Genomic DNA, 110,511 nt, shown 5'->3' with positions numbered 1-110,511 from the left:
TCAAGTAATCAGGGCTGGACTGGCCATCGGGAGCACCGGGCGTTTCCCGGTGGGCCGACGTACTTTTGGTCCAGACGAGTGAACAGGCCTGTATTGAACGGACCGTTTGCCCCCGACACTTAGCAGCTTTAAATCCGCCCTTAAGACCTACTTGTTTGCACGTTCCTATACAAGTTGAGCTGCCTCTGCACATCCCCTTTTCTCTCATTTCTCAATGTCAGTTTCAGCATACCTTGTTCTGTCCTGTAATTGTTTGTTGTTATGATATATTTTTTTTTGTAAAGCACTTTTGGCTGCTGTGGTTGTTGTATATATGCTTTAGAAATAAACTTGACCTTGACCTTGAACCACTACGGCCCAGTAGTAGAAACTGTAATACCTTTACTAATGTAAAAGACCATTATTAGACCATTATTCGGAAGTAAACTATGATACAAATTTCAAACTTTTTTTAAACTGATGGATGGTATTGTGTCTTAGGGCTCTTTGAATCTCAGACGCCTGGGATGATTAGTTTTCAGGTTAAGCCCAGTTAAGGGAAAAACTACTGAAAAAGGACGTTCCACATTATTTAGCAGACCATAATTTTCAAGCAATAAGGGAAATAAAAAGGATCTCTTTGCTGATGAAACCGTGAAATAGTTGAATGCCTGCATTTCATGAAAGATGAAGCATAATCATTGTACTGATAAGAGATGTGTGGATGATTCAGACACACACAGGTTTGTGCAGATAATGGCACAATGAGGACGGTTTCAGCCAGACAAATACATCAGATGAATAGAACAGCTGCTACAAAGCAGCATACAGGTATTTGAAGCTGCTGGTGCCTCTGGAGTCTCCCGAACATCAAGGTGTAGGACCCTCCAGAGGCTGCAGTTGTGCATAAACCTTCTATCTGCCTCCCCTAAACTGCTCATTGAAGCTCATGAACAGAAACGGCTGCAGTGGCTCAGAAATAAATGAAGACTCATTTTGTTCACTGATGAGGCCGTGTTACCCTGGATGGTCAGATGGATGTAGTAGTGGATGGTTTGGTTGGTGAATGGCCACCATGGGGGGGTGTTTAAAAAAGTTATGAAAGAAAGAGATATTTTGCTCACAAAAAGCTTTGAAATCTGGTTTGGCAAAGGACAGACACATATTTGCTGTAATTAGAAATAAAGTAGTGCGCGAAATCTGAAAAGCCAAAGCACATTTTTTTATAAACATAATAAATGAAGCAAAAGGAAATAACAAGCTATTTGGAAAAACATCAATAAACTAACAGGCAAGCAAAATAGAAATGTTAGTGACAATCTTGAAATTAAAATAAACAATGTTCTTGGACAAAACCCTTTAACCATTGCAACTGAAATGAACAACTATTTTATTAAATCTGTTTATGAAAAATGACTCAACAGTTTACACCAATTGAATGTGTGCAGCACCCTGTAAATAAAAAAAAATACTGTTTTTAAAATAGATGAAATATCAAATAGTGATTTGCTTAGCATTATTAATTCTCTCAGCGACTCTTGGGCAAAGGATATACGTACATGGTTCAGGCACTCATTTTTTAAAACGGTACAGACTCACTAATTATGCATTTGCTGATTTTTTCTTTCAGACAGTATATCATGCCCTTAGCATGGAAGTTGGCAGTGGTTACTCCCATTTTTAAATCTGGAAATAAGTTTGAGGAGGCCAATAATCGATCCATCAGTATTCTCCCAGTTATCTCCAAAATTGCAGAGAAATGGGTGGCCAAACAGTTAAATAATCATTTCAATTTCTGCAGCAAACCCTTACACCGAATGCAGTTTGGTTTTCGTACCCACCACTCCACCGAACTGTTTTTTTGTTGAAAAAGTCAAAGGCCTTCGTGATAAGCATGCCTATGTGGGAGCTGTCTTCAATCTTAAAAAGGCCCTTCATACTCAGAATCAGATTCTTTTATCCAACTTGTCTTGTTTAAATGTTTCCACAGAGAATCATATCTATCTCACAGCCTTACTTTGAGTGCCCAGCAGGCAGCATTTTAGGACCTATTTTATTCAGCATTTATATTAATGACCTGCCTAAAGTGTGTTAAACTGTCAATGTCCAGCTGTGCACAGACGACGCTGTCAGTTTCATGTAAGTAAAAGAAGTTGCAAAAATATTCACATTTGCCATGACCGATGTCCAAAAGTGAGTCAACGAATTATGTTTGTAACTTAACAAAAAGAAAACAGTCTGTATGATGTTTAGTAAAAAAGTAGCAATCCGATGTGTTCCTGGATGGACTAGAGCTCAGCCTCATCACAGAGTTCAAATCCCTGATATTGACACACTGACATTTAAGAAACATGTTGAACGGCTCACTATAACTGTGAATTTGAATGTAGCAAATTTTAGACCCTTCATGTCTCTGTGTGCGGCACAGATGTTTTTACGTGATTCTGTCCCATATAGAGTATTGTATAACCACATGGTCACTTGCTGTTAGTTTAGTTTAGTTTATTTGAGCAGTAGTCGTTCTGCTCAAAAGGAGTGGGCCGAAGCAAAAGCTTATGAGCGCCCACCCTGAATCATCACATTAAAATGTTCATATCACAATAGTACACGTTACATATTACAAAGTACATAGTACAAGGAACCTACGAAAACAACACATACACATACACACAACATACCCGATTATGATTTAGCTTCATCCTATAGTAAATACTTTATCAATCATACAATCATATTTTGATTTTCATTGGCAAAAGTGAACCTGTTAAATTTCAAAGTGGCTATTTCAACACAAACCAAATGTTCATATAATTAACAGGAACAAAGCACAACTACGAAGCACAACTATAACCTCAGTCTTGTTTCATGAGCGATGTCTACAAGCAAGTAACAAGGGCGATCATTATTCCTCTCAGATGGAAACCAAAGCCAAACATTGTTAACATGTCACTAGTTTGATGTTAAAAAGGCATGTTAGTATACGTGTTATACTCTGTTCTGCTGGTACAACACTCAAACCAACAGAATCTCTTTTTTTTTAAAGCCATAAAACACATGGACAATAAACCCTTTTCCTTTCACCGCTGCACTGTTTTAGAGAAGCATCATTTACTCAATTTTGATAACTTCATTAATTTTAAATATGGTTTAAACACGGCTGACGTTCACTTCCTCGTTTACATTGCGCTGGCTTGCGTTCTTTCTTAAGCCTTAGGCTCTCACAGGTCAAACTAAAAACTTTATTTACCCCATCGTGAGCTAAACCATGTTCACGTCTCGAGAGAAAAAGAGCTACAGCGTCCGCTGTGGCGCGGATCAGCCCGCGCTTGGCGTGAACGCGAAGCAAAACAAAAGCACATGTTCACCCCCCACTCCCACACAACCACTCTCCTGGACGCGGAGTCAATCTGGTTGGAGGAAAATGTGTATGTCTCAACCCACTTAAACGCGCTAAGTCTGGAGTGGCAAGATCACAAAGTGCTCCTACTGAGCGCAAAATGTCACGCTATCGCCTGTGTTTTGAGACACAAGATCGGGCCCTTGGTCTTTGTGTTTATCAATCACAGAGCGTTGTAGCGTCAACTCCCAGTTTTCCAATTTTTACTGCACAGGTCGTTGACATCAACAAAGGTACGTGTTAAAAATGGACTTATAAAACAACTGACACTTTCAAAATGATCTTGTCTGGCATTTTCTTTGAGTTAAATGAATGAGGTAAAGTCACTAAATAATAAGCTGTCCTATGCTGAGCAGTTTTGCGGATGCTTAACTTTAAAGGCGCATGATATAGGTTTATATTAACCTCTTAACTCCTGCCTTAACCGGGGCTTGGCTTTACCCAAATCTAAAATCTTGTGAGGCTCCGTACACCATAACTAACTCACTCCCCCAAATGAATAGCTTGGGCGCCCAACTCATTAACTGATCCCGACATTTCATTTATTTTTTATCTCACTTTGTCCCTTCCTGGGCTCCGTAGCTTAGTCTTTACATCAGTAGATCTCTTTGGCTTTTGGATTTGGGCATTCCCTCCATGGTCAAAGGTCACGACACAAAAAGTAGATCTTTCCCATGACAGTGAGAGACATTGAAATGAGACCAGTATCTCCAAAGTACACAATCTCTGACTAGGATATTGCATCATAATACACACAGGGTTGTGGGTTTAGGTTTGCAGGTGGGGGGGGGGCGGAGCTTTGGCTCTACAACGTAATGGTTGAAAATGATGAAATAATGATGTGCGATGTGGAAGTGATAAAGCGGAGTTTGACCTTAGCTAAAAGACGCAGATGAAAGAAACTAGATTTGACCACAGCACTGACTCAAATTCTCTCTATCAGACATGACAGCTAGATTTTCAACAGACTGACTGATCAGGCAGCTCGGGGGATTAGTGGGCAGCACATTGTACAAATCAGAGCCAAACACAAAAATAATACACTCATTTTTACTATCGGGACGTCACTGCAGTTCCCGGGACCCCTTCTTCCGATTCATCTTCCCTCTGCATAACTTAGCCAATGCACTGTATTTACACCACTAAGCTTCAGACCTTATTTCACAAAACTCATACGTGTAAAATACCAGGCCGGACACATCATGTGACTTGGTTTTATCAATGTGTTACTGTTTCAAAATGGTCTCAACTTATACAGCGGCTTTTCTGCCTTCATTAGGCCCAAAGCGCTTTACAGCAAGAAACCAGCAAGACACTGGAGGCTAGCAAGGTGAAGTGTCTTGCCCAAGGACGCAACTACACAGCACCTTCAGGAGGCAGGATTCAAACCCCCCAACCTTTGGATCACGAGACAACCTGCTCTACCAGCTGTGCCACCATCACCCCAAGTGATAGGCACAACTGAAAAAGTGCATCCTTTATTGCCCGATTTTGTGGCGGTGAGTCTTCTCGAGCCTTGACGAGTTGAAGGCAGTCGCAGAGAGTCGTGTCTTGTTCGTATAATGTGGAGTAGAAAGACGAAGAACTGAACCTCACTCGCAGTGAGCCCTGGCCAATTTGGCGTTGGCCTTAAAGGAATAGGCAACCGTTTTTACATACCGAGATATGTTCTTACCTGCGCTTAGACGAGTTCATTTGTGCCTGTCTGGTCTTCACGCGCGCCCTCAGTCATGTAAAACACAGCACAGACGGCGTTGGCATTTAGCCTCTCCCCCTCTCCTCTATAGCTCCAAACAAGGTGAAGATAGAAGCTCTTCAGTAATATCTTCACTTTTTACGGATGTCGAACTACTCCTGGTGTTATTACGCCTTACAACATAGTTCCCCCTTTTTATCCGCTTAGAAAATCCACATTGTTTAATTTTGTGTAACTATACTTTATATTGTAACACTAAAAAAAGAGTGGAAAAAGAGTGGTGCGCACTGAATGGGTGCTGCTGCCGGATGCTCTCTCATCCAATGCAATTTCTCCATCTGTGAGATCAATAAAGTATCATCTTATCTTCACGTAACCATATTTAAATATGGTTACGTGAGCTTCCTCTGTTGGTGGCGCTGCTGAGCCATTCAGACCTTTGTTCCCCCGTCCCACCTGTTTAGATGATGTCCCACGTTGTCAATAGAGTTAGATTGACGCAGAGAATGACAAATGAGCCTCCAGTGTTGACTTCATGAAATTAATTGAATGAATTGCCAAAATTAAGCGCTTTAATGTCACTGAAAACCAGTTGCTTTCTTGATCTTGCCATAAGTACAAAAAGTATAGTCCAAAGCACATTCGACAGCATGTTTTTTTTAATGACATTTTCAATATTTATTTTGTGCGTTTACATTATTTTTCCCATTTTTTTGAATAGGCTATCCAGATTTGACTCCATTCCTCGGCTTGATCTAATGTTTCCACATTTTTAGAAATAAATTAAGAGATTTCTTCGCGTCACATGACTTGTCCTACTTTCACTACTATTTTAGGTGGTCACAATACTCACACATGACGACTGAGACTCGTAAGAGCGGGTTCTCAGTCCGCTCTTACGAGTCTGGTACAGCTGATGTATTACAACACAGCGGTGCGTCTCTGTTTGATTTCTCTCTTTGAGGGAGAAAAACTGACCTGCATGTTCGAGTCCTAAACAAGTTTATAGTTAGAAGCTCGGTAGCTTCTATCTTCACCTTGTTTGGAGCTATAGAGGAGAGGAGGAGAGGCTAAATGCTAACGCCGTCTGTGCTGTGTTTACGTGACTGAGGGCACACGAGAAGACCAGACAGGTACAAATGAACTCGTCTAAGCTCAGGTAGGAGCATATCTCAGTATGTAACGGTGGCCTGTTCCTTTAAGCAAGATTGAACTTTTCTAGTGCGAGTCTCACTTTCTGTTCCAAAGATGGATTCAAAAATTAAAGTGCAATTCATCGCCCCCTCCAACAGATGGCAACCATAGGCGGCCACCTGGGTCGCCTATGCCCTGGAAGCATGGGTGATTTTGGCGTCCCAAAGCTATTTTTATCACCAATTTTACAACATTGTATCATGAAAAAGTTCACAAAACCACCTTTCGCTGCCACATTTACTTACTGAGTTTGGAGTTTGACTTCTATTCAGCTCCTTCTCTCCACTGTCTCCTCCGTCCTCGGGGCTGATGTCCTTTCATAAGAGAAACCCACTGACATACATCCCGCTCCTTTGTGTCGCCGACTTTGATTTCCATTTGACAGAACTATAAACTTGTTTAGGACTCGAACATGCAGGTCAGTTTTTCTCCCTCAAAGAGAGAAATCCAACAGAGACGCACCGCTGTGTTGTAATACATCAGCTGTACCAGTCGACATGAGTGAGTATTGTGAGTATTGTGACCACCTCAAATAGTAGTGAAAGTAGGACAAGTCATGTGACGCGAACAAATCTATGAATTTATTTCTAAAAATGTGGAAACATTAGATTAAGCCGAGGAATGGAGTCAAATCTGGATAGCCTATTCAAAAAAATGGGCAAAATAATGTAAACGCACTAAATAAATAATGAAAATGTCATAAAAATAACATGCTGTTGAATGTGCTTTGGACTTTACTTTTTGTACTTATGGCAAGATCAAGAAAGCAACTGGTTTTCAGTGACATTAAAGCGCTTAATTTTGGCAATTCATTCAATTAATTTCATGAAGTCAACACTGGAGGCTCATTTGTCATTCTCTATTGACAAAGTGGGACATCATCTAAACAGGTGGGACGGGGGACAAAGGTCTGAATGGCTCAGCAGCGCCACCAAAAGAGGAACTCTGTGTGTGTGAGCCCCCAGTCGAATCTGAGCACTTGTGCAGCAGGTTGCTGGTTTGACTCCCATAAAAGCCAGTACGACGATTTTCCCATTGAGCAAAAATTGACAAAAAAACTAGTTTGATCTCTTATACATAACTTTATTTAACATTCCATAAATATATTTCATCAGGCCAACATTCTCTTTTTAATAAATACAATCGTTACAATAAATATCTAAATAAATATAGAAAATGCATTGCTCTTGCACACTTTAGAAATACAGTTTGAAAACCATGACTTCCAAACAATACGACACAAACAATTCATTGTACTGATAAATATTTCATGTACTGACCTCAGTGTGATAAATATACAAAGTGGAAGTAGATATTGTAAGTAACTGATTCAGAACAGAATAAAAACAGACGTTGTCTTTGTGGGTGTCACTTTTCCCGCGAGCTGAGGATCTTCCGTTGGACATCGGTCAGTGTACCTATGAAGGAACCGGGCGATGGACTGGCCTCACAGGAGACATTCAGGGAACCCAGAAACTAAAACACAACCAATCAAAGGATTAGATCACACACAGGGAACGACTGTAACGCCAAAGCCAAAGCTTGTTCGGTTTTGGTTGTGGCTTTTAACGGCTTCACGTTGGAAAATGCCAGAGGGAAAACAAAACGCTTTCATCCATTACTCCACAAGTCCTTTAAAGGTGAACTATGCAACTTTTTGTAGGGGGAAAAACAACTTGGCCTCTATGATGCTCCAGGAGCAATTGCTTTTAGGTTTTCTGGTAGGTTTGCACTACTGATGTTCGCCGTTGTTCCAGAAAACCTTACAGGAACTCTAAAAACAATTGGAGCGTCATAGAGGCCACTGCGATGGGAAATAAAGGTGTTATGCTAACCATCCATACACCCATTGGGTCACTGAAAGGTCAAATACACATTATATCAACTTTCTATTCTAGATAAAAAGTAACATATTACACTTCTAACCTCTTAACCCCAAAGCTTAACCGAGTGCATTTTCTTTTCTGTTGCTCTTTTTTGGATTTTTTCCTGCGTCACACGTTTTTGTCACTCTTCATTGCTTTTTTTTGTCACCCTTTTGTTGCTCTTCTGACACATTTTTCAAGTAGCTTTCAGATTTGGGCAAAGCCAAACTGGACAAATTGTGCTTGATCCAGGTGGGGGTTAAGAGGCAAACAAATGCTGAAATATGGATGTTCATACAACAGGGAATGGTAACTGTAATTCTAATGTTAGCTTAATGCTACATGATAACGGCAAGCTTGGAGTCCATAACGTTAACGTCTTATTAATAATAATAATAATATAAATATTAATATTATTATTAACCCTCGTGTCGCCTTCGCGGGTCTTTTTGACCCGCTGTCATGTTCCGGGCATTTGGATGCAAGGTGACACAAGGGGGCGCCCTTCCAACCTTCTCAGTGTAAATTTGAGTTGACTTTCTTCAGAGTGAGACTTTAGGTCAGACACCATGAGTGACAGTAACATGACGCTAAATACAGTGAGCTCTTTGTTTCTAGTAAAAAGGCTGAGGCCTCATTGCTTTTCAGTCAAAGACTGAGAAGTGAAGAAGGAAGTCATGGAGCTTCTGCTTTAGACAGAACTTCAGACTTCAGCTGCATGTAGGGGTCATATTATATCATATCAAATGTTGTAATCTGTAAAGCACTTTGTGATACCTTTTGGTATGAAAAGCGCTTTATAAATAAAGTTTGATTGATTCATATTCTGAAACACAAATATGTAGTAAATACATAATATAGGGAAAATAATTACAATTACAAAAATGCTGTATCTAATCCAAAATGTTTTTTTATTTTTTTTTATTTACTCTCATTCTAAAAAAGAAACCCCCCCCCCAAAAAAAAAAAAAAAAAAAAAACCAAACAAACCCTAACCATTTGTATCTGCTGTAAAGTCATGTTTGTCCCAGTTCCTCTGAGTCGTGGTGCAGCAGGACTGACTCATGAGGTTCATTTCTTCAACAGTTACTATAGTAACTATTTTCTCCAAAGTAAAAGTAGATCTACTACAGTCCTGTCCACATCTGTCACGGTCCACCATGACTCACCACGACTCAGAGGAACTGGGACAAACATGACTCTACAGCAGATAAAAATGGTTACAGTTTGTTTGGGGTTTTTTTTTGTATTTTTTTTTTTTTTAGAATGAGAGTAAATAAAACAATTTTTTTGATTAGATACATGATTTTCAAATATGTTTTCTTTATTATTATATTTTCTTTTTGTAATTGTAATAATTATTTCCATATATGATGTTTTTACTACAGATTTGAGTTTCAGATTATGATCAATCAATCTTTATTTATAAAGCGCTTCGCATACCGAAAGGTATCAAAAGTGCTTTACAGATTACAACATTTGATATGATATAATATGACCCCTACATTCAGCAGAAGTCTGAAGTTCTGCCTAAAGCAGAAGCTCCATGACTTCCTTCTTCACTTCTCAGTCTGTGACTGAAAAGCAATGAGGCCTCTGACTTTTTACTAGAAACAAAGAGCTCACTGTATTTAGCATCATGTTACTGTCACTCATGGTGTCTGACCGAAAGTCTCACTCTGAAGAAAGTCAATTCACATTTACACTGAGAAGGTTGGAAGGGCGCCCCCTTGTGTCACCTTGCATCCAAATGCCCGGAACATGACAGCGGGTCAAAAAGACCCGCGAAGGCGACACGAGGGTTAATAATAATAATAATAATAATAATAATAATAATAATAATAATAATAATAATAATAATAATAATAATAATAATAATAATGTATTGGTTTATATAGGCTAGCGCTTTTCTGGACACTCAAAGATGCTTTACATTGCACTGTTCTTTCACTCCATACTCGGTGGTGGCAAGCTACTATTGTAGCCACAGCTGCCCAGGGGTAGCCTGACCCAGGGCAGCTGTGGCTACAATATTAGATAATATTGTTTAATTGTCTTAGACAATAATCATATTTAGACAATATGATTATTATTCCAGGAAAAGAATACAGACAGGAAGTACTGGTGCTCACAACCTCAGGTCAGAGGAACTAGCATAGCCATACTGACTGCCCTGGGGCAGCTCACCGTTTTGTTTACATAGCTACGAGTTTATTCAGCTGGAGCGCTCGGAGGTCGTAATTTTCAAGTGGGACAATCCCAGTTACCAGTTGCCTGGAATGCAGTACAAAACATATGCAAGTGTTTTGCCTGATGATTTAAAGCTAATGATAGTAGCACCACCATCTGAAGTAACTTTTATGAAACTTGGCTTGTTGTGTATTTGAATTTTCTTCTGTCTTTTAATTCTTACTTTATTTTTAACTACACTAAAATCAGCCAAAAGCATTCTGTGCGCAGAGCCTGTGAATATCGTTTCTTTTGGACATGCAAAATGTGACAGGAGCTATAACAGGGCTGAGGTACCTTCTGGTAGCACTTCTTGAAAGTGAATAGTTTGCGTTTGATGCTGAGGATGTCTAGCCACCTGTTGGGCAGCGTTGAGTTCAGGGCCTCCACACCGGAGATCAGGTACCGTGGCAACTTGCAGCTCTGCCAGAGAGGACAGCAAAACGTTACAACAAGGGCAGGCCCAGCATCATTCATTATTGTACAAGGTTCCTTTAAGTCCACGTAGCATGCTAGCAATACAATAATTCTCTGCTCGGTTGCTCCTCTGTTTCCACAACAAAGAGCATGTGGCCGGCCGCATTACGCACTATTAAGACAATAAATACAGCCACCTTTTCATGGAGTTTATGAATTCATGCTACAATGCCAAGCCAGAACTACAGGAATAGATGAATTATGAAGGTGAGCAACTTGTTAGACACTTATGCTAACAGCAGTTTAAGTTATGCTAACGGTTAAATGCTACAATCGGCCAAATCCCTTTTTTTAACACCTGTTTGAAGTAATGTACTCAATCTCGTATGGCAAGCCTGTTTTAGTGAGGGCTGTCTTTTTGATTTGACAGTCAAAAAGCAGTAGCTGTCAGCGAAAACATGCAATTGTAAAAACAAACGTCTCTAACTGGAGCGTTTGCCTAAAGGAACCTTGCACATGTGTTAATTCCAGGACAAGTTCAGACAATCCAGAATATTTATTTAGGCAAGAGTCAAATACAAGTGAGATCTCATAACATTTAAACATTATAAGCCCATATACCGATAATGCCTAAACTCGGTGCCATAAAAGTCTGAGTACGGCCTCGTATAAAAACAATAGGACTCCCCTGAAAAAGAGAGCCCTAATCTCAATGGGATCGTCCTGATTAAAGATGCATTACGCAACTTTCTATGTGGAGAAAAAAAAGTTGATATGTGTGTGTGTGTGTGTGTGTGACTTTGTAGTGACCCAGCGGCTGCGTGAATGGTCAGCGTGGCGTCTTCACTTTCCGTCACGGTGGTCTCTGGGACGCTCCAGGACCGATCGCTTTTAGAGTTTTCACCGCTCACCAGAAAACCTACAAAACATTTGATCCTGGAGCGTTGTAGAGGCCACTGTGATGGAAAGTAAAGGCGCCGTGCTGACCACTCATACAGCAGCTGGGTCACTACAAGGTCAAATACGCACAAATATAAAGGTTTGCTTTTTCTCCATAAAAAGTTACAAACTGCACCTTTAAATTAACGTAAAAAAAAATAAAAAATACAAGTGCCTCTACAGGGTTTCAGTGGGGCATTACGGCGAGACACTGCAGGGGAATAGGGAAAAAATGTATATTTACAGATATCAATTTGAAACTTTTGCTGTAGATTAACTGACATAAATGTGAGAAAAAAATGCATGGCAAGTTTTCTGTTATTTTATCTTTTCATATAAGAACAAGGTGTTTTATGCCTAAAAATGCCCCAAATTTCCCATCTTTTCGGCGACGAAATCTGAATAATGGATAGAGCTACATTCAAATTTATGGCTTCATTTTATTGATAAATGAGTTACCAAGACTTTCTCAGAGGGGATTTTGGATTTCTTTTTTAGTTTTAAAATAAGCTGTTTCTTAGTGGAACATTTTGTAAAAATTTAATTTTCACTTTATTTTTTGACATTCAAAACTCAATAAATTGGGCTAGGGATTAGATAATAAAAAATCCCTCTGAAAAAATCTTAATATTATATTATATTATATAATATTAATCCAAATATTGTTCAGTCCAAGGCTGGAAAATTTGAAGTTTTTAGGTCCGACTGACGTGGACATAGTGTCGCCACAATGACAGAAAAATGTGTTTTGAGAAAAAGGCCCTTGAAATTGCATTCTCCCATATAAGTCTATGGGGGAACATTGAATCAGCGCAATATTTAAACATGTTATTGTGAAGATTAGGTATATTTTCTGTTTCCGGGTGAAAGCTTATATGTTCAGAGACCAATTTGGCCCAAAACCTGAAAACTGAAAAAATTGAGTTTTGCCTGTAGTGTCTCCCCTTAAAAACAATTAAATTCTACTCAAACTGGCATTGAGTGAAACATTTGGGGGAAACTTATGTCATTGCTCAACTGTTACACAGTATTTGCATATGTCCATTTTAAATCCAAAATGAGCAATCTTGCCAGAAATGATCACATTTCATTTGCTCAGAAGTTGCTGCTTGTGTCCCGTTTGTTTTTGTATATCAAAAGGTCCCCTCATTCTCTGTTTGATGGAATGCTTGCAAGTCATAATAACATTACATTAGCATTACATTTGACTTGCTGCTGTCTGTATGAACCCTGCTCTCCTCTGTTTCCCTACGGTGTCACCGATCTGCTTCAGGAGAGGAGCTTTCCCACAGAACAGATCCAAAGAGGCAAAAGTTAAATGAGCCACTGGTTTTTTGCTGATTTGTTCCCAGTCTTTTACAAATGCCCGATCTCATCTGCTAAACAAGGAACGAAGGAGGAACGTTGGACTCACCTCTGAAGTGTTGAGGCTCAGGCACTTGCATTTCGGTTCCTGGTGGGGGAGAAAGAGCAGACACAGCAGAGGTCAGAAGAAGCACTCGACTCGCACCCTTCTGAGCGCCGGCTTTCGCGTGTGCAAGTGTTCGGCACAGAATTCTCGAGCAAACAGTCGAGCCGCGCAGATAGTTTCGAGATATTGCTGGGGAGAACAGGATGTGGTGAGGATGTCCTGTCGTCACGCTATGCTTGTGCAGCGAGACATCACGAGCTCTGCACATTTTTTTTAAAACTAATTCTGGTATCGGACTAGGCCTGGTGGTGCTCGGGAAGCCAAGTATTTCATGCGGTTGTGGTAAGTGAGAAAAGGCGGCTGTGAAGTCCAATAAGAGGTCGGCCGATTCAAACCCCCGGCTCCCGCAGGTGCAGACTGCTGTGGTGTGTGTGTAAGTGAGCGTGTGAGTGAGCGTGTGAGTGGTGCAGGTTGGCAGCCTCGTTTCCGTCAGGCTACAAAGACAATCTTCACAGGCCGGGGTTCATGGCAGCGGTGCCGCTTTTAAGTTTGAAACAGCGAGGAGCAGTTGATTTAAGTGCGGACAGTCTGCAGCGCCCTCTTTTCCACAAATGTATCTTCTCCCCCCCCAGTAGGAGTAGAAAAACATTTAGGTTTGTGAAACAAGCATAAAATTTGGTCCAAGTTTTCACTAAAACCCTCTCTGTCAAATAACCTGGGTGTCCATGAAAATCTTGATGTATGGGATACCTTCCACCTCGCCCCATCATTGATCCAGTGTGTCTCTGGATGAATGATCCGGGACACACTGGATCATTCATCCACTTGCAACTCAGGCTAACTAGAACTATATCTACCAACTCATTGATATGAGGCTATTAGACAGCATTTGGGACACTAAAATAAACGAAACTAAACTATAACTAGTCCTAGTCTACTATTCGACAGAGAGTGAAGCTCGGCACAGCATCAGTAAAGCAAGATCAGCTGACACTGAAGCCCCTGCAGCAGTGAAATCACCAGTGTGCCCTGGTTGTGGGCAGTGACATTCAATCTTTTCAAAAAGTACATATCCATATACAATTAAAACTGCAATAAACAACCACCTGATATAGACAGGAGTAGCTAGTTTCAGACGGTCGTTCCAAGAAAACTATGATATTGATTAAACAGACATTTTTTTCTGAATCCTGAAACACGTTTTTAAGGTTAGTGGACTCCATCTCTGTTTATAGTCTGCTCTATGAAATACTAAACACAAATCCTTTCAGCTTTGCTTGTCGACTCTACCGTAAGTCTGTAAAGCCAAAGCAAATGCACAAACTTATGATGGGAGAGACGCAAAACCTTTCATAAAGACTGAAGAAAGAAAAACGTGCTATATATTCCAAATGTCACGCTGAAGTATTGCAGTTGACAAATGACTTTCTCTGCTGCACTATTTTGAATGGAAGTACATGGACCACGGCCCGTTCAATCTACTCATAAAGCTGCCTAGAAATAAAAATAAAAATAAAGGTTTGTGTACTTACTATTTGCGTGGAGTTGCAGGCCACAGGACAGCCCTGAAAAAAAAAAACAAAGCACATTTTCAGTGAGATATGTCGCCTTCGGTCGCTAAACACAAACACAAACAAATCGGAATTCCAAGTACGTTTTGGATGACGGAACCAGACTCGATTACCCTGTTGTTATCTTTAGTCCAGTTCGGTTTGCAATTATACACAGTGTCGGGGAGTATCTGAACACATGCATTTAAAATCCTCATTTTGAGTGACTGTGTTCTGGTCCAGTCACTCTTTCATTTGGAATACAGTTACTTTACATTTCTGTTTCATGTTCAGAACAATAAGAGAGAGAAAAGATCAAAACAGCTGGGGAACACACTGAAAACACTGATCATACATATCCACATCTTAAAGTGTATTGACTGGAGAGCTTATAGCGTTTATTCCAGTGTGATAGCTCATTTGAAAGCCAAGACCTTCTAGTTTGTAAATATGTGTGAGATATAAAGATCTGCCGAGATTTGCCGTTCCAAACTCCTAACTCCTGACCCTAACCTCTGATCAGGCGGGGCGGCAAGCAATAGGTTAAGATATAGGCTTTTTGAGATTGTTTGTGTGTGTCTGGATTGAAGACAAACAAAATTTTGCTTTACTTATGACAATTGTAATGTTGATTCATCCGCTGTTCAGTAATATACAAGTTTGTTTCCATGTTCTGTTTGGGTTGCCAGAACTTACCTGGAGCTCCTCCCTGACAGCGGTCAGGCTGCGGTTGAACTCGATCCACTTAATGCAGTGACTTGGCTCACCGGTGGCTCGGCCCGTGATCAGGACCACCAGGAGCGCCATGAGCACCAGGGGTACCAGGCTCCTCCACACACCAGAAAAAGCCATCGAAAGAGATTGAGCCTGACACGAGGTCCGAAGAGGAGAGGGTCTTGCGAGTCTGCAGTCTGCACGGAGAGGCTGGATTCACTGCCGCTCCACTGGGCGGGCCCACTCTTTTAAAACACTGACAAGTGGCATTTCCAGAACATTGGGGAAGTCCAGTCTTTTGATCCATGCAACAGATTATATCATGATCACTTTTTTTTTCTTCTTTTCGCAGCAAAAAGGGCACAGGGCAAACATGACATAGCAGAGAGAGCCGAAGCTAGCCACATATCAGGCCGATCTGGCGACATCAGGGGGAGGATGAGTGCGGCGGTATTTCCTCGTTAGACCTGTGATGTGGTGCAGAGAGTGACAGAGGAATCTCTCGCTGTGTCACACGTGGAATACAAAGCGTCATACCTTCACAAAATTGTGCATCAGAACAGGACTGGTCATTGTTTTCAGAAGGCACAATGAATCAGAGGGCTTGTGTCGATTAGGGCGATGCTTCCCAATCTGTGGCACGCAAAGAAATGTTGAAGGAAAAAAAAAAGGGAGGATGTAAAGGTGATCAGGAGTGCTACAGTGGGTCAAAAACAGTCTTTAAAGGGGTTGAAATGCTGTAAAAAAAAAAAAAAAAAATCAGGTGCTCTTCCAGGATGGGAACAAAGCACAGAGGGAGATGAAACTTGCCTTTTTTTTTTTTTTTTTGCCACACTTACTCCACTATCCAAGGCAAATTTCATCACCGTCTGAAGCCGCCACACGGGAAGCGCATGCATGAGTCGGATGTGCCTTTCCAATTCAGGTTTGCACCATGAGCGTGTCCTGGATATAAACGGCGTCCACTCCAGAGGCGATCTTTGACCCGAGTGCGTAAAACTCCGCGGAGAGCGCCCTGAGGCTGCGCGTCCGCTCTCGCTATCTGTCAGAAAACAGAGAGAGGAGCCAGTGCGCGTGCCGTCTGACTTTGGAGAGACTTTGCTGCTCCTTCTGGTCCGTGGAGCGAGGGGGAAAGGAGCCGTCACTCCCTTTCCTCTGCCGCCGTCTTTGTCCCAGGCGGTCATTTATATTTAAATGACAAATTGATGCGCGGCGGGACGTGCTGAGCTTTGTCATGTCCTACGTGAAAAATGATCCCCGGGTAAACGAGAACTTAGACCAGCGCGTCCGGATCTGCAGCTGTCGGTCTGACCGTGAGGGACACACTCGTGCGAAGCAAAGGAGGTGGAGAAGAGTCTTTACTGAAGCTTTACCCCTTCACACTAACAAAACCAAATAAAAAGTGACATTTTTGTAGGTTATTGAATTAGGCCATTCTTAATAGGCTGTCACCCGGATGATACATATTTGTTTATATGTGGAAAAACGTCACGGTAATAATGGATGAAATAGACATTAAATGATGTGTGCTATATTCACAGCGTTTTCAGTCGCGTCAGAGACCAGAGCTGCATCCACCCAAAAAACAATTGAAGTCAGCAGTATTGGGACTTTTGGGGTTCCCCAAAAGATGACCAAGGTGTTGTTGTCGCTGAAGGACCTCCTACTTGCAAAGCCTCGCGTCGGAACGTTGCAGCAAAAGGTGCTGATACGTCGAATATGAAACATCTTTGAGATAAGTCAGGGCGACGAACTGCATAATTCCCAATAAATGTTCGGAAATATCCGCAGCAACTGGCTCCGGAGGCGAACTAAAAATCTCAGTTGTTTCCTTTCATTCGGTCTATAGTCGCGATAAATCGTAAAATCGCAAAGCTTCAGCTCCAAAAAAGGTTTGGGAGCCATTGGATTAGGAGTTTGCAACCTTTTTGGAAGCCAGTCCTTGAATGCCAAATTCTTACATGTGAAGAGCGGCAATCCAATGTCAATGTTTAGTCCTGGTTTTACACTTGATTTAGTCCTGGTTTACATAGTTCGGTCTGATCGCGTGGAACAAACGGAGCTGCCGCCTGTGCAGCAGACTATTACCAAGACGCCACGTTCGGTGTGCAGAGTTCAAGGCCCTTCATTCAGGTTTCACAAGCACTGGGCGATATATATGACATGGGTGTGTGTACGGCTCCCTCAAAGTTCAGAGAGAGACCAAGCTGCACAGAATGATAACAATGGCCATGAAGCTTGTGTATGTGCGTGACCCTCCTCATGTCCTACACCCAGGATACAACCTGTTGCATTCACAACACTCTCCAACAGTGGCTCCCCGTGGACCCTTCAGTGGCTGTCTGTGTGCGCCCTACCTCAAGGGTGTTGTTTGTATGGAAAGCATTTAAATCCCACACATTTTGTAAGTAAAAAGACAACGTACTGTTCAAATTTAAGCTAAAAATTCTCCCCAAACTTCTTTTTAAAATCTGAAATGGCTTCAAGTACCCCCTGCTCAGTTCCCGTGATTGAGAAACACTGCGCTAGAATGTCATGTCATACTTTGAGTGACTCAATGGGAGAGACACAGTTGAAAATGTCCAAATGTTTCCCATGATCATTATTTGGAAGTGATTGGATTCACAAACCAAGGACTTTCACCTGACCAACACCAAACACATTGTTTTGAATATTGTCTCCTCTTTTGGTTATGAGACAGTCATGTGTGCTGAGAGAGAAGACGTTGAACTGTTGAACTGTTGAACTTGAAATGGTCACATCTACCTGCTTTTACATCATGAACCCATTCACACTGTCATTCATGCACCGGTGTACGCAGACACTGGAGGCAAGGCGGGTGAAGTGTCTTGCTCAAGGACACAGCGACAGTGTGCACCTGCGGGATTCGACCCTCTGAGAAACCGATCACAAGGACGACCCACTCTACTCTCTGTGCCACCGTCGCCCAGCTGTGATGGCTACCATGAACTTTTGACAGTTACCATGTAGTTGCCATAATAGAATTCTTAGAATGTTGTGATTGAGCCTAAGCAACTTTCATTTCTGATGTTTCAGCTTCATTAGAACAGTCTTATTATTTGATTTGGAGCCAAGGACACAAGGCCCGACACGCCTATGCCGTATGCGACTATTTGAATGTGTGTATATAAGTTATGTGATTATCTTATTGTTATGTCTACTACACTGTTCCATTTTATATTGTATTTTACTGTAGTATGTGATTTTTTAATTACTCTTTTTAGGTTGCCTTATGAGATCTGGCAGGGGGACTACCGGTGAAAACTAGCCTTTTGGCTAATTCGGGTACATTTACATTGTCCTAATGTTCATTAATGTACATTGTCCCACTTAAAACTAAATAAATAAATAAATAAATAAATCAGGAAGTAAACTGGCAAGAATCCTTTGATTGCCTAAATCAGGGGTTTGCAAACGATCAAGCCACAACCTCCAAAATAACTTCCATCCATCCATCCATTTTCTTCCGCTTTATCCGGGGCCGCGTTGCGGGGGCAGCAGTCTCAGCAGAGATGCCCAAACTTCCCGATCCACACACACCTCCTCCAGCTGTTCTGGGGGGACCCCGAGGCGACACCAGGCCAGCTCGGAGACATAGTCCCACCACCGTGTCCTGGGCCTTCCACGAGGCCTTGTCCCACTAGGACATGCCTGGAACACCTCCCGCGGGAGGCGACCAGGAGGCATCCGGAACAGATGCCCGAGCCACCTCAGCTGGCTCCTTTCGATGTGAAGGAGCAGCGACTCTACTCAGAGCTTCTCCCGGGTAACTGAACTCCTCCAAAATAACTTTCATTTGCCAAATTCATTGGCTGAATGTAGGTGATGCTGAAATCAGTTTACCAGGTTGAATTAACGCCTAGGCTTCATTACATCGACTAAAGTATTTAGTCATAATTTTAGTCTAAGAAATATGTTTGCTAACTAACTGGACTAAAACTAAATTGTTTTGTTAAATCTTTCGTTATTTCTTCATGGAACCATCGTCAGGCCTCATGCTTCAGTCTGAAGCAACTCGCAATTAACCTGCAAAAAACAGCTACGTTTGCTCTCTCTCTTTCAACATGGACACTGGACATACATCTTACTTTATTCATGATGAATGAAATGTGAAAAATATTGTCTCAAAATCATCTTGGATTTCTCTAAAATCAGAGGGCGAGCGCATCAATGGTCTGGGTAAAAGTGAAAGGCAGCCCGGTGCTCTTCAAAGACTGGGCTGAGCTGAGACTGGCTTGTAGAACAGCTAGTATAAAATAGTGAAGGCAAAAGTAAGTCCTTTATTAATACATGGACCAGCCTATCGTTTCTGGCATCTCCACACATTCCCCCCGTGCTCGAACACGAAGGCGATGTTCCAGCTGTAGTGCATTCTAGGAACGTGATTAGGCCGATACGATCATGTTTGTGTATCTGACTGATTTCCCATCAGAGAGGATCCACAGGGCTGTCCCCACACGCAGCGCATCCCTCCCCCCCACTGTGTGCATGTGTGGCGTGTGGTGCAGTTCAAAGCCTGCGCTTCACCACGTCAAAGCTCCCACACACCGCACTACTGCCGACAACAAAGGCACTCGACTTTCGGTTCCATTCCTTCACCCTCTCTTCACACAAAACAAGAGAACCTTTTGGACAAATCAGAAAAATTACCTCTGCGCTAATTTCTTTTTGCAGAATTCTCCATAATATATCGTTATCTTAAAGTCATCTTGCGTTTGAAGGCACCAGTCATTTGACTTATTTGATCTATATATATAACCAGAAAAAGTCCCAGAAAGGCCTTTTTCAGTGGCCCAAAGAGACACCCCTGGAGGAAACCCACGCTGACACAGGGGGAACACGCACAACTCCACACACAAAAAAAACACTCAACAATTCACTATGTTTCCGTTTGTTAAGCTTTATTGATCCAAACAAAAGTGTTGAACAAGCTAAAGTTGCAAAAAAAACATACAAAAACTTAACCTCTTAAGCCCTTCCCTAACCTGTTTGACTTTACCGAAAAGCTTCTTGAAAAAAGTGTCAAAATAGCAACAAAACTGGAAAAGTGATGAAAAAGCGACAAAACAGTTACAAAAAAGCAACATGAATGCAACCAATAAGCACTAAAAATACAACATCTTAGATCAGTTTTGTAGGTCTTAGCTTTCAAATGAGGAGTTACTCTGCCTTTCTGGTGTAAGATCCTGTCAAGAAACTTTTTTTGGCGACGGTGGCGCAGGTGGTAGAGCGGGTCGTCTCGTATCTGAAGGTCGTTCGAATCCCAGCTCCCGCAAATGCACACTGTCATTATGTCCTTGGGCAAGACACTTCACCCTAATTGCCTCCAGTGTCTGCGTACACTGGTGTATGAATGAGAGAGTGAATTTCTTACTGTTAAGCTCTTTGGGCCTGATAATGGTTGAAAAGTGCTATATAAGTTGAGTCCATTTACCATTTGGGTAAAGCCGAAGTGGAGAAAATGTTTCTGTTATAGTTTGAATATTGTATTATGATATTTAGCATAATTTCACTGAAATGTGCTGTTTTCCATAAAAAAAGACAATCACATTCAATGTCAGAAATGTAAAAAATATTTTCTCAAAACGTTTCTCCACAGATTTAGATGGGACATTGTATTTTCATCTGCCATTTTTCCATTAATTTTTCACACTTAAAGGGGGGGTAAGCTGTACATCATGTTATTATGTCATTCCCTCATTAAAAACATGCCTGAAGTGTTGCTTGGCACATTCACGTATTTTTGAGTAATCTGTAAAAACTCTGATGGCAGCCATTTTAGGGATAGGTTTGCCTGAGTCCTCCTAGGAACGCCCCCACCTCCTGGAGACGCCTCCGAGCTTTCGTCACCAGCCGAGTAACCAACCACTGCTCCTCAGCAGAACCCCCTCCCCACTGATGCCACAGACAGCGTGTGGAGGGGGCGTGTCGGAAAGAGTCAGAGGTTCTTAAAGAGACAGAGGCCTATTTCAAGACATTCACTACAGCCATTTTGAGAGAGCAATTTTATACAAGACAGTTATTCTAATTTACTGCATTTACAGACTAACAGAAGGTTTGGTCATCATTGTAGAGTGATATAGACTGGTGCTATGTGATTGAAAAAAGCAGAATACCCCCTCTTTAAAAAACAACAACTATTAAATATACAGTATATCCAAGAATCCCCTCTGAAAAAGTCTCTGGCTCGATTAATTTGACAGATTTTGTTGCTGAACATATTTGAAATGTGGGGCCTTTTTTTTTTTCTATTATTATTATTATTATCCCCCACTCCGGGGGATCATACTATAAAAGCATTAAAAAAAGAAAATAACAAAAAAAAAAAGAAATGTGGGGCCTTGTGGCCATACCGCCTTTGCTGGGCCCGATCCCGTCAGACCTCGGAAGCTAAGCAGGGAAGGGCCTGGTTAGGACTTGGATGGCAGACCGTTTGGGAACACCAGGAAGTCTAGCGAATGTAGTGAGTGTGTCAGTGGTTGGTGGTGGGGGCTGATGTGCGCCGACTGGTTGCCTCGCTTATCATCACCGAGTATGGAGTGAATGAATAATGCACCAAATTGTAAAGCGACTTTGAGCGTCTGGAAAAGCGCTATATAAGACTAATGCATTATTATTATTATTTTTTATTTTTATCATTATTTTTATATGAAGAGATAAAATGCCAGAAAAAAACCTTGAGGCCAGTAATCTACAGGGAAAGTTTCAAATTGATTCCTCCACATTTAAAAAGTGTCCCTGCTGACGTGCAGTGCCTCACCTTAAAAGGTGGTTCACATCAGTGGAATTTCTTCTTGTTGAAACATGCTCAGTATGCAAAGGACATTGTCCTAATCTATAGCACTCCATAGAAACTGCATCAGAATCGCGTGTGTTTCCAGAACATGTTGATTGATTGAGTGTATTGCGTTCACTTGGAATGTGATGAAGTCACGATCTCAGCTTAAGGACAGGCACCAATGTAAGTCTATGGGAGAGAGACAGAAAATCCACCAATGACTAACCTGATCATGATTTGTTTGGGATTAAAACCTGCCATATGAAACTTTTGGCTGAAAGTCTTTTCTACTGACCAACGTCACACCCATGTTTCTGAGAAATTGCCACCACCTTTGGAGAGAGGACCTCACTTCATACGTGCTGAAACTGAAGGCACTAGACTTGTGCCATTTTGTGTTTCGATCTGGGGCCTCATTTATCAAACTGTGTGTGAGACTCTGACTTTGAAAGTGCGTAAGAAAGTAACGCAAAATTCTGTACGCAAAGTTTGTTTCCGATCTATAAAACCCTGCGTAGTGTCCGGGTGGAGTGAGTGAGGTGAGTGAGGTCAGTGTGGTGTCTGAGGAGGGCTCGCGCAGTGGAGCCGCGGTGCCGGTGCACACTGCGTAAAGACGGCCTCGTCTGAAGGTCATGTGACCCGAGCTTTGGACCTAAACCCAGTTGGTCAGACTTATGTCCAGAGATGACTCAAAGCACAGTACAGCGGGGTCATTCCTGCTTCCTGTTAAAAAGGCTTTAGCACCAGTGTGCATACGTGCACGGGTACGAGCGTGCACGTATAGGCACATCAATTTTCCCATCATTGATTCATTCTAATCTTTGTCATTTCTCAAGAAAATAAAGTAAAAAAAAAAACATTTCAAAAGTGACCAAACATGACTTCCTCAAACCTGTCGCTGTTCCCCGTCTCTCAGCAGTTTGTCTGAAAAGTGCGGACCTCGTACAGCAGCTATTTAGTTTGGTGGAGGAGCACAATGTTTCACATTAAATTTGTTTTCTATAAATACCACCTTTGGCGCAGAGAGGTTTTGGCCTCATTTTGCAAGCTTGATAAATGAGGCCCCTGGACAGGTCCAGGAATGACATATGGGATATTAGCCATAAAACAAGTCCAAAAGTCAGCATTTTCACAGTTACGATTCCTCCCTCCACCGCAATTTAAAACTATAGGTTTGTTAAGTGATGATGTCATTGCTCCACTTCCGGGTCCAACTTTAGTCCTATTCACTATAATGCAATGGGATTTTGCCAGGGGTGAAAGTAAGCCGGTACAGTCCGGTACTGCGCTCCATTAAAAGATTTCCCGGTGGTACGCAGCACCGGGAAAGGCAAGGCAAGTTTATTTGTAGAGCACAATTCATACACAAGGCAATTCAAAGTGCTTCACAGTTGCATAAATACAAGAAAGCAAATATAATCAATAAAAACATCAATATAAAACTAATCAATTACAGTAAGAGGCAAGAGTGTAGATAAAATACTTTCAGTTATATGCATTTTTAAGTCTTGTTTGGGAAAGAGGTGCGCTCTCTCACCTTACGCACAAAACAGTAGTCTGCCTTTAATTCTACCCGTGCCACCCTTCTAGATCCGCCCCTGGTCTGATCTGCTCTGTCCCTGAACTTTCTGCACACACGGTAGCAGCGCAGTTTGGCCAGTTTGGCCGCGGGTCACCTGTGCGCCTTTACCCATGACAGAGCCGTCAGCACCACGGCACACGCGCTCCTCAGCCTAAAGCTGTCACATTAGAATGAGGGTCCACTTAAACGGACTCTATTGGCTTTTCTAGTTTTCCTTTCACAACGTGTCGACTTTGTTTACCTGCGAAAAAGGAGGAGTGAACAAATCCGTGCTGGGTCCGAAGCCTCTCGTTCTCAAGTCTCTCTCTGCAGTTGTGGACAAATGTCCTGGTTATGCATGTCTTGGAAATGTTAAATCCTTTATATATATATATATATATATATATATATATATATATATATATATATATATATATATATATATATTTTTTTTTATTTTTTTTTTTTTTTTTTTTTTTTTTTTTTTTGTTAAACTCTTCCTCACCCTCCGCGGGCGGTCTCTTTTTCCTCCGAGCTCGGGTCCTCTACCAGAGGCCTGGGAGCTTGAGGGTTCTGCGCAGTATCTTTGCTGTTCCTAGAACTGCACTTTTCTGGACCGAGATGTCTGATGTATTTCCTGGGATCTGCTGGAGCCACTCCTCCAGTTTGGGGGTCACTGCCCCGAGTGCCCCAACGACCACGGCACCACTGATGCTTTCACCCTCCAGGTTTTCTCCAGCTCCTCTCTGAGCCCCTGGTATTTCTCTGGTTTATATATATATATATATATATATATATATATATATATATATATATATATATATATATATATATATATATATATATATATATATATATATATATATATATATATATATATATATATATAACTAAGATGATGTTATTACTTTTACCCCTAGATTTTGCTGATTTTTACCTGCTGTAGAGCCGACAACAAGGCTGATCACTGATCACACAGAAAATTACTAATTACTTAAAGAAAATTCAATTATTATTGTTTTATACACATTGAAGGCTGATTATAAATATAAAAATATGCTAGGTATAAAACAGTTGTTGGCCTTTTATCTCTTGTTATTTCAACAGAAGATTCAGATAAAGTAGCAACTTTTTCTGTGTTTGTCTATGGAACTGTCAAAAGCTTGGACCCGGAAGTAGTTTATTAATCTCTCCGCCATGAGATGTTTCAATCCGGACTTGCAGAGCACAAATTCCTGAGTATGTCAAAAGAAAGAGTTAGTCTCTAGCCCATCTAGCCCTGGTTATTTAAAGAAATAACCAGAATGTTCATTCTAGCCACTGGGTGGCAGCTTAAATTTTAAAAAAAAGGAAGTATTCCACACGTGTCCAGCAGAGGGCACTGGGCACAGAAGAGATCAAGGTTTAAACAACACATTATAGCCATGTGCTAAATGGATGGTCTGCCCCAGGGGCGGCTGTGGCTACAAATAGCAGTTTAGCACCACCCAGTGCTGAGTGAATGAAGAATGACTAAAGTGTAACTTGTGACACAGGCTTGTAAAGTGCAATACAAGTGTGGCTACAGTCCTGTCAGTCGCATTATTGAAAAAGGTTTCCTCAATAGTATTTTCCAAAACAAAACATATTTTACTAAAGAAAAAGAACGAAGGGGCGCTGTGTGGGTCCGTGCATGAACCAGGTGCTCAATTGGAAAATGGGGGAGCTTCTTTGGGCTGCAGACTGTTTGTTCCTTGGGTTAAATGTGTAAAGTACTTCACAGTGGCCATTCCCAAAATGAACAAAAATCCAAAGCACACCTTGTGTAGAAAAATGTGAAAGGCCTTTATTACATCGTGGCTCAAGAGAATAACAATTGGCTCCCAGGGAAATAAACTTGGGGACCCCTGGTGCCTATACCAGGGGTTTAAATCCAGCTGTAGTTATCTCAACAAGCTCGTAGTATCATCAGAGTTCGGGCTTTAATGTTATGAATAAAGACATTTTATGGGAAACTAGCAAATAATTAGAGGAAATAGCCATGGAACAACACTGCTACCAAAAATACATCTAACACATACGTTACCTTTGCATTTCTGTGAGCGATAACTCCAGTATTTCACTTTTTAAAATCTGCTATTCAAACCCAGTCCACTCTCCTTCGCAGCCTCTTCACCCGGACTAACTCAGCTCCAGGAACTCGCTCTGCAGGCTCCCGTCGCTGTGGGAGAAGTTCACCATCTCCTCCACCTGATCTCTCTCCTCTTCCTCGTCCTCCTCCTCGGGGTCCCGGGACATCTGCGCCTCCCCCGCCGCTCCCCCTTTACCCCCGAGCTCCAGGTAGCCCTTGCCCGTGTGGTTGCCCGCCCGGCTGCTCTTGGCGCCCCCGGCTTCGCTCTTGCCTTTGGCCGGTTGGACCATCAGGACGCCCCGGTCCAGGATGGGGGTCCCGTCAGGGCTGTCCCACTCGCTCTGCGCGCCGCTTGGCCTGTTCGCGTCCAGGATGTGGCCGCTCGGGTCCAGGGTGACGGTGGACTTGCTGGTGCAGAGACCCATGATGGTCGTGGGGGGGAACTGATGCTGAAAACCTTTGGAATGGTGAAGTTAAGACGTGGAAAACCTTGTAAATACTGGGGAAAAAAGAGCATACAGTAAACTTACCAACAACGTGATCTTAAAAAACTGGCTGTTGGAAAACGAAAAACTTTCAATGACGGTAAAATAGCAACCTTTTGAGGAAATAGACCAAACTTTGGAAAAGAGACAACTCTCAGGTAGCTTTAGTTGGTAGCTTTTTGTTTGAATATTTACAAAGTGAAGTCAAAATCCGTTACGAGGTGTTCAACAATCCAGGACTATTCCGAAGTTGAACGTAAACCGTGAGCTGGAAAGAGGGTTTCAGTAAAAGTCTGCGGATCATTTCCAGTCCGTGAGTCGATTGCTCAAGTGAAGCTGCGTGACTGAAGGCGTGTGTCTGAAGTGAGCCTGTCCAGAACAGACTCCTTCACCAGATGACGGAGCGAGTGCTTTTCCAAAACGTGACGTCTTTGTTCCCAGTTGGTTTGTGTGAATGTGCTTTTAATGAGCAATAAGAAAAAAAACAAAAAAACAATCTTTCATCAGCTCGTTTCACCGAGCCGATCATAATCGTCTCAAAAGCAAATCATTAGTTTGCCATCACGTTCATTTTCTTTAGGCGAGTATTACTGTTTTAATGTTACTCCAAAGGAAACAGCTCACACTAATCTCAAGAAAATAACGGGAAGCTTGTTTTGACCGGAGTTCCCCAGTTGTTTGCACCCGTCAAGCTTCAGGCGCATTTTCAAATGGGGGAAAATGTGGTTCTCGAGGACCACGTGAACGAGAAAAAGTTTCTTTTTTACCCAGAAATAACATTTTTTTTCAAGAAAAAAAGTTCTTCATAAGTAAAACACATTTTTATTGGAAAGGTTTCTGGGTAACACTTTATTTTTACCCTTGATACATTGTATCTGCTAGAGTTAGTACAATGTAATGTGCTGTAGTTACATGTAATAACTGCTACATATGAGTTACATCCACCATGGAATAATATGTATTTGTAGTTTGTAGGTACATAATGTAATAAGTCCGAACGCTAACCTTAACCCTAAGAGTCTTATGTCTTATTACATTATTATTATTTTAGTTAATATGAATAGGGACAAGTATTTTACATAAGCTTATGTCACATATAACAACATTTTAGCCAAAGCTAATTCTCAAAGTCTGTCCCTAGTTGGGCCTTTGCACAACAATTAAACAATACATAGTTAAAACAACACAATAATACAGTACAACATAAAATATAAACACAGCAGACGGTCAGTGGTCACAATTGTGATCTCGGATTAAAGTCTAAGTTTGTATTTGAAAAGGACCCGGTTTGACTCTCCCTTCAGGTCAGTGGTTAAACAGTTCCAGGCTCGGGACCTGACAGTTCCCCCTCTGAGCTCCCCCACAGCCCTGGAGGAACTAAGAACTCACTCAAGACCTGTGGGGCTTGCTAATGCAAACATTTGTACATTAGCTTCAACTGAGCAAATTTAGACAAACATTTAAATTACTCACAAACACAAACACAGTGATCTGACTTAATGGGCTTCCTATAACCATTTCAACTTATGTGAGAAGATCATGGCGTGCATGAAAGTGTGAGCAGCGGGAAACGGTGTCGGTATCCCCGATAAATCTGACTGTATAAAGATTTGCTTTGGCCACTGTACAGGGGCCTCATTTAAAAAGCTCGCTATGCACAAAATGAGGCCAAAGCTTTGTACAGCTGCTCCTCTGCGCCAAAGGTGATATTTATAGAATACAAACTGAACGTGTTCTAAACATGTGTTTTGATAAGTTTTATGGTTGGAAGAAACAGAAAGATGCCAGAGAAGCAGAGTTCACTCTTCATTGAAACGCCTCAAGCCCATGTTGCCTCTGCACGAGCTGCAGCAGCGTGTGCCCCTCCCTCTCAGTCCCTCGCCTTCGATAAAACACACTCATTATCGCCTCATGTTTAGGGAAATCTCATTCATAAGTCACTTAGCATTGTCTTTTATGGTCAAATGGAGGCGGACAGAGGGCTTGTCGTGATGTCCGCAGCTTCCTGCGAAAGGAAGACTGCGGTCAGGTGGTTTTCAATCGCAAAAAAACTTTGTGTACAGAATTTTGCGTTACTTTCCTAAGTCAGAGTCTCACTCACACCGAGGTACAATGACAGTCCAATGAGGACAAGGCCCAGGTGTTTGACCTCTGTGACCTGCTGGATCTTGTTAAATTGTATTCTTCGGTCATGGAGTTGGTTCATGAGGCAAAGCAAACAGACATTTTTAACATTCAATGACAGACCTACGTTTTGAAACCACACCGCCACCGTTTGCAGGTGTTTTGCCAGTTCATCAGAAACGGCATGCGTACTTTTCCCTCGCACATAGAGCACTGCATCATCAGCGTGCATCTGACATCCTGCTGCAGGACATGAATCTGCCACATCATTGAGGTACAATGTAAAGAGCAAAGGCCTGAGAATGGACTATGTGGTACTCCTGTGTTCACTTTTAAGAATGTGCTCATTTCATTATTGACCTCCTCACACTGATCTCTCTGTTCAGGATATGATTTGAACCACTGTAAAGTTATTGTTGTGAAGTTGAAATTGGATAGTTTGTGGATAATGCCGTGTTCAGCGTCAAAATCGCGCCCAAAGCCCCTAGTTGGACGCTTGTTCTGAAGCCACATCTTGGAAGGAGCTCTTGCCCATTAGCTTTGGGAATGCTCTGTGCATCATTAAGGCCCAAACACATTCCCAACGCAGATCCAGCCACTGAAATAATAAGTTTTCTTTTTGCCGCTTTTAGTCCTGGGTGTTTAAGTAAAAGAAACAGTGATGTGCTGCTTTATAGTACTTTTAATTACTTTAAGTTTTAAACCATTTTGTTTGAGATACTCAGTTAGAGCAACAAATGGTCCTCCTCAGGGAATTTTTAACCTTGAGCTTCAATCAGTCTGTTATTACTATTCTTCTCATGGATTAACATGGATTATGTTAAATATCAATTAAACACATATATTACATTTAAATACTATATGGCTTTGTGATGATGATGATGATGATGATGATGATGATGATGATGATGATGATGATGATGATCTCATAATGAATAAAAACAGTAATACTAACATGGGAATATATTGGGTATAAAGTGTAGTATGTTGTGTATGTTGACTTCATGTAATGCATTGTTGTATTCCATGTAACCAACTAAATTGTTTTATTAAACAATTGAGGACCAATCTAGTGTAGCGACCACATCATTTAAATATATGAATTGATGATTTTTTTTCTTTTTGCCAGTTATAGGGACAAAGACAGTGTGTTATAGAGTGATGAGAATCAGAACGGACGACATTACGATTTCTTTGCTTAAAGCAGTACTAAGTAACTCTTCCCCCTAGAGGCGCAACTGCAGGTGTTGTAGCAAGTTACGATTTTTTAACTTATTAATTGTCTTGGAGAGTAAATACGACGCTGACAGGAAAGGCGAAGGGAGAGAGGGATACTGTGCATCAAATTACACAATGGAAATAATTTTTTTCGCTCAAACTTTAAAGTGACCCGTAGTTAGCTTTGCCCGTTAGCATGTTAGCTTCTTCTTCGTGATTCCATTAGTGTGTATTGGTGGCTCCGGCCCAGTGGCGGTCAAGTTGTAAACATGGTTTTCTGTCCAGAGACACCAGGGGGAGATGAAAGACCCTCCAATCATCCCATAAACACTTGTATTACCCCCACAGGGACTACGGAAAGGATTTATTAAGGTAAACACGTTACTTAGTACTGCTTTAAAGGTACGCTGTGTAACATTTTGGACTATACTGTTGCGGCAAAACAAAACGTGCTCCTAATGACACAGAAAATGCCGTTACTGCAGTGTGTAACAAAAGAATGGACTTGGATGAGAAACTAACTTGTATGAATCTCAAATTCTACACTGCCTTTCGTCACATCTCCATGGAGACGAGCTGGAGACGTACCCACTCCCGGTAAAGTTTGCAGTCATATCTTAGGAAGGGGGAGCCTCATAAATGCTTGTTTGCACATTTATGATGTATTTTTCTATGATGAAAATATCTGTCATTAAATAAATGCTTCTATTTTAATTTCATTTATTGGGTAAAATTCGATGCGGCGTGGCTTTAAAAAAAAAAGAAAAGAAAAGACAATGATTTTTATAGATGCAATTATACTCTTATTATTCATTCTATTTATTATTTTTTATTATTTTATTATTATTTATTTAAGTATTTCCCTGTGGGGCCCCTCTGCTGACCGTGTCAGCTCCGCCTCTGTTCCTTCTGTAGCTGCTCCTCAATTGTTGTGAAATACAAAGTGGGCAAAAGCTTGGGAAGAGTAGACTCCGGTCATGGATTAGTTTATGTCCTTAGTGCGTGACTTCATGATAAATGCTGTTATACTGAGGCGCATTAAACCGCATACGGGGCCGATCTTACATGATTATTCCTCTAGTTTCTCTCTGAAGAGTGGAGCTCTGTCCAGCGCAGCTTTATCACATTAACAATAATCTCCATGATATTGGTGACTGACACCAACTACCCAGGGTGGCGGTACAAGTTGTCATAGACTGTTACAAAGCAGATTATATTGTACTAAATTTAGTTTTGTACAATGTATCAAGGTAATGTAAAATTCTGTTTTTATGAGAAAGGTTTCTGTTCTCACGAGAATAATATGTTCTGCTTATATTATTTTATCAGCTGTTGCCTCAATGAAAAATGTGCAGATGATCCAATATTAGATGCATCTTCACGGGTTTCTGCTGTGATTCTGGTTTTATCCATGTGTTTGATGATCATTGACCTGATGTGCCTTTCTTGTCTATTACACAGTCAAAATCTCTGATATCCTCTCTTTGGTCTGTGTGTATCGGTGGGGATTATGAGCGTAGGGCAAGCTTTGTGACGCAAGTGGAGTCATCAGACATGTACATATGTGTCATATCTTTACAAATGATTAAACTACTGAAAGCAGTGGTGAAGTCTACGTGATAGGCAGGAGGTATACGCCGTATAACCACTAGAAAGCCTGCAGATTACCATATGCCCTCTACTGTGACCACTCATACAGCTGCTGGGTCACTACAAGGTCATAATGCAACTTTGAAGCATCTGTGCCATCAAACCCATGAAGATACATTTGGTGAAAAATGCTGGGAACATTTTACTACCAGGACAAAGGAGTCAAACAAAAAAAAGCAACAACCAAAAAAAACCTTACCGGGTTTATAACATTGATACTAAATTGTGTATATATCGATTTTAGCAAAAGGCGGCGTTGCATATTTTTGTTTTTAATCTGTGCCTCTCTCCAACCCTGGTAAACAAAAGACTCTCATATAGGCTATGTGTCGCATTAGAAATGTGTATAACTCCACAGTCTTTTCTTCCTCTTCCTGTTCAGAGGCATGAGGTTTTAGCAGGTCATTGTTGTGTGCTCCCCTGTGGAGGGCTCTTCATGAGGGGCAGCGGACGTCTGTTCATGACAGACTTAGTTAGCACAAGTCAGGCTGTGGAAAGTACTGTATACCTGTGAAGTCTACAGTAAGGCGGCACGATTATGATAAAAAACTTAATTTACATTTTTTTTAGAGAGGTGACGTCAAGATTTTTTCAGCTCGTTTTCCCCCTTAACATTAGTAGAGTAAAGGGAAGACCCAACTCACCCTTTGAGAAGCTTATTTTGTGACGCTTTGTCCGCTAGCAAGCCGCAAGGTACATAACAAACACACCGGCCGGGTTTCCCACATGTATGCATTCTCAAACACTACAAAACTGTGGGGCTTGTTTACTCCAAATTAGGTTTTCATGTTTCTTCAGAGAGGGATTTTTTTAACATCTAAAGGGTGAGGAAAAAGTGAGTACACCATTTGGAATTCTCACATTTCTGCCTAAATTTGTCATATCTTGATAAACGCAGGGAGAATCATGGTGCGGGGCTGTTTTGTTGCCTCAGTTCCTGGACAACCTTCTGTCATCAATGTAAAAATGAATTCATAAGTTTATCAAGATATTATGCAGAAAAACCTAAGACATTCACAACAGCGTGGAATAAGTAAGTGAACCCCTGTATTAAATATCTGTCTGATCCTTTTCTGTAGTTGCAGATCAGACGCTCACAACGATCAGGATGAATCTCGGATCATTCCTCTTCACAAAACTGCAGCTGTTCAGCGAGATCCAGGCGGTGCACTTACTTATTCCTCCCTCTCCTGTGAATGTTTACATGTTATGGCCAATAAAAATATCACAAAATGTAAATGTTTGGGTGGAATTAGTTTAAGCAGATACTGTTTAATAATTCTTGTGATTTTAATAAAGATCAAACCACATTTTATGACAAATTTGGGCAGAAATGTGAGAAATTCCAAACGGTGTACTCACCCCCATCCCCCCCCCACACTGTATGTCCTGCCTGATTCATTGAGCTTTAAACCACTGGCACTGGAACCAAACCTGGCTCTATCAATTATTTAGATTTCATCACTGCAAATAGAGGCAATTTTGGCCATTTTTATTCATAAAATCTATATGAAAACACAAAATGACAGTTAACTTGTAATACAGTACACGTTCTCATATTCACGTCAGTCATGCAAAAGTCTCAAATTCATACGATTTCTAACAGAAGCGACAATGCTCGGGGCTGGAGGCCAAAACTTGATACTCTTTTCACTATTTTAACCGACTGTTCACCGGGCAACACTGATCGCGAGTGCACAGACACACACTTTATTTACAAAATAATTACATTCAAAGCTCCAATAGAAATGCTGCTCTCTTGACATCCACATCAGCGCTCGAGTTCACTATCTCATGTCTCTCTCATTGCTTCTCATTCCATGCAACAAAAACAAAACTGTCCGACAATTATAGATCCGAACATTGTACAGGGACCGCCTCGTAGTAAGAACTAAATGTACAACATTTGAATAAAAATAGCCTATAGTACAATGTATTTCCTCAAACACTGTGAGTAAAACCTGCAGGCTGAATAGTTACATTTGAACAAATACGTATCATTTCAGACTCAGTTTATGCGACTTGCTTGATGTGTAGAACCTTTGGATTTGGCCCCATTGCCCACTTTGAGCATCATTGTTGCAATCTAAAAAATATCTTTAGCCCAATAAAGACATTTCTTTCCTAATCCTTTCTATATTACCGGAAATGAATGGAATTTTTACTATAATGAGTCCCGATCAAAAGTTTTAGACCAGTTGAAAAATGGTGCCAAAAAAAAGGAATTTTCCATGGTTAGATCTTAACAAGGGTCCACATAGAACTATATGCAACAAAAACAAAATGGAGTGAGACAAAACATTTTGAGTAGATATTTTTTTTTAAAACAATAAGCTGTTTAAGACCACACCTCACAAAAAAGCTCAAAAAAAGCTAAACAAAGTAAACCCCCTGCAGTCGACTCCAGTAACGGCTTCATTTGGGTCAAGGACCCTCCAGCCAATCAGATCCTCCGGCTCAGTGCTGGAGACATTTTTTTTTAAAGGAACAGGCCACAATTTTTCCACACTGAGATATGTTCTTTCCTGAGCTTAAACGAGTCGATGCGTACCTGTCTGGTCTGTGTGTGTGCGATCAGTCGCGCACAAAGACCAAAGATGTTGTTAGCATTTGGCCTCTCCCAACATATTCCTATAGCAACCAAGCTCTTCCACGGCCACACACAAAGACCAGACAGGTACGTATCAACTTGTCTAAGCTCAGATAAGAACATATCTCAGTATGAAAAAATGGTGGCCTGTTCCTTTAAGGTCTTCCACCTGACTTTTTTGTTCCAAAACTATCAGGATCTATTTATAAATTCAAACTGTCTCACTGCGTCCCACCTCAGCAGTGATGGTGTGCAGCGAGACACCCTGCTTATGCAGCTCAACAACCCAAACATGGTCTTAACAAGAACGATGTTTTGCCTTTGCATCAGGACGTCATGACAGTTTGAATACCTGACAGAAAATGACACTGAATCCACATTTTTGTAAAGATTTGGTCTTTTAAAAGCATGTGGTACTAATCTTCTTTGTTGTTGTTCCATATTGACTTGGAGATCCAACCATGCACAATGTGAATTCAGTAATAGTTGCCTCAGATATTACAGATTGGATGAAATGAGGGAATGAAATGCTGTTTTTTTGTTACATCACAATTATTGTCCACAGAACTAGTAGAACCACAGTGCTACAGTCTTTTCTCATCTCCGCCGCTGCTCCGCTCTGGCACGTGCACTGTGTCCATACATGCTCTCCAGTCTGCGGCCGTCTGTCCTTCCTTCCTCCAAGCTCCTCCTCTCCTCCGCCCGCGGCCCCGCCCTCTCTCAGCTCCTGCCTGCCCCCTGCTGGAGGAGTCAGGCGCGGCACAGGCGCAGACCTCGGCCCGGGGTCAGGGCAGTCGAGCCAGTCTGCGGCGATGGAGCGAGGGTAACCGTCCTCCGGGGCCGACCCGGGGAATGGGAACTTCCAGTAGGAGGCGCCGCTGAATAGATACACAGCACCTGAAGAAATGATAGATATGTACAGTATGAGGTTTCTTCTAACTGGGTCAGTTATCTTGTCAGAAAGCAGAGTGAATTCCCTGCTTTGGGTAATAACCATAACATTTTAGGACTCAAAACATTGGGCAGGACGAATGTCTATCATGTGTCTGTAGTAGCCATAGCCAATCGTATCATCGTATCCGATGACATATGACGTAGACGCTGTAAACTTTCGTGCAAAACTATTTACAACACGGTCTAAAGCTTGATCGAAAGATGGTGTCGCGTCTGCTGCTGTCATGTTGGATCCGTAAATAAAAAACTTTTTTTTTATCTGTAAAAACAAACAACAAGCTTCCATGTGTCCAATAGCACGTCATCATCTTGCCGTCCCTCCTCGTTCTTGGTCCCCAAATCCATGCCTAGATTTTGGCCATGGTCCCCAGGCTGCTGTGAAATTCGAATGATTCGAGCGCACACAGCAGCCACACATTCCCAGTGTCCTTACGATAAAAACGCATGTAAACGGAAGGTGCAGCAGTTATTGTGACAATATTGTTTGATCCTATTGTTCATGTTCTTACAGATGGATGTTGCCCCACAGAGTTAGGTGAATTTAGATGAATAAAGAGAATAAAATGGCTTTAAATGAATTTCCCCAATCCAGTAAAGGATTTGATTTTGAAGTATTGTGCGCAAAAAGTTTACATACCCTACCTGATTTTTTTTATTCTTTTGTGGTAGTTGTGGATGTGCCTCTTTATTTCCTTAGATGGTATATTTGGTAAAAATCCTCCAGTTCCTGTATATTCCTGGGCTGTCTTGCATGTACTGCACGTCTGAGATCTCCCCAGAGCGGCTCAATGACATTGAGGTCAGGAGACTGACGGTCACTCCAGAACCTTCACTTTATTCTGCTGTAGCCAATGAGAGGTCCACATGGGCTTTGGATCGTTGTCATGTTGGAACGTTCAAGAGCATCCCATGTGCAGCTTCCAGGCTGATGAGTGACACTTTTCCTCCAGTATTCTTTAAAAACATCCTGCATTCATTATGAGATCAGTTTTGACCAAGTTCCTTGAAGCTAACACACCCCCAAAACATCAGTGATTCAGCTCCGTGTTTCACTGAATGTTGCGACGTTCATCACAGGTCTGGTGCGTGTTTACCTTAATAAATCCTTTCCGTAGTCCCTGTGGGGGTAATACAAGTGTTTATGGGATGATTGGAGGGTCTTTCATCTCCCCCTGGTGTCTCTGGCCAGAAAACCATGTTTGCAACTTGACTGCCACCGGTCCGGAGGAAGCAATACACACTAATGGAATCACGAAGAAGAAGCTAGCATGCTAACGGGCAAACCTAACTGTGGGCTAACGTCACTTTAAACAGTATTTACAGCCAAGTTTGAGTGAAAAAAAATATTTCCTTTATATAATTGGATGCACAGTAACCCTCTCTCCCTTCGCCTTTCCTGTCAGCGTAGTATTTACTCTCCAAGACAATTAATAAGTCAAAAAATCGTAACTTGCTACTACACCTGCAGTTGCGCTTATGGCCTCTAGGGGGAAGAGTTACTTAGTACTGCTTTAAGTTTCATCATTCCAAATGACATTGTTTCAGATGCTTGAGGCTTGTCTCTGTGCTGTTTGACATATTGTAAGAAGATACTTTGTGGCCTTTGTAGTAATGGTAATATCTTTCGTCTGGCGACTTGGCCATGCAGCCCATTTTTCATCAAGTGCCTCCTTATTGTGCATTTGGAAACAGCCTCTGCATTTTTTTTGAGTCCTGTATTTCAGTTGAAGTTAGTCGTCATGAACAATTTTCCTGAAAGTTGCTTTTTTTTCATTATGATTGAAAAAGGGTAAACACAGGTTGTTTTTGTTTTTTTTACCATAAATGGCTCCGTACAACCACCAACTATGAGTGAAAAAAAGTGTTTGTGTTATCCTTCATATTCTCTGAAAAATAGTCAATCAAAAGTTCTGCCAGGGTATGTAAACTTTCGAGCACAACTGTAAATGAAAGAACACACAATCTCCGCATGTCCCCACACAAAGCCACACTCGTCATTTACAACAGATGCGGGAGCAGCAGGACTTCACAAAACATTTGTCCATCATCGCCAGGCTCGAAAACGCTCTGAACTCTGCCCGGCCGCCGCCATCCGACTTACTCGCCGCAAATGGAAAGGAAGAGGTCTGAAATATCAGTGGGGACCTGGAAAATGAGGACCCTAGTCTGTGCCCTACACCCAAGAATAACTTTTATGGCCAGTCTGGGGTCGGCTTAAGTCCGCAGGATTAACAGGAGATGTGCGATCAGGGGCTCATTATCTGCCACGATGTCCAGCAACAGCAGCTCATGAAACTCTCGTCATACCTTGGCTTACAAGTTAGCAGGCGCTATAGTTAGGCCATTTTGTCGACTCTGAAAGGGGAGAAAACAGGCAGAAACCCGTTACTTTCTATGGATGGAGATTCAGAGAATGTCTGCTTGCTTTGAGAGGACCATGATCGTTTTCAATAGTTAGCCTCCAAAATATGAACTAAAACATACTTCATCCAGTGGTGCGATGACAACTTTCTGGACTTAAATGTGACAAAAACTAAAGAGCTTGTTGTTGACTTTAGGAGGAATCCAGAGTGCCCCAAACCGAGCTTTATCCACGGGGAAGAGGTGGAAAAGGTCGACTCTTTTAAGTACTTGGGGACTGTTTTTGATTCCTCTCTACGATTTGATAAAAACACAGACCAAATTGTCAAACGTGGACAGCAGCGAGTTCACCTGATGAGGAAACTTAACTCTTTTAATGTATCAGCAAATATTTTAAGTAACTTTTATCATTCTTTTATTGAAAGTGTCTTAACCTTTTCTTTTATTTGCTGGTTTGATGGCCTGTCTGTGAAAAATAATAACAGTCTGAACCACATTGTCAAAGTGTGTCGTCAGATTTCTGGTGTGCGTTTTGAAGACCTTGCCTCACTCTGTAAGAAAAGAGTCCTCCAAAAGACTCGATCGATTTTGGGTCAACAAAATCATGTCTTGCGGTCGCACTTTACTCTGATGCCCTATGGGAGGCGATATGTCGTCCCCCAACAGAAAAGAAACCGCTACTCAAAATCCTTCATTCCGACTGCTGTCAGAAATTTAAATGACAATAGCTAGGAAGGCGGTGTTTATCTTGTTCTTTTTTCCCCCTCATTTTAACTGGTCCCCCTGTATCCTGATGCACTTTCAGTTCATGACGTCTGTACATGGTTGTATGTGTCTCCATTTACTGTTTTTTATGACCAGAGAGCAGTGAACAGAATTGCCCATTGGGATGAATAAAGTTGTTTTGATTTGATTGATTGATTTGATTATGTTAAAAGTTATGTACTATTTTCAAGTATTTGGTATTTTTTGGCCCAGTAAAATATCTGTGTTATGATTAGCTCATAGCTGATGAGCCTATACGTCATGTCTTTAAACTTGATATATGATCCTGCTTTCATCGTTCAAGAAAATTGGGTACAGGGGCTTTAAAGATGTGTGGAACCAAAAACAAGGTAAACCCCCACCACTGGATGTGCACAGTTTGTAACCAGATGATCATTATCTACTGACTCAAACTCTTGAGCTGAGAGGCGGAATGTCGTCAACACCAAAACAGCGCATTGCAGATAGCGGCTTCAAAACGTAATAATAATAATAATAATAATAATAGTAAAGTCATCAAAAGGTATGACAGGCAAAATCAACTCTCGAGTGTTAATGACAGAAACAGTGTTTGTGTGTAGGGCTGGGGACCGTAACATTTTTAAAAAAATATACGATACGTTTTTTCCGATACTAAAATATTTGTCATCTAGAACCAGAAAACAGAACAATAATGTGTGAAAGATCCGCAAATTTAGAATATCGTGCTCATCGCCAATATCAAGAAAAAAATGGGGGGGGGGAAATTGTGGTAAAAAAAAAGAGAAAAAATGTGAAAATAAAAATGAAGAAATTGGGAAAAATGGGGCAAAAATTCAGAAAAATGGGGGTGATATTGGTGGAAAATGAGGAGAAAATACAAAAAAACATTCATAATAAAAAGTTGCCAAAAAAAAACATTTATTTGTGCTGAAACAACCAGGTCACTTCTTTTATTGCTGTCTTTATTTTTTCTCTGTACCTGCTCTTTGATACTTTGATTTTTTTGATACCAGAAAAAACAAAACTTTTTTTCGACACCATACGGCCCTATTTGTGTGTCCTGGCAGATGGGAGCGGCCCATGGCTGCATTTACAAACTGAGGGGGGTCATGAGTTGGTCGTATTTCTGAACAAATGAAAGGTAAAATCTTAAAAGGCACATTTTTATGTTGGAGTAAAAGTCTTTATGTGCATGCGCAGACTGTGCACCAAAACTTTACAGCAAGTTGCTAACATGGCAGAGTTTTTAGCGCCTTCACATGGAGGAAGAAATACTCACATTATTGAACTTACTGGTGAAAAGGGCAATACAGAGCTGGAGGTGAAGCTAAAGAGGAAAACCACGATGGAGCCCTCGCCTCCCCCCAAAAAAACACTTATCTTTTGGCAGTATCAGTCCTTCCAATGTAATAAACAAACTGTACAAAACAAAACCTGTACAATTAATCTAAATCAAGTGGAGTATTTTGTGTGTTTATTATTACCAATTCGTATTCTTATTATTACCAGCACTTTGTAAAGCGCACGTTTGTAAGAGCACCTTTTACAGATGTTCTCTTTGCTCATGCTCATTAAACTATTGTTGCCTTTAGCTGTAATTTGTCCTCTTACAAAAAAAAAGCTCAGAAGCGCATTTATTGTGTTATTATTAAATACATTTACTGGTATTGGGCTGTTTGCTTGAGCTTTTTGTGAAATGGAGCATTCTGTGTCGGAAAAAAATATCTACAAATTAAGGCTATATATAGGTGTTTGTTATTGGTAACACATGAGTCTCTAATACTTTACTTTCATCATAAAGTAGCGCAGAAACGTAACAAGCTACTTTTCCAGAAGAGAAACGAGCTGAGTAACCAGTTTTTAAAGGGGGGATATTATGCAAAATCAACTTTTTCAAGCTTTACATCATGTTATTATGTCATTCCCTCATTAAAAACATGCCTGAAGTGTTGCCTTGGCACATTCACGTATTTTTGAGTAATCTGTAAAAACTCTGATGGCAGCCATTTTAGGGATAGGTTTGCCTGAGTCCTCCTAGGAACGCCCCCACCTCCTGGAGACGCCTCCGAGCTTTCGTCACCAGCCGAGTAACCAACCACTGCTCCTCAGCAGAACCCCCTCCCCAACGATGCCACAGACAGCGTGTGGAGGGGGCGTGTCGGAAAGGGTCAGAGGTTCTTAAAGAGACAGAGGCTTATTTCAAGACATTCGCTGCAGCCATTTTGAGAGAGCAATTTTATACAAGGCAGTTATTCAAATTTACTGCATTTACAGACCAACAGAAGGTTTCGTCATCATTGTAGTGTGATATAGACTGGTGCTATGTGATTGAAAAAAGCATAATACCCCCTCTTTAAAAGGAACATTACCCAACACTGTTGTTTACAAAACACGCTGCATGGCGTTTACGTCATGTCCGGCTTTTCTCTGATTGGTTAATACGCTTGTCAGTCACGCCCATCAGGAACTAGAACAAATCACCCTGATAGATACATGCGTATATATTCTGGCCGACCAGGCAAGAAACCCTAAAAACAATTCATCCTAGAGCGTTATAGAGGCCACCATGATGGAAAGCAAACGCGCCATGCTACCCACCCACACAGCTAGTGTCACTGCACAACTTTCTTTTCCGCAAGAAAAGTCACACAATGTACCTTTAACATAACCTGAAGTTGACTTTAGAAGGTGTGAAATAGCATGATAAAACGTCATGGTAACAATAACGCTTCTCCACAGACACTGACCGTCGCTGTCGGTGGTGATGCCGCTGACCCCCTCCTCCCTCAGCAGCTGTGTCCACTCGTCATGCTCCTGTCCTGGGGTCGACGCTCCGGTGTCGCCCCAGACGGTGCCTTCCTCTGGGTCCCACAGCAGCCCCTGCTTCCCCTTTCTGTCCCCCTCTTCCTCCTCCTCCTCCTCCTGGTCATTCTCCTCCACCCTGACCCCCATCCGCAGAGAGGATAGAGGCTCAGGGTACCCCTCCTGTAGCGAGAGGTCCCGGAACAGCCACACCTGGGAACCTGAGGACACAGTATGGCACATTTGCACATTTAAGTCTCGATTAGAATAGGGGTCAGATAAATAACGGGAAAGTGGATAAAGGATCAGGGAAAACATTTGTGAATTAGTGATCTTAGTGACAGCAGCAATTGACAAGACACAGTGGAGAGCTCTGCCAGTGATGGAGATGTGATGCCCTCTGGTGGCTACATTGAATTACAGCAACAATTCAACTCAGAGAACAAATCAGGTGGCATTTGACTATGTAACATGTGAAGATTTAGTTTTTTATCAGCACAAAGTGGGCCATTTTACTTACATGGATTATATTGTTGCCAGCTTTACGAACATGCTAGTGAAAATGCTGCAGTTTAAGGCCAGGTGAAGAATGGCATAGATTCATATTTTTGCATGGTTGGATCTTAACAAGGTTCCAAGCAGAACTTCAGTATCCAACAAGAAGAAATGGGGGTGAGACTTTTTACTTTTATCATTATTGAAAACAACAAATAAACTGAAATAGTCTGTTTTGCAGCTGATCAAAAGTTTAGGACCACATGTCTTGAAAAGGCCAAATCTGTGCAAAAATGTGGATTCAGTGTGATTTTCTGTCAGGTGTTCACACTGCCATGACGTCCTGATGGGTTGTTGAGCTGCATAAGCAGAGCCTCTCACAGTGCGCCATCACTGCTGTGGTGGGACACAGTAACACAGTCATTTTGAATTTCTTAAATGATCCTGAGGGTTATAGAGCAAAAAAGTCAAGTGGAAGAACCCCCCAAAAATGTCTCCAGCACTGAGCCAGAGGATCTGATTGGCTGGAGGATCCTCAACCCAAATGAAGCCGTTACTGGAGCGACTGCAGCCCAATAACCATCAGAGGCATCTGCGACTGAAGGGCCTCAAAAACAACACATGTCTCCAAAGGCCTCGTCTCCTTGAGCCACAGAACTGTCCGTTTGGACTTTGGAGACAAACCAAACATGGGACATTGAAAGGTGGAAGAAAGTTTTATTCTCTGATGTGACCTTGATGGTCCTGATGGTCACTGGCATCACAAGCAGATCCACCTGAGACGTTTTCTACGAGCCACCGAGAGGAGGCGCCGTAGTGATCTGGTTCTTTTTCCTTCAATGGAACAATGGAGCTTCAGATAGTGCAGGAGTGTCAAATGGCAGATGTTGCAGAGAGAATCCCACAGACGAGGACCTCAGTCTGAGGGATTCTCTCTGCAACATCTGCAACAACGCTGGGTTTTCAACAGGACAACACTACAGTTGACAGCCCACAGGACAAATCCTTCTTCAGGGGAATAACATCATTCTTATGTACCAGCCTGCGTGTTCCCCTCATCTAAATCCAATTGAGCACATTTAGGAAAGGATGTCAAGGGAAATGTATTTATAGCGTGCACTTCACACTCAAGGCAACTCAATGCGCCGTCTTCACCACTTAAAGAAATGATTCCACTCACCTCCTGGAAACGCTGACATCAAAACATGTACTAAAAACATCAAAGCATGCACTGAAAACATGCACAATAGGTGAACCCTCCAGCCATGTGTCTCTGACCACCATGCTCGCTCCACATCTGGAGATGGGTCCCCAGGCGCAGTGCTCCCCACGGGTCGTCCAGTAGCTTCGAGGGATTGGTCAAATGCAGAGGACAAATTTCGTTGTACAGTTGGTGACCTTTACCTTTATCAAGCGGCACAACACAGGTGTGAAGTGATCTACAGAGACGGAGCTGCTCATCACTGAGTTCATGTTTGGTTCAGTCTAATTGTTGTCAATGAAAGGTTTATTCATTTCTTCTTGTTGTGTATCTAAGATCTACTTGGAACCTTGTTAAGATCCAACCATGCAAAATGTGAATTCTTGCCATTTTTCACATGGTCTATTTTTGCAGTGGGTAAGCAAGTTTTAGGTGCTTTCAATAAAAACATCTGTAATTAAATGAATGTTTGTATGTTATTGCATTTATTTGGTGAAATGTAATGTAGTGTGGTTGCTGTGTGTGTGCCTTGAAAATGTTAATTACAATTTCATTTAAACTACCCCTTATTCCGACAAACCAAGCCCGACTTGGCACCAGTTGCATATTTCCTGCCTTTGCATGATTTTTTTACTTGTTGTTTTATATTCCTAACTGTCAATGGCCCATGCACCTGCCATACCGTGTGGAGACAAATTATATGTTTTGAGTTTTCCAGGGGAAGAGAGAAGAGCATCAGTGTCTCGTGGGAATGGGGGATTCCTATGTCGATCACGCACTGATACCAACGTGTTTCACATTACAATGCGCGACTGTAATGTGCGTCCTGTGCTCGTACCGCTGATGAAGATGATGGCGTGGTCCGTCTGTCTCTCCAGCACCGCGCTCAGGTGGAGGTCAGAGGGAAGAGCTCTCCACAGCCTCCGCACCGCAGCCCCGCGAGGCGACACCAGGCCCAGGCCGCCCACCCGCCACATGCTCAGGCCTGGACACAACAGAAACACCCTTCAGGATCCATCCACGGCAAAAGGGGGGGTTGAGATTTAGACATCGAAAGAAAAAACTTTAGATGCAAGTTTTAATGCTGTTGATCCAGGGACTGCATTAAAGAGAGAGACTTGGTTGTTTCAGCTAAAATACATAACATTTTCCCCATTTTATTTCCATTTTTTACTCATTTTTGCCCCAATTATTTTTCTATTTTCCCCCTAGTGTTTTCTTGTAGTGTATTACTAATATTTTCCCTATATCCTTTAAAAAAAACAATTCCTTCCTTATTTTTGCCACAATTTCCCGCCATTTCCCCCAAAATGATCCCAATTTTTCACACATTTCTGAACCTGATATTGTAAAGCTTAGCCTCTTCAGTTGTTCGTAAACTGACCTTTAAAAAAGAAGGTCTCCCCCCTGATCTTGGCCACAGCGTCGAAGGTGGTGTTGCAGCGGTCTGTGGAAGTCCTGGGGTGATGTTGGGGATGGGTGTGGGTGTGGGTGTGGGGGTGGTGATGGTCCCTGTGGCGGAGCTGCATCTCCTGGCCCATGCGAGGAGCGTCCGTGGCTGACACTTGCCCCCTTTTCCCTGCAATACACAGAAGACCTACATCATTGTTCATGCCCTCAGTCACTCAGAATGACCAAAGATGTTGATAGCATTTTCCTATAACAGGGTGAAGCTAGAAGCTAACCTTTAAGTTTTATATTCAGGTAGAGACTTTGAGGATCTGTGCTTTACATGAGTAGTGTTTTTGTTGAGAGCTTTTACTCCACTATACTACATTTACATTTCTGCAGTGTTTTATTCCATTTAAAAGCCTCATGATGTACTCCAGAACAGTTGGGGGCGCTGTGCATTTACTGTCATATATCAGGCCAATATTTGGGTATTTTCAATATCGGATATTGGCCGATATCTCCAATGGATACTTTTTTCGCCCTGGAAAGAGCTCAGTCAGAGCTTAAAACTGAGCCCTCCCACAACCCCCTGGGCCTCAGGGCAGCGGAGAAACATCTCAGTGAAAATCGGCCACAACCAAATTTATGTATTTTATGTTGTAGACTTTGTTTTGGAATCTGTTGATTTTTATCTTTCAAACAAGAATATTGCATAGGATTATAGACAAGTCTATTAGATACAGTATATTTCTATGAATGAAACCTTTAATAACAAATGTTTAACTATAGGCTATTTGAGATTATATACATTACATTGTATTACATGAATTTAAATTACTTATAATATATATCGGCCTATATATCGGCCAACCCCCTTCCTATTGGTATCGGACCCCAAAAAGGTCGGACAGCACTTTAAACTCTCTTTTGTTTCTTGGTTCATACCGTAGAGCTGAGTGATGTGCTGCAGGTCTTGGGGCCCCAGGCGGTAGTGCAGGGGGTCCCCGGCCGGCCCCTGGTAGTAGGGCCTCATCACAGAGTGCCGGGACGCAGAATGAGACAGGCCCAGGGCATGTCCCAGCTCATGCAGGAGGACAGTGAACAGATCTGTCCCTGCTGAAGCTGGGACACAGGGCGGGGACTGGTTAGAAGGTGTTCACGATTAAAAGATATGCATAAGACTCTTGTTACGATTGTGTAGTGACCTGGTTGTCTGAAAGCCCAATCCTCCTCAGCGTCCAAGTGCACCCCCCCGGCTCTCAGAGGATCAGACGGGAAGAAGGCGTGGCCCACGGCCCCACCCACGCCGTCAAAGGGGTAGCCGTCTCCGTGGTGACCGTGGAGGAAGTCCACCTGAAGGTCAGCGACCCCAGGACTCCCCACCTGAGGCGACAGGACGAAGAAGAGATACTAAGGCTTTCACAATATCAAAGAATCCACAAACAATGTTTTATATGGCATTATTTAAAGCCACACCATGTAACATTTCACTCAATAAAAATAATAAAATACAAGCAGATATTTTATTGCAGATATTTTTGTTGTTGAAAAATGCCTGAAAATTAGCAAATAAACTTGTCGGTTTGCTGTGAGTGGCTCAACTCTCCTAAAGCAAGGCAACTTTATTTATACCGCGCATTTCGTACACAAGGCAACTCAATGCACCTTCTCCTCCTCCTAAAACCTGACTGTAACTTTACTGAAGTGAGCGATGTTGACGAAAGGCAGCTGGATATGAGATTTAAATAGGTTTGGTCCTCATCCAAAAATAGCGTTTTCTTTGTTGAGCTACTCAGTGGGAGCATGTTTTGAATTGGTAACAGTATAAGTAAGGTTTAAACAACGAGGAGCCGTGCATTAGACGGGGACTATTTTCTGTGGGTTATTAGCCGGTCACTGAAGGCTCGTCTCAGAGCGAGTCATTCTCCGCTGCTATTACGAGGATCTCAGTCAGGCTCAACGAAAAACAACATCAGCACAGAATCACAACACAACAGGACTAACCCGGCACTTTTCCGTGGAAGTAAACACCGATATGCGGCACTCGTGGGCAGGAGTTATTTCACTTTTACGCTGTTTAACCTGAAGCTAGCTAGCTAGTTCAACCAGCTCAACTGTTTATGGAAACAGCTGCGGTGGAGTCGCTCACACCTGGGCCCCACGGACTGAAACTTTTATGTTTCACTTTACTAATCCAGACAAATATGCTTCAATGCTGAGATCATTTTATGTACGCCTGAAAATCATGAATAGTGCCTTAACCGTTTTCAATAGAAATAGAAAGCTCATATTTTATTAACAGTAACTAACCTAGCTGCTCACTCTCCTCTACTTCCCATTTATCAAGTTTTGTTTTGGCCAAAAACATTGAAATTAACCACAAAATCATCTCATACGTTCCTGTCAGTCACTAATTATGCATTTATCTGATTCATCTGTGTCATGCGTTGCTATCCCACTGAGATTTGTTATGCATTTTAAATATTATATTAGAAACTGATCCCAGAGCGGACTCCATTTTGATTCAAACAAAATCCATGCAGATAACTCACTGTTACCATAGCTTAACATTAAAACATTGGTTTCAAACTGGGAGCCAAAAAACAACAACAACATTCCTTTGGGAGCCATGTGGAGGCGTATGCCATGACAATCTTTAATTTAGTGTAGCTCACCTACTGCTCAATGTGGTTCAGGTAGGGCATTGTTGGCACTGCTCTTGAAGACAGGATGCACTTTCTTGAAATTGGTAACTGTACTCAGACCATATGACCTGTGGGGTTCCCCAAGGGTCCATCCTGGGACCGCTTTTATTTAACCTAGTCATTCTTCTGCGCTGTCCGCAAAAATATGTCCTATTGTAATCATGCAGATGACAGTATGATTTGTGCATCACTGACGACAAGGGAATGTTCAAACAGATCAGCGTGTGAATACAAAGCAATTTTCTACAGCTAAACTCAGATCAAACTAAAATGAAGGTTTTTGGCCCGTGGAAAAGAGAGAAAGTGTTGCGAAAAAAGGTTGCCAAATCAACCTCCTAATCCAATAGTAGCAATCACCACTAATGGCATTTTCAGCTTCTCTTAACAAACTAATCGCATTTCCCCACCTCATGGAAGTCCAGCGGCGTCGGCTCGGCCCACACTCTCAGGGCGTAGTAGACCAGCGAGCGGACGGTCTCCCTGGACAGGGAAGTGGAGGGTGGGTATGACTGCAGCCTGGACACAAAAGAGAATATACCTAACTTTAATTATCTTATTGAAGAGTTACATAATACAACCAAGGACACGTTAGTTCATTTGGGTTTGGCGTGTCGAGTTCTAAGAAGAGACACATTCCTGATTACTGTAGAGACACAATTTGATTAAGCAAACACTTTCTATTCGACAGTAAACAACTCAATTTCCATCCAATTACATGAAGGAAAGCTTGTTTTTACTACGTCAGGGGAGAAAAATACCTATTTTGAGATGGACAAGATGAAATACATAGCAAAACACAAGTAACGAAGATGTTATCATAAAGATGGGCTATTGTAGGTCAAAGCAACATTGATGGATCTGTTGCATGTAAGAAGATCCCAGCCGTTTCATGGACAACATAGGGCTTTTGTAATGACGTCTGTATAAGATTCCATTGGGTGCCTTGGTTGCTCCTACCACTAACATTGTAAAAAAGAAAAACAATATTAACTTAATGTTTGATCAGGCAAAGTATAGGATAGATCAATACTCTTAAGTTGTGTTTCAAACCTTTCTTGACTGTCTAAATCGATTTCTCTGACCTCCAGTTGATGTTCCTCCTGGTCCACATGGACACTGCGCTCCTGCGTTTCCTCCTCGTGTTCTGCTCTTCAATAGAAGGCCCTCCTGAGGGGTGGTCGGGTAAGGAGCAGCGTGGACTTCGTATCAGCGCCATAGTCTCCTCATCTATACAAAACAAAGGAGCCTTGATGGGTGACCTTCAACATATAGCAATAAGCAGGGAATGTGTGGCACTACATGTTTGTATTTTGGAAGTAAGAGTATTTTTTTTGTCTTTTTGTTATGATTTGTCCTCTGCCAGGCTAATGGGCTTGCAAGCGCCCTCCAATATCAACAGGTAGGGGTGGCTTGTGTTTATTTATTGATCAAAGTCAAAGTTAGCTTTATCGTATAGCAGGGAGGAGGGTAAAGGAGAGAGTTCAGTTTGCTGTCAGCCTTCTTGAAGAACTGATTTATTTATAGTGCAGCCAATGGTATATGGCAGTGGTTCCCAAAGTGGGGGTCGGGACCCACAGGGGGGTCGCGGGGCACTGAAGTGGGGGTTGAGTGATTTTGAGGGGGGCTGCCTGAAAAGTTAGGGATTCCCTGGTCTATGGTAAAGGCTGTGGCTCCAGCAATAGGCTGCGTTCATGTGACGTCAAAACATTGTAAACAGCCAGAGTTTAAAACTGAGGTGGAGCAGCTGAAAATCCCATACTGGTAACTATGGTAACTGGCAAAATACTAATTTACACACTTATTGCTAATTCCTCTGTGATTCCTGTCACATAGTTCAAAGTGTGATAAATGTATTAATGGTAAACGACTAAAGAGAGTGAAAAATTGTGATTCCCATTAGAGATTTTCTTCCCCCTCGGCTAGGCCACGGCCCCTTATATGCCAATATGCCATATCCAAAAGGTGGATGCTACACAGTCTCTCACCCAGCTCTCCGGTGTCGTTGAGCCCAGCAAACCTCTGCATGGCCCGGACAGCGCTGATCACAGTGGTCCAGGCCTGGAGCTGCCCGCTGGAGGGGTCTGGGGGAGGCAGGTACCCGTACTTCAGCAGCCAGTCCTGGGACCACACACAGGCACTGCAGTCAAGGCTTAAAACTAAGATACTCTATAACCAGGATTATGCTATTTACCACCAGCTGGATGGTGTGGTCCTCCGTAGACGGGACTCGTGGTGAAGCTGGTGTCGTTGACATAGCAACGGAGGCGGCAGAGGTGAGCCACGCTTCACCCAGGCACAGGAGTAGAACCCACATCCTCACACCGCCTGCATCTTCCCCGACAGGTCAGTGAAGCAGTGCCATGTCTAAAGAAGGTAGAAAAGCACAGTTAGTTTGCACCATGAGCAGAGCAGTGAGTAACCAAGGTGTAACAGGGGGTTTGGATCGGTTTGACTACTAGAGCGAGAAGAAGCTTCTGAAGCAGTGGTGACTGGTGTTCTTTAAAACAGGGGAAGCTCAAGATATTTCTATCACGGACCTATAAACCTGTACCAACATTGTACCCCCATTTTTTGCGCATTGCCTTTTGTGCAAACACAATTTATTCAGACTGTTAACTTATTGTTAAAATTAAAATATTAAAATTCATTATTATACGGCATTATTATACCACCTTCAGGTTCGCCCTGTTGGTGCTTATTTTCCCGATAATGACCAGCGTTCTATACATTATCCCTTACATAATTGACATAGGCCTAATATTTAGGGGAAATGCAGTTTTCCTATCAGCAACTAAACCAGAGGCTACAATGCTAACAAGGTTTAAACTGAAAAAACAAACAAACAAAGAAACCGGGTCCACATAAGGCTAACTCTGAGCTGTTGTGTTTGTGTCATGATGTAGCTGCATGTGGATAATAACAGCTAAAGCAGGAGGACCTAACGCCAGAAAACATTCTTTACTCTCCACAAAAGTCTTCGTACATTCTTTTGAAAGCTTCCATAAAACATGTCGTCCATGACTGAATTAAAGTCCACCCCGTCATGTTGGTCTCAACAGCTTCAGTTTCCAACTTAGATTGACAGCGACAGGAGCCAATGCTATTGCTGCTCCTACAGACATAGAGCAGGAGCATCAGGAGGAGGAGGAGCTTCCCCCCCTTTTTTACGGAGGCAGCCAATCATCATTCAGCTGGTGGGTGTTACAACAAGTCCTTTGCTTTGATGGCGAGCCTCAGAGCAATTAAGAGTCAGCCTATCAGGGGCTGCTTTCTAAAAGCAGAGCTTGAATGGGTCTTTCCATAGGGCTTCAGCTGCTCTGCACGACAGGGAAGACCGCACTGAAACACCTGATTAACAACTGACATTGTCACACAATTTAGACAATTTATACCTAAATTTGCATCACAACATTTATTTTAGTAGTCAATTTTTTAAAAATTTTGATGAGGCGCCACTGTTTTGAAGGTGCATGCGAATCATCCCCTCCTCAACCAACCCATCAGTCGACACTATTTTAAATCTCCACTCAAATGGAGAATTTCTGGACGACCGAGAGCCTACACAAATGTAATCCCAGCTCTATAAGCTCAATAACCCTTCATGTCACTTCAAATGAAACATCTGACATTTAACATGCCGACCGTCCTGAGTGACTTAGCGCTGCCGGGAAGTGAAGCGATCTGTCGGTAAACCGCGTTCCCCTGGGACCCACTATCTCCCCCCTGCAATCAGGAGATGGGCCTCATTAGCATAACGGCTAACGGGACAGGGACATGTGTGTCGGAGCGGCTTCATTTCATTAAGTTAGACGGGAGCAGAGGGCAGCGGAGACGAGGACAGGGACACTTCATGTAATAAGGACATGCAGGGGGGAAAACAACAACTTTCTTTTAGAGAGAAAAGGTATCAGTATAGGAATACTAAATGTTTTAGGTGAAACCCTCAGTGTTTGCTCCATACTGTCCCTATAACAGCAGAAAGGACACAGATGTTCCAAAAAAACTTAAACCCTAAATCTAAAAATGGCCTGAGAATATGGGTCACAGAGGGTTTGGCCTGCAGTTTGCATTATAGTCATGAAATATTGACGAAAGCTTTCCCTAATGGTGGCCCTGTTATTCCGCATCGCCGGGCTCCATATGGCTGACCACAGGGAAACATGCCAAGTCAGGGCTGCAGAGGAGTGACAATTTTAAACTTTTCCTTAAACTAAAGTAAAAAAAAACTAAAAAAAACTTTTATAACTAGGGCATTTTGAGCCTAACTTGCGTTGCATATTCCGAGGGACAAAGTTATAGGTTTATTTTGATGCCATAGATACAAAACTTGATTCAGAAGCACTTTTAGGCGTCTTCATTAAATCACAAATTTGTAAATAGTGTAGAATGTTAAGTAGGAGACTGGAGAATTCGGCCTCTGCAGGTGAGGGGGAAATGCATTTTAACAAGTTACAATTTCTCATGTAAATCTATGACGGAAAGTGTATCCATGGATAAAACACCAAGAGGGTTATTTATCAAGACAGGTTCTGAGTTGTGCAAGCGCAAGCATAAAAATTACACAGTTAGCAAGTCGGCTACTTCTTTTATTCATTGTGTCTTCTTGTTTTCAAAATGGCCTAAAGAGTTCTTTTAGAAGGACACTAGGTTAAACAAAAAGTTTGCTCTAATACCTTACGCGTCTCGACAGACACTAGACCATTTAGCAAGCCGGCTAGTCCAGGAGACTGTTAGCATGAGCCGGCGCAATGCATTTTTCCTACAGCTGTTAGCATTAGCCATCAAACATGAGCCGTCAACAAATTATGAACGATCCAGATGTTGTCAACTGCTGTCAACCTATCGACCACATTCGGGTCAAAGCCTTGATAAAAATCATTAATGAATGTACGGACCTGTTGAGATTTTACTTTAGATACAAATTAGCAAAAATGCTAACACAAATTAAGTTTTTGCTTTTGTGGGTCGGATACACATCCAAAGGCCACTAAACATAATTTCGTAAGATGTTATTGATAAAGAAACCACAGAAATTATACAAATGCCATGAAAAGTACAAAACATACTTCCCCAATATGGTTGCGTGAAGTGTTACACTACAAAGCATAATTACACAAAATTAAACAATGTGGATTTTCTAAGCGGGTAAAAGGGGGGACTATATTGTAAGGCGTAATAATACCAGGAGTAGTTTGGCATCCGTGCAGTATTATCTTCACTTTACTGTCCGGATGCCAAAACTACTCCTGGTATTATCACGCCTTACAATATAGTTCCCCCTTTTATCCGTTTAGAAAATCAACATGTTTGATTTTCTGTAACTATACTTGGATCGTGTAACTTTTCACGTAACTGTATTTAAATAGGGAAAACGTGGAAGAGCTTGGTCGCTTCTAACTTCACCCCCAGTTGGTCCCATAGAGGAGAGGAGGAGAGGCTAAATGCTAACAACATCTTTGATCTTTTGTTTGACTGAGCGCACGCGTAAAGACCAGACAGGTACGTATCAACTCGTCTAAAGCTCAGGTAAGAATTCATATCAGTATGGAAAAACTGCCTGTTTCTTTAAATGTATTTATTTTTTTGTCACGCCTAACAATGAATATACCTTTGATCGATCGATGTGCACACTTAGATTTATGAAATAAGACATGCAGTAATTTATTGCAGAATATTTCTTTATTTCTTTTCTTTTCTCTGTTCCCATTATTTCGCAAAATAAAGACCGTTACGCTGGTGGTATTTAAAGACCCCAAGATTGAGAATCAAACTCAAAGGTTTCCCATCGTGTCCAGTTTGCCTTTGAATCGGTTTGAATAAGTTTCCCCTTTTTCCTCTATTTGATGGAAGCTCTGCCAATTGAAATACGCACTGATTTTATTTTACTTTTGCATTTGTGGCATTAGAAATATGGTTAAAGGGGCATTCACATGGGCTTTAAGAAGCAGCACATGTGACTCGCTGCTGCTGTAGAAACCCAGATTTGCACAAAACGTAAACATCTTCATATATCGGAGCAATTTTACATGAAAACTTACAGATCGAACAGTGCAATGCTGTGTGTCATATATCAGGTTTGTGTGCAGATATATGACACACAGATATTTACCCTTTCACAACAAAGAGTCAGTGCTTTGTGAATCTCGTCCTCATCATGGGAACAGTGTGCATGTGTTCAGGGAAATGTGTCAGAAACGGCGTCCCAGCAATGGAGGAAATCTTTTCAAACCAGTTCTTAAAATTAAGGCGAGACACTGCAGGTGAATAGGGAAAAAATGTATATTTACAGATATCAATTTGAAACTTTTGCTGTAGATTAACTGACATAAATGTGAGAAAAAAAATACATTGCATTCTGTCATTTTGTCTTTTCAGAACAAGGTGTTTTATGCCTAAAAATGCCCCAAATTTCCCATCTTTTCGGCGACGAAATCTGAATAATGGACAGAGCTACATTCAAATTTATGGTTTCATTTTATTGATAAATGAGTTGCCAAGACTTTCTCAGAGGGGATTTAGGATTTCTTGTTTAGTTTTAAAATAAGCTGTTTTTTAGTGGAAAAATTTGTAAAAAATTAATTTTCACCTTATTTTTTGACATTCAAAACTCAATAAATGGGGCTTAGGGATTAGACAATAAAAAATCCCTCTGAAAAAAATCTTCCAAATATTGTTCAGTCCAAGGCTGGAAAGTCTTTGAAGTCTTTAGGTCCGACTGACGTGGACATAGTGTCGCCACAATGACAGAAAAATGTGTTTTGAGAAAAAGGCCCTTGAAATTGCATTCTCCCATATAAGTCTATGGGAGAACATTGAGTCAGTGCAATATTTAAACATGTTATTGTGAAGATTAGGCATATTTTCTGTTTCCGGGTGAAAGCTTGTATGTTCAGAGACCAATTTGGCCCAAAACCTGAAAACTGAAAAAATTTAGTTTTGCCTGTAGTGTCTCCCCTTAAATGATGGGAAATGTACGTTGCTTTGGAATCCCAGTAACTAATCATGCTGCAGACAATGAGTTTGCTGGTTCATTCACAAAATATTATCAGTTCTCCCTCCCATCTTCACCAAGTCCAAACAACAAGCAATAGCATATAGCCCTGGAAAAGACTCTAAAGGTTTCCAGAATGACAAGATAACACTTTTCTATATCTTTAAAAAGCAAAGCAGCCTCACTCACCTCTCTCTCCCCTCTCTGCGCGCGTCCTCTGCGATCCAGCGCTCAAACAGATGGGCTCTATTCTCTCCTTCTTCCTCTCCGCTGGCCCCGCCCCCTTTCACCCCCTGACCCCTCCTACATGCCCCCCCCCCTCCTCACCCCCCTTCATAAATCACACACCCGTCCATTCAGCTAATCGACATGCAGCTATAGCGTTTCCCTTTCGCAAAAAGACAGGGAAAAGAGAACAAGAGCGTCCTCTAAATAAAGGAAAAAAGTTGCGGCGCGGATTAGCGAAGTCCGAAACATGGCTGCGACATCTGCAACGCCGCGGTGTTTTAGCCGCAATCCTCTTAATGCGGGATTATGCCCGACTTTGTTCTGTCTTTAGCCCACTATTATCTTGCTTTGATCTCACTTTGAGTCATCTCGCGGGTCACGTGCTGATCTACTTTCTGTCCGGCTGTCACGGAAAGGGTTAAACAATAATGTCGCTTTTCGGGGGCAGCAGCGAGTCAAAATTCAGCGGAGAGGAGGGAAAAGATTTCAAGCACCCTCCCACCCCCCTCCGACCGGCTGGTTCACTGGATAGATTGTCTCAAAGTGATGGCACCAGAGATTCATTTCCCCCCCACATTGGTTAGTTAGTTCCATAATGCACCTTTAAGATTGCCTATGTTACATCAAATACTGGCCCAGGCGGTCAATAATAAGCAATATATCACATCTAACATTTAAACTTACTGAATATCTTTTTTTTTTACAGTAAATTGGATAAATTGGGCCTCTTGTGACGAACAAAAAATGCGGTTTGGAAGTATTTTGGACGGGAGGTGTGGATCTGGATAGACCGTAGCCTCCTGCCTAAGAGGAGAGGGGAGAATAGTCCGTGTCCAGGGTGGGAAGGGTCAGCAGTGATCCGACCCACGCGCGTCTGGGTCCTGGGGGTGAACAGGTCTTGGAGAGATGGGAGCTTACAGCCAATCACCCTCTCGGCAGCACGCATGCTTGTCCCGGTCTGTGGCGCCGGGGAAACCACACGGCGATGGAGGAGAGGATGGACTCGATGATGGCCGTGTAGAACTGCACCAGCATCTTGGTCGGCAGCTTAAGTTTCTTCAGCTGCCGCAGGGAGAACTTCCACTGCTGGGCCTTCTTGATGAGGTCCTGGGTGTTGGTGGTGCCCAGGAAACAGAAGGAGTCCACGATGGGGATGGAGATGGGAGAGTCTGTCAGGGAGAGGGGGGACGTTTCCTGAAGTCCACGATCATCTCCACTGTCTTCTGGGCGTTCAGCTCCAGGTTGTTGTGGCGGCACCAGGACACAAGCCGGTCCACCTCTCTCCTGTAGGCGGACTCATCACCGTCTGAGATGAGTCCGATGAGGATGGTGTCGTCCGCAAACTTGATCAGTTTAACGGACTGGTGACTGGAGGTGCAGCAGTTTGTGTACAGGGAGAAGAGCCCTTTGCCCTCGCCCTTTGAGCCTATGAATTAAGCTCCTCATTTAAGGATGGACTGATGGTTAAAAGAAGAGAGGCAATACGAGCTTAGCATGTGTGCAACGACAGTATTTAGGTTTATTGCTAAGGCCTGATGTTGCTAATGCCTGCTAAATGACACTAAATTTCCACCATTCATAAATCTAACCACATCCATTAATGGTAATAGGATTTAGCTGATGGGTGAGTGGAGCTAGCGTGTACGGTGTCCCCGGGGGGTCATTAGGCCAGTCTGTTGTCAGTGGTAGCAGGGGCTGATGTGTAAAACACATGCTGGCCAGAGCTGCGTTTATGGAGGAAACCAGACTCCTCCAAGGTCCCGTTTGGAGACGTGCTAGTGACACTTATAACGGAGTGTAAAGTTGCATGGGGAGAGGGAGTTCCCTTGTCACGTGCAGTGAAGGGTACCAGGGTCGTATTCACCTGGCTGGAGGATTGACGTTTATTTATTTCAAATCAAATTGGAAGTTGGTGTATAAGGATGTACACGGAGAGTGAACAAGAAGGAAATCTTTGACTGCACTTTTGCTCAATGGCATTATTACTATTTTCAGTTTATATTATGCCAAAAGTAATTCAAAGTAGTGTGGCTGAGTTACATTTTTGAAACAGTCATATGTATATAAAACACAACTACTAATATAGAATATATTACAATTTTAAAGTAACCAGCACTGCTGCTCACACAGGTCAATGTCAATGTCAGCTTTATTTGTATAGCACATTTACAACAACACCCCAAGTGCTTCACATACAGGTTATGTACATGTAAACGTCTATTCCATTATGTTTCAGAAACTGAAAGAGTAAATGGAAACATTGTTTTTCTGATTGCTTATTTAATAAAGTTTTCAAAAATGTATAGTTTTGATACTCTCCACAAAAATCCTGTGAAATTGCAGAGTGAGAGAGACTATTAACCAGAATATTGACAGCATGTAATCGAAGTCAGTGAGTCAGTAAATCAAATGAGTAGAAAGCTTGAAAATGTACATCATTAACATCATTTTACATACAGTAACAAAAATGTATGTTTGTTTTTACTGTATTTAAGTTTTTTTTTTGGGGGGGGGGTATTTTTTGCAAGGACAGTGCATATTAACATAACAGCTCAACAGTAAAATATGCCAGAGTTAGCCAAAAAGCTAGTTTTCTTCTGTAGTCCTAGGCCAGATGTACAGTAGGCACCCTGGAAATAGGTAAAACAAGTTGATTATCACGTGGCAAAATACAATAAACATCACATTTGCAACAGCAGCAGGAATAAGACGCCAAAACAAACATGCAACAAAGAGTTTATGTGCGACAGAGCTTAAATGAGAATGCAGGAGGCAACATGACATGAAGCACAAGCAGGAGTTCATGAACAACTAGAGTCAGTATTAAAATATACAGTCAATAACATTAGTCCGTTACAACAGAAGGTGTAAAAAAGAAAGTAATCATTAAAATGCAGCAGTATTGAGATTAGATAAGAAGGACATGCAAGACGACTCAAGGAAGCGGCGGTGGATGTTCAGGCATGTTTGTTTGCTAAAGAGACAAAGTTTTAATGATGAGCGGAACATGTTATAACTATTGATTTCTCTGATTGTTGTCGGGATGTTGTTCCAATCTTTTGAAACTTTAAAAGAGAAGACTGACTGACTAAATGCAGTTTTCCTGAGTGGAATGACACAGTCTCCTCTGGATGTTCTTCTAGTGAGGCGACTGGTGTTAGACCTTACACTCACAAATTCACTAAGAGGTGGAGAAGCCAGGCCATGAAGGATTTTATATGCTAAAACAGATAGTTGTGAACTTAATAAGATTTTCCCAACTTAATAAATTGGATTTTGACAGAATATTGCAGTGATGAAAATGACGTGGTTTCTTATCCAGAACTTTAAGTGTTTGTTTGTATTTGTTTATTTGTTATTAGGATCCCCATTAGTTGCCACCAGGGTAGCAGCTAGTCTTCCTGGGGTCCATCACAATAATAAGAAGCATACACACTAAAAAATACAAAGAACAAATACAAAAGAATAAAAATAAATAAACACTACAATATAGTGAGAAATAAAAATAGTAACAAGCAGTAATTTCCTCCTAGTTAAATGGTTTAAAATAGATAGTAATGATTTAAGGGGTCATGTTTAATAAAAAGTTCCTTAAAATGAATTTTAAACATCTTAAGTTGTTTGCTAGCCTCGCGGCGTAGGGACTGTGTTGGTTTCATAGTGTTGTGGTTGGCCTGGGACCAGCTAGTGAGGCAGTAAGTCATATGTAAAAAGATCATTGAATGCATAAACATTTTGGCTGCTCGGGTGGACATTAAGTTTTTGATAAATCGAAAATTGGCTAAATTAAATTTTACTTTCTTGACAGTTTTGGTGACATAAGATTTAAAGTTGTGTTTGGAGTCTATGAGAAAACCGAGATACTTAAATTCTCTAACTATTTGAAGTTTTTCACCAGATATTACAATGTCCGAATTTGCCGTGAAGTTGGTAGTTTTAGTAAAAAAAAACATACCGACTGTCTTGGAGACATTTATCTGATTTAGTCATTCACTGACCTTGACCATAGCGTTTGTGAGTTTAGTCGCCACTGCTGTTTTTGATGGCCCATGTATGTATAGAGCTGTGTCATCTGCATACATTTGAATATTTACTTCTGGGCACACAAGTGGTAGATCATTAATATACATGTGTGACAGAGTGGAAGGTCTTAGCTTAGCAGTAACACATTAAAAATGACCACAGGTTCGTTCATTAAAGAGGCAAGTCGTTCCAAATGTTTTTGTACAATTTATTTCTAGTAATAAGTTCAGTTTCAACCTTCAGCTGTTTCAGTTCCAGCTCAGTTTGTGTCATTTATCCCAAAAAAAACAAGGGATGGCAAACATCCGCTTATCCCGTTTCCTCGTCGTTTCACAGTTCACACAGACACTCTTCGGCTTCACATCCGGGTCCACAAAGCACAAAGTGGTTGTTGTTGTTGTTGTTGTTGTTGTTGTTGTTGTTGTTATGCAGGCGCCTTGATGAAAGTTTCCTGAAGATGTATATGTCATGCTCCGCGTACTGGCCTGTGGGGAACCACACCTCCCGCCTACAGCACCGCCATCTTGCACTGCGCCTGAAGGGCACCCCAGACCCACAGCTGCACCAAACACAGGGCTCGGATTAGGGCTAACAATTCCGATGGAAGTCAACGCTAAAGTAATGTTTTGGTTTTTACCTGCTCACGAGAGCCCGAAGCTACACCACCTCCACACCAGGCAGGAGGTCACACAAGAGGTCAGAAGTCGAACGCAGGTAGGCTGTGCCTTTTTATACGGCGCCACCAGCTGACGGGCGGAGTAATACACAGACAGCTCGTACTGTTACACATGCAGAACAGAAGAGGGCCCAGGATTGACCCTTGGGGCACTCCAGTGGACAAAGGAAGGGGTTCAGACTGATAGCTGCCAAGTATGACTAACATGACTGGGTAATTTACCTGTAGCATTAAACTGTAACCATCGGTAGAAGAAGAAGAAGAAGAAGAAGAAGAAGAAGAAGAAGAAGAAGAAGAAGAAGAAGAACTTTCTTTACATAGCACTTTTCACAGACATGAGACAGTTGTACATTCACTACATACTCCGTCGTGCTTCCTCTGGGGGAGACTGATCATTAATTCATCCTGGCCTGTTGTACATGTTTTTTAGGGAAAACCGGAGCACCCAGAGGAAACCTACGCAGACACAGGGAGAACATGTAAACTCCAGACAAAAAGGCCGCCGCCCGGGTCGGAATCGCACCCGGACCTTCTAGCTGTGAAGCACGGCCGCTGTGATACCACTCATAATATGTACAGTACATGAAGTCACATTGTATCCTTGTAAATAGCATTTAGTTTAAAAAATCCCTTTAATTGTATTTTAGCTCATCAGTCAATTCACAATTTCCATTCCATTTTGTGTGTGAACTGAATTGAAATCTCACTTGCATGTTCAAAATCACTTGCAGGAAAAGGCTATGTATCGGGAACGATGAAATGTTTCCATGTCGCCGTGGAAACAGTCTGCTTCCTCATGCGTGCCTGCTGGTGGGGGCAGGTCAGAGGTCCCCGGGGCTAATGTCTGACGGATGGGACTGGTTATAACAGACTGAATGAGCCGTGTGTGCGCCAAGGGAAGGAGTGCGGGCTCATCCTGCCGCTACCATGGTGACGGAGAAGCCACTTTTGTACCGCAGTTAAACCGCCTTTATGAAAGTGCGGCGGAGAAAAATGAATGAAAAGACTGTGACACACGCGGTGGTTTCAGATCCGATGAATAGGTCTACAAGTCATGAGTGCCACAGTTGCATTCTGACACACAGGAGTACTTTTGTATAGGATCGAGAATGTCCAGAATATTCATAGGAAGAATGGCATGGTCTTTCTTCATTTCTCTCACAAGTTTTGCGAACATGAACACCGAAGAGCACCTCCGTCAGAGAACAATTACTGCACAGAATCTACTCGAGCACTTCATGTTACCTTTTGAGGGGAGACCAGGGCTTCATTTCACATGGGTTATATTGTCTCGTTGACTGATATTTAATGTGTGTATTGGTTCCAATAATCACTTTCTCATTTGGACTGAAGACATGAGTAGAAGACACATTGGAATGTTTGTTATGCCTTTTCTTTTTGCTAGTGCCATAAACAAAAGACGCGTTAGCTTTGATTAGAGCCTACAGCGAATGTGCTGAAGGCATTTGTTAGCTAGCAACATTGCTTGTAAAGTGGACACTTGGGTTAGTTGTCACACGGACTGAGAGGGGTAGGTGTAACGAGGAAACGACGGAAGAAAAAGGTGAAGACGAAGGAGATGAAGAAAGTGAAGACGAAGAAGGTGAAGACGAAGAAGGTGAAGAAGGTGAAGACGAAGAAGGTGAAGAAGGTGAAGACGAAGAAGGTGAAGAAGGTGAAGACGAAGCAGGTGAAGAAGGTGAAGACGAAGAAGGTGAAGAAGGTGAAGACGAAGCAGGTGAAGAAGGTGAAGACGAAGCAGGTGAAGAAGGTGAAGACGAAGAAGGTGAAGAAGGTGAAGACGAAGAAGGTGAAGAAGGTGAAGACGAAGAAGGTGAAGAAGGTGAAGACGAAGCAGGTGAAGAAGGTGAAGACGAAGCAGGTGAAGAAGGTGAAGACGTAGAAGGTGAAGTCGAAAGAGAAGAAGGTGAAGACGAAACGGTGAAGACGAAGGAGAAGAAGGTGAAGACGAAGAAGGTGAAGACGAAGCAGGTGAAGAAGGTGAAGACGAAGAAGGTGAAGACAACGGAGAAGGTGAAGACAAAGAAGGGGAAGATAAAGAAGGTGAAGACGAAGCAGGTGAAGAAGGTGAAGACGAAGAAGGTGAAGACGAAGGAGAAGGTGAAGACAAAGGAGAAGGTGAAGACAAAGAAGGTGAAGATGAAGAAGGTGAAAACGAAGCAGGTGAAGTAGGTGAAGACGAAGAAGGTGAAGATGAAGAAGGTGAAGATGAAGAAGGTGAAGAAGGTGAAGATGAAGAAGGTGAAAACGAAGCAGGTGAAGTAGGTGAAGACGAAGAAGGTGAAGATGAAGAAGGTGAAGATGAAGAAGGTGAAGAAGGTGAAGATGAAGAAGGTGAAGATGAAGCAGGTGAGGACGAATACGAAAAGGTGGAGATGAAAGTGAAGCAGGTGAAGACGAAGAAGGTGAAGACGAAGGAGAAGGTGAAGACAAAGAAGGTGAAGATGAAGAAGGTGAAGATGAAGCAGGTGAAGTAGGTGATGAAGGTGAAGACGAAGAAGGTGAAGACGAAGAAGGTGAAGATGAAGAAGGTGAAGGTGAAGAAGGTGAAGATGAAGCAGGTGAGGACGAAGAAGGTGAAGACGAAGTAGGTGAAGAAGGTGAAGATGAAGCAGGTGAAGACGATTAAGATAGAAAATGTATACATTCTGTTTTCTTTTTTTTATTTAGAAGAAGAAGAAGAAGAAGAAGAAGAAGAAGAAGAAGAAGAAGAAGAAGAAGAAGAAGAAGAATTGTAGGAGGTGAAGCACATTAAGAAATGAAGTCTGTACAGTGATCTTTATGGCTGTATGGTTAAACATCCCACAAACAGCATATTTCCCTGAATGTGGGAAAAACAGAGGATTGTCTTATAGACCTCAGGAAGCAGCTGTAGAACCAACACACAGGCCTGTCCAATTGAATAGCACTTCTGTTGAAGGAATTGAAGTTTCTCTGCATTGATATTTGTGAAACTCTCTCTTGGTCCCTTCACTACAGCTGTGCTATTAACAATGCTCAACATAGACTCTGTTTTTCTCAAAAAATATGGTTTGTCAAAAGAAATGCGCATTCATTTGCACCGATCTACAATCTAAAGTTTCAAAGGTCTGAGGTTTGTTTCTATATTGTCAAAATTCTTTTTTTAAATTTTTATTTTAATAGTCTATTGTAAGTAAAAAAAAAAAATTAAACAGAGAGAGTGCAGGGCAAAAATTTTCCCCACAGCTTTTGGTACTTTGTACTATTTAATGCATATGATTACATATGATCATATGCATCATGTGATGCATATCATATGCTCCTTGAATGTTCTGCGATTTTTAGTGCTGTATGTGCTGTTCTGCTGAGTATAGGGACCTGCGGAACAGTAGAAAATAAACTACAACAAGCAAAGCAGAAAGTCAGGGATACAACCAGAGAATGAAGGTATTTTTGTGCTCATTCATTCCCTTTGGCCTATTTGGACTATTTGCTGCTAACAGGCCAAATATTAATAACTGAAAGCCGGCCGTGCCTCCATGAAATTGGTGTAACATTTTCTGAGCTTAATTTTAAAATGCGACTTTAGTCTAAATAAAAAGCTACATAACGACGTTAGGAATTGAAAGTCGTCACACGAGGACGAAACTCTGCGTTAGAGGCAAAGCAACTATTCATAAGGCATTGTCTAAATAGGGCTGTAATACTCACTATGACCAGTAGATGTCAGTACAGCCTTGTGGTTGGCCTAACGATGGTTTACCCTCATTTTCATTTCTAATATTGATTTTAAATCAAAGGATTAATAAAATTATGGTACGTCAACGGATCAATCGATATTATATACATATTGGAACATATTTAAGCTCCAGTCTGAAGGTTAAAAAAATCAGCTTTTAACTATTTTCAGCTAAAATCACTTTATTATAGATTTTCACTGAAATACTGAAAATAATATTTGCTCGGTTTATGGCTCTGCTGGTCTATTCCTTTGTTTTAGTCTTATATTTTGTTATTCTATATTCTTCCACTATAAAAACAAAGCACAAAAAACGTGTAATCCATGGGTACAAGTTCACCTATTTGACTTTCGCAAGTGGCAAACGAGAAACATTTCACAGTTGCCACATTTGCTCTAAACCTACGCACATAGAACTTACAGAAAAAGATTCCCTTGTGGAGATGCCGGGGATTGAACCCGGGGCCTCATACATGCAAAGCATGCGCTCTACCACTGAGCTACATCCCCAGTTGACTTTGCATGGAAAAAACTAGGATAAATAAATAACTACCCTAGAACTTGTGGCGTTGATGTTCTGTGCCACATGTTTTATTTTTACTACTTAGTCCACAGACATTAGGACTAAACAGCCTAAAAAACTGAAGTAGACCTACTTCAGTATTATTGTCTAATTTCGAGAGGAACCTTTTTTGTTGCCTTCGATATTGTCACATGTTTGTAAACTGTAGGCAATTCCATTTCCTCTGAGTCCTCCTATTGGGTTTGTGACATAACCTAGTAGTTTTCTGTAAAGCTGTTTTATATTGTAGTGAGCTCGGACTAGTAAAAATAGTAGAAACATCTGGAAAGTTGGGCCAATCGTGTGTAGCTGACTAACTCCCGGCTGCACGTGCATGAAGCAGCCAGTAGGGGCGCCCGTGTGTCCTCAGGGCGGGCCCAGGTACAACAGTAGCAGCCTCAGAGCCGCAGAGCTCCTGTCAGTGTCGCGTGCTCTGCCACCTGTCCGGACCTCTCCCTGCTCCATGATCCGGGCAATGAGATGAGGGTCTCCTTCTGCAGGTTTGGCTTCTTACTGGCGTGCGTGTGCTTTCTAACAGTGGCCTGGATTCAGTCTGCACCAGAGGACAAAGGTGAGTCTTCACCAGTGTGTGAAATACGGGGGTGTCCGGCCCCCTGATTGACCCATCAGACCCCTGGAGCCCGTGGTAGGCTGAAGCAAAGGTGCAGACACAAGCGCACGCTGCACTGTTAGTGATGGGTCGGTCGCGGACGAGTCGGTACAAAGGGTCCTAAGGGTGGATGTTTCTCAAGCTCCACATGCACCGCTCTCCGCTACATTCGGGAAAAATAGAGGAAGGCAAAGACTGAACGAGTAAAGAGAGTGGGATCAGGGGGAGAGGGAGAAAGGAGAACTCTGCAGGTGCAGCCCGTCCACGAGGAACCTGCTGTTTACACAAAATCAAGAACTCTACAAACTGAAACTAATCATCAGTGTAGTCAGTGCATCCCCAGCTTTCAGTCGCTTCTTATTTGAGAAAGATCCGCTTCTTATTTTCGGTTTTATAGTTAGCTTGGTTTTTGGAGTGAAAAGTAAACAATGTGATCACGCGCGGAGCGGCAAATGTCAGCCTTTCCCTCTCATGTATGAGCTCATTACAAAAGCAGCGCAGGAGTCCTGGTTTAACATCTGGTGTGATATCTGTATTGCGCTACAGTTCGGATATTGACGGGTATTTCGCGCACTGCGTTGAGCCCTTTGCTACATTAAATAATAAGAGAGCAGAGCTGGCACAGTGGTCGGTCCGTGTACTTTTGCGTTCATTGTATTTTCGATTTTTAAAGCAATAGGCCTTTGCAAAATCAAAAAATGACTTTTTACATGTTGAGGACTGTTGCAATATAACAAATACTGACTATTTTGTTTTTTTCATTTGTCTATATAAGACATTCACTCGATAACAGACACTGTAAGCAAAGGAAATAAAACAATTAACCTTTATTGATTACATTGAATTTTTTTCTGCGTCAACTCGAATACCCGGAAGTGAAACTGTCTTGATTAGGAGAAAAGTGCTGATACAACTTTAGTAGATCTGAGCATCTGGCTTTCGCTCTGCTCACGTTCACAAACACGTCGTGCGCTCTGGCCATGTGACGTGCCATTTACGCACGGCTATTCCGGGAGATCATCTGTATGTGCGCTCCTGTCAAACACAATGCGTTCTGTGGAGAGAGCAGGGCTCGTGCAAGATAAGATAAGATAATCCTTTGTTGATCTCACAATGGAGAAACTAACTTGTTACCATCCATGCGCATAACCAGACTGGCATAAACAGATGCGTAAAGATGGCCATGGAACAAGTGCCCGCGCCGACCTATTGCTATCTAAAGCCAGCAGGTGGAGAGTTGGTCACCTGTTGTTCATTCATGTCCAGCCTGCTGATGCCAAATCTGCCTTATGACCCAGCGGCTTAATGACTGTTCGCCAGTTTGCTGAACTTACAGAGAATCTACAATTTGTAAAACACGCAGAATTTATTTATAATTATTATTATTTTTAGCTCATAGTTGCATTGGAATCCTTCTGTTATGCAAACACCCACAAGCCCATGTGTAAATCTGCGTCTGCCAGCAGCGCCACCTTTAAGGCTCTCAGACCCCTGACACACTGGCCACGTTTTCTGCACGTTTATGAACCTGTTCTCCGTAAACGTGTTTCCTTTTTTGAAGCGTTTTGGCTAATAGTTAAGTTAAGTTATACTGCATTATTTGGCATCCGCACAGTAAAGTGAAGATTACTGCGCGGATTTCGAACTACTCCTGGTATTATTACGCCTTACAATATAGTCCCCCCTTTTATCCGCTTAGAAAATCCACATTGTTTAATTTTGTGTAATTATACTTTGCAGTGGAACACTTCACGTAACCATATTGAAATAGGGAAAACGTGGAAGAGCTTGGTAGCTTCTATCTTGACCAGTTTTGGAGCTATAGTGGAGAGAGGGAGGGGCTAAATGCTAACGCCGTCTGCGCTGTGTTTACGTGACTGAAGGCACGGGTGAAGATCAGACAGGTCCTAAAGAACTCGTCAAAGCTAAAGTAAGAACATATCTCAGTATGTAAAAACGGTGGCCTATTCCTTTAACAAGCAAGTTTCACCTCCGGGTATTTGAGCTGACGCAGAAAAGGATTCAACGTCAATAAAAGCTTAATTATTGTATCAAATCAAATCAAATCAAAACAACTTTATTCATCCCAATGGGAAATTCTGTTCACTGCTCTCTGGTCAACAAAAGTTGCATTGTCCTTACGTACTTGTCTGACACAGGGAAATCAAAAAAAGAAAATAGGTTTTTTTTTTCTATATTGCAACGTTGCTGAATATGTAAAAAAAAACAAAAAAAAACGCAATTCTTGATTTTTGCAGTATATTTTCCTTTTTAAAATTGAAAAAATCCTGAACGTAAAAGTTAGCTGTATACAATTTGGTGTTCTAACTTTGTCCTGAATAATGCTGAATTTCTAAATCTGGATTAAAAAACGAATATAAATTCAGATCATAAGAACATTCAGATCATCTTTGTAGTAGTGAGGCGTATTATGTGACAGTCATTTTTTTTTGGATGAAGTTTGGGTGTGCGCAGTACAATATAAGATTGTGAAGGTTAAGGGCTGGGTTTTATCTGATAAGGTTTGACACAGTCATGCCACTTTTATATGGCATTATGGATAAAGTGGGACAAATATATTAGTAACAAGATGTGGGTGTATCTGAATCGTGTTTGTCATTGTTTTTGTGATTCATTGTTTATTACTTGAACAAAACAAGGAAACAATCCTAATCTACCCAGAGTGACAACATTACCTTCTTCAGGGTTACACTTCAGGTCAGACAACATGTTTCATTCAGTGAATCATTCAACACCACACATAAAGCCCTTTAAAGCTGCAGGGATTTATGTGTTGTGTTGAATGATTTACTGCATGAAAAATATAATAAATTTAGGCTTTAAAATGGAATTAAAAAGCATTCAATTTGATTTGTTTCCTCCTGTAGAAATCCTGAACAAGCATGGGTGTAAAGAAAAAAGATTCTGTTTGATTCTGTTTGGCGATAACGGATCTGATGGTGTTTTTGAGACACACAACCAGAACGTTTTCATGTTTGGAGAATCCCAAACCATGTGCAAGAATGTGACAAAGTTTACAATTAGAGAAAGCTTAGTGAGATATATTCTGTGGATGCAATTAGAATGAAAAACCTGATGCTGAGGGTTTCTTAAAGATAACTTTTGGATTACTTTTTAAGGAGGATCCAACAACTGATCAAGACGAGAGAATATAATTCAGATGTGGATTAATTGATTAAATGTAGCAAATGAATGACTGTTCGCAGTTGAAGATACAGTTGTGCTAAAAAGTTTACATACCCTGGCAGAATTTTTTGTGTTTTTTTGACTAGTTTTTAAAGAATGTGAAAGATATAACACACAACGTTTTTCACTCACTGGTTCATATTTCATATCCATGTTTCACAGTAGGTAGTGGTATGGTGCACTTTTCATCATAGGCCTTTCCTCATAGGCCTTGTTGACAACAAAAAAGTGCACCTCAGAAGTCATCAGAAGTCATCAGAAGTATCAGTGAGTCCACCGGGGCGACAGGTCACAGTCTGACGGAGGCGTGACCAGGTCCAACAGAACGGTCACGCCCCCGTCAGACTGTGACCGTCAGACTAGGAGAGGAGACAAAGCTGAGCTGGCCAACTATAGACCAGAGAGTATCTAACCTGTAATATCCAAGGTAGTAGAGAAAGTAGTGGCCATGCAACTGATGGATCATTTGAATTATGGAGAGCACCCCCTGAATCCTCTTCAGTTCGGTTTTAGAAAACGCCATTCAGCTGAAACTGCACTTTGTTATTTTGTTGAACAACTGAAATGCACGTTGGATAAGGGGGGTGGTGGGTGCCATATTTTTAGACCTGAAAAGAGCATTCGACACGGTAAACCATAACATCCTGTTATCCAATTTGTCCACTCACAATGTTTCTGACATTACGATGGTTTAAGTCATATTTAGAGAATAGGAAGCACTGCACAAGAATTAAGAGCACTAGGTCTCCTTTTTTCAGACAGCTCAGTTGGGGTGCCACAAGGCTCTATTTTGGGTCCTCTCTTGTTCAGTGTATATATAAACGATCTTCCAGCTATTTGTCCTGAAGTTCATGTACAAATGTACGCTGATGATGCCGTGATTTACAAAGGAATACTTCTCACTCTGCGCCAGAAATCATTGTAAAAGGAACAAGAATTTTCAAAGCAGAGTCTGTTAAGTATTTAGGCATAGGCAGGACAGGACACTGTCGTTTAAAAAGCATGTTTCAAATCTGATAAAAACTGTAAAATTAAATTTATTGCAGTCAAATGAGCACAGACGCAGCCAAGCTTTACACGCATGCGATGATATTTTCACACCTTACATATTGCATTACAACATGGTCTCTATCAACCAACACTGCATTACAGCCGCTCCAAAGCCCGTACAAACAGGCACTGATTTTTTTTTTAATATAAAATACCTGTTTCATACCACTACTGTAACACTGTGAAGAAATACAAATTATTAACGTTTGAAAATTTCATTTTGTTTTCCAATGTCAATTTAGTGTTTAAAATTCTTCATGATTTGGCCCCACAGCCCCTGAGAATGTTTGTGAAATCTTGTGACGAGGCAGGACGTAGAACAACGCGAGCCTCGGCCAGAGGAGACTGTTCTGTGAACTTTAGATCCTCCACGTTTTGGACAGAGTTGTTACTCTGTAAAAGCTGCAGGATGTGACTGTTCCAGAGAGTAGCACTTTTCAGCAGTTCAAACTTAATCTGAAGAAGTGGTTGAAAGACGGTCAGATTTGTGAGCATTAACATGGGGTAGTGTTACAAATATGAGGAGGTACAAGTTTTTAAAAAACTGTATATAATTGTAATTGCTATCTATAATAGAAAACGCTATCTCAATGGCCGATGCCTGGGCGCCGCCATGTTTATTTCCCATACCGACTTTGAAGCTAAGCAGGGACGGGCCTGGTTAGAACTGGGATGGGAGACCGTTTGGGAACACCAGGAAGCCTGGCGACAGTAGTGACTGTGTGCGTGGTTGGTGGTGGGGGCTGAGGTGCGCAGTGGACTGAATGAATAGGCTACTGCAACCAATTGTACACCGACGAGCGTCTGGAAAAGCGCTATATAAGACTTGCCATGTTCATTTCCCAAAAATCCGCGGCCGGCCCCCACGTGGCGGTCCCTCCGCTCGCGGGCATTGGCCAGAGGCCACCACGTGACCGTCCCACCGGCCGCGGGCATTGGACACGGGTCCATATGGACCGCGGTGCTGCTGGCCGAGGACAACCCGCCGTCACAACAACGCGAGTGCACGAGATCTGACTGCCGTGCCTGTGTGCGCGCATCCAAACAGGGCGATGTGTGTCATCGTCACTCACCCTAAACTGCAGCTGTAGACGCTCCGCACAGGTACAGTTACCTCCTCCAAAACACATCTGCGTCTCTTTGTTTACGTCTCTCCTGCAGTGACCGAGGCTGTGGTTCATTATAGATCCAGTGCTGCGTCATGTCAGAGCGCACACAAATGCGTAAGATCCTATCCTGGCCATATTCGGTCTCCAAAGTTATGTCTCCGAAAAAAAGTACACGCAGAAACACGAGCTTCAAATGAAACGCGCTGCTCCGAGAGCTTCAGCCTCCGTGTGCAGAAAGCGAAAGTGAAACTACCACTTAACGAGCGCATGGCCTGCACTGTAGCGTTTTTTTTTAATTTTTTTATTTTTTTTTACTTTGCTGCTGTACCATTTCTTTTCTATTTCTCCTTCCCTCCTTTACATTCTATAAAGCGGCTTTGAAAGCATTGCCTATTGTATTCTAAGGATATAAATACTGTCTAATACAAAACAACGTATTCTTTTTTAGATTGCACTTACACCGTGATGCACCAAACCACGTCTCCTGCACCGTCAACCGAACCGTAACCGCTGAACCCCTAATATTAATCCATAGGCCTACATGTTCCACTGTCTCTTGAATTCTATTCCCTGAGTTTATGGAACATATTGTCGTTGTAGTATATACGAAAGGAGTACAGGTGCATCAAACACTCCAATTGCAGTTTGTTTGAAATTATTTTTAGCATTCATTATTTTACACATTTGTAGTGGCCACAGTTTTAGGAATGGGTTGGGAACCACTGGTCTACTTACTGCGGGTCTACAGCTATTCTGACTGACGGGTTATAGGGACTATACTGGACATTTCTGTGTAATAACTCTTAATCTCTGATTATCAAATGTGGAGACTAGCGAGGCCCGGCCGAAGGCCGGGTCTCAGCTAGTTGTAAATACTGTAAATATTGTATCTGAATGTTTGTTGAGGTGATCCTTTTGCCGGTGCCTTATATGTATTTTCTATTGTGAACGGACTCTAAAGTCAGATGCTCATTGGTCACTGTTTAAACCTGCTGTCACTTTGCCTCTGCCCAGGGACGACAGATGAAAATGAGCTTGTAGCTATCTCTGGTCTGTGCAACACATTTGTTGTGCAATGTCCCTGTCAAATAAAAAAATAAAGGTCCAACATTCATTCGAACCTTTTGGGACTGTCAGACTGGTCACGTCTCAGATGTAAGAGCGGCTGATAAGGGACACCTCAGCGCATGTTTGTGATACTTCTGATGATGGCTTGCAGTTGGCGGCTGGAACATGAAAGTTAAAGATTTCAACATCTCTAACCCTATTGTCTGACCAAATTAACCCTAAAAGTGATTCCAAAAAGTGCCCCATACCTACAGTGAAATATGGAGCTGGTTCGCTGATGCCACTGGCTCCAGCAGAATAAAGTGAAGCTCCTCTTAGTGGCCGTCTCAGTCTCATGACCTCAGTATCATTGAACCACTGTGTGGAGAGCTCAAACGTCCAGTTCATGCGAGACAGCCCAGGAACTTACAGGAACTGGAGGCTTTTTACCAAAAAGAATGGACTTGAGCCTTCTCCACAACTACCACATAAGACTCCAAGCGGTCATTCATGTTAAAGGAGGCAATACACAGTATTAAGAACTGGGGTATGTAAGCTTTTGATCAGGATCATTTGTGTCATTTTCTTTTTTCATTATGATTTCAAAATGGCAAACTCAGTTGTTTCACCATAAATGACTTCACACAACAATGAGTGAAAAAAAATCTAAAATTATCTTTCATATTCTTTGAAAAATCCAAAATTCTGCCAGGATATGTAAACCATTGAGCACCACTCCATCTATCTTATCAACCGATCGACCGTCACAAAAACCCAGGCGTCTGCATACTTCAACATGAAAAGAGCCCACCATGTGAAATCACATGACACAGAGATACTCGACACATAAATATACAGCCAATTAAAAATAAGTTTGAGTTTGGTGTCCGACTACTACATAACACACAAATGATTTACCCCCTGAAGCTGCTGTATCACTCACACATCGATATTTGAAATGTGACAAAGTGCTGTCCCCCCCAGGTGTTGCCCTGGGGCTGCCGGACCTGCTCACCCTGCAGGAGCGCCTCGTAACCGCGGAGGAGCTGGGGGGACAGGTCAGCAGAGAGCTCAACAATATCCTGAAACAGCTGAAGAACCTCTCCCAGGCCGAGGGCGCCGGCATTAGAATCAGGCCATCGCCAGGTATCTCCATTCACTACGCACATTTGCCTCAGCTGGTGCAGGGTCCGGGTGTAGCCGTGTTATGCTGGACAGTTCTAGGAAGTATGAGCTGGACAGTTCTAGGAAGTATGAGCTAGTTAGCGAAAGCCGGCTCTCTGCTGCACCAGTCACAAGCTGTGTCCGTCCAATGAAGAGAGGCGCAGACCCATCATCCACACACATCTATCACATTTGGCTGGGTACCGGTAATTTTTTTTCCCAATACCAGTTCTTGATATTTGATATTATATTGAATGATATTTGATTCACGACACCTATACCCGAGAGATACTGTTTTTCGATACCTATGCTAAAATATTTGTCATCTAGAAACAGATGAACAAAATAATATTTGGAAGATCTGCAATATCGGGGTCATCTCCAATGTCAAAAAAAGGAAAATGAAAAACAAAAAGAGGAAGAAACTGTACTTAGCAGAGTAGTTATATAAATCAGTACTTTTTACTCCTATTTGAGTAAAAATACGTTATCCCAGTCCTAGTACCCACAGTACTCAAGTAACACTTTTTACTTGTACTAGAGTAGAATTATTTCAATGTAACATTACTCTCAAGAGAAAAATGAAAAACCAAAGTACAATTTATTTTCCCTGAGCACTTTGTGTCTAGTTTCTCTTATATAACATTACTCTTACTTGAGTAAATATTTTGGCTGCTCTACCCACCTCTAGTAACCTTAAATGGATAACTCAAGCTGGCACCAAAGTTGGTGAAGCGTGTCCTGCAAAGTTTGTTTAGAAAGAAGCACAGTTAAAGGGCCGACAGTCCAAGACAAGACAATCTCTCCGGAATCGAAAGTGATAGAGACTTCCTGAATATGAGAGCAACAACAACCTCTTAGGCCTCAAGGGGACTGCAGCTCATTTTGATCCTCATAACCTGGAGAATTCAATCATTGAGTTAGTTTTAACCTCCACAATTGTACTTTTGATCGCTGCGCAAAATGTAGCGGTTAGCATCAGTGTGCTAAAGCTAGCGGCAGGATGCTAATGAAAAACGGCCAATGAAAATCCCAAAATATGGCCATCGGCCTTACAAAACCCATATCGGTCGACCTCTAGTTCCGACGATGGAGTGGGTTGTCTTATAATTAAAGCAGTACTAAGTAACTCTTGCCCCTAGAGGCCATAAGTGCAACTTCTGGTGTCGTAGCAAGTTGCGATTTTTTTAACTTATTAATTCTCTTGGAGAGTAAATACTCCGCTGACAGGAAAGACGAAGGGACAGAGGGATATTGTACATCCAATTATACAATGGAAATAATTTTTTTCACTCAAACTTTAAAGTGACGTTAGCCCACAGTTAGCTTTGCCCGTTAGCATGTTAGCTTCTTCTTCGTGATTCCATTAGTGTGTATTGGTGGCTCCGGCCCGGTGGCAGTCAAGTTGCAAGTTTCTGGCCAGAGACACCAGGGGGAGATGAAAGACCCACCAATCATCCTATAAACACTCGTATTACCCCCACAGGGACTACGAAAAGGATTTATTAAGGTAAACACGTTACTTAGTACTGCTTTAATGGGTTGGTGGTTCGAATTCCGGCTCCCGCAAGTGCACGCTGTTGTTGCTGCCTTGTCTCCAGTGTCTGCAAACATTGGTGTATAAATGAGAGTGTGAATCATCTAACGTGCTTTAAGTGCCCAATGTAGGTAGAAATGCGCTGTATAAATAGACCATTTACCATTTGAAGATTGTATATGCTGTGATCAGCAATTGACTTTAATATTGATCCATTAACCTTGTGTTTTCTATGCCCTACTGTTTACTCTGTTTAAAAACCTGTGTTCATGAATGTTTGGCAGCTGTATTATTGAATACATTTGCTTAACAAGTGTAAAATAGCATGTTGGATTTAGTTTGGTCCAGTGTTAATTTTGACAACATATTTTATTTTAGTTTTAGTCTTAGTCTTTTGACTAAAATTTAGTCGACATATATTTATAATATTAATTATAATCATATTTAATCAAGGTCCTCGACTTCATGGAGCTGCTCCCACATGAATAAAGCTCAGACCTGTTCATTTGGCAGTGAATTTAAATGATCTGAGGCTCTTTCAGAGCGATTTTAGTGGGTGATTTTAGTCTCTACTTTTCGTTTTATTTAGTCTTATTTTAGCTGACTAAAATATCTGGACATTTTAGTCATAGTTTTAGTCTCATGATTAACTTTTAATTTAGTTTTAGTCCAATATTAGTCGACTAAAATATCACTTTGACTAAAATTAAGACTAAATATTTAAGTCGACGAAATGAACACTGGTTTGGCCCTTGTATGCTGCCGTTGCACCGCTGCACAGTGAGCGCAAGTAGAATTTACCCCCTCCCATAGAGTTGTATGGGCCTTTACCATCAATCTGAGATTATGACATCATCACATCATAACATTCTTAGCTTCCACTCACCTCTGAATTAAACTAAAGGCTCTAGACGATCCTATCCAGTTCTATCTACCTTCAGTGCAGTGGTTCCCAACCTTTTTTGTCTCGTGTGCCCCTTGAGTCGTTCATTTACACTTCAAGCACCCCCTCCCTCGAGGATCCTGCCAAGTGACTGACTAAACTAAGATTTTTCAGTATTTTATAGTGTGTTCAAAATGAAGCTAAATTACTCTCAAAATCAAACCTTTTACTCAAAAACATTGAAATTCTACTCGTTGCTAAGTGCTCAAGTACCCCCTGGGGCCCCCATACCCCTGGTTGGGAAACACCTATGTAAAGGACCGTGACCTCTCCCGCATGGGCTGATTTTGTTTCCTGATTTTGACAGTGACTCTGCAGGAGACGAAGAGGGACATTCTTGACCAGAACCTACTCAAGCCCAATGTCCACCTGTACCTGCCCCACCTGAGGGAGCACCCAGACAGCCTGGTGCCAAATGTAGTGCTGGGGAGGCGCCGGAGTGGAGGTAGATTCACCCTGCAGAACCCGCTCACCATTACCATAGTCTTTTACGAACACTCTTCTGCTCTACTCTGTTGAATTTTGCTTATGAATAACATCTGCAAAATAGGGAAGTTCCTCAATCAGGGCGATTTAAATGCGGATATTTTTAACCACACAGTGGAAAGTCAGTACAGTTACATGACGAAGGGAAAGTCAAAATTTTCACATATTCAGACCAGAACAGGATCGCCCAAACCCATGTAAACCCAACAGATTCGATTGGATTGAGCTTAAAGGCCTTATATCTGATTTTATGATCGCAAACAATGAAAGAGGAAGACACTAAATTAAAATGCTAGATGTGGTCCAAACTCATTTGTAACTTTACAAGGACAAGTTTATCGGTACATTTCACAACTTGCAGGGTCACTTTCACAAAAATGATATAAAAATAGCCTGAAAGTTCATTAAACAGATAGAAATGTTATATAATTTGATGCACGCTGTTTTCCCCACAAATGTATAAGTTTACAATATACTAAAGGAGGGTATAATACATTTCATTCCATTGCTAGAAGTAAAATCAGGTATAGCTCCTTTAAATAACTGCACATGCTGTCCCTGCCCCGGAAATTGTCAGGCTGTCAAAAAAATGGCAACATTTGCCTGGCCTGCCAAACTACAAGCTTTTTCATAGATATTTCAAAGACATAGTCTGGGAGCAAGTATGATCTCAACGATTTCCCGGTGGGCGTGATTGACAGATGGCATCAACCAATTAGAACAACGCTACATACTTCACAGTAACAAGCGGCAGGAAGCCTTTCCAAAAACTTCCTTTTTTATGCTGCTTCTTGCTCCAGTTTTAGGGATTTAATATTTTCCAAATGATTTAAAACAGATAGAAAGAGCAGAAGAAGACAGTGTTTCGGTCGCTGTGCCGCCATCTTTATTGTTTTGGAAGAGTCGTGGTGGTGACAGGTGACGGCCTCCGTCTCTTGGTGGGTGATTGGACCGATGTGGGTCAAATCCTGAAATGATTGGCTGAGAGCAGCCGTCTAGATGGTTCTTCTTTTGAACAGAAAGGGGGAGTGTCTGGCAGGCCAGGCAATGGCAACATATCGTCAGAAAACATCATGTTAGCTGCTTTTAACAGACTACTGTCGTCGTTCAACAAAGCCGCGCACTACTATTACAACAAGGATGAGAATTCATCCTGGATTATTGTACATGTTTTTAGTGGTGGAGGAAACCGGAGTACCCGGATGAAACATACGCAGACATGGGGAGAACATGCAAACTCCACACAGAAAGGCACCAGAATCGAACCCGGACCTTCTAGTTGTGAAGCACGAGCGCTAAACACTGTACCACTGTGCTGCGTAGAGGAGAGAATGTGAGACACAGCAAAGATCGATCACATGAAAACAAAAACTAAGCACCATTTAAGTCACTAAAACCACCAGCTAAATACATGCGGCCTTTTAAGCTTTGCTTTTTGAATTTATAGTTTAATACACAATTCTCTTCCACAAAGAGCCGTAGCCTATCTTTGCAGAGTGTCATATAATGAGTGCTAATCAGCCTCTTTATTCGTGTTTTTGGTGGATTTGTGCTTAAAGGAACAGGCCACCATTTTTACATACTGAGATATGTTCTTACCTTAGCTTTGACGAGTTCTTTTAGGACCTGTCTGGTCTTCCCCCGTGCCTTCAATCACGTAAACACAGCGCAGACGGCGTTAGCATTTAGCCTCTCCCCCTCTCCTCTATAGCTCCAAAACAGGTCAAGATAGAAGCTACCAAGCTCTTCCATGTTTTCCCTATTTAAATATGGTTACATGAAGTGTTCCACTACAAAGTATAATTACACAAAATTAAACAATGTGGATTTTCTAAGCGGATAAAAGGGAGTCAGTCAAATTCTTATCTCAATGAACAGTTTAAAGCTTCACTACACCAACATGCTGACATGCTGAGCCTTGCCTTGTTGTGTCATTCATGTATCCTCGCCCTGTGTGTGCAGTGTCCATAGTGCTGGGCATCCCCACAGTGAAGCGGGACAAACAGAGTTACCTGGTCAACACGCTGGAGTCTCTGCTGTACGAGCTCGCCCCGTCCCAGAGCGAGGACCTGCTCATCATCGTCTTTGTTGCAGAGGTGACTCACTGCCCTTGCTTTACAGTTCGTCTCCATTCACACGTGTTGAGAAGCTGAGCCAGTCGAGCTGCCTGCCAATCTTATTCACATGACAATGGACTTTGAGTAAACAGTGATTTGTCAGTAATGGACTTTCATTTCATTGCGGTGCAACGGCCGCTTTCCCACGCTTATTCATTCACAGCGTTCTAAAGGCCTATACTATTATATAGAGACATTTTTGGTCTTGTACAGAGAGATCATGGACCCAGTGACTGATATTAAGGATAATTTAAATTCATATATTTTCTTTTTAGCTACGACTTGTGAAAGTCTAATGCTGTTAATAGGAAAAACTGGCTGCTGCCCCCCGCTGGGTCCGATGACATCGTCACATTCTAGAACTTGAAACCCAGCAATTGACATAATTAGTTTCCTTGTGTCTGGCAAAGGCGTCTGAGATGTCGCTGTAATCCACATATGGTCATGGTCCACGCTCAGGCGCACACGTTTTCTCAAAGTTTTAATATCTGATTCACCCCATGATTTATTGAACTTTGAACCCCTAAAATTATGCTTAAAAAAACGAAACAAGATCCAATATCCCCTCCGAAAAAATATTTGTAATTAATGTTTCAGCAAAATAAAACCATAGATTTAACCCTGGCTTTATCCATGACTTGGATTTTGTTGCTGAAAATAATTTTGGCAGTTTTTTATGCATAAGATGCCGACATGAAAACATAAAACGAAAGAAAACAATTATTTTTTTTCCACAGTTGACAGTCAGAAACTCCACATATTTTTCAAAGGTAATTTTCACACCTTCAGGGGTAAAGGGGCCGACCAGCTCTCTCACCATGATTCTGGCCCAAAACATGACTCCGCCACCTCTTTACTGACGTCACAGCCTTGTTGGGACATTGTGGTCATTCACCAACTATCCACTACTCCATTGATTTGACCATCCAGGGTTACACGGCCTCATCAGTGAACAAGACTGTTTGAAAATGAGTCTTCATGTATTTCTGAGCCACTGCAGCCGTTTCTGTTCATCAGCATTCAATTAACCATTTAGGGGAGGCCCGGATAGAAGGTTTATGCACAACTGTAGCCTCTGGAGGGTCCTACAGCTTGATGTTCGGGGGACTCCAGAGGCACCAGCAGCTTCAAATACCTGTTTGCTGCTTTGTAGCTGCTGTTCTAATAATCTGATGTGTTTGTCAGGCAGAAACCGTCCATATTGTGCCTTTATCTGCACAAACCCGAGTGTGTCTGAATCATCCACAAATCTCTTATCAGTACGATGATTACGCTTAATCTTTCATGAAATATCTAAGGTTTTTGTACCTAGACCAAGGCATTCAACTATTTCATGCTACATCAGCAGAGAGATCCTTTTTCTTTCCCTTATTGCTTGAAAATGATGATCTGCTTAATAAAGTGGAACACCCTTTTTCAGCAGTTTTTCTCTTATCTGGGCTTAACCTGAAATCTAATCATCCCAGGTCTCTGAGATTAATGTCAGTGATTCATAGAGCCCCGAGACACGATACCATCCATGGGTTTCATTAACTTTTTTTTTTACCTTTTTGACACAAAGATACAATTTGCATAATAATTTGGAACGCAGTGTACATGGTTATGTGGTGCAAAATTGTTTATTCAAACTTGGATACATGTTCTCTGAAAGTTGAATGGAATTTATTTTGACCGGATATGTCATCTTTATAATTCGATATAATACACATTTTGAGCTAGATGGCCAATTTGATTATGAATAAGTACAAAAAAAAGTGTTTAGTGTCTTTTCATTATGCTGATTTTGTGTGCATTAAAAAGGTCAGGTTTTGTGATTTAATTTACTTTGTAACCACCAAACTCTTAACACATACTGCATATGTTTTTAGACAGACTACAGTTACGTGACCAGTGTGGCAGAAACGATCAGCACCAGGTGAGTTACAGATGATGTTATTTAAAAGTGGGCTGCGATTTCTGCTCTGTCTCTTTTAACACATTGAGAGCCAAAAAACAAATAATTAGTTGTTCGCCCCCATGCGCTGAGTGCCAAAAACGTAAAAAACGTGCTTCTCTAATACACCTTATGTGTGATTTTGGGAGCTTTGTGATGAACAGAACTGGAATGAATGACGATCAAAAGCTTGTGTAAAGTCACGATCTGGGCGTTTAATCCAGTGTTTCCCACATGGGCGCGGTGCCACCGAATCAGAAAGGTGCAGTCGGAGCTGCAGTTATGAAAGAGAGGAATGCTAACACAACAACATACTCACAGTAGGGATATCAAGATGAACCCGTTTTACAATTACCGTGGTTAAAAAGTGTACAGTAGGTTAATCGTCAGATTTCAGAACATACTGTCCGGAGCACAAAAGTGAAACTGTGTGAGGCAGCGCATGGAAATCAGCTTCATTTATTCAGATCTGAGGAATGTCTTTTGAAAACATTCACAACAACTCACTTTGTCTAGAGAGGGCAAATATGAATATTATTTTACCTGTTATTTCAAAATTGCAATATTACTTTTTTTTTTTTTTTACCAGGGTATAGCCTAAGCATAAAGATAAAAGATAACATAGGCTGAGAGTTCAGCAGGTTTGCAATAAGCGAAGTCGTAATCTCGTAGTGCGCATGCGCAACGCTTCCGGTCAAAGGTCAACCGGGATAAATGCGCTATCTCTCAATAAACCCAATGTAAAATATGCATGAATAAAGATTGTTTTACAGGCGCACAAACTGTGGTACATTCACAGATCAAAAATATATGGAGGGTGAGTATCTGGGCTTCCACGAACATTTTGGTCAAATATGTTTGTTTTAATTCCCAATAGCAGGTGGCACAAGCTAAGTTAAATGTTGACTTTTTGGGTGTGGGGATCATTCTTTCCTGAAATTTACACACATATATAAACTGTACAATAGAAAAGCAGAAAGTAAGTCATCTTTACTTTTATAGGCTACTACACAGTGATTTGGCCGACATGAACATGCATTCTCTCTGCATTGTATGGCGGGAGGAGGGATTACGAAGATTGTGTATGAAGGAAAGGCTAAATGGCAAATGCCTTGAAGTTGAATTAACTCATGCAGCAAAGGAAACAATAAACATGCCCAGCAAAACATGTGCAATAGCATCTTACATGTGTCCTGTTCAATGATCACATGCTTTTTATGTAATTTGTTGGATCTCTTCTGATAACACACTCGGCCTTAAAGAAACTGTACTTCGTACTTGGCACTGAAGTAAAACATTTCCCTCACCATCCAGATGTGTAGAAACTGAAAGCTTTTCCTTGTTTTAATCCGACAGAATTGGTTTTATTGACATTGAACAGGTTCACAAAGTAGGATTTTTTTTCAGAGCAACATGAACATAAAACATAAATAATAAACTATAAAAACTTTAAACCTTAAAAGGGCATACATAAAGTAGATTAAAAAAAACAAATGTGATATAACAAACAAAAAGCCCCAGTGTTGGACTGCAGTTACGTGGCCCTCACTTCCAGACTCTCGGTAAAGTCTGTTGCGGACATGATGCTACTTTCACCGATGTCACGGCACAGGCACATCGTATGTGCAGCAGCAAACTCCATCTATCTCCACCGCCTGTTTCACTGAAGGAACTTTCAAGGATCTGCCAGAGTTTCTCCGTCTTGTGTCTGCCAAGTCCTCTTTGTAGCCGTTAGCGATATCCCGCGTTTCCACACAAATAACTTCAAATTAGCAAATGTCCATCGTCTAAAAACAGCGCTACTCATCTCTGTCTCCTCCACCCGAGCCTCTCTTTAAATTGCATTTATCTGCACTCTCTCGTCTTCGCTTCTGTGCTGTCAAAACAGACTTCCGGGTCAAATTTATCCCAATTGACCTCTGAGCGATCCCATAATTCACTACGCTTATTGAGATAACGACTTCGCTTATTAAAACAGCCCTTAAAGAAATTTAAGAATGTACATATCCTGTCTTGTTTCTTTCTTGTTTCTTTTTTGTGAAGATTCAGACAGTATTGTAAAGATTTAAAGAAATTCTCAGTATTTTCTTCCTTAATTTTGATCACCGTGAGTAATCGTAAAATCGCAATATTTTTCCTCACAATAATCATGACTCAAATGTAGAATCGTGACATCCCTAAGTTGCAATATCACTTTCCAGGGCTGCCGGCTCTGAAGAAGTAGTTCTGTTTATCGTAGGATCGCATTGTTTGTTTAGTGTCAGTGTACTTAATTAATTAATCCACTTTCAAATAGACTCTTGTTTTGGAAGCAGTCATCTGCTCCATCCTGGAAGCCTGGGCGGGGAACAAGTTTTAAAAAAAACATGGAGCGAAAGCTGGCACAAGTTCAAAGCTTTCTGTCAGCACAAATGAACAAGGCTGACATATTGTTTTTAACTTTAGTCAACAAATGTGTCACTTTGACATATTACAGTGAGACTGAAACTACTACTAACTAGTGACTGACTAAAAAGTCAGGATATTTTCAGCAACTAAAAATAAACTAAAAATGCACAAAGACTCATTAAAAATCCCCACTATAACTTCATGTGAAACAAGAAAGTTGTTTTATTTCACAGATTGAACGTGTCTGCCGTGATTTAGATGGGAAATTAGACATTCGAAGGTGATTTTCTCAAAATTCATTTTCCACATAAAGAATCACCTACAGACAAGATTTTTAATATTTCTAAAGATTGCTTGATATCCGATTCTTAGCTCGATGTGTTTTTCAGTAAAAACATGCTTACTAAAGGATGATCCATAATGTCCTCCTGACCACATCTTTGTATCTAACGCAGCAACAAAGTAAAAGCCTACAATTAAAACTGGCTCCATTCCTCAAGGGCCTTTCTCACCGGCCTGGAGACTAGTTGGAGACTCGAATTGTCGCTGGTCATGGAGATGTCTTTGAAACGTCCCCAGGAGATGAGACAAGTCTCATCTGTGAAAACGAACAGGTTCGATTCTGCATGGTCTCCGAGAGGTCTCAAGCAGTTGTGTCGTGAAAATATTTTTTGTTGTCCTCAACCTGTGAGACGTTTCTGTGACGTCCTTGCAGCGTCTCCGAGACCTGTCGGAGATCTCAAAGAGACTTCATTCACCTCTCTCTGGGCAGCATGGTAGCGCAGCGGTTAGTGCTCATGCTCCACAGCTAGACGCTCCCCGGTTTGATTTCCACCTGGACGTTGCTTTTTGTGTGGAGTCTCCATGTTCTCTCTGAGTCTGAGTAGGTTTACTCCGGGTACTCCAGGTTCCTCTACCAAGAAGAACATGTACAAAAGTTTAATCCTCCGGCCAGGTGTTTCTTTCCATTAGTTTGGCTTCCATCTGGAGATGGGTCTCTGAGCACTGACCTACTGCTCCAACAAATTAGTCTCGCCAACCAGACTCCGCTTCTTTACAGAAGAGGGTCTGGCAACACTCCATTTCGCGCTTTCAAAGGAAGTGATGCAGCGATATGGAGCCTACCGACCAATCAGAGCAGCTCCCTGAACGGGCGTCACGTTGTTGCGCCTTTGTTTTGTAGTTTTTCAACACAAGCAACCACTTCATGTAATGCTCCGGTATGCTTGTATTCTTAAGTTTTTCTGACATGAACGACAGAAGTCATTTACTGAACTCCGTGTGGCAGGAGCGCCATTGTTAATGTCTGAATGATACAACTTTCTCGTTGCTGTTTCTGTCGTCACATCCGCTATGTTCTCATTGGCTGCTGCGCTTCGGTTGTCCCACATTAGTCCCGCCTCCAGCAGTAGCTTTTCTACGACACAGACGCCAGACTAGTCTCCTGTTTATTAATTAATAAACATCAGAGATTAGTCTGGATGCCAGGCTACCACCAAATACCCCAGCAGCATAGAGGATGTGTCAAATGCAGAGATTGGGGGTTGATTAAGTATTACTTAACTTAAAGGGACTATACAGAGTTGAAAAAATGCACGAGCTTAATATAGAAGCTGCAGTTACACGTATGACCTGGCGTGGCAGTAGTGAGTATAAAATAGCTAACTTGCATCTAGCCCCTTTAAGTTCTCGGAAACCATGCCGAGACTCCGCTGAAATCAGATCGAATTTGTTTTCTTCGTTTTCACTGAGACTACCTGGAGACTAGAAATGTCCCGATCCGATCACGTGATCGGAAATCGGGCCCGATCACGTGGTTACAGACTCGATCGGAATCGGGCAACACCTCCCGATCAGGACTCGGATATTTCTGCGTGTCCATTCTCGTTACTTTTGATCCGATTTCGAGCTACAGCAAACCACTTTCTGTCCTCTCCCCCTGGCCCAGCGCCTCTGTCACTCACTCCACCTGCTGCGTCAAACCACTCGCACCATCGCTCAGTCTGTGTCCCCCCTTCGTCTGAGAAATCCACAAATCCACACAAGTGCCAGCGCAGGAGAACCCGTGCAGAGTTTACTGTAGGCTAAGCGAGGAGAGAGGAGTGAGAACGGGCGGGGAGAGAGCGGTAAGAAGTAGCAAACAGCTGTTTTTATCGCTATTACACAGCTACATGTGATTAAACCATGCCTACTCAGACCCCACTGAGCAGAGAAACCCTCCTCGCATATCTACGGAGATGTTTAAAAGAGACGAAACAGAGACGAGAGCGCGGCCTGCTGCGCTCATTGCCTATTCGTTCACTCCACACTCGATGGTGGTAAGCTACTATTGTAGCCACAGCTGCCCTGGGTAGACTGACGGAAGCGAGGCAACCAGTCTGCGCCATCGGTCCCTTCGACCACCACCAACTCACTCACTCAGTACATCCTGGCGTTCCCAAACGGTCTCCCATCCAAGTACCGACCAGGCCCGTCCCTGCTTAGCTTCCAAGGTCTGACGGGATTGGGCAGAGCAAAGGCGGTATGGCCACATTGTACATTTCATAAATTATCTGTCTGTTTCTCTGGACAATTACAGTATCCAATCAGAAAGCAGAATTAACTCCACTCTTATTGTTACCAGATCCTATAGTTTAAACCAGTTTGGAAATAAACTTCCTCACTTCCAGCTCTGTCCCCGATAAAGTTGCAGTCAGTGCCAGTGAAGCCTCCAGTTGTTAAAGCTATGAAGGTTCTTAGCTTTCAAATAAGGAATGGCCCGTTCACAGGAACTTGTGCTTGTGTTCATGTGCAAACCAAGTTAAGCTGTAGTGACTTTCAAAGAACCTCCTACAAACACTCACTTTAATTTTACTCCAACAACACGTCCTCAAATCTTTTTCATCCGCCATTTACAGTCAAGCAGATTAATCGTAAAAATAATCTGCAGATTAATCGATTACCAAAAGGATTGTTAGTTGCAGCCCTGTTGTCATTTTCCATGCCCCTGCTGTCCACTTGAAATCATGACATAACAATCTACAAAGTGTAATATTGAAATTCAGGGCAGCTAAGGAGTCTGTGCTAAATTTTGTCATTCAACAGAAATATTGCAGATGCTTCAACTGGCAAGTATAAAGCCTTCTCTACTGCCTTACACTAATGTATTCTTGTTGTGTCCGTAGTTTCCCAAAGGAGGTGGAGAGTGGGCTGCTGGAGGTGGTCTCTCCACCTGAGCACTACTACCCCAACTTCACCACACTGAAGGAGACGTTCGGGGACTCCAAGGATCGAGTCAAGTACAATTCATTCATTGCTCTCATTTCTTCACCTGAAATGCTGCTTAAGAAAACATTACAAGCCAATCTAATTGTATTTACAACAGCAAAAAGCAAAGAAAAAAAATAGGTTTGCTAACAGATAATGTTAGAGGATAACATTAAATCGCTATTTATCATACTCTCAGAGCGTCATACTGATGCACAAGCATTCAGTGGCTGAGAGTGGGCGCCTGAGCACCACAGTCAAGGCTATGACAGAGATAGTACGACTGTACAGCCTGACCCAGTATGATAAAGGATAACATTAAATCGCTATTTATTATACTGGGTCAGGCTGTACAGTCGTACTATCTCTGTCATAGCCTTGACCAGTAGCGGCTGGTGATGTGAAAACCGTTGTAAACTGTTGCATCTACCTACCTTCAATTATATTGTAGAAGATACTTATGAGCATTGTTTTAAACTTAAAAAAGAAAGTTATCTTTGGGCATTTAATATTATTATTTTATGTAGAATATATTCCAAACGTATTGTTTAGTTTTATTCAACTAAAAAATAAAGAAGCTTTTTTGCTTTTGGAAAATCTAGTGTCAAGATAGTCACTATACATATTTGTGTTGTGCACCACTGATTTGTGTTTTGTACCAACAGAACAAAGGCAGGAGGTGTTTCCTCTTTGATTTCATGTACAGTTTTAGTCCCAGACCTGCTGTGGTTTCATTATGAGCCTCAGAGCCACAGGTTTAAACCGGCAGAAAAATGATCTGGTCAGAAATAATGTGCAGCTTACGTTTAGACGAGAGTCCTCCTCCTGTAGCACCTGGAGTCCACCTCTGTTTCCCTCAATGAATGAATGATGTTCTCCTGCATCTCCTGTCGTAGCTCCTCGCGATGCTGAATCTTCTCTCCATCAAATGTCCACGTCCTGGGACAGAACTGTCTGTCCAAGTCAGTGAGGGTTTTCCCAAGCAGTAGCTAAAGCAGACGAGCTAGTTAGCATCGTCATGCTACCTCCAGGAAAGTCCGTTAAGACGTGACTTCTGACTGAAGAAAGTTGTCTTAAGTCCATTAGTTTGACTAAATCCTGTCACCTCCTCTCAGGAAACAACACGAAGCTTCTCCGGTCTCTCAAATGAGAAGTTTTTCCTCCGATCGTCCGTGAGCTCAGAGCTGCTCCAACAACGAGCTACTCGCGTTTGTTTACAGTAGACGCTTCCTCATCTTTCACCTGTTAAATCTCTTTCATTATTATTTTATTATTGAGCGTCTCTGATTGGTTGAATTAATGATATGTAGTGACGTTTTTATACCATAGCAGAGCGCCATTGTTTAGATCGCGTGGGCGCTGTTCCTCGCCGCCCCGAGCACAAAACTACACATTTATGATGCTGTTACAGCGGTTACAGCACACAATGAACCAGGTAGACTAAATTACACGCTCCTTCACCTCCGCTCCCCTTTTTTTTTTTTTAAAGTTTTGATAAACTTAAAACTTTTTTTTTTTTTTTATTGCAAAATTGATAGGAGGGGCGGCGCCCCACCGCCCATAATGGACCAGCCGCCACTGGCCTTGACTGTGGTGCTCAGGCGCCCACTCTCAGCCACTGAATGCTTGCGCATCAGTATGACGCTCTGAGAGGCGCCTGAGCACCACAGCTAAGGCTATGACAGAGATAGTACGACTGTACAGCCTGACCCAGTATGATAAATAACAATTTAATGTTATCCTCTAACAGGTAATATATAAATAAAAGTCTCTTGCATAAATCCACTTCCCATAGAGCCGACCTCTACAGCAACTAGCAACACAATGACAACTAGCAACATTATCCCAACACACACATTTGACCAGAGGGAAAGAAGAACGCACACACGGTCATTAGTGCCATGGACAATGACTACGTTATATTATCTGTAACCTGCACACACGGCTTACGACCCAAAACAAAACGGAAACAAATCCAATTAAACTGAACACAGCACGTTAGCTTACAGCACAACAATGGCCTCATCAAAAAGCAAACAGACACGATGGCACAGCGGCCACCAGTGAAAATAAACAAACTTTCACTCACCCGTCTGAAGTGCCCAACTTTGCGTGCCTTCTCCTCAGCAAACTTGCTCATTATTGTGAACAAATGGGTGCCATTTCAAGACACCTGAAGGTGCCAGGTTCATTGGTTCAAACAATTATGCCTAAGCATATAAAAGATGGCCTTAAAGGAATAGGCCACCGTTTTTACATGCTAAGATATGTTCTTACCTCACTTTAGACGTGTTAATATATCCCCGTCTGGTCTTTGTCCGTGCGCTCTGCCAGGCAAACGTAGCACATACGCAGCCTCTCCCACATGTCATATAGCTCCAAAAAAGCTCACGATAGAAGCTACCAAGCTCTTCCACGTGTTCCCTATTTAAATAAAGTTACGTGAAGTGTTTTCATGGGAAGTATATTTACCCAGAAATGTAGCATGTCGATTTTATAAGCAAATAAAAACGGGAACTATATTGTGAGGCGTAATGATACGAGGAGCAAAACGTCCGCGCAGTAACTCCTAAAGACTTCCCCCGCTCACTTCCGTCAATAACCTTTAGGAGTTACTGCGCAGACGTTTTACTCCTCGTATCATTACGCCTCACAATATAGTCCCCCTTTTTATTTGCTTATAAAATCGACATGCTACATTTCTGGGTAAATATACTTCGCATGAAAACACTTCACGTAACTTTATTTAAATAGGGAACACGTGGAAGAGCTTGGTAGCTTCTATCGTGAGCTTTTTCGGAGCTATGTGACATGTGGGAGAGGCTGCGTATGTGCTCCGTTTGCGTGACAGAGCGCGCGGACAAAGACCAGACGGGGATATATTAACTCGATTAAAGTGAGCTAAGAACATATCTTAGTATGTAAAAACGGTGGCCTATTCCTTTAAAGATGATTAAAAGCATACAATTAGATTCAAACTGGCATTAAGTATACATTTCTTGGAAAATTATGTGATTTGCTCAACCATTTTACTGTATAAGTTAATAGAAAATCCCAAAATGATGGTCTCAAATATGTTGGGTTATGGGCTGAAATTATTTTCGTTCATTATTTCTGTTTAAGGAAATATTTGCAAATTTTAAGAAATTAAATTGTGCCAATTTTTTTCTATGTTTGTGACATTAAAATATAGTATTTTGACATTATAAAGACTCACATTTGACTTGCTTCTGCCTGATGAAATCCTGTACCTATACGTAATAATACTGTGGTATTGAGATCAGTATTAAGTTATTTTTAGTTTTAAAACTGAGATTTTAGTGTGACTTATGATGACACGAATATGAGGTCCATTCTTCATCACTGTCAAAGTTAAAGGCTGTACCTGTGTTTGCTGAATGATATTGTCTGTTTGCAGATGGCGCACCAAGCAGAACCTAGACTTCAGCTTCCTGATGCTGTACGCGCAGGCCAAAGGCACATACTATGTCCAGGTGGGGCTTGGAACACGCTCAGCGAATCACTATTAGAACCATCTCTGTGTGGAGGAAAAGAAAGCAGACTGGCTTCATTTCACATGTATGTGCTGTCAGAATTAAATGTGTCTTTCATATGACGCACAAAGTTTCTCTGATCAAATGTAATGCGATTGCAAACAGTAGTCACCACACAGCTTATCAGCCTTTGTGCCTTTGACCTGTGAATGTTTGAATTTTCCAAAGTCTATGGAATGAAGTAAAAAAAAAAAACAAAGGGGGATTTGAAAATTTTATTTCAGGAACCAGAAGTCTCTGCCCACACTTGCAGGTGTCATTGTATGCTTGTCGTCTTTACTCAAAGTGCTCAAAGTGCATATGACACATTTGACACAATTTTTGCTAAAACATAATTAACCTCTTAGCCGTAGCCAGTCTACAGTTTGACTTTACCCAAATCTTAAAGCTTCTCAACTGTAGTTTACAGACTATAGGCCAGAGTGACGCCTCATTTGAGAGAATGAGAACTGATTGCAACTTTTTAGTCGCGTCGTTGACGTGGTTTTGGTACTTTTTTGTTGCGTTATTGCTTTTCTTGCACATTTTTGTAGCTCTCTAATTGCTCTTGTCGCTCTATAGTGGCCTTTTCGTCACTTTTTTGTTGTGTTTTTGCCACGTTTTTGTCACTCTTGTCACATTTTTGTTGCATTTTCATCCTCGTTTTCATCACTATTTTGACGCTTTTTTCAAGAAGCTTTTAGATTTGGGTAAAGATAAACTGTAGAAAATAAGCTTGGTTCACGTGGGGGTTAAAAGGTTAACGCAATTATATTTAAGATTTTGCTCAAACTTTTACGCAGTTTTCTTCTCTAGTTTGACATTTTTGTGATGTTTATAGTTGCACTTCCTTATGACACTGACAGGGAGTGGCATAGATAGATCCAACCCAACGATCGGCCTCCACTGTGTTGTTTGTGCAATGCTGCAAACTTCGAAGAATGTCTGTGTGGTTTGGTCGCTGGACAATAAAGTGAAAGGTGTTTCATCCCTTTATCACAGCATTGCACAATGACAACACGGGCCATTTGATTTCTGATGAGGTCTGTGAAAGTTCCCGGTTTGGTTTTGTAAGCTGTTTGTTTTTGTCGGCAGCTGGAGGACGACATCGTGGCCAAGGCGGACTACTATGACGCAATGAAAAGCTACACTGCCCAGAGAGAGTCGCAGCCGTGGCTGTTCCTGGAGTTCTCCCAGCTCGGTTTCATCGGTGAGTTTTAGCTCAACTCGTAGGGCGTTAGCTTAGAAATCCGAGGTTGTAGGATCGGTCCTGGCTATGTTTTACTGCGTACATGACAAAACCGGTACCGAAAAAAAATCAAAAAATCTTTAGATCCAAGTTTTGATCGGTAGGGGATTTTTTTTTTTTTTTTAAAGCTATCTTGGAAACAGATCCCAACATACAAATACACAATGTATCACACATCACACATGGGGTTCCACAAGGCTCTATATTGGGTCCGAAACTGTTCATGTATATTAGCGATGTTTGTGATGTTTTGGAAAATGTTAATTATATGCGGATGATGCCAGCCTGTACTGCTCAGGAAAAGACCTGAAACAGCTCCTTGATACAATTGCGGGGTTGTAGGTTCTAGAATGTGATGATGTCATCGGGCCCAGCGGGGAAAGGAGCCAGTTTTTTCTATTAACAGCATTACACTTTCACAAGTCATAGCTGAAATGAAAATGTAAGAATTACAAAAATGATCATTAATATCATCACTGGGTCCATGGTCTCTCTGTACAAGACCAAAAATTTCCTCAAAAACAAAATAATTTTTCCTCCATACAATAGTACTGGCCTTTAGAACGCTGTGATGTCACCTGCAACCCAGCAATAGAACAATAACTCTGTCTTTATCTAAACAAACTTTCAATGAATCTGAGAAAAACTTAAATACATTATTTTTGGAAAATTAATGATACAACGAGTTTTGCAAATCCAATTTTAGGAGACACCATTGATGGAAATCTTGAAAGGAAATCACAAATAAGTATATTAAAAACAAAATAAGCAAAAATATTGCTGTAATTGGCAAAATGAAAACTGCCTCTCTCATTCTTCTAAGTTATGGCTTGGAAATACAGGGGAAAATTACAAATCCAATATTCATCCTATTTTCCGACTCTAAAAAAGGCATTAAGAATTATCACTAAAGCAGACATTTCTATGCACCGACTAACCCCATTTTTGTAGAGCTAAATCTGTTGAAAATCCATGACCTTAACACATTAGTAATGGTGTACAAGGCACATACTAATCTTCTCCCTCCTTACATACAGGAGCTTTTTGAACACAAAAAAAGTCAGTTGAAAAGAGGAACCAGTATTTTCCAATAGTACTTCCAAAAGTAAAAACTTGAACAAATAAAAAGTGTTGATGTATTTCTGTATATTTCTGTGGAATGACTTGAAAGATCAATTAAAACAGTCTGAAAGCTTTCAAAAAGATGTATAAATCTATTATTATTCAAAATATATAACCAGGCACAGGTACAGACGTGGAAAAGTCATGGAATTTTAAAATAAAATTTCCAGGCCCTGGACAAGTTTTGGAATTTGTTAAGCCATGGAACAGTTGGAATTTTGAGAAACGTAACTAAAATATAGTAGAAAAAAATGGGTACATCAAAAGTAAATAGGAGTAAGTAGGAGTGATGGCGCACTTTTTTATTCAGGCAGTGGTTTGGTAGCGCTGCCCGTGGCCTCTGAAGGAGCTGGGCTCCCTGCAGCTAATGCCAGTAATGATGACAATAATGCGCTTCATAGAGGAAAATATTGGAGCTGGTTCATAAAAACACAGAGGATGCAAACCTCCTTTTGGAGCACAAAAGTTTACTACTACTACTACAGGATGGATAAGCTCTAAATTTGATACTAATACTAACCCCCACTTTAATGTATCTGACATTGTCACATCTGTCAGACACACAACTCTGGAGCACCACATTATAGAAACTGATTCATAATGATATATCAGACCGCAATGTGTGTGGCATTGTTATCAATTCCCAGTGATTCACCAGTTCTTTTTGCTCAGTGATCCTCTATGGCACGTGCACAGGAGCGTGATCACGCCTGCGGGCATTTGGCCGATAGACTGTCACCTTTTTCAAAATGCCCAGGAGGGGCCTGGTCGTGGTCTCAGTACTCACTGGTCTTTCTCTAGTATTCTGGTCTCGACTACAGTAGGCCTACTCCTAAAAATCCCAAACTGAAAATGTAGTGCTGATAAATACATACACTGAATAATAAATGTGGGTAATAAAATAGTAGCATTGGGGTCATGGAAAAGTCATGGAAAACCTCAAGAGAAAATCTGTACGAACCCCAAGGGATGAAATGAATTAAATGACATGATTAAAAAAAAAAAAAAAAAAAAAAGAAGTGTGTGTGTCAGTGTGCTGTTGTAACAAAGAGATTAATACAACAAAAAAAGGAATCTAAAAATATGAATCGATTTGATTCACCAGCTCAAATCGATGTCATGCCCAGCCCTACCAGAAACTCTAAAAACAATAGATTCTGGAGTGTCCCTGATGAAAAGGAAAGGCGCCATGCTGATATTTAAGGACTGTATTCAAATGCTGACAACTACATTTGTGTCTAAAAATAGTCTCTAATAACGCAAATCTCTCGATATTGTTTTTCCAATAAGTCCTGGTGACACGTGATGAGGTGAGTCATTGTGACACGGTGTCTTTCTTTTGTCGTCCAGGGAAGATGTTTCGAACGCGGGACCTGCCCCTGATCGTGGGCTTCTTCCTGATGTTCCACCGAGACAAGCCCATCGACTGGCTCCTTGACCACATTCTGTGGGTCAAAGTCTGTCACCCCGAAAAGGACGCCGTGAGTTAATACATTAGTCTTGGTATCACTTTATTTTACAGTACCTTAATACATTGTAGCTAAATTTAGTACCATGTAATGTGCTCTGAAACAATCTGTAATAACGTGTACCTATAGATACACAATGGAATAACTTATATAAGTACTTTGTAGGTACATAATGCAAGAGCTTTAGGTGGGAGTTAGCGTTATGTCTTATTACATTATGTACATAGAAAACTACAAATACATATTATTCCATCGTGTATCTAACTCATAGGTACAAGTTATTACAGAGTGTTGCAGAGCACATTACATTGTACTAAATTTAGTCAGGTACAATGTATCAAGGTACTGTAAAAAAAAAAAAAAAAGTGTTACCCAAAGTGCTTCAGTTATACGGCTACAAAAGATGAGTATATACAGAGAAAAGACACATTTCAAGTTGAAAGAAACTAATTCTAAGCTTTTTTTTTTTTTTACAAGTTTCATCTCAATGCTTTTTTGTGATGTGCCATGAAGTAAAACTAGTGTGATTCCTGCACGTACATCAAGCATTTTAGAATAAAGAAATACAATCAAATACAAAAAATAAACACACTGTTAAACACACCTGTGTGTCTGGGTGAAGTGATAGTCTGTAAGTTTGCAAAGTGAAAGTAAACAATGAGGGATTTTTAGAGGTCCCATTGCACGATGTGGGGATAGTAAAAATCATGAGCTGCTCTCGTCTCCACTGTGCGATGGTTCGAAAGAGACAATTGAAGCTACAACCAAAATTTAGTTGTAGTAGTTTCAGGAGCGGACGGTGTGTGTGTTTAGCTGAGGAGAGCGCCACTTTACCAAAAATAACATACGTATATATTATATTATATTACTTTAAATCAAAATGCAAAATCAGGTGGTTTAATTTTGCACCTTTTTATAAAGTTTGTAAAACATTTAGACTTCCAGACTATCACTTTATCAAGAAATTATGTATTCATTGTTAAAAACACGTGTTAAGTGAATAAACATATAAAAGAAAATGTGTATCCCCAAATACATCATTCACATCCTTACGATTAACCACTCTGTTGTTGGTGTTTGTCGTTGTTGTGAGCTTGCACTGTGTGTGTGCTTTACAGAAACACTGTACTGAGCAGAAGAACCAGCTGAAGCAGAGGTACAAGCCGTCGCTGTTCCAGCACGTGGGGCTGCACTCCTCTCTGAACGGGAAGACTCAGCTGCTCAAGGTCACTACATACTCCACTACTACGCAATGCAGTCAGCGCTTCTCAGCCTGTGGTGCGGGGGTTCTTCTGTTAGTGCTCAGGGTCCTCTGAAACTGTAGAATCATCATTCATTGTTAGTCATGCAGTGATGGGACATGTCATGCAAGGTCTTGTAGTGCTGTTACCCCGTTAAAAAACAGGGTTACCGTGGGTCATCAAAAGGCTTAAATGTCATTAGAAGAGCAATAAACTGGCATCAAATCTAAATTTCTTGGAAAATGATGTCATTGCTCAACAATTTTGCCGTATAAGTTCATCGCTTACCAAAATGATGAACTAAAACACAGTCAGTTGCAGTTTTGGCTGAAATTTACCACGTTCTATGTGGTCAAAGGTTTCCCATTTTGTCCAGTTCATTTCCCACTGTTTGATGAAATGTTTGCTAATCTTAAGGAATGAAATATGCACATTTTTTCTGTATTTGTGGCATTAAAATAGCATTGAAAAGCATTTAATTTTGCTTTTACCTGTATAAAGCTTGAACAACGTTGTCGGGCTGACATTTGGATTTGCTTGTTGTGACTTCGACGTTGAGTTACACTGAGCAAATGCAAATAATAAGCTCTTATTTGCATTTCTAACTGTGACCGATGATGGTGTGTGCATTGTAATTCCTCTACCCATTTAGTTTGGCGTCCATTTATCCTTTAATCTTTGTTTTTCCCTAACTCAAATAATAGGTATACGTGTAAACACCTAAAACATGCATATGACGACTAATGACGGGTAAAAATAGCTCATGACGGATTTTTTACGACCCATAAACCATCACCAGACCTTTATGCGTTTATTACCGCACCTTAGATTTGTAAACATTAGCTAAGATTGTCATATTGTTTCTTTGTTCCGGATTAAGAGAAAACCTGACCAAGCAAACTCTCTTCTTACTACTCTCCACATGTCTGTTATCTATGTGTTGTTAAACCCTCCATAGACATTAAGAGTGTTTGTGTTCCGTCAGGATAAGGACTTTGGGAAGCAGAAGCTGTTCACGGCCCACACTAACCCCACAGCCGTACTGAGCAGCAGCCTCAAGCACTACCAGCAGCACAGCCTGGACAGGGCCTACCAGGGAAAGGACTTCTTCTGGGCGTTCACCCCCGTCAAAGGAGACTACGTCCTCTTCAACTTCACCCAGCCCGTCTACATGACCAGGTCAGAGTGCCAAACTGCGGCAAACCGCTCCAAATGTGCATGGGAATCAAATGCTAGAGATAATAAATCGCTCGTAATTGTACTTATGCAACTTGGCAGCGTTGTGACAGCCCCAGGAGCAGGCACACAGGCTGCTGGCTCTCACATGTCCCACTGCACTTTTATTGGTTTAAAGAGGGGCTGGTTAATGGAGATGTACTGTTCCCATAGATTGCTAGTAGAACTGGTTCTCATTTCCCATCCTTAAGGAGGATTCACACTGTCGCTGTTTGGGGGCAGCAGCACGACTGTTTGTCTGCTCAGGTCTCACCTGCTCAGAGCAACAGCTACACTGAAGCCACCTGTACCCCAGTAATAAATTGTAAACAAAATGCCTCGGTCCTCGTTCAAACGCCGTGTGATGGTGGTCGTCTCTGGCGAGTGAAGGGTTTTGCAGAGTCCGGTCACCTTTTTATCTCTGTGTATGTCAAGAAGTTTGTATATTTTCCGCTTGTTGATAAAACAGTGTGTTGCCCATTTGGCAAAATTAGCGTGAGGGGAGTCAGATTTAGAGCATTTAATAACTCAAAAACAAAAGCTCTCCTTCTAATATCCGATTTGTTGACCAGCCGGTAACACTTGGCAATCACAGCGCTCCTAGTGCGACAAATGAAATCAGCCAAAACTGGCTTCACAGACCTCCACAGACGCCGTCTGTGACCGATGGTGCTGTTCACACCATAGTCTGATAAAGGGCATGAGGCCCGAAACGCCACTTTAAATGTTGTAAGAAATAACCTGCCTGACCACTCCCGCCTGCCGATTATCGCGATAGTGTGAAAGGGCCTTTACAGATCGGGAAACTTTATCAAACACACACTTAGGCCAACTCAGGTCACACAAGTAATTACAAACACATGAAAATTGTATTTTGAAATTTGTGATATCCTTTGGGAACAGCAACATATTTTGTCATATGGTCTCATCATTCTGTCTAAAAGCTGCAAACATGACTCTTGTACTAGTTTGGCAGTTCAGCAGAGGTAAGATTAAACATCAAATTTCTATTATCATAAAAATGTCCATTTGATGTTTTTCCAAAACCCTTAAGGCAAACCATGCCAAATGTTCTAAAGAGGATGTGTATTTTCATGTCCTGCTACAAACTGCTAAGCCGTAAAAACATGTCCTATGAAGAGACTTGTACTCTCTGTGTGAGGAGCAGGTGCTGCAGCCACTCCATGCTCTGTCCTCAGAGCTTTTGTGTGTCTTCACAGGAAACTAATCGTTGATTCAACTCTTTCTTATTCCACTGTTGAATAGTGAAGAGAGTGTATTCCTTCAGTAAGAAACATTTGAAAAAACATTTGAAACATGTTTTTTAATTGTTATAGAACTGTTGTTGATCTTTGAGCCTGTCTTCCCTGAACTGTCATACTGTGACTGTTTTAGAAGTTGCTGCCAATAAATTGCCCTTTGGGATCAGTAAAGTTTTCTGAATCTAATCATCTGCACCGCTCTGCTCTCCAGGTAAAATGCTAATGTGGGTGGCATTGTTTAGACGACTTTATTTACTTTGGAGAATGAAATCAAACACACCCTTTGCAACCTGTGCAACTGCCACATCAGCACCATTTGACATCCGACTGAAATATGACCTGCTTAAACCACATGATCAAACGCTCTGAGGTCTGAACTATATCCATCCAAACAGGATAGGTTGTTTCCCATTAATACTCTTCTACCGAAATATTTTCTTTATCATTTACTCCTTGATTTGTTGTTTGATTATCGATTGATTGGAAATTAAGAAAAAAAAAACATCTAAAACTATACGCCGTCTTTATTTCAATACACAAATATGTTCAATATGAATCAATGAAAGATTTAGCATGTGCTGCTAATAGTATTTTCTGCCTTCTTAAAGCCTAGAAGACATAAGCGCTTGACTCTTGGCAAAATAAACAAATATTTTCGTTTATTTTCTTCACAAGACCTTTTAATGCTGAAATAGTGATAAAAATTTTTTTTAAAAACCCTAAAAATATGATACTTTATTTGGTTGAATGTATTGAAAGAAATGTTTTTGGGGAAAAGGCTCACAACCCACTAAAAGCGGTTCTGCGGCCCACTTTCGTGTCCCAACCCACCAATCAAAATGAAACGATACTAAATAAATGCCCTTGACTGCAGCAAGCCACAGGCACACAGTTCCCAAAGCCGTCGCTCACAAAAAGCAAGCACATCCTTATTTACCTTTTGCAGTTTCATGTGAAAACAGAATGACAGAGCCGTGTTTTCATTTCACGTTGCATTGACTTTTGCCCTGTTACCTGTGCTCTGTGCTCGGCAGTTACCTGTTCCGCAGTGGAAACATTGAGACGAGTACGGATAAGCTGTACAACACCACGGTGGAGGTGCAGCCCAGCCATGTGAGTAACAAGCCGCGCTCTTACGTTACAGCGCCCGCAGCTCCGCTTTCAGCTCAGGTGTTAAGGCCTCCCACAGCGCCGCCGCCAAATGGGAAACCACAAAGAGAGTGTGTGTGCGCGGTGGTTACAGCGCCGTGTGGGGACACGAACCTGCCGAGAGAGCAACTTGTAAGTGACAAAAAAGAAGAGTTGGGTTCAGGACATATACAAAAATATTGAAGGGATATTTCAGGATTTTTGACATAGGGCCTAATTTCCTAGTTATCCAGACTGTTGCTGATACCTGGAGATATTTTTTTTGGAATTCATGCTGTTCTTCTGTTTGAAGAGTTTCGTGGCGCTAGGCTAATGCAAGGCTAGCGCATTTCTATGGTATCAGCTAGCCTGCAGTAAAAACAGTCTGACCCGCTCCACAGAGCACCTGAGGCAAATTACTTATAACGCCAGACTAACCATAGAAATGTTTGTGTCCATAGAATCATGTTTGGAATATAACTGACCTTGCATCACATGAATGATCGCATTTTGCTATTTTCTAGCAGATCACTCCGCCGCTGCGTAGCTTGTACAACCACGAAGCTGATGCTGCTCAAATATAAGTTATTTTAAATGCAAAATGGTTAAAATTACTCTATCGACACAGATATTTATATGGTTAGTCTGGTGTTATAAGTGATTTGCCTCAGTCTCACCCGCTCCACAGTGCACCTGTTTTTAATGCAGGCTAGCTGATACTGTAGAAATGTGCTAGCCTTGCATTAGCCTAGCGCCACGAAACTCTTCAAACAGAAGAACTGCATGAATTACAAAAAAAATATCTCCAGGTACCAGCAACACTCTGGATAACTAGGAAATGAGGCCCTATGTCACAAATCCTGAAATATCCCTTTAAGTTAAAGGTGCACTATGCAACATTTTAAGTTAATGTTTAAATAAATATTGGTGCACATTTGCGCTAGGGCTGCCCCTGTTAGTCATTTCGTCGACTTATTGTCTCAGTCGACAACAATACTCATTGGTCGACTAAATGCACGTACTTTTGCAAGATCAAAATGCTCTCAATTCACAAAACACCTGAGTCTAGTCCATCCCGGTGGCTCCTATGATGCTTTAGGATCAATATCGTTTCACTTTTTGTTTGTTTTTTACATAAATAGTTTGATATGGTGTATTTTATATTGTTAAAAATTGAAAGATCCAGTTTTACAGTCACTTTTCTTGTATTGATGATGGGAGAGTGTGACCACTGCGTAAAGCCTTCTCCAGCACATCCCAAAAAGTCTTAACCCACTCTTTCACAGTGTGTTGCATCGAGCTGACGTCCCCAGTAGACGCACGGACCAGCAGGTGTGTGTGGCGGGGGAAAAGTGGCCACGCTGCTCTGACCCTTGAGTAAAGTTAGAAGAGCGAGAAGGAGAAGGGCCGGGGGAAGGAGGGAAACCACGTTATGCATGACTGCCCGGGCAGGCTGACAGGCGGGGCTCACGTTACACGCGCACACTTGACCAAACCAAAACAGCACGCATTATCCACTTGCAGTTTAATAAAGAAAAACTTTGAAGGACGGAAAAAAATTAAAAAAAATATCGGCCGGTGAAGCGGAGTGTTTTGAGCTGTTGGGAGGGAGACGGACTGAATGTTCACTATCAAGATTACTCAGACAATTGCAGCCCATGTGTGTCTGTCATCGGGGATTATCAGAACAATCAGAACAGCAGCTCCTCTTGTCGTCATTTGTCTGAAAAAGTTGCTCCTCGGGGACAGCTGCAGGACCGGTCCGTTTGTGCACAGTTTGTTGTGGAGATCTGTAGCGCTTGTCTGAAAGGCCGTATTATCTGGGCAATAACTCGCACTCTGACGATCTGAGGCCTAGTGTTGACGTCGTCAGAGTCTAAACCCACCACAGAGCTGCTTCTCACGCTCCGTTTTAAATTTGCTTTTTATCAAAAATATATTGGTCAATGAGGACAAAGGAACAGAAAATGCTTTTTTTGGGGGGGGGGGAATCAAGAGAATCTATTAATGTATTTACTGCTTTGTGTTTTGTGACACATCTGCATTAAAGTGATAGTCTTTTTTGCAAAGTGAGGAGAGATGAAACTTGAAAGTAAACAATCAAATTCCTCCCTCCTTACCCCTTCTTAGTTTGCAAAATGAGGAGAGCAGGAACAGAAATGTCAAAAGTAAACGATCAAGCTCCTCCCCCTCCTTCCTGATTGGCCCTGACAGGCTGGTTCACAGGAAAAGCTCGTCTCATTGGTCAATGCGGGAGGATACTAGACTCTGATTAGTTGCCGAGATCCGGGAAGGAGGGACTTAACAAAACAAAAACAAAAAAATACTTTTCATCAAAATGGAAGACCAGGTTTAAATGTTTAATACATTGTTATAAATGTGCAAAATTGACCATCAGTCTATCACTTTAAGTCATGATTGGTTGGACTTATTTTATATATGGGTGTCTGGAAAAGTCCAATAAAAGACTGATATGCTGTTGTTGCTTTTATTTTACAGGTGTCTTTAGCAAGAAAATCAAGCCAGACGTCTGGATACACGTCCACCAGTGACGGCTTTGTCGTAGTAGGTAAGTACAGTAACATGTACAGTATTGTCGGATTGGATCATTTCAAAACGCAGCACGACTGTAATTTTATAGTATTTGACTAGTTAACCATAGAGACGTTCATGACTGAGCGGCTCTTTTGAACGGCTCTTTAAGGCGAGCTGTTTGAACCAGATCTCAATTGTGAAAAGAGCCGGATCATTCTGTCTGTCAATTTTACCCAGAACTCCCTCAAACGAACTCAAGAATCAGCCCAACAATGGAGCAGGAAACACAAGTGGAAGCATTTTACAAGTCAAAAAGTCAAGGCTAAATGTAGTAAAATTACTTGTCAGACAGTTCCAGCCTCTTTGTATTCGTTGTGGCGCATTATTTGATTCACAAACACGTTTTTAGATGATTTATATAAAAAGTGCCTATTATCGATCGGGTCTTAGATATCCAGAGTCATCTGGCTGGTGTTTTATAGATTAAAAAGAGCCAGTCTTTTAAAAGGCTCTTTGCAATGAACGGATCCCAAAGACCCGGTGCCCAGAAAAGAGCCGTAAATCCCATCACTGGTTTACTGAGTAACGGCACTCCTCTCATGACCCAGACTCCACCCCTTCTCACTCGCACACAGAAAAGCCAAAATGTTTTTGTCATGTTATGTTTTTATATGAAAATAGACATTTATGCCTAAAATTCTCCAAAATTCCCCATATTTTTAGCTACAAAATCTGAACAATAGATCCAGACAGTTCTACATTTATGGTTTTATTTCATTTACATATTAGTGAACAAACACTTTTTCAGGAGATTTTGGATCTTGTTTAGTTTTAGAATAAGCTATTTTTAGTGGAAAAATCTGTAAAAATTTGAATTTCGCCATGTTTGTAAAACCAGATTAGGAACTAGATATTAAAAACCCCTCTGAAAACCTTCAAAATATTAAGTCCAAGGCTGGAAAGTTTCAATTCTGTAGGTGTTATTGACAAATTGTTGAGAAAATGGCTCTTGAAATGACAATTTTTCATATAAACCAATGGAGAAACATTGAGTCAGTGCAATAATTAAACATATTATGAAGATTCGTTTTTTTGTTTTGTTTTCCGGATGAAAGTTAATATGTTTGGAGACCAAACTAGCCCAAAACCTCAAAATTGAAACAAATGTTTTAGTTTTGTCTGTCACCGTTTTTCCATACTGAGATGTATGTTTTTACCTGAGCTTAGAGGAGTTGATGCGTACCTGACTGGTCTTTTCACAGAGTGCACGCAAAAATCAAAGATGTTGTTAGCATTTAGCCTCTCCTCCTCTCATAGAGTGTTGAAGTTATAAGCGACCAAGCTCTTCCATGTGTTCCCAATTTAAATACGGTTATGTGAGCAGTTAGACGATCCAAGTATAGTTATACAAAATTAAACATGTCGATTTTCTATAAAAAGGGGAACTATATTGCAAGGCGTAATAACAACTTCGACGTCCGCACAGTAATACATTCACTTTACTGTGCATCTTTGGTCTTTTTGCGTGACTCGTCTAAGCTCAGGTAAGAACAAATCTCAGTATGTACAAACAGTGACCTATTCCTTCATGTTGGGTACTTGTTTTATGGGTACATGTTGACATCTCTACACTGCGTTCCAAATTATTATGCAAATGACATTTTTCTAAGATTTTCTAAACTATCTCAAATGACAGTCAGCATAATTTTCAAGTCTCAATCTACTGTTCCAAATTATGCAACACTTTGTTTCAATACATGTTAAAGCTTGTAATTAACTGAAAGTGGTCATTTGTTGAATTGTAGCATTAGGAGGTCATATTTACTGAAATCAAAAGCTATTTCAATTAAAAACATCTTAACATGTCAAGCTACATTTTAACATAGGAGCCCTTGTGTGATAGCAGCTTCAAAATTCTTAAATCCATTAAACTTGTAAGTTTTTGGAGAGTTTCTGCTTGGATTTGTTTTAGACGTCAGAATAGCCTCCCAGAGCTGCTGTTTGGATGAAAACTGCCTCCCACCCTCATAGATGGTTTGATTGTTGATGCTCCAAAGGTTCTCAATAGGGTTGAGGTCAGGGGACCTTTTTATGCCCATAGCAGCCAGTGATGCAGAGGTTTTCTTTACAGCAGGACATGGTGCGTTGTCATGCATGAAGAGGATTTTGTTAGGGAAAACACGGCTCTTCTTTTTGTAGCATAGAAGACAGTGGTCGGTCAGAAACTCCACATATTTTTCAGTGGTCATTTTCACACCTTCAGGGAGCGTAAAAGGGCCTAAATGGGGCCGACCAGCTCTCACCATGATTCTGACCCAAAACATGACTCCGCCACCTCCTTACTGACGTCACAGCCTTGTCGGGACATTGTGGCCATTCACCAACCATTCACTACTCCATCTGACCATCCAGGGTCACACGGCCTCATCAGTGAACAAGACTGTTTGAAAATGAGTCTTCATGTAGTTCTGGGTCTGTTGCAGCCGTTTCTGTTCATGAGCTTCAATTAACAGTTTAGGCGAGGCCCGGATAGAAGGTTTTTGCACAACTGCAGCCTCTGGAGGGTCCAACACCTTGATGTTCGGGAGACTCCAGAGGCACCAGCAGCTTCAAATACCTGTATGCTGCTTTGTAGCATCTGTTCTCTTAATCTGATGTATTTGTCTGGCAGAAACCGTCCATATTGTGCCATTATCACACATTGCACAAACCTGTGTGTGTCTGAATCAGCCACAAATCTCTTATCAGTACGATGATTACGCTTAATCTTTCATGAAATATAGAAGGTTTTTATACCTAGACCAAGGCATTCAACTATTTCACGCTTTTCCATTTTCCTTGAAAATGATGGTCTGCTAAATAATGTGGAACGTCCTTTTTTAGTAGTTTTTTTTTACCTGACATCAATCTCAGATGCCTGGGATGATTAGTTGTCAGTGATTCAAAGAGCCCTGAGACACAATACCATCCATGAGTTTCATTGAAAAACTTTTTTTGGCACTGAAATACAATTTGCATAATAACACAGTGGAACGCAGTGCCAATGTTAATTCCCCCTCACCCCCCCCTGTTTACCTGCAGCTTCTCGCCTTATCATTTATGGATAATAGCTCTGCTCCAACCTACAGACATCTCGTGCTAGGTTCATGGTCAGGTCCACCTACATCTACCTTTTTGGTAACACTTTCTAAAGTCAATTTTTTCTAGTATCTTTTTGCATCCATTTGATCCAAACGGAACAAGATGTTTTGAGAAAGGGAGATTTTCTATCGCCACATTATGATCGCTGATAGTGTGTGAGCCTTTGCCAGGGAGTAGGACTTGGTGTGATAACACCGTGGCCATAAAAGCCTGCGGTGTGCCTGACGGGCAGGATGAAGATAAGGAGTTCACGTTTCCTTGGATATCAGATGCTGGTTACAATGTGCTCCCAAGGGCATGACTCGGGAGCAGTGTGGAACTCATTTGATATTGTGTCATTCAGCTTCCTTATGCTCCATGCCAAACCCGTAATAAAACAGTTCCTCTAATATTTCAACCCATTGGGCAGTTTCAGTCAGGTGGAAATTCTCAACCGAGCCCAGATAGAGGAAGCAAGCGGGATATTATTCAGAAATCGGATGGTTGTTGAAAGTGTTTTTTGGTCTGTTACTTTTAACTTTCACTGATTACTGATTACTATTGCCCCCTGTAGAAACCCCGGAACTGTCCCAAAATGTGTCAAAACCTGAACATTGGGGGTGGTTGGTCAGGTTATAATCTAACCCACAAGAGGGAGTGCAGGGGCTACAGTGGCAGCTTCACCTGGTTTTTGGATTCTGTCTGTCACAAACCGACAGGTGAAGAAGGAAGTCATGGAGATTCTACTTTAGACAGAACTTCAGACTTCTGTTTGATGAATTAAATACTTAAACTGAAAGTGTTTATTTATATCAAGTATTGGAGGCAAAAAAACAGTCACTCAATTACACAAATCTAAAATATATAAATGAGAAACTACTTCTATCCAATGTAGGGTCACGTGTGTCCCAGTTTCTCTGCGTCATGGTGGACAGAATATACATGACTTCCTTCTTCACCTGTCGGTCTGTGACACTGAGGTGCAATGAGGCGAAAGCCTTTTTACTGGAAACAAAGAGCTCATTGTATTTAGTGTCCTGTTATGTTACTGTCACTCATGGTGTCTGATCTGAAGTTAACTCTGGTGTCTATATGACTCACACCTTCTCCTCAGACTGTCAAATTAACACTGGAACATTTGCTGTGTGTGAAGCTGCTTTTTCGTTTTTGCGTCCACAGGCACGTTCGATAAAGGCCTAGCAACGGGCAGGATCAATGCCTCCCTACAGCCCGTCTCAGCGCTCCGCCTGGTGGTCAAAGTGGACTCGGACTTCTGGGCAATTCTAAGAGAGGTAAATGCACAAGCGTAGTATGTTCCACAATCACATCAGCGTTATGAGAAGATGAGGGCGTTATAGAAGGCGATGGTGATGCTGCACATTCAATCTCTTTTTTAAAGTGCTTTGTTCAACCTGGGCTTTCTCTTTCTTAGCCTTAACAAGCTTTAGTTAACTTTTACTATCCCACACAGATATGTCATTTATAAATATTCATTAAGTGAAAAATGAACACCGTTGTAAATGTCACTAGCCAGGTAAAAGCTTTCTGGCACAGTGTTATTACAGCTGCTCATTGTGCAACATGCGAATAATATGAGGAGTAATGCATGAGTAACAGGGTCGAGTTTCCACCGAGGCATTTGCTAATCAGCCTCTTTTCTCTTTCAGATTTTTATCCAGGTTTGACGGCAACAAGTGACATGAAGAGCCGGAGTAGTTTTTACATTTTGATTTAGTATTTATTTAATGACAATAAATGGAAGTCAGGTTTTGGTACCTTGTGTGTGAATTTGTATCCCCTTCACTCAACGACACATCTCTGAACTATGGGAACGCTCAGAGGAAGCCGACTGGAATCGAACCTACCAACTTTCTTCAAAACACTTTAAAGAAACAGTTCAGTCGACCAAAGTGCTGTAGACGACACAATATAGAAATGGATAAATGCAAAAAATAAGTTAAAGTCAACTCTCAGGCTGAGTTAAACGCCAAAGAGTAAAAAAAAGAAAAAGAAAAAAACATTTTCAAAAGAGATTTCAAAACAGGGCGTGTAGCCATTGTAATATTTTTCAAACTGCCGACCTCAGTGAGCGACACGGGGTGTAGGGAACAAGCAGATCGCACAGGTACCGGGAGGCCAAACCATGCAGACTTTTGTTAAAAATCAAATCTAAGAATTTTAAAACCAACATGAAATCGCACAGGGAGCCAGTAAAGAGGCTGAGAATGGGAGTAATGTGTGTGAATTCAGATTCAGATCCAGAAGACTTTATTGCTCCCCGAGCCGCAGTTCATTTGCAGCTTCCCAGCCAAACATTAGTTCATCTCATAAATACAGTACAATATCCGCGCACGCCTCGTCTTAAGGCAAAGTCGTGCCTTACAGGAAGCAAAGAGGCGGAACCTGTTTATGTGCTGTGATATCTCCACTTTAGTAGCACCTACAAACTAAAATATTGGTCAATCCAAGGCTTAACAATTTGAAGGTTGTTGTTTTTTTTAGAGGGATGTTTCAAATATCTAATTCCTAGCCTGATTTATTGAATTTTTTACAGATTTTTCCACTAATAAAGAGCTTATTTCAAAACTAAATATATCCCAAATTGTTGCAACTAATTGTCAACAAAAACAAACCGTACATTAAAACCAGGCTCAATCCATTATTCAGATTTCGTCTCTGAAAAGATTGGATATTTTTGGGCATTTTTAGGCATATAAGTCCTCATTTTTATGTGGAAGCAAAAAATGACAGAAAACTTCAAATCAAACTTTATTTATAAAGCGCTTTTCATTCGTAACGTACAGCAAAGGTTTTGAATTGATATCTCTATGTTTAAAAAGTTTCCCTATACACCTGCTGCGTCTCGCCTGCACTGTGGAGAGTATGTGGCAAGTATGAAAACAGCACTGGCAGGCTGGATTTCCTTTGCTGTTGTGACACAAACTGTAGGGCAGGGAGGGGAAGCTTGTGTGTAAGAAACTCATGTGTGCGTGTACATGTAGCCCAATACAGTAGAAGCAAATACCAGACAAATGTACGAATGTAAACTTTTGGCCTCAATAAAAAATCTTAATATTTCAGAAAATTGACTTTCAAGGGAATTTCATTTTTCTTGATCACAGACCGTATGAAAATGTATATGTTCGTGCACTGGCTGGATATAGTTACATTTGTTTCAATACCAGCAACGATACCTATACTAAAATATTTGCCATCTGGAACCAGAAAACACAATGTGTGGAAGACCAGCAAATTTACAAAATTGGATTCATCTCCAATCTCATGAAATGTGTGAAAAATGGGGAAGAAATTGGGGAAAATTATAACTTTTTTCAGTACTTGCTTTCAATACTTTCTATACGGTTGTACCTAAAAAGAAATTCCGATACCAGACTGGTATCGTTTAACGGTACCCCGCCCTAGTGGGAGGGGAAAAAATGGCTCAAACAAATATAAATCCATGAAAAAGGTTTTAATAAAAGGAACAGTTTAACCTGTACAACAAGTAAACGGGGTCAAATGTAACATACCTATAAACATTTGTAGATTCCACATAATAATGGCAAATAAATATACAACAAAATGTACGTTATACACTGGAGGCTGGGCTCCTACAGTAAAACCAACAGTTTGTTTCATGTGGATAGATCCAGTAATTTGACGATAACCATAAACCGGATTAAAAAAAAGTTAAGATAATCCTACCATAGAATCCAGACCTGTCCTCCACGTCACTACACAGTGGAACACTCTGTTGCCCCAAAAGCAACTAAACATTTAGCATTTGGAAGAAACCCTACTGTATAAAACCTCATATGTTTAGAGGAATTTTGCCTCCTGTAATGAAATGAATGCTTTGTGTTTATGGTTTATGTTTTAAATGTTACGCAGTGTAGCTGTAAAGTACAGGCTTCTTAAACGTGCACTCTATAAGCAGCAATCAAAAGCAACTACACATTAAACAATACACAAAATTGCTGTAATACTTGTGACAAATCAATTGTGCCATTTTACACCAACGACATTTGGTTTCAAGAAAATACACGTCGACAAAGCCCTTTTTAAAGTGCATTTGACAGGTTCTGATGCTTTTCTGTTCATTAAATGTTACTATTGTGTCTAAATCGAGCATCCCACGGGCAAAATTCTAATCCTCAGAGGGACCGTAACTGGCACGTGCCACAAAACCTGAGAGACGCATGACTAGAGCGTGACAATTCCACACTTCAGGAACAGATTTGGGACTCGCTCACGGCCCGTATGTACAGTATGTTTACACAAAGGCAGTTGGAAGGTTTACCTCTTCCTATGTCACATCCTGCGGCCATTTGTAGCAAGTTGGTGAAATAATGAACACCGCATTTATGTCAAACTAAAGAAAACGAGCATTTTCTAACCTGTCATATGCACTTAAAGCCACTCTCAGTCTTTTGATTCCGAGGCTCTTAATCCAAACGGTATTGCTGCATAATATAAGGGCTAAACCTGATACTTATGTAATATCAAAGCAGCGATCTAAATATAACTGGGTTAATATCAGGGCCGGGCTAACCTCACTATTGTATCACGCCCCGCTCGGCTTGCTAACTCAAAGTGCTGCGGCAATTGTTCTTTTGTATGGTGCTTTGGGGAAAAACAAACAGGCCACGCCTTCTCTGTCAGGGCAAAGTGCATCCCGGTCCCCTATAAATAAATGTCTGCTCTATGTACATGTAAACAGGACTGTGTGTTCACCCACGCAGGGACTGTCGAGAACCAAAGTGTTGCATAAGGGAAAATAACCCTAACAAATCTGTGTGTTTTTTTTAAATCCTGGCTTGTATTAGGATCACTACAATGTTGTAAAAATAATTGGTTTGCGCAAACAGACCTGTAAACACAGTCGTCACAGACTCATGAATGTAATCTGCTTTATTGCACTATGTGGTATGTCCACGCTCGCATCTGCTGCTAACAGTCAATGCACCTGCACAAATACACTCACCCTGTTGTTCTATGAAAGTGTTGTCGTTATCATAGTTTAAATTTAGTCTTAGGCATTAGCCCTTATAGTCGTATAGTTTAAAGTTTTTATAGTTTATTATTTAAGTGTGTATGTCATGTGGAATTTGTTTTATGTTTCTTGTTGCACGACTGACCGATAAAAAAAAAATCCTGGTTGTCAACCTGTTCATAACCATGGCAATAAAACCAATTCTGATTCTGATTGGGGGTTTTGGGCAGTAAAAGGAGAGCCCAGATCATTCAGTGAGTGACAAAGTCCAAGGTGATCTGCTGTTTTTGGATCTTAAGCAAGCCTGCCCTCTAGTGTCTAGAAAAGAGTTATACTAAGGCTGCATCTCAAAAGTGGAAAGATACTATGGCGCCTTTCTCCTTATCCTTAACCTTTGAGGCCGACGTCATGAGGTCGACCTCAGGGAACAGGAACCGCTTCAGCTGCTCCTTCTGTGTCAGGACGATCTTTTGAACTGCACTGTTCTATTATCACTGACTCTGAAAGTTTCAAACCAATGAACCACTGCGATATGAGACTTGTGGGATTGTTCTTTGCTCCTCATGGGCTGATGAGGAACATCCCGAGGTTCCTCTGCTAAAGGAGGCATTAAAGGAAGCATCACAGCTCCTTTCCTCACTCCCTCCTCACTGCACTGACACATTTGGATGTCACGGCCGACGATGACGCACATCCACGTCAACGATGAGGAGAAGGAGCTTCCTTACACTTTTTAGATGCAGATCCTCCATATATAGAAAGAATTGAACTCGTCTTTCTTACAGAGCCTAAAACAAAAATGCACGGGAGCCGAAATGATCAAACAAGACAAATCCAACTGCACAGATTTAAGGGACTGACTATTATTATTCATCTGCTTTTTTATAGCTTTTGAAATCCCTGAAAGATGCACGGTGCTACATGCGATTAGACTGTCGTTTTTTTTTTTGACCTGCGTGACGTCAGCTCGATTCAGCTCTGAAGTGCGGGGACGGACCGTCACTTGCGTTTGCCCTTGGCGTCCGTGGTCTGGAACACGCTGGAGGCGGACATGAGGTTCTCGATGTACTGGCCCAGCACCTGGTTCTCCGACTTCAGCTTCAAGTTCTCCTCCTTGACGCCGTCCACCCGAGCGGACAGGTCTGGAGAGGGAAGCGGCACACTGTGAGCTCCTGACCTCTTTACGCTCTACAGACACTGAGAGGACGCCGATGTGCAGGGCAAATTTGAGTCACGGGGCACTGAGTTCACTTCAGTTCATTTGTTTTGTGACATCACTGTGCGGAAGTGTGTGAATGAATGAGAACTAACGATAAACTCTTTGCGCATCACATCAAACATTGCTTTTTAACTATGTCTCAATCTCGAAATGTCTCTATTCGCACGCAATTACCTGGGGACGTCGGTGATTTTCAAGGGCATTCGCATGGGATCAGCAGTGTCAGTATTTCATTCCTTTTTGCAAAGTCTTTTCTGGAAACGGCTGAGAGGTAATGACACTGAATGATGCCGACAAGCCTTTTATTCATTCGTGTGGCGAGCGCTAACTCGGTTTGTTTGTGTGAGCATTGCTTTAGCGAGAAAAGCCGCTTCTTACCGGCGAACGACATCAGCTCTGATGCAGCCTCCGCCGTCTAAACTTTGCACCAGCTGCATCCAAACTTTCCCTGCGGCCCATCATGTTGAACTGTCAAGCGTTGGCACGACAACGGGGTCGTTCTTGCGGTTCACCTCGCGGTTTGTTTTCTCTTTTTTTTTATTTTAAAGACGCATTATGTAACTTTTTATGTGGAAAATAAAGTTGATATATGTGTTTTTGACCTCATATTGACCCAGTGGTTGTATGAGCGGTCAACGTGGCGCCTTTACTTTACATCACACTGGTCTCTCGGACGCTCCAGGATCAATTGTTTGGAAGGTTTTCGCCGCTGACGGAGCCTCTCGCCAGAAAACCTACAAAACTATTGATCCTTGAGCGTCATAGAGGCCACCGATATGGAAAATAAAGACGCCATGCTGACCACTCATACTGCCACTGGGTCACTACGAGGTCAAATACACACAATTATCAACTTCTTTTTCCACATAAAAAGTTGCATAGTGATGCTTTAACCGGACAGGCAGCATTTGGATCAGAGAAATAACTTCCATGATGTTGTTTCTAGATCTTCAGTACGGTCCTAAATAAACTGTTAAAAAGATATTTCGGATCCATGTTGCCCTTACACAACATTATCCCGTTGGTTAACCTCTTTACCCAAATCTAAGCTCTTCGACTGGAGAGTTTACAGCCTCTTACAGGCCAGTTGCGCTTTTGATGCTTTTCGCTTTATTGATGCTTTATTTCCACATTTGTTGCTTTTCATGCTCTTTTTTTGGTGTTTTTGTTTTGGTGCATTTTTTGGCACATTTTTGACGTTTGTTGTTTTTTGACACTTTTTTTTCATCCCGATGTGGCAGATTCCCACAGGTACAGAAACTCAGAGAACGTCAGTCATTTGTACTTTTTTACCAGACGTCCCTGGGTAACTCTAATCCCGTGCGAATAGGGCTAACGTGTCAAATGTACTGCCAAACGCCGTGATGCGCAGACATTAGCATTCCTCGTCTGCTTGGAAAGGACAGCCTAGCATTGCCCCGGGCCCCTGGTATGCTGCCCGTCTTACCCTCCAACGTGTGCTGCAGCTCCAGCACCTGAGTGACGAGCCTGCCCTTCTCCTCCAGCTCGGCCTGGTTCTCCATATCACCTTAACAAAACCGAGAAATCAGTCACAAGTCAACAAGTCAAACACGAAACACACCCAAAAGCTTCTGGACCCCAAAAATTTTCAGTGTTACTAGTTTGTAGTGCGTTTACGACATTCCTCCCCCCCCCCTCCATCCTCGGTCTCAGATTGATGCCCACAATTGGAAAATAACTGTATTTCAATAATGACCGGGCACACCCACCATCGTCGGAGCTCATGGTGAAGTACTCGTCCTCTCGCGTGGAATGCAGGGCTGCGACTCAGCGGGACCTGCAGAAACACAAACACAGAAACTGTTTGTTACAGGCAGCAGCAGAACACTGGAGAAAACAGTGCAAGAGTCAAATTAGCGACAAAAACGGATGAAAATACGAAAAAAAAAAAAACAACATTGATAAAGCAACAAAATAGTGCCAAAAATAGGATATATTTTGTAGGTCTTAGCTTTCAAATGAGGTGTAACAATGGCCTATATGCTTTCCAGTCATGAAGCTTTTAGATTTGGGTAAAGCCAAACTGGAGAAATTGTGCTCGGTTCAGGTGGGGGTTAAGAGGTTTAAGAGCAGATATGTTTTCTCTCATTATTGTACAGTTTGATGGGATAACGCTACTGATTACACCAGGTAACAGTCAATGTGATGAAAAACGTAATCAAAAATAATAAAGCATATTTTGCTCGTAAATATGCCATGTTATTTCGAGCAAAGGTGTCAAATGACTAACCACATCAGGGGGAAAAATCCACTAAATGCTGCCGCTATTTGTCCAGACTGTTATTGTTTTGATGTAGCTACATCTGCAGCAGTGACCCAATGCTAACGCTAACTCCATGCTAGCTCCCAAACCCAAGAAGAAAGCGACCCGGTAAACATTACACTGGCGCCATAAAGCAAGAACATCACACGGTGCAAAGTGCATACCTTCCAACGTGAGAAATCCGACCACACAGCTGTTCAGAGCAGATAAGAGGAGGGAGCCGCTGTGATTTCGGTCGATTGTCACTGCCATAGACTACGCCCACTACCACCTGCAGTAGCTACACGCGACCGGCAGGGGGAGCAGGAGTGTACGTGTAGGTTATAATCCACCTGAACCGTGCACATTCTAAGAGCAAGAAAAGTGGCAAAAGAGCGACAACAACGTGCTGGAAAAGCAACAATAACATGATAAAAAAATAAAAAATAAATACGCGACATAAACACACAACTATAGCGTGATGAAAAATAAAAGTAAAAAAAAGAAGAAAAAACAACAAGAAAGAGTGACCAAAAAGT

The 110,511-nt window shown here is 41.6% G+C and overlaps 3 protein-coding genes across 3 annotated transcripts; 1 reads left to right on the top strand and 2 right to left on the bottom strand.

The window, feature by feature from the left end:
- Positions 1–34,469: 34,469 nt before the first annotated feature.
- On the bottom strand, positions 34,470–53,786 carry mmp17b (matrix metallopeptidase 17b; the record flags this gene model as incomplete). Its single annotated transcript, XM_079557184.1, has 11 exons — positions 53,766–53,786; positions 48,777–48,949; positions 48,571–48,703; positions 47,668–47,812; positions 46,993–47,101; positions 45,086–45,263; positions 44,826–45,002; positions 43,873–44,067; positions 43,327–43,473; positions 40,738–41,013; positions 34,470–34,825 (listed from the first exon to the last, which is right to left on the bottom strand). Exons 2-11 carry the CDS (start codon positions 48,897–48,899, stop codon positions 34,470–34,472), a joined length of 1,839 nt encoding a protein of 612 aa, XP_079413310.1. The 5' UTR covers positions 48,900–48,949; positions 53,766–53,786.
- A 7,218-nt stretch (positions 53,787–61,004) lies between these two features.
- Positions 61,005–103,210, top strand: LOC306963607 (alpha-1,3-mannosyl-glycoprotein 4-beta-N-acetylglucosaminyltransferase B; the record flags this gene model as incomplete). The annotated part of the gene is made up of 16 exons (XM_079557183.1): positions 61,005–61,111; positions 63,287–63,357; positions 70,794–70,955; positions 73,761–73,898; positions 75,902–76,035; positions 77,925–77,971; positions 83,542–83,655; positions 87,042–87,117; positions 88,252–88,366; positions 90,878–91,008; positions 92,115–92,222; positions 93,223–93,416; positions 95,749–95,827; positions 98,342–98,411; positions 102,677–102,789; positions 103,165–103,210. The coding sequence occupies 16 exons, from the start codon at positions 61,005–61,007 to the stop codon at positions 103,180–103,182; spliced, it is 1,677 nt and encodes a 558-aa protein (XP_079413309.1). The 3' UTR covers positions 103,183–103,210.
- Positions 103,211–107,140: 3,930 nt separating this feature from the next.
- On the bottom strand, positions 107,141–110,284 carry LOC306963343 (short coiled-coil protein B-like). Its single transcript, XM_079556889.1, has 4 exons — positions 110,158–110,284; positions 109,440–109,507; positions 109,157–109,237; positions 107,141–107,632 (listed from the first exon to the last, which is right to left on the bottom strand). Exons 2-4 carry the CDS (start codon positions 109,453–109,455, stop codon positions 107,490–107,492), a joined length of 240 nt encoding a protein of 79 aa, XP_079413015.1. The 5' UTR covers positions 109,456–109,507; positions 110,158–110,284; the 3' UTR covers positions 107,141–107,489.
- Between the last annotated feature and the right edge of the window lie 227 nt (positions 110,285–110,511).

The sequence above is a fragment of the Gobius niger genome (genome assembly GCF_951799975.1).
Source record: "Gobius niger genome assembly, chromosome: 5".
Taxonomy (NCBI): Eukaryota; Metazoa; Chordata; class Actinopteri; order Gobiiformes; family Gobiidae; genus Gobius; species Gobius niger.
Note: the sequence above shows the minus strand (reverse complement) of the source record. Positions and strands in the feature narration are given on the sequence as shown.

Bases quoted from the DNA above. Each gene is read 5' to 3' on its own strand.
- LOC306963343 (XM_079556889.1), bottom strand. The intron at 107,633-109,156 runs GTAAGACGGGCA...TTCCCTCTCCAG, and splicing joins GCTGCAGCACACGTTGGAGG to ACCTGTCCGCTCGGGTGGAC.